General features: G+C 39.6%; 2 protein-coding genes across 4 annotated transcripts; both read left to right on the top strand.

Moving 5' to 3' along the window:
* The first annotated feature begins 7,294 nt into the window (after positions 1-7,294).
* rabggtb (Rab geranylgeranyltransferase subunit beta) lies at positions 7,295-15,115 on the top strand. 2 transcript variants are annotated; one of them, XM_028594213.1, is made up of 9 exons: positions 7,295-7,380; positions 7,759-7,866; positions 8,707-8,904; positions 9,788-9,893; positions 10,163-10,215; positions 10,895-11,005; positions 11,308-11,433; positions 11,715-11,864; positions 13,517-15,115. In XM_028594213.1, the coding sequence occupies exons 1-9, from the start codon at positions 7,378-7,380 to the stop codon at positions 13,655-13,657; spliced, it is 996 nt and encodes a 331-aa protein (XP_028450014.1). In that variant the 5' UTR covers positions 7,295-7,377; the 3' UTR covers positions 13,658-15,115. The 2 variants fall into 2 exon arrangements, with proteins under 2 accessions (XP_028450014.1, XP_028450013.1); XM_028594212.1 differs by lacking the exon at positions 7,295-7,380 and adding an exon at positions 7,387-7,668.
* An 18,515-nt stretch (positions 15,116-33,630) lies between these two features.
* Positions 33,631-108,769, top strand: st6galnac3 (ST6 (alpha-N-acetyl-neuraminyl-2,3-beta-galactosyl-1,3)-N-acetylgalactosaminide alpha-2,6-sialyltransferase 3). 2 transcript variants are annotated; one of them, XM_028594262.1, is made up of 5 exons: positions 33,631-33,861; positions 58,234-58,428; positions 65,597-66,006; positions 102,082-102,189; positions 104,818-108,769. In XM_028594262.1, exons 1-5 carry the CDS (start codon positions 33,844-33,846, stop codon positions 105,005-105,007), a joined length of 921 nt encoding a protein of 306 aa, XP_028450063.1. In that variant the 5' UTR covers positions 33,631-33,843; the 3' UTR covers positions 105,008-108,769. The 2 variants fall into 2 exon arrangements, with proteins under 2 accessions (XP_028450063.1, XP_028450065.1); XM_028594264.1 differs by lacking the exons at positions 33,631-33,861; positions 58,234-58,428 and adding an exon at positions 63,573-63,628.
* The last annotated feature ends 15,435 nt before the right edge of the window (positions 108,770-124,204 follow it).

The following is a 124,204-nucleotide window of genomic DNA, read 5'->3' as shown; positions in this document are numbered from 1 at the left end:
TTAAGTAGACCGGGTAGAAATAAGGGCTTTGAGATGGCCTTCGCGGAGGAGGGGTGAGGAGCTCTCTCTCTCCCAAGCTTCCTCGGTGAAGGGAGGCAAGTGGAGGAGCCGGGATGCAATTTAAAGGGGTGATAGAATGATTATATATGGTATTTTACACTGTTCCTTAAGGTCTCCTAATGGGGTATGTAACGTTGGTTGGGCTGAAAATTGCCCGAATGCTATTTTATTAGGCCCTTAACTACCCTGTGAATACGGCTCTATTTGGAACAAGAGCTTTTCTTCCAAATATGGTATGCTCATGAATATTCAGAATGAGCTACGCGCTGATTGGTTTGAGCAAACTACATAGAAACACATGGGAGACTCGACAGCAGGTCTCATTGCAAAGTTATACATTGTTTGTCGGGCTATTACGTTATTAAATTCACTTCTGAGACTTTTTTAAGCTAGAAATCAACTATAAAGCTCAAATATGGGATGTTTTACGAAAATGTATGGCTTATTGCTAATTTGGTAAGACTGTGTGTCGTAGTTCAGCTGCCGGTGCTGCCTTGCTGCACGGCCTGCCTTCCTTTACACACCCCGGCCTGCTCTGAGCTCGATTGAGCTCCGTTACGGCTTGCAGCCCACAGCACTCCATACCCGCGCAAACAGTTCCAGTTAATCTTGGCTGGCTGTCAGTATAACTAGCTATATTTACAGTTTGAATTTTGTCACGCCACTTATACAACATATCTCTAAAGGTCTTATAAAGCTAACAGCGGTGTCCGATTTCAAGTTAATGATTTTTTGTGAACAGTGGGGGTTTCGTTAGCTATGACTGTCCCTTCAATCCTAGCTATGTGTAGCTAGCTACAAATCACGGATAGTTAGCTTCATTTTTGGTGTATTTTCTGTATATTTACAGTTTGAATTTCATCACGCCACTTATACAACATCTACCTAAAGGTCTTATAAAGCTGACGGTGTTCGATTTCAAGTTATGTATGCTAAGTGTAGCTAGCTACAAATCAGGGATAGTTAGCTTCATTTACTGCATAATGTGTGTATATTTGGTGTGAATGCTGGAGGCATTTACATCTATATTCTACTACACTAATATTTATTTATTTATTCCGCCGGATTTTTGCTCATTAACTCCTTCCACATTTTTTCAACATAGAAACTTCATTCATACATCAAAACATTCGGCTTGATTCAGAATGGCGTGCTACTATTTTTATTATTCATAACATTTATAATTTCCGAGATTTTCAACGTTTAGCGGACATTTTTTCCCCATTAAAGCGGATGGACAAAATGTTCAAAGTTGACACATTTTCAACTGCTAGCTGCTCATTCATACATTCACCGAGATACTCCATTCAAACTTTAAAACGTTCCCCATCTTTCATACATTCAGTGTTGGTATTCAACTTTCAAATCCCATTAGTACATTTTAAAATAATCTGTCTTCTTTGAAGCCTAGAACTAATGTCTTTCTGCCATTTTTACATTGATGTGTATGGGATGGAATGTTCGGACTCAGAGGGCAGGGCCCAACTGACAGTGGAAAGATGTATAAGCTAAATATTTTTTACCTTGCGCTACCATCCACAGTTTTAACTCCTCATGAATTTCAAAACGTAGGAAATCTTGTGCCCTTTCTAACGATGTGCTTAGGGAGGCAATCTGACTTTCACACGAGGCACAGTGAGGCCACAAGTGAAGCCATCTCCACCAACTGCCGCACTGCCTCCTGTACTAAATCCTACCAGAAATGCCAGGAGGAGAAGAAAAACAGGCCCTTTTCAGACAGCTGCTGTTCTCACATTTCTTACACCACACACACCATTCTTGGACAGGATGATCAGCAGGGTGTTATGTCTTTCACAGTATTAAACATTAAGAGATAGGAGTTACGGTTCTTGAGCTAGGACAGGACTATCAAAGGTGCGTCAGAGCTTTGTTTCTGTGAGAAGGCCTCTCTGAGACAAGAGTCGTCATAGCAACCTTTAACTGCAGTTGGTCATGTGAGCTGATCCCTGGCATGTTGACCAATGCTGTGCAGTTAATGTTCCTAGTCTCTAAGGGTTTCCGAGCTCAAAGCAGGGCTATCAAAGGTGTGCCACTACTCCTCTCCTTTCTTCCTCTCCTCCTTTACTCTTCTCCTCCTCTCCTTTTCTTACCATCCTCCTGTGTGTGTTTTTGTAAGTGTTACATTACATTAGCTGATGCTTTTTATGTCAGAGGTCACACGCCTCTGGAGCAACTAGGGGTTAAGTGCCTTTCTCAGGGACACACTGGTTGATGTATCCAGTGGGAATCAAACCCAGGTCTCCCACACCAAAGGCATGTGTCATATCCACTGCACCATCACCACTCCTGTGTGTGTGTGTGTGTGTGTGTGTGTGTGTGTGTGTGTGTGTGTGTGTGTGTGTGTGTGTGTGTGTGTGTGTGTGTGTGTGTGTGTGTGTGTGTGTGTGTGTGTGTGTGTGTGTGTGTGTGTGTGTGTGTGTGTGTGTGTGTGTGTGTGTGTGTGTGTGTGTGTGCGCGCGCATTTGTACGTGTGTCTGTGTCAGTTGATTGAGATTACCCAATATGACATATTTCCTGCTCTTCAGACCTGCTCTTCAGACTTATTCATTCTCCTTTAGCTGCTTTCTTCATTCAAATTCTGCTTCATCTTTCAAAAAAAATATCAGCAGGTGGCATGAATCAGCGTTTGACTGACAGGGTCGGGAACACACAATCGCACATCAGTATAAAAGTGAAGTCAACGCATCTTGACCTCGTGGGTTTTTGTGAGAGGAGTTTGATTTTGAGATGAATTTTGTAATGGAATAGCAGAGATCTGCGTGACCTAGCTAGATTCAGAAGACTACCTGATCTCAGGGTTTGATAGTTTATTTTTTCGTTTGAACCACAAAACAAAATAACGAGAAATCAGCTGTTTTTCGTTTGTCGTTTCAAACCATAAACAAAGACACGGTAAAAAAAGAGCCAAAAACGACTAAACCAAATTCAAATAACGGTCCGATTTTGGTTTTTTGAAATTCCTTTTTTTTATTTCTCCGTTTGAATATCTACATTAAAAGAAAGACAGGCTGGCCACGTGACCCGGAAGTAATAGTAAATAAAGCCTATACAAATAAAATCCAAGCTTTTAGAACGGTCATAATATGCAGCACTAACGTTATACCAGTGTAACGTTAGAAGAAAAAAAATCAATCAATAAATAGGCTTATATAAACCTGCACCGAAAGAAATATGTTAGAAACAGTAGTTTATTACAGTGATTTAATATCGTGCCTATCCATACATATCACCAGTCACGTTTAATGAGCGCATGCATTTGGTTCAATACATTAATAGTTAACCTAAGAACTTATTGTGTTGTGCAGAGTTGTTACTGTTAGCACTATATTATATAGGGGAGAGCCGGGACAGTTTAAATACTTTTTAATTAAACGTAATTTAAAGCGATCATATCGCACTGAAAGCTAATATTTTGTCACTATAGCAACCTACACCTGTCCTCTGTCAAATACAGTTGCATTTTCAGCTTTGAACAAAACCGTTCAGGAATTATTACAGCAGAAGTGGGGCGTGCGTTATGTTTCATTCGTCCCTGGTCGGGACGATTAAACAGCATGGGGGTGGGGGGGGCGAATGAAACATACAATTTAAGCCATATAAACTTCCCACAACTTCAATATTTTACTACATATCATGAATGGTCCTCCCAAAAGGTGTTATTTTAGAAAGATTGTTGCTGGGCTATACGTCCCGTATTTTCCCGTTATCCTACCGTTATCCTTGGATGTGCAGTGACCTAAACCCACGTAAAAACCTAGTGAAACGACAATTTCCACAATATAAACATGATATAAATGGGAAAACGTACTGTTCTAGCTATAAAAATGGCAGAATCATCCACAGTGCATGATATTTCAAAAAACGCGCTTCATAGGTGACGACAATGAGAGATATTCACGAAGACGTATAGCCCAGCAACAATCTTTCTAAAATAACACTTTTTGGGAGTACCATTCATGATATGTAGTAAAATATTGAAGTTGTGGGAAGTTTATATGGCTTAAATTGTATGTTTCATCTGTCCCCCCATGCTGTTTCAATCGTCCCGACCAGGAGGGACGAATGAAACATTACGCACGCCCCACTGCTGTAATAATTCCTGAACGGTTATCACCTGGAACACAGCCAATAATCGAGAGGCACATCCACCAAAGAGAGAAAACATAACTTAAGCCGCATCACACCGTTCTCAGGAAACGTGCGTGCCCCAGCTCTTTGCCTGAAAACACAGGTTTAAGCTTTTAATAGTGTTTTGTACATTAGCCCTTAGTTTAGATCACAGTAGGATGATTATTCAAAAATCTAGGTACATACAAGAATAGCTTTTAATGTGTTACAGTGTGCTATTTTCTATAATAATTTGAACTTGTGTAAATTGTCTTTGAGTACCCTGAAAAGCGCTTTATAAATCAAATGTATTATTATAAGTAATTGTGTATGATTTATCTATCTTACTTTAGGAATTCAATTTAGTAAAGATATTTAAAGTAATTTCATGTGACCTATACTGACCAGTTTTGTTACATGGGTTAATGCAGGATCAATTGATCGGCACATCTTCCTGACATCTGTACTACGTATAACAGATGTCAGGAAGATGTGCGTGAGACTGCATCTGTAAGATGTATAGGAGATGTTGGGACGATGTATATGCATGCGCTGAGTTTGCGGGGGGCAGGGGGAGCACTGCCCCCCCCTGGTAGCTGAAACGGTTAATTGCATTGTTTCAAAAATGAGTGGAATAGTTACTTCTGACATAACCAGATATTTTATAAATACTTTAAAAACACAAAACAACTAAATGGGGATAGGTAATACATCTGATTTCATATACTGCTTTAGTAAAAATAATATTTTTTCAGGGCTCTGCCTCTCACCTGAGACCATTGTCGACGCATATGCAGGACGCAAAAAACAATAATTTGTTGCACTAGTCGGGACATCTTACCGTGCCGACGTTACAATAAAGGTTGCCTAAATGCCATTTGCTGTCAGCTTACTAATTGAATGCGCGTTTTGTGTAGATTTGGACTTTGATACGTTTTATTCCACAATGTTTAAACGGCGATGTTCACCTCGTTCACCTGTTTGGAGCTGACTGGTGAATGTGACGCTTGTATAGGCCTTGCTGGATACACTGTGACTCTGTTTGTTAATCTACTAATTGCTGTGGATGACTTGTTTTCATGTCATTGGATTACGGCAAAATACTGATCTTTTTTCTTAAAGTGTCTTAACGTTTTATGGTGCGATTGCGCTTGGTTTCTGCGTTTGGAGAGGCATCTCAACAGACTGGAGGTTCAACACTGATTGTTCACTGTTAACCTACATGTTAGTTGAATTTAAGTGTCGGGGCATTCTGCCATCGTCTGTCTATTGTGCTCCAACACAGCCGTGCCCATGGGTTTGGTTTGAAAATGTGCTGTGGACAGAGATGCATTCGGAGGTACATTTCCAGAAGTGCTGGGTACAATGACGCATACGTTTTTTTCTCTTTCGCGCAGGTCAGGTTTAATGTACGTAAACAATGACCAATGATCACCAAATTTCTCTCTAATATTGCTCCTCATAACCACGGAAAACTGTCAAAAAATAGAACCCAAAGTCCAATTATTATGGACGTTATCTGACATTTAGCGTTTCTGCTTCACATTTTCAGCAGGGCAGCGGAGCAGCTGTTGGTTGACTCCCAACGGTTCTCATGGGCTTTATAAGTCCTGACATGAAAAAGCTTAACGTGGTTTAATATACCTAAACAACGATCAATCATCACCACATTTCTGGTTAGATTTTTTGACAGTTTTCAGTGGTTATGAGGAGCAATATGAGAGAAATTTGGTAATCATTGTTTAGGTACAAGCTTTTTCCTCGCTTTTTCCTCGCCATAGCCTGTCAAGTTCTTTTGACAGGCATAAGTGTTCATTTCAAGATATGGCCATGATAAATTTGGTGATCGTTGTTGAGGTACATTAAACCACGTTAAGCTTTTTCACGTTAAGCAGAACAGGCAGCGTTGTGAACAGATAAGCGTACAGCCTGCGCAGCAGCAGAGCGGCTGTGTGTGCCTGCCCTGTGGGGACAGAGATTGTTGTGGATTTTTTGCATCTGTCGCTCAAGAATTATATGCTTTATGGACTTCTTTTTTTAACTAAATTGAGCTCGAGGTTTTAAATTGTTACAATGTAAATTCAAATCTGCTTAAAAAATAAACATATGTTTATTTAGCATGTTTGTTTTGTCCATATGTGATCGTGCTGTGTTTCCCAGGTCTCAGTTGCTACAATGAGTTTTTTTTTTGCCCCCCCTGGCTCGAATGTCAAACTCCGCCTATGTGTAGGCTATATGAGCCCGCATCTGTACGATGTATGACATACTAAGAACGATGTATATGAGTGCATCTGTACGACGTATACGTTAGAACGATGTATATGAGTTCATCTGTATGACATAAGAACGATATATGAGTGCATCTGTAAGATGTATGAAATACGTTGGAACGATGTATACACGTCGCGGAGAGAGCGTTGAAACGTACAGCGTGCCAGTGAGCAAACGAGCAATCTACTCTGAATCTACTACGTATCCCCGCGCATTCTGATCCCCGCGCATTCTGATTACATCGCCAATACATTGTGGGATGTATGTGTGCTTACTGGGAAACGAAAAACAGGTGGTTTCTCGTTATTTTGTTTTGTGGTTCAAACGAAAAAACAAACTATCAAAACGTACACGGACCTCTCAGGTCAGTTGTGTAGCCTATGTAAATGTTGGGGCGTGACTGTTCTCTTAAGGTTCCGGATTTTGAGATGCTTGCGTAAGCAACTAGCTTTGTTGAGATTCGCCCGTTTTCAGCGGCAGTTTCAAAATATGAGATTTTCATAGTAAAGGGGTGTCAGTGGGACTTTGAGCTTCTATGTATGTCCTATTTACCCACCGAACTATCGTTATTCAACTATGACAGGGTAAAATCGGTTTTGCATTCTACCACCCCTTTAAGGACCTGGGATGCAGTAATGCAGTCTCAGTAGAGGAAGAAGACATTGATGGAGTCATCTTGTAAGCTTGGGTCAGAAGAAGTAGACAAAAACAATCAAGTGAAGTGGTAAGAAAAGTACTTCATAATTGTGTAAAGTATGTGCACTTAGATTTTGAGTATTCGGCAGAAGGGCATGATGGATGTAGACTGTGATACAGTCTCTGAAGCAGAAGGTGGCGGTATTGCACTTAAAAAACCAACTGCCGTAAAAACTCAAGAAGAAGAAGAAGCAGCAGCCTGATCATGCGAACGTTTTCAGGATGGTAACTGGCGTCAAATTGTAGCTAAATGTTATAGTTAGTCCGCTCAGTTTAAGGAAACATTATAGCCGAAGTGAATAGAAATGTCTTTGTTCTGTCTGAATTTAGTGTCACATTGACTGCTAATCTGTGAAAGCAGCTAACTAAAGTAAAATGGCTAAAATGTAGCTAGCATCCGTGTTAGCATGTAGCTCGTTGATAGCACAACCTGTCAATAGTCACCTATTTACATATTAAGTCATTTAGCTACGTACTATGAGTTCACTCAGTATCAGGTTTGACAGCGAAACGGTAGATGTTATAATTGAATCATATCATATTGAAACTGGGTCACTTAGAATGTGTGGCATGTTTTAAACATGTTGATGTGTTTATTGTCAGGGTACCCAAGTGAAAGATGTCATCATTAAGCCTGACGCTACCAGCACACTGCTGCTGGACAAACATGCAGACTACATCGCTGCCTACGGCTCCAAAAAGGATGACTATGTGAGTAAAAGGCAATCATATGGGCTGCCTAGAGGTTTTTGTTCTACCTTAGACAGCTTTGTCAACTTCACGTTACTTTAGTGTACTTTTACTTTGGCTGTTTTCAATGTTTGGGCTATGCAAGATTTTATGCTATAGCATACAATGACATTTAGATAAAAGTGTGCTTCCAACTTTGGGGCAAAAGTTTATTTCTTGTACCCATCCAACACCTTTTGTAAACTGTAAGCCAGACTTTATCACCAGACATCAGTGTTGGACCTCACAAGTGCTCTTGTGGCTGAATGGGAGCAAATTCCTGCAGCCAGATACCACAATCTTGTGGAAAACCTGACACCAGAAGAGTGGAGAAGTACACCATTGAAAAAAAAAAACACTAACAAAAGAACAATTTATACCAAAAAAAAGTGTCTCTTTTCCAACAACACTACAAGTTTCTATTATTACAAATGAATGAATTAGATTACATACCTCCCCCTTTTGTGAAGAATGTGCTAGCACTTTTATTTTTGAAATAATAATAATAATGAAAATAATATTGAAAATTCCTGTATGCCTTATAATTACTAAACTGGTAAGATTAAGTGGTAGGATGACAGATGCCTACTAATTTTAATTGTATTAGTGGTCTCATTTCAATTTTATAGATGTAAATAATAAAATAATAGGCCCTTTTCTCTGGTCAGCAAACTTTAAAGGTACAATTTCTGTATTGCTATCTGTGTGAACAGATAACAAAAGAAAAATGGTTTAAACTTTAAATATCTCTGGGACATGTGGTATTACAGCTCCTGCTGTATTATTTCCTCTTTTTTTTGTGTCCTTTTTGCGTTGGTCCAGGAGTACACGCTGTCAGAGTACCTGAGGATGAGCGGCATTTACTGGGGGCTGACGGTGATGGACCTGATGGGGCAGCTGCACCGAATGAACCGGCAGGAGATCATAGACTTCATTAAAGCCTGTCAGCACGAGTGTGGAGGCATCAGCGCCAGCATTGGACACGACCCCCACCTACTTTACACCCTCAGCGCCGTCCAGGTGACTGAAAGACAGTCAACTTGACATTTGACAGATTGACCAATTTATTCTTGTTTTCACATCAACTTTTATACTGAGAGAAGTTGGAATTGTTACCAACTAGAAAGACAATACTTTGCTGTGATTTGAGGTTGATGAGATGTCGTCCTCTGTACAATAAATCAAATAGGCCGAGAATTTATAAACCAGAAATATACATATATTTTTAATTGATTTTTATTCCTGGATGACATACAGAGCTATAAAATAAATGTGGTGCTCATTTATTTTTATTTATTCATTTCATTGGAAGTCTCTTTTACTGTAATTTTCTAGCAAGTTCTGTGGTTAATGATGTATATTTCACTGTCTTGAGCAGCCTCAGTGGTTTTTAAGATTTCATTTCTTCTGAAGGATCCTTATGATTAAAATTATATTTGTATTTATCTCCCAGCAAAACTTCTCAATTTGTCTGTTAGCTACAGGTAGCTTGATTGCTCTGCAACTCCTGTGCTTAGTCTTTTCTGGTTTGACTTTATTTTTGGTTTACTGACTTACTTAGTCATAACATAAGCCATCAACGAAAGGATTTCATCAATGTTTCTTTAGCATATATGTTTGCAAAACCAAGCCCGGCTTTCCACCATTTCTGGTTTCCTGTTTGTTGATTTGTTAGTCCTCTCCTCTAGCTTATTGTCCTCCACGTAATATATTACAGTCTCCTACCACATGGGATCAGACAGATTTAGGGTTGTGTACAAGCTGTCTCGGCATGTCAAGCCCAACCAACTCCTGCTACTGTGTAGTGAAAGCTGCAACTGGTACAGCAGTCTGTCTTGCAGTATTTCATACCAGCAGCGCAAGACGGGTTTTTGGTTTAATTACTGTATTATTTTTTCCTCAGATCCTGTGCTTGTATGACAGTGTAGATGCACTTGATGTGGACAAAGTGGTGGAATACATCAAAGGGCTGCAGCAGGAAGATGGCTCATTTGCAGGGGACAAATGGGGTGAGCAAGATTTACTCTGATCTGTGTTGTCCCAGGAAACATTTGCTCCTCAAATAAAAAAATAAAAAAAAGGAGTGAATGAAAAGCACACAATAATTTTAATACAGGGGTTAAAATAATAGGCAATGTCTGCACACAATTTGTACAAATATACAACTTAAATAATTGAAATCCCAGTAAAACCATATAGTCATTCTCATTTATTCAAATTATAGTTTGCTTTAAATGTATATAATATTAAAGTAGTATAATGTTGTGTAACTTTACAGGAGAAATAGACACAAGATTTTCCTTCTGTGCTGTTGCCACACTTGCATTACTGGTATGTATATAATAACAGTTTTTCTCACTTTTTTGTCTTTACACAACACTATAACTAGAGCCTGGCCGATATGGGATTTTTGAGACCGATACCCATTGTAGAGGGTGAAAATTCACAGAATACAGATTTGGCGACAAAATAGTCAGTTTTTGAGCTGGAATGAAAATAGACCTTTTCTATGTGGATTGTGTATGACCATGTACATGTAGTCAGAAGGCTGCTTTCTTAAAGGTGCTCTAGGCGATGTCACGTGTTTTTTAGGTTACTGTCCCCTGAACACACTGTAAAAAAACGTGGTCTTTGTCGTCTGCACCACAAAACATAACAAACAGTCTTCCAGCGTTCCAGCCAATAACCGACAAGAAAGATTTTGGGTTGGTTGTGGGGTTAGTGCGTGGAAGCACAGAAGAGAGGGAGAGGGGACGGGAGGAGGGAGGGGCGAGCTAGCCTTGTTTTGTTTGAAAATACTTTGAACGTCAACAAGAAGTGACATCACCCAACATCGCTTAGAGCACCTTTTTAAACAAATAACTTTATTAAAGAATATTTAACATTAACATATATGCCAATAGCGATAAATACAGATATGTCTGCGATAGGCCAATATCGGCTGATAAAATCGGTCGGGCTCTAAGTGTAACACTTTATAATTGACTCTCTGTCCTCTCCTCCTTGCAAGGGCAAGATGGATACAATAAATGTTGACAAAGCTGTAGAGTTCGTCTTGTCCTGTATGAACTTTGACGGAGGTTTTGGCTGCAGACCTGGTTCAGAGTCTCATGCTGGTCAGGTGAGTCCACTGATGTTCTTGTATAGTGAATGGCAGTCTCTGTGGGATTAAGTTGCTAGTTCCCACATAAAGGTTATCAGACAGTTGAATTATTAACACATCACAAATGTGAGGCTGTAGGCTGTTCTTGTGGGAGGGCGTCTGACGCATAACGGAGATATTGTCAACCCCCGACACTAACATGATGAAATATTCTCACTCTGGAAGGTGGCTGGTATTACATTCACACCCCTCCTGAGCAATTACATGTTAAAATCCTTATCAAATGTAATCTTTATGGTCTTTTCCCTTCTGTCTGTCAGATTTACTGCTGCTCTGGCTTCCTGTCGCTCACCGGTCAGCTGCACCAGGTGAACGCTGACCTGCTGGGCTGGTGGCTCTGCGAGAGACAGCTGCCGTCCGGAGGCCTCAATGGACGACCGGAGAAGGTTGGTCCTCTCCAGATGCTATAGTGGGGAAAACCTTTTTTAAAAAAAAAAATTAAAATAAATAATCAGGACAGCATCATTCATGTTGTAGTAGTTTAACCTGCAACATATCTACTCTAAAAGTAATTGAGACTTCTAAATTAGCCAAAGTAGTTCAGTCATTTGTAAAATAAAATAGTACATCTACATCTGTACTTACCGTTAAAAGGTATTGAAGCTAATACTTCAGTCAGATTTAGTTACAGTATAGACCAAGCTCTGGTTTTGTTTGTCTCATTCAGCTTCCAGATGTGTGCTACTCGTGGTGGGTTTTGGCATCGCTGAAAATCATTGGTCGGATCCACTGGATTGACAAGGCCAAGCTGCGATCGTTTATACTGGCCTGTCAAGACGAGGAGACTGGAGGTTTTGCTGACAGACCGGGAGACATGGTGAGCTGTCAAACACAACCAACTCCTGCATGCTGCAATGGAAAGGGGGAATGTATTAGACCTGTCTGTTCCCAAAATCCTGTCTCCATGTAAGCCTGTCTGCACCTCCCATGATCCCATCATTTGTCTCTCTGTCTCATATATATTTTCAACCCGTAAAAAGATTTAAGATAAAAGTTATCTCGCTGATACACTTCAGAACTTTTTTTTTTTTAAAGATTATTTTTTGGGGCTTTTTTCCTTTTTATTTGATAGTGACAGTGGATAGACAGGAAAGGTGGGAGGCGGATGACAAGCAGCAAAGGGCCGCAGGTCAGACTCAAACCCGGGCCGCTGTAGAGGACTCAGGCTACATGGGGCTTACTGGGTGAGCTAGAGGTCGCCCCCCACTCAGAACTTTTTAAGTACTGTAAGGTTTTAGATTAGATTCTACTTTATTGTCATTGCAGAGAGTACAGGTACTGAGACAACGAAATGCAGTTCAGCATCTAACCAGAAGTGTAAAATGCAGTAAAGTGCAGAGTAATGTACAGATTAATATATAGAATAGAGTATACAATAAAAAGTAAGGGGTATGAAAACAGCATGTACAGCATGAGCAGTATGAACATAGTAGGCAGTGCAGGTATAGTATACAATAAAACATTTCGTTATAGTGTAAGTACAAGTAATGCTAACGGTATACAGAACAAACAGCTGGAGGTATGAGATGGATACGGTATATATGCTATAGATCCAATATGTACAGTATAGACAGTGGTATAAATATGAATTGTCTTTAGGTCAGTTGATACAGTATGCACAGTACTGTCCATACGTCTGGAAATGTACAGAGAAAAAGTAAAATGTTTGTATAATACTGTACATGTACGGTGTATTGAATTGATATGGTTCATTACTTAATCAGCAGAAAACTCAAAGAAAAATATCACAGGATCACATTGCCTGCATATTTTTCCTCCTTACCTACGAATTATGCAAATGCATTGTTTTCAGTTTCACCATTGCTATTTCAATATTGACTTTATAAACTCTAACCAGTGTTAGTGAAATAGCAGCCTTTATCTACAAGTGGATCCTTACCTATACTGGATTCTAAGCTTGTTAAGGAGTGAGAGAGAACACAAGTTTTATAATTTTAAAAATGTAGAAAGAGGCCGCTCATCTCTGCTGCATTCAATCCCACACTTCTCAACACTTGATGTACTTGATTTTGATGTCTACTATATGATGCACATCCTCATATTCTTTCTTTGCCAAAATCTGTGCTAAGATGTTTCTTTTTTTTTTATTCTACTTGTCAATCCCCAAGGTAAATTGGCAGTTGAAATGTAAGTTTTGCAAATCCATTTTATATACACAGCCCACATGCAATTCAAGGGGCAGTGCAGGGCCAACCATGGTACGGCACCCCTGAAACCAGTTTGGGCGTTTCGGGGCCTTCCTGTGAGGCAAACTGGCACCTACCAGTCCACACTCCATACTTGGTCCATAGACTTGAACCGTCCCCGCGGACTGAGCTAATGCCAACCCGTTCTGTTACAATACTTCATTACAACTCCAGATAATAGTGGAGGAGGACGTGCAACTTCTTTTTGTTTTTGTTATCTCTCTGATTGTCATTAAGTCTCCCGCTCCTTCCTTCTCTGCAGGTGGATCCTTTCCACACTCTGTTCGGAGTTGCAGGTCTCTCCCTTCTCGGAGATGAACAGATCAAGCCAGTCAATCCTGTTCTGTGCATGCCTGAGGATGTCCTGCAGAGGATCAACCTGCAGCCTGACCTCCTCAGCTAGCCTTCTGTCACCATCATCCCACCACACTCACACCTGCCCTGCTTAACAACCCAACTACCATGGCTGTGTGTTGGGAGCAAAGAGAGGACCACCACACATCGTAGTGTTAGCTGAAGTCTATAGACACATTTTAGATGCAGGTTTCAGTCTCTGCTCACTAAGGACAAAAAGTTCTGACTCGATTCCTCTGAGTCTATCTTTACACCCTCAACCATTATGTTATCAACGTACTTTTGTTGGTTTTACTGCAAGAGAAGAGTTTGGGAAAGAGATGCTTTGAAGTGTGATCGTCGTTGCTAAAACACAGAAATCACTGAGCAACATTCCTTAGCACGTTGACTTACTCACCATGTCGGTTTGTCTGAGGGAAAACATGGGACAAACTGTTGGGGAAGTCAGTTTCGTACATCTTTCTTGCTCCCATCACCCTGTGAGCAAGCATTTTTCATGTACTTTACCTGAATGATAAAGGAATATTGAGTTTAATTTGACAGATTTGTGCATCCGAAACAGATTGTGTGGAACAGACAAGAATGAGAACGTTTGCTCTGTGATTTAATTTTGTTTTTGGGGCTTAAGACACTTGACTGCTTTGTTGTTGGAGAGTTTATGCACCTACTGTTTTAAATGAAATAACTTCCGTGTTTGAAAAGTGACAGCATGTAAAGGGCAAACTATCCTTGTCCTGTTATAAACTTGAGCAATCATTCTACCACCGGGATAATATGTCTCACAACTGGACATGCAACACATGACTTGTTGCAAACAAAAGATAGTTTCATTAAAATAACTTCAGAGCATGGGGCAGTGTTTTTGTTTGTGACACCAAGAGGTAAAACGCATGGTCGTTGTCTCTTGCCAATCCTCAGTCTCAGCTACACTATTTATTTAAATCCGTGTTACTCAGCACAGCTTTGTTATGCAGCTGTAGGCAGAGGGTTTAGACTTACACCCAAACTGTGTGCAAAATTCAGAAAATGTCAAGTCTTAGGCTTTGATGTGTCTTTTTATGTGTACTAATTTGGTTAAAACTTGTTTTTTTTTCTTTCAGGAAAAACAATCTATATTGCTGCACTCTTATGTTACAGAATGCACATTGTATCTGTTGTTAGATAACTGTTCAGTGTAGACATTGTTACAGAAGGTAAATAAATCACATTTACGTTATGTTGAATGTATTAGCTTAACGTATTAATTGACATTGTTATGCAAATTAATCGTAAGTCATTACTCCATCATTGCACAGTTCTCAAGTAATTGTGCCTCTTAAAGGTGATTAAAATCTGAAAAACGACTCAAAACCTTAACTTGTTAAACTACTAGGTCCCATTGTTGTGTTGTGGGGGTAGCTCTAATCCAAAAAGCTGATTACTGTTGCACAACTTAATGTGTATATTAATGTAACTTATTTGTAATCTTTGATTGGCAATAAATGTATGATTTCCCCCTCAACTGTGATTTTGTTTTGATTTGTGTTTGTTTTTGCACTAAATGAGTATTTTAAGAAGCAGATGCCCAGGCCTCAGTATGTTAGTGATCTGGTATATAATCACTGAGATGATCTTAAGGATTAATCTTGTTTTGTAAAGGACAAAATGGACGAAAAGTGCTCTGCTCAGATAGTTAGTGGATTAAGCTGTTCTTTTAGCTCCTTGTATTTGGTAGTGTGGAAAATCCTTTAAGATATAGGATGGATGTTTTTTTTGACAGGACTGGAGACCCTAAACTGCCTGAAGTAGAAATACAATTGGGTTATTAAGGCTGATTAACTTTGCTTATTTACTAATTTCCTATAAAAACGTATCATGTAACTGTGCTGATCACAGTGAGTATGGAAAAAAGCTGAGCTGGGTTTCTGTTGTTTTATATAGATACAAAATAGAGTTACATTTTATTTAAGAAAAGTAAAGCAAGTAAAGCCCCAAAAATGTGGTTTAATTGGCTCTTAAGGCCCTATGTATGTGGGCATAGCTCCATAGCCCCACAGCCACATGCTCACAATCAAGTGTGTGCTCTGAGTGAATGGTGGCATGGATGTATAAAGACAACGTATTGTGGGAAAACAACATTGCTTAATTAAGGGGACATTCTAAAACCATTAACGTGGAGAAATTTGGTGATTGGTCGTTATTTAGGTACATTAAACCACGTTAAGCTTTTTCCTGCCAGTTGCGCCAATGAAGAAGAAAAGGTTTACTGAACTTCTATTATTGTTGGATTTCGGTTTAGTTTTTTTTTTGACAGGTTCAAGTGTTCAAGACAAGATACGGCCATGAGAAATTTGGTGATGATCACTGATCGTTGTTTAGGTACATTAAACCACGTTAAGCTTTTTCACGTCAAGCGTTTTAGAATGATTAGCTTTTTGCCTGTTGTCACTGGCTCCTAGTTGTCAGAAGTTTGTTAAATAACACAAACTGCGGTCATCATGATGTGGGTTATCTTGCACACATTTTAAAGTCTACCTTTTGATGAAGAATTTGAGATGAAACTACCAGCCGCGGGATATTGTTGTATCTGGTAAAAATAAGCAGATTTACGTGGAGTGGTTCACCGGGACAAATTGCTAACTTTGTTAACTGTTAACTGCTAGCTTGTTGAAGAAGATGCTTCTATTTTTTTCCTTCCCATGTTTGTTTTTCGGATGGGATGGTACCTGGTCAAGACCAAGCTTTCAGAATCACAAGCGTCTTTCTTAGAGGATTACCAAACATGAAAACAGCAGGATAACAAGGTAAAATTGGACTTGCTCGGCAGAGTCAACATAGCTAGCTAGCTAACTAGCTAAGCTATTCAAGCTGTCAGCGCATAACGTTACACAGCGGGGGATTGAGCAATGTAACAGCAACTTGCAAAGAACAGGTAGTGCTCAGTCGGATCAACTGTGTGGGGATGTGTTTTTTTATTATATAAAACAATTTCATTTTCTGGTTTTCCATCAGTCCAATGTAGTTGCTGCCCAACCATGTTTTTCCACATTAAGTGTGTGTGTGAGAAATCAATGTCGTGAAATCATGAGTGAAATGCTTGAATATTGTTAACATTTTCAAATAATTTTTACATGATACTGTTGTATCTTCCCATTTAGGGAGTCTTACTACAAAACCAATGTAGCTGGTTTGAGTAGATGCCACTAGATGGCAGTCTTACCATTCAAAATGTATGTTGATGCAAACTACAGACGTCTTATTTTCTCACCAATGATCCTGGTGAGAAACTGCCTAGACTATGGGTTGCTTGTAATGTGATTGCAAGCAAAAATGTAATTTGCAGGGTTAGGTCTCTGAAAATGCAGTGAGATGTAAATTGTACTGCGAGACACTTGCAACCTCTACTTGGGTCTCTTGAAACGCTTTTACATTTTCTCATGCATTTTACAGCCTACATCTCATCCATATTGAGGCTGAAGTAATAATACTGGCACCTCAGAAATGCCACAGCTGATACTGTATGAGAAATTATGTTTAATGGCAGTGGCAGAATATTGTAATAATGGGGCGTAAAAGATTGATGCACTCCGCCTGAGAAATTAGAGGCAGCAGGGAATGTTTTCTTTCATGTAATAAAGATAAGGACTTCTCCTGTAATGTACAGCTTGATAAGAAAATGACACTTTACCTGGAACAATTACTAACAATGGCTTTCGTATAATAAATAATGAATAACAAAATGTCAGACTAATAATCAAGTGATAACCGTAACTATGTGGAGCATTATTATCTCCATGCACTAATTACTCCTTCATGATAGTGAGAAATACATGGTTCCTGCTCAGGGGTGGTTTTAAAATCTTTTGACTAGGCATGGGTAGTAAGGATGAATCTTTTTGTAGTTGTTTGATTGACTCTTCAACAAGAAATGTTAACAGTGCCCCTAATACAGGGGCCCTGGGCTTGTACCTTTTGCGGTTGTTTTGCATTTTTGTGGTCATTTTCATCTCTTTGTGACCATTTTGCATCTCTTTGTAGTTGTTCTGCCTTTTTGTATTTTGTCATGTTGCGTCTTTGTGGTCATTTTGTGCCTCTTTGTAGTCATTTTTGCATCTTGTTGTAGGTATTTTGTGTGTCTTTGTGGCCGTTTTACATCTTCGTAGTTATGTTGCGTCGTTTTGTGGTTGTTTGGCATCTTTGTGGTCGTTTTGCATCTCTTTATAGCTGTTGTGCTTCTCTTTGTGGTCATTTCACATCTTTGTAGTAGGGCTGGGCAATATATTGATCGTGATACGAGCCTAGATATCGTCTTAGATTTTGGATATTGTAATATCGTAATATGACTGTTCTAGCTGTTCTATTATTTAACTTTACCCACTAAGTCATTATATCAACATTACTGATGATTATTTGTCACAAATCTCATTGTGTATATATTTTGGGAAAGCACCAGTTATCAACCTTACAATATCATCGCAATATCAAGGTATTTGGTTAAAAAATATCGTGATATTTGATTTTCTTCAAATCGCCCAGCCCTACTTTGTAATCATTGTGTATCCCTTTGTTGTTGTTTTGGGTCTTTTTGTAGTTGTTTGATTGACTTTCGAACAAGAAATGTTAACAGTCACCTCATAGAGAGCCTCATGGCCTGTATCCTTTATGCTCGTTTTGCATCGCTTTGTGGTAATTTTGGATCTCCTCTTCTCCCCAATCAATCTTTTTGTAGTTGTTTGATTTAGCCTGCTTTCCAACAAAAAGTGTTAACTTCATACAGAGGCTTTGGTCCAGCAGCCTCTGGTCTTGTACCCGTGAGGGCCGGTCGGTAATCCATCCATGATATTAACAAGGCCAACTACCTAGATTTTTTTTGGGGGGGGGGGATCAGATTCCAGGGAAGGGGCCCATGCCACCCCTTTGGCCCTGCTTCTGTTCCTGCTACATGCATGTTTCATCATGTGATATTCTCAATGCATCGCGGAACTGCAAGAAATAAAAAAATATACTGGCAGCCCTGTGAGTTTTCTATTTATTTGTCTATTTATTCAGGCGATGGGGGAGCAGTAATCTGTGTCCCCCTGGTGTCTGGGCAGAGACAAACGTGCTGGTTGTTAGGCTACTGACAAACCCCACCGGCTCTCATTAGTGAGGAAGAGACAGATTAAGAGAAAGACGGAAGGTGGGGGAGAAAAGTGAAATGAGAGAGAGAGTGTGCGGAGAGTGAGGAAGCTACAGAGAGAGAAACAAAAGCAGTAAGGCGGATGGATGGATCACAGCTTTCACCTCTCAGTCTTGTTTGTTTGCAAGGAATGCCGCAACCCATTTTTCCTCCCTCTCCTGTCCTCCGCCCCGTCGCCCTCTTGTTATCTCTCAGCACAAAATGCTGAGGATTAGTCCAGGCCACAGGGGCTGCAGCCAAATGCTGCTGAACCACAGGCACAGCAGACAATCGCTTAATAAATGTTTAATTAAACCACTGCAGTGTTATGTTTTAATGGAGAGATGACTCACAAGTTTGGTGAAAATTGGAAATGCTTTTAAAACGTCTCCACAAGATATTGGTGTTTTCACCCAGTCTGTGGTTATATTATCAGGGACATAGTGTGACATGTACTTATGACCCCCCCAACAGCTCTGGGGAGGTCTGATTTCTAGCTTAAAACTCTGGCTTGGACTGAATACTTTTGTTTTGTTAAATTCACAATTTATCTTAAAGGAACACGCCGACTTATTGGGACTTTAGCTTATTCACCGTAACCCCCAGAGTTAGGCATGTCGATACATACCCTTCTCATCTCTGTGCGTGTTGAAACTCTGTCTGACACTCCCAGCGCTAGCTAAGCCTAGCACAGATCCTGGAGGTAACCGGTTCCAACTAGCCTACTGCTCCGAATAAGTGACAAAATAACGCCAGCATGTTCCTGTTTACATGTTGTGATTTGTATAGTCACAGCGTGTACAAATAACAAGATCACTATGCTTTTACTATCTAGTAATTATGACTCTATTACTCCAACTCTGAGTGAACTCCAGGCGAACTCTCTGCTCCTCACCACAGGGCTTCAGGTGCTGCGAGCAAATCACTCCGCCCAAGTAGCAGAAGTAGCAGTGCTTCTCCTTTCTGAGAATATAGTTCCCAGTTTGTATACGGTTAGAAGACGGCTATGTCTCATATGACCTTGTTATTTGTACACGCTGTGACTATACAAATCACAACATGTAAATAGGAACATGTTGGCGTTATTTTGTCACTTATTTGGAGCAGCAGGCTAGTTGGAACCGGTTACCTCCAGGATCTGTGCTAGGCTTAGCTAGCTCTGGGGGCGTCGGACAGAGTTACAACACGCACGCAGGTGAGAAGGGTATGTATCGACATGTCTAACTCTGGGGGTTACTGTGAATAAGCTAAAGTCCCAATAAGTTGATGTGTTCCTTTAAGTCACTGTGGAGTTTTCACTTATCAAGTTACTACAGTTTCTGTTGACAGAGCAGTTGTTTCTGGTGTGGTTGCTTTGGTCAAAGTTCTGCTGTCCTCTGACACGCCTCTCACATTCAGGTGTATACAGATATACAGGGCTTTGATTAAAGTAGCAAAAGCTGATGTCTAAAATCTCAAAATTAAACCAACTGCAAGACTACCACTACACCACTACTAACTACAGCAGCAGTCTAGCTGAAGAAAAACGCAACTTCTATAGGCTACTGCTTTAAAAACAAATAGATCACTGAGATCTGCTGAGGCCATATCAGATAGTCATCCTCACCTCATAGCTCATAGACATCTTCACCTTTCCTTCTGTCTGTTGTTGAGGATGAAGATTATTTTACATTATTTTTACATTACTTTTAGACAAAGTCAGGCTAGCTGTTTCCCTCTGGTTCCAGTCTTTACGCTAAGCTAAGCTGAGCTGAGCTGAGCTATTTCAATTGGAGTCGTGTTTGTGTCCACCAGATGAAAGTCCAATATTCACCCTCTTTTAGCTCTCTTCTAGCAGTTAAATGCTCCACTATGTTTACCAGCTAGTTACTAACTGGTGTTACTAAACTGCAGTTTGTTGCTAAGCAGGTTATGTACTGTGGGTGTTTTGGAGATTTTTCCCTGAAAACAGCTGCCTGTGCGAGGTAGGGCACAGAGCATAGTGCAGACACTTCAGAGGCAAAGCACAACAGAGCTGTACGTCGTCATCGCTTCTGGCTACCTCACATACAGCTGTTATTTCATTGGTTGTACTTTTGAAAGGTCAGCGGCAACCAAAGTTGAAATAATTTGAAATACGAGCGCAGTGCTTGGTGACAGTTTCAAGCGGTGCGCCACGCCAAGGGTAGAGCTTCCTCTTATTTGTCTCCACCGCTCTCCCCATAGGAAAACAATAGCAAAGCCTGCACAGAGCGGTTTTCCAGCTAATAATGTGTGGGGAGCTTGGTCGTACGGCTAAACAATGGGCTGAAACTCACAGAGCCCCTTAAAGCCGAGTGGAGATGCAGAGCCACATCAGTACGAGCGAACTCCTTTTCACATGGTTACATTCTTTTCACATTGTCATACATAACATTGTTATTATAAAATGATGGGTTATAGATGCTTTAAAAAACAACAACAACATTGTTTTATTCCTAAAGATTTATGAAGGATTCTAAACATTGTGATCCTGAAGAATCCCCTCTTGACAACCCTATGATCATCTTTAAATGTTTTCCATCATTGATTAGAAATCAAGAGAGAAAGCATTGTTTTACTGCTGCTGTAAATTATGATCAGACTTCACTAAAAACTTAACTTGTTCTGTCACTGTTGGCTGTCAAGAGCTCAAAAAAGAATAATATTGACTCCCGGAATACGTACAGTATTTATAAAATTCACTCTATTTTCACAACGCATTCATTCATTTATCAGCTATTGTTTTTTCAGAAAAACTCCACTGAGCTCCAGCCAGCAACAACCAGCCTGTTTGAATACTGAACAGCTCCTCTTACGCAGTAACTAACTTGCTCAAGGGCAACACAGAATTTTAAATGCTGTATATATATATATATATATATATATATATATATATATATATATATATATATATACACATACACTCACCTTAAAGATTATTAGGAACACCTGTAAGATTTCTCGTTAATGCAATCAACCAATCACATGGCGGCTGCTTCAATGCATTTAGGGGTGTCGTCCAGGTCTAGACAATCTCCTGAACTCCAAACTGAATGTCAGAATGGGAAAGAAAGGTGATCTAAGCAACTCTGAGCGTGGCATGGTTGTTGGTGCCAGACGGGCTGGTTTGAGTATTTCCCAATCTGCTCAGTTACTGGGATTTTCACCCATAACCATTTCTAGGGTTTACAAAGAATGGTCTGAATAAGTAAAAACATCCCGTATGCGGCAGCCTGCCTCGAAAATGCCTCGTTGATGCTAGAGGTCAGAGGAGAATGGGCCGAGTGATTCCAGCTGATAGATCAACTTTGACTCAAATAACCACTCGTTACAACCGAGGTATGCAGCAAAGCATTTGTGAAGCCACAACACGCACAACCTTGAGGCGGATGGGCTACACCAGCAGAAGACCCCACCGGGTACCACTCATCTCCACTAAAAATAAGAAAAAGGGGCTACAATTTGCACGAGCTCACCACAATTGGACAGTTGAAGATTGGAAACATGTTGCCTGGTCTGATGAGTCTCGATGTCTGTTGAGACATTCCGATGGTAGAGTCAGAATTTGGCGTAAACAGAATGAGAACATGGATCCGTCATGCCTTGTTACCACTGGGCAGGCTGGTGGTGGTGGTGGTGTAATGGTGTGGGGAATGTTTTCTTGGCACACTTTAGGCCCCTTAGTACCAATTAGGCATCACTTAAATGCCATAGCCTACCTGACCATTGTTTCTGACCATGTCCATCCCTTTATGACCACCATGTGACTACTTCCAGCAGGATAATGCACCATGTCACAAAGCTCACTGTACTGAAATGGCCCCCATAGTCACCAGATTTCAACCCAATAGAACATCTTTGGGATGTGGTGGAACAGGAACTTCGTGCCCTGGATGTGCGTCCCACAAATCTTCATCATGCTATGCTATCCTCTCAATATGGGCCAACATTTCTAAAGAATGCTTCCAGCACCTTGTTGAATCAATGCCACAAAGAATTAAGGCAGTTCTGAAGGCAAAAGGGGGTCAAACACGGTCTTAGTAGGGTGTTCCTAATAATCCTTTAGGTGAGTGTATACAGTATATACATTTTATTTTTTGACAGATATTAATGGATTTTATGCAGAAATCTGAAAAAAAGTTTATTGTTGACCTCGGCAGCAGCAGCTGACAAAACAGCCTACCTCAAGGTGTGTCTAGTAGCTGATCTTCATTGGCAGATGGAGTTGCTCTGTTGTCATGGCATTGTTGTTGTTGATCATATGAAATCACATCTTCATATGATATCACATCTGCATTTTCAATGGTAACTGGCTCAAGTGTAACGGCTACTAAATGAACTTTTTTGAAGAGAGATTGTTTTGTCAACTCCACATTTGGCCTACGGATGTTAATTTTGAAAGCAGCAAAGATGTCACAAACACACTGTACACATTATGCTGTCTTTTAAGGATGATAATTACACGGCTTGGTTGTTAATACAATGTTTTGTGTCAAATTATTAATTTATTTGGTAAGTAGCCATGTAATAAGTGGGATAATGTAGAGGGAGGGTGTCGTTGTAGCAAATACAACCCCGACAGGGTGATCAGGACCCTGAAGCGAAGCGGAGGAGTCTTGAATCAGCCTGAAAAGCGTCCTTAAATCATCATATAATGATACCTGATGACGTGACGCTCCTTTCTTTTATTCATGATAATCACTAGGAGGCAGTAAAGCACAAATGTTGCACAGACACTGCACAGTACGTGGTGATGGTGACATCTATCAGAGGTTTGTTTTAGTAGACAGATGCTGTCAAGACACAATACAATGATCTCACTAATTGCAAAATAAACAAACAATATGACTATAAAAGAAGCTTGTGTTTTAAGATGAGCCATTACACACTTTAACTAAATGACAGTGTGCAAAAGGACAGGTGGTAATTAGATTTCAATTTATGCTTCTTTTCAGTGGAGGGGAGACAAATCTGTCATATTGAGTCATGCTGATTCATCCTGGTAAGCCTTCTTGGAAGCACAGAAGAACATAGGACAGCAGCTTATCCACTGTTTCTGTAGCTGGAGGCAATCTGATGTGCTAGTACATCCTCTGTACAGAGTGGTAAGTCTGAAATGCTCCACTTGAGTGTGAAAGTGCTGCTCGAGTTACACTTTATTCAAGTCACAGTGAGACTATACCTGTTCTAGAAAGCGACTATTAGATTACAATAAATAGTTCATTAAAGGTGCCCTGCCACACGTATTTCATTACTTTGTGGTAATGGCTGAAGTTCTACCATGGACTCTGTAGCATTTTTTGTGGAAAAAATGCCAAATCAAATCAAGAGGTTAGTTACACGAGTGAAAATGAAAACTTTCTAAGTCAAATCATTTGTGGATTACCTTTTTTCATTTCAATTCTTTTTTCAAGAGGCTGCAGTTAGTTTGCACGCGTCTGCAATAGCAGCAGGACTAAGAGGACTGAATGGGATGGTTTTTAGATAGCACAGAAAGCTGAAAAAAATTATTTTAAAAGAGCGCGTTGGTGAGTTTTATGGACATGGATGAAACCAAGTTACAATGAAGTTCCTGCGCTGCTGTACTGGTAAACTTTCATAGGAGTCATTACAAAGTAATCCTTTTTTTTCCAATTTCTAAGAGCAGGTGCTGTAGTGGATGCCGATTTGTCTTAAAATATGAATGGTAAAAAACTGCTTCAAAGCGCTACTAGAGGATACCCTCGATACATCCATTCATCCATATGTATAATCGTTTATCCTTTACAGCACGTGTCAAACTCAAGGCCCACGGCCCAAATCTGGCCCTTTGCAGATTTAGATCTGGCCCGTATATCAATTTGGGTTCACAAAAGTGTTTTTTAAATTGTAATTACCTGACATTCAAAGCAGAATATGGCAGATTTGTCGACTCTGAAACTGAAAAGCAACAAATTTACAAAAAGGTGACAAAAAAGTCAGAACAAAAATGAGGAAAAAAGCTACCAAAATGTAAAAAAAAAGAGACATGCAGTAACAAAAGCACGTCAATAAACCCTACATGTCAGGCCCTTGGTGTGATTCTCTTTTTACAATGTGGCCCTTAGTGAAAATGAGTTTGACACCCCTGCTTTACAGGGTCGCATGGGGCTGGATTGGGCGAGAGGCGGGGACAGAAAGAGACCCTGGACAGAAAGCCAGTCAATCAAAGGGCTGACACATAGAGACAGCCAGCCAGCCATTCACACTCACATTTACACCTACAGGCATTTAGAGTTGCCAATTAGCCTAACTTGCATGTCTTTGGACTGTGGGAGGAAGCCGTTGGACTTGGAGAAAACCCACGCTGACATGGGCTACCCAGAACCCTCATGCTGTGAGGCAACAGTACCAACCGCTGCACCACCGTGATGCCCCCATTTAATACATCTATTAATGTGTGGTAAGCCAATCTTGTCATGTTCACTATATTTGTATTGCTTAATATTGCGCATTAGCACATTGTATTGTATCAGTAGCTGTTCAAAATCTAAGAAAGTGAAACATGCAATGATGTACAAACAAGGAATCCTTATTTTTTAATTTGACCAGTTCTCATCCTCTTCTCTAACACACTGAAACACAATTGTTAATTGGCATTAAGGTTGAGAATTACACATGTTAAACTAAAAACTAACAACTACAGATTTCCTGTTCCCTCCCTCTCTTTCCATCTCTTTGTCTTCAACTCCAAGACCAGTCTCATCCACACTGACAGTCAGTGAAGAGCGACTTGTCTCCATCAGCTGGGAACCTTCACCAGTGTCTTTGTGTGTGCGTCTGTCAGCACAAGAGGAGGGTTTCAGGCATCATCACTCAGGCATCCTCTTACTGGGCTCACTGGACTAAAGCCTGGGAACCAGACCAGCGATCGCCACTCTCATTAAGCAAATGGACCCTGGTACTCTGAAACTGAAATCAAAGCCCTGCTTCACAGCGTAGTGTCCAGTATTTTTAGACAAAAGCTCAGAAAGAAAAAGTACTGAACTGTACTGAATTGGCTCCACTGTGCACATATTTACATTTATTCTTCACTGATGAGAGAAAATCCTTAAATGAGGTGAACCTCATGGCCCTTTCAAGTTATAACCAATACCTCTACGGTCAACATGTCTGTCTGAATTCCAGCGTTTTTACACTTTTTATGGTATTTATTATACAGTACAGTTGCACTTGTTAACAGAATTATGGTTTGAACTTTTAATCTTTTAAGCACTTTTGTTTTCACACCTTTATGTACATGAAAACATCATATACATTTATGTGTCACACATAAATGTATATGATGTCATGATGTTTCTGGTTTCTGCAGGTAGAATTACACTGTTAAGCGGTTTTAATTGTGTGCTATAAGTCATTTTTTAGCCATGCTAAAGATGTGGCTTTAGGGATGGCAGTGCTGTTTGATACACCGGCCGGTCTTAACGGTTCTTCCCTGACAATAATATCTCAACAACTATTGGCTGCCATGAATTTTGGTACACACATTTGTGTACCCCTCAGGATAAATTGTTCAAACTTTTATGATAGTCTGACTTTTTCCTCTTGCACCATCATTAGGTCAGAATTTCAATATTTTTTTCCCATTATGACCTGAAAAGCAAATTATATTTCCATCACCCTCAGCAAATCCCTACTACGCACTAAATCCAAGCAAGTGTTGTGAATACTTTGTGTTCGTACTGGAAAAGTGACAAAAAAAAAAAAAGTTGGTTTGCATAACAAGAAATCCTTGATTTTTGAGTGTGCTTTTAATGGACACTGCCTTCCCATAAAGCTATGCACAAAGGAATTTGAGGAGCTGCAAACAATTAAAACAAATTGTGCATAATGGTAAAACACCCCAGAAAAAATTTAAATTTTAAATCTTCTAAATCTTTAAATCTTATAAACAATTGTGTACTAACTTCAATAACAGTATGCTAACACAATTAATATATATTTAGTATACAATTACTATCTCGTATGAAACTGGGACACAGCATTGTTTCCAATTGGGAGTTTAAAGTTAACTTCACAATGTGCACATGCTGCTAGATGGAGAGTAAAAAACTGATTTTCAATCTTGAAGCTTGATAGCTGCTTATCACATCCAGAAAGGTGACGAGGTATCATCCACAGTCTCTTAATCACCCAGAGGTAATTTCAGATGCACGGTCTGATGACCTTGGCTTTCTCTTTTTGAGACGGGTGAGCACATGTGAGAATTAAATCCGTGACGTGCCTCTCAGAGTTTGAGGCTTACTTTCTTTCATGCTCTGTTTGAAAAGCTTTAATAGAGGAGAGGCAAAGATGAAGAGGGAGATTTGGTGATAGCCCCGATAGAGCTACTGATTTGTTTAGAGGACCTGCTTCACACCTGGCAAAATTCAAGAGAAAATAACTGAGACGTTTAATCAATGTGCCGACAGCTAATCAAAAGAAGTGAGGTGTACCAGCAGCCTGCGGTTACCTGCAAGAGTGTTTGAGTGTATGTTCCTCCTTCCACCAGCAAGTCTAGGTGGATTCATGCCTGTTTGTGTTCCTGTAATTACAGATGGTGTATATCAAATATATTCTGTGTTAGAAAAAAACTCAGATTAGTTTCTTTCATTTGCAAACAAGACTGACATCTTGAAAAATGTCTATTTACTCAAGGTGTCATGTCATCTGGCAGGAAGGCAGACTGCTGCTGAACTCAATTACAACCTCCCATACAGGCAGGCAAAACACAAAGGCAGCATCTGAATAACGTGATGGTGAAGACTGACAGGATGTTTGCCAGGTTTTTCTGATAATTCCATCAGTTTCTGTAAAAATGTACAGAAAATCAGTATCATAAACTAAAACATTTCTTAATTACAGCATATCAAAGAAGGTTAAATTGAAATATATTATCTGGTTTGTTGGGTGGCCAAGCCTTGTGTTTGTTTCCTTAAAATGAGCTTATACCATTTATTCAAACCTCTTTCTGTGATAAATGCTGTTTTGTCAAGACATTTAGCAAGTTGTATGAACTGAAACATCCTTTCACATATCTACTCTTTGTATTCATACAATTTGAATTGTTGGACCATCAGGTCTACCACTGTAACCGCCCTGAAAAAGTTTCTCTTTTATTTCATATAGTTGACAGTAAAGAGCAACAAGTAGCGAAACAAGAGGACGACCTGAAACAAAAGTCCCGGACTTCAAAAGAGAACTTAGCTAAATGAGCCAACAGTAAGTCCCATCTTCAATAAGTTGACTAATGTGGTTTAAAAACACCATGAAATAAGATTTTATATTGTTTTTTTTTTGGAAAGTTTAAATTTGAATTTGCTCAGTCCTCGCAGCGGCATCAGCTGGGTTAAATTCTGACCTGCTGCCCTTTGCTGCATGTCATTCCCCCTCTCTCTCCCCTTTCATGTCTAAGCTGTCCTATCATAGCCTGACAAGCCAGACCCACATCAAGATGTTGGGTCTGAGAACTCACCATTGGCAGGGCTCAATCCGAGGGGCGGGATAAACGGTTGTCTTTCAAATTCCCTCTGCACGCAATAGGATAGCGCTACAACCAGGCAGAGCAACGCTAGTTGATAGATTCAACTTTTGCCGTATCCGGTCGGCAAAACTCCGAACACATCTTCCTTTTGTAAGAATGACTTCAGTGCCGTAATTTGTTTTCTTTTCTCAAAGGAAAGCTTAACTCCAAGTCTTCCAGCTGATTCGAAAGACCGCTGTTCGCCAGCAGCAGCAGCCATCTTCTTTGTTTTCAAGTAGCAGGGAATTCACGCAGAACCGTTGCAACTCTGCCGTCCTTATGTTAAGCCCGGCCACTGACTCTAGACACGATGTGATTGGCCTGACTAGAGTTTGGTTTTTCCAGCTCGCAAGCCAACGGAGAGTTGCTGGACCCTGGATGCAAATTACATTTGCTGCCGCTAGGGTGCGTCTAGATTTCTAGGCTAGTCCTATCAAATAAATGCCCCCCAAAAAAAATCTTTAGATTGGCCATTTTTTTTCTTTTAAACAACAACAAGAAAACAAAGTGAGAGAAAATTAACAAAAATAAACCTACCCCTGCCAACCACCTTAAAGTGATGGTTCGGAGTAATTTCACCCTAGGGTCCATTGCACCATGACCTCGAGCCAAACACCCCCGCAGAAGCTTTTTTCACCTGGGTCTAACATTGGGAGAGTTAGCGTAGAGTAGCGTTATCAGCTGAATAGCTTATTAGCGCAGGGGCTAATGGACCCACGTTTGTATCTCGTAAATGACCCCACTAATAATGCCCGAAATGATACCAAACTTCTACACTAGTACATATAGGTTATCTACTCATAAAACGATGGATTGGAAAGTTTGTAAGTACACCAGAAGTTTATGAACACTTGCCTGCTCTCTTCTGCTCTCTGTTGCTGCTGCTACTGCTGCTACCTGCAGTTAGACGAGTGCTTAGGGCCGTCTACAAATTACTACACCGAAAAGAGATACAACAACAATATTTATTAATTTAATGATTAAATAAGGTAATGTCTCCAAACTTATCTCAGTTATTATTTGTCTCCTGCTAGTTATACTACAGCACTTACTTTAAAAAAAAAAGTTAAATTAAAAAATATTTTTGTTGTATCTCTTTTCGGTGTTGTAATTTGTAGACGGCCCTAAGCACTCGTCTTACTGCCGGCAGCAGCAACAGAGAACAGAAGCCAACAGGCAAGTGTTCATAAACTTCTGGTGTACTTACAAACTTTCCAATCCATCGTTTTATGAGTACATAACCTATATGTACTAGTGTAGAAGTTTGGTATCATTTCGGGCATTATTAGTGGGGTCATTTACGAGATACAAACGTGGGTCCATTAGCCCCTGCGCTAAGCTATTCAGCTGATAACGCTACTCTACGCTAACTCTCCCAATGTTCGACCCAGGTGAAAAAAGCTTCTGGGGGGGTGTTTGGCTCGAGGTCATGGTGCAAAGGACCCTAGGGTGAAATTACTCCGAACCATCACTTTAAGAACACTCCGGCCCTTGCCATTTTTACAAGGAGCCCTGCTGGTCCCTCAACCTCACTTAGAGAACCACTGCATTTTTTTTTTTTTTTTTTTAGAATATATTGATCTTGTTATCACATGAAAATATCAACATTGATCATGTTCTTACATGACCTGCAAAATAATTTATAATTTACAATGCAGAAATTTGTAAGAACAAAAGGAATCGTACCTAAAAATAACTTGTTCCACCAAGTTTAACATCATGGTCTCATTCATATTGTCAAGTCAATTTTATTTATAAAGCCCAATATCACAAATCACAAATTTCCTTAATGGGCTTTACAATCTTCACAACATACGACACACTATGTCCTTAGACCCTTGATAAAAGAAAAAACCTAGACTGAGTAAACCCAGCACAATCTGCCGGCAGTTTTGATTTCGCCCTCTGTACAAATCGGCGGGGACCAATCACAAACTGGCTTATTCACCTGGTGCGCTATTGGCGGGTTTTACACGATGACGATAGAGAAGTGACCAGGCAGCTTTTTGATTACATTTAAAATGACAGTCACCGAAGCGCAGCAACCTGTTGATGCCACTGCTGTTTTAAAATATTTCAAAGGCAAGTTTTCTCTGAAAACGGAACAGAAACTTGCCCTGGAACAATTCCTACAAAAGAAGGATGTGTTCCTACCGACCGGCTTTGGTAAAAGCCTAAGGCCGGTTACACACTGTGGCGTGTCCATTTTTTTTTCGGCTCTCATGTCAACAGGTTAGAGCTTACACACTGACTGCATGACATGCACGTCTCAGGCACAGCGCGAGCCGCGCCGAAAACGCATGCCTGCTAGAAATAGAACCGACGCCTATTTTTCACGCGACACGCAAGCGTGTTGGAAGTGTTTCCAGGCAAAATAGAATAGGAAAACATGTTTATATGTACAGTGGGGGAAATAAGTATTTGACCCCTTGCTGATTTTGCAGGTTTGCCCACTTACAAAGAATGCAAAAATCTACAATTGTAATCATATGTACATTCTAACAGTGAAAGACAGAATCCCAAAGAAAATTCCAGAAAATCACATCATATGAATTTATTAAAATTGATAACCATCTGATGAGGAAAAACAAGTATTTGACCCCCTGGACAAACAGCAAGTATTCTGGCTCCTACAAGCCAGTTAGTCTTTCTTTAAGACACAGCCCCAATCCGAACCAATTATCTACATCAAATACACCTGCCTCACCTCGTTACCTGTATAAAAGACACCTGTCAACACCCAAACAACCAGCATCCAACATCACCACCATGGGCAAGACCAAAGAGCTTTCTACGGACATCAGGGACAAGATTGTTGATCTGCACAAGGCTGGGATGGGCTACAAGAGAATCGGAAAGCAACTTGGAGAGAAAAGATCAACTGTCGGTGCAGTTATCAGGAAATGGAAGAAGCACCACACCACCGCCAACCTCCCTCGGTCTGGGCCTCCACACAAGATCTTGCCTCGTGGGGTGTCCCTGATCATGCGAACGGTGAGGAATCATCCCAAAACCACAAGGGGGGAACTGATGAATCAACTGAAGGCAGCTGGGACCACAGTTACAAAAGAAACGGTTGGTAACACACTACGCCGTCATGGATTGAAATCCTGCAGCGCACGCAAGGTCCCCCTGCTCAAGAAGAAACATGTACAGGCCCGCATGAAGTTCGCCATTCACCACCTGGACGACTCAGAAGAGGCCTGGAAGAAGGTGATGTGGTCAGATGAGACCAAAATAGAACTTTTGGCCTCAACTCAACTCGTCGTGTTTGGAGGGCAAAGAATACCGAGTACAACCCAAAGAACACCATCCCCACCGTCAAGCATGGTGGTGGCAACATCATGCTTTGGGGTGCTTTTCAGCCAAGGGGACGGGACAACTCCATCGTATTGAGGGGAGGATGGACGGGGCCATGTATCGTGGAATTCTGGACCGACATCTCCTTCCCTCAGTGAGAGAGCTGAAGATGGGTCGAGGATGGGTGTTTCAGCACGACAACGACCCTAAGCACACCGCCAAAGCAACAAAAGAGTGGCTGAAGAAGAAGCACATCAAGGTTCTGGAGTGGCCTAGCCAGTCTCCAGACCTGAATCCGATTGAAAATCTTTGGAGGGAGCTTAAAATTCGAGTTGCCAGGCGACAACCTCGGAACCTGAATGATTTGGAGGCTGTCTGCAGGGAGGAGTGGGCCAACATCCCTGCCGAAATGTGCACAAACCTTGTCACCAACTATAAAAACCAAACCTTGTCACCAACTATAAAAACCGTTTGACATCTGTGCTGGCCAATAATGGCTTTTCTACAAAATATTAACATGCTGTTTGTCCAGGGGGTCAAATACTTGTTTTTCCTCATCAGATGGTTATCAATTTTAATAAATTCTTATGATGTGATTTTCTGGAATTTTCTTTGGGATTCTGTCTTTCACTGTTAGAATGTACATATGATTAAAATTGTAGATTTTTGCATTCTTTGTAAGTGGGCAAACCTGCAAAATCAGCAAGGGGTCAAATACTTATTTCCCCCACTGTAATTTAGACACAAATACATATTAATAAATGACATGTTGATGTTTAAAAGTCTCTAGGTTTTGATATAAATGTAATCCAAATAAAATAATCGATTTTCTAATAATGCACCTGTCTATACAGAAGGAAATATTCTGTAGCCTATTTTGACGTCAATACTGCCGACGTTGTCTTTGCTGTAATCAAATCAGTATATATTTATGTTTAACATGGTATTTCATTTTATCAATGGGAAACATACATGTGTCCAGACAAGGCTAGCAGCAGCAGCACAACGTCAGACACGTTTCTGGTGTGTAAAGACAGAAAAATCCATGCAGCCGCCATGCAGCTGACACGCAACAGAAACGCCACACTCACACCACGCATGTAGTGTGTAACCGGCTTAATTTATCAGCTAGTACGTCACCCGGATCGTTGGTCTGATTGGTTGAAGGGCTATCCAATTGCGTACAGAGTAATTTGAACTATGCCCGTTGATCATGCCTTATGCAATAGAAAATACAGAGCAGACTCCCCAGACTAATGTTCAATTTTAAAAGAATGAGCTTGGTCTGGTGATAGCCAGACTACAAAAAAAACTTTTATTGGGGAAAAATTGGAAGAAACCTCAGGAAGAGCAACTGAGAAGGGATCCCTCTCTCAGAACGCCCAGACATGAAATAGATGTTGTGTGTACAGAATTGACCAAGTAAAGTGACAATATAGATGATCAGGATGACAAAATTTTAGCTAAATTGTAAACGTATAAAGAATGGATCCAGTAGGATGTCAAGCAATTTCCAGGTGTCTTGCAACTTGTCTTGTTGTCTTGTTTTGCTTTATATATCTATTAGAAAAATTAGGAAATGTTTGGTATGAAAGTTGGGCCCCCTGGGTGTGAATGCCTCCCTTTGTAACTGGATCCTGATTTCTAACACAGAGATCCCAGACACTGCATCGGGGATCACCTCCACAGCCACCACTCTTTAGTACTGGCTTTAGTACTCTTTAGATTTTTTGCACCGGGATCAGGGAAACACAATTTTGTTTCCACAATGTACTGTACTGCACTGTATATAGATGGATATCAATAAAGTATCTTGTGTCAAAAAACTTGAATTACAAAAATAACAAACAATATATCAAACATATTTGGAAACTTTTTGTTCCCACTGGTTGAGATGATATCTTGTTTATTTCACACATTGAAGAAGAAAGATAATGTGTTAACCTGCAGCCAGCATGTTGTAAAAGCAGAGGTCAGAAAATCAGCGGCGGCCACGTGACGCAGGCGGAGGCGGGGTTCTGTTTCTTCGCCGGCCAATAGCGTGGCAGCGTTGGTCCAGGTCCAGGCAAGCTTCATGGGGGTGAAAAAACCCGAGAGAGGAGACGAATAACGGTACACTCCAATATTTACGGAGCCGATCCCCGCATTTAACCGCACCACATTGGCGTCTCCTCCTGTGATGCATGCATGAATAAATGTGTTTGGAAACGGACGCGGTGAACGGCGTGTTGGGGCTGACGAAAACAAGCGGTCCACCATTGTCTGCGTAGAAATAAGAATGGCCTGGATGTGTAAGGTAAGAGGGGGTTTCTCTCACATACCAAAAGGCAGGAAAAAACGCTCAAGGAGCGCATGACGTGGTTGGCTTAAGTGTGCTATTTAGCAGATGTGAGGTGAAACGTGAGCGGATGGTGGTGATGCTCCGTGGAGGTAATTAATTAACCCTCCGCTTTCTGTCTGCTCGTCTGTTTTTTGCGGGACTCTGAATTTGTGATTTTTGCCCGTGCACATGAAGGAAAACCAGGCCCTAGTGTTTTTTTTTTTTTTTTTTGCATTCATTCCATGTTTTGGTGTCATTACTCGTGAAATAAAAGCAGGCAGATGCAGGCAGATGCAGGCAGATGCAGGCCATGCAGCCAGCTGAGTTCACAACATGCCTCATGACATGTTCAGGTGTTCACATGTTTACAACATCCACAGCTGCCATAACAGATGAGGAGAAAGTTAACATAAAGTTCCCCAGTGACTCTCACAGTCGTCCTCTTTTTTTTTTTTTTTTTTTTTTCACCCTTTTCATTTCAGTGTAATTCCATAAATATCAGTAATTTACAGATGTCGACATCACTGATACTGTGAGGGCTGAAATTGCAGTTGGTCACATATATGACACCCCCCCCCCCCCCCACACACACACACACACACACACACACACACACTCACACACACTTGTGCTAGTTAGGGTTTATCGATTAATCTGCCAATTTCGTGTCTCAATATCTCTCCATAAAATAGTGAAACATGTCCATCACAGTTCCCTGGAGTTCGAGGTGACATCTTTTGTCTGAACAACAGTCAAAACACCAAATATTTTTAGCTATCCTCATCTTTGAGTAGCTGGAAACATTGAATGACTGACATTTTTTTCTTGATAAGTGACTTAAACAATGAATCAATAGTTGTTTATTAATTTTTCAGATCAACAAATCAATTAACTGATTAATTTCTTGTTTTCTCAATTGTTAATATAAAATATAAAAAAAATATAAAATGCGAGATAGGCCTGTAAATAGTGAAATATGTCTATTACAGTTTCCCAGAGTTTAAGGTGACATCTTTAAAAAGCTTGTTTTATCCAACCAACAGTCCAAAACCCCCAAATATTAAGTATACAATGATTCTCACATTTGAGAAGTTGAAAACTGCAAATGTTTATTTGTGAATGAAAAATGACTCAAAGGTTTAGTCGATTAGTAGAATTGTTGTCCATTTCCCCTAGATTAGTTGACTAATAGTTTCACCTTTATTATCCATTAATATGCTGATTAATTTCTGGATTTTGTAAATAAGCATTTTGTCTATAAAATATTGAAAAAAGGCCAATCACAGAGTCCAAGGTGACGTCACATTGCTTTTTTTGTCCATAACCTAAAAGATATTAAGTTTTCCAATCATAGACACATTTAAGACAACAATATAACAAATATTTGACTTTTTCTGCTTGAGAATTGACTTAAACAACTAATCAATCATCAAAATGGTTGCTGTCGCTCAACTTGCACAACATTTTTGTCTGACCAACACACAAACTGTGAACATTGTAAACACAGCTTCAATAGGTTGCATACCAAATTGGCCTCCTTCCTCATTTTGCAAATGGATTCAGTCTCTTAAGTTTGTGTAGGCAAAATCACATAATACTTTGAAGCGATGGGCTGTGTTCCAGTTATGCATTAACAAATTTTCATGTTTTTATGTGTAAAACAACACGTTAGCTTGTTGGAATCAAAAATTTGGACAAAAAAATCGGTCGCTTAGTAAGATTCATAAACGCAGTGTGATTCTGATGAGTCTTAATAAATGCTAATCTTGAATTATCACTATTACTAGTTAAAGATCATCAGCATCATTTCTCAACCTTCAGAAAAATCCATGTGTTTATTTTACTCAGATTGTGCATCACAGTGGACATTCTTTGTTTGGTTTTATCAGACTTCATGCTTTATCCATATTTTTATTTTAAGTTATTTTGTTATCTTAGAGATTTTACACTAATGTTATATTTTAAAAACATAAAAAAGGAACATGTCATTACATGGTACAAATTGCAGAGTGATAAAAGGAAAAGTGAATGAGCTGTAACTGACACCAGCTCTTTGTTTCTTGTAACATTAGTCCGATGTATAGTGGCTATTAGTTACATAGTCAGATTCAAATACCCCCCATATTCAAATACCTCCCCCCATAAAGTGTTGCTGACAAACCACAGAACCACACAAATCTGTCTTTATATAGTGACACACTTCACTCTAGCTTTCTTCTATATTCAACTAGTCAGCTGTTAACTCATCTTATTTAGTCAACTTGTTGTTTTTATTATTATTTTAGATATTTACAAGTGCATATGCAGCAGTTTCTTAGTGTTTCATGGTGTGTCCCTGCTTTTCTGCTGAAATAGCCCTCCGTGATTCTTAGCAATAAATGGATGTAGAGTATGAAGAGATGGATGAAGTGATGATGGGTGGATGAACTAATGTATCTACTCAGCCTACTACCTCAGCCAAGCGTGAAAACCTTTTTGTGATATTTTTACTCTTTTTTTTCTTTTCTTTTCTTTTTTTTTTAAATGTTTCCACTCAGATTTTATATGCACATAAAAACAGGTAGATGGATTCAGATTCTGATCAACTATGGATGGAAATACAAATAAAATAAATTTTAATAAAATCACCGGGGCCAATATTAAGTAATTGCAGACATATCACTATTGGCATACATTCCGGCCTATAATAAACAGGAAGTTGCCATCTAGAAATCCCAAAGACATGTTTGAGGTACTTTGACGAGCTTCACAGAGCTCTTACAAGTTTATTTTTCAACCGTAAAATGTTGCACAAATTACGAATCTTGGTCACAATTCTTTCATTTAACTTAATTAACGGGTCCTCATAAAGAAAATGCTGCTTATGCCTTTAAAATGATTCAGTGTGTCCACTTTTGCCACAAGTTTACTTAAAACTACTTACTTCACAACTTACGGACACATTTGTCTCTAAGTTTTGAAAACTTCCACCTAAGAGTCATTTTCTCTGAATTTTCTGTGAATTTTCTCAGATTTAATAATTTGAATAATTGTTGAGTGCTGAAGAGCTAAAACTATCCAACCCTTTACAAAAAAAAGCAAAGTTTAGAACTTTGCATTCTCTTCTTCCTGTCCCTCATGTCAGATTTATGTTGTGACACCTTTGAGGGGTCCCAAACCCTAAGTTGGGAACAACTGGGTCATGCTATGTTATGTGTATGTTTAAAAAGCAGAATATGGGCAGAGTTATCATCTATGTTAGGTTCATGAACAAAAAGTGTACAAACAGCAAAAAAATCACCCAAATGTTTGATGTTTTTCTAAATATGCCTTAGTTCATCTGTGGCATCGGGATGGTATTTTCAAACCTCTACTGGTATTTTCTGATCAAATCTCATTCACAGGGACAGCCAAATGAACTGTTTGATTTGCCAGTTTTAGAATTGTTTTTAGGCAGTAGCGGAAGAAGTACTCAAAATTACCAATGCCACATTGTATAACTACTCCATTACAAATAAATTCATTCAAAATCTTACTTAAGTAAGTACAGTATTATAATCAAATGTACTTACAGTATACATTAGTTTGGGGAGTCTGCTTTGTATTTTATACTGCATAAGGCGTGATCAACGGGCATAGTTAGGGCAAATGACTCTGTACGCAATTGGATAGTCCTTCAACCAATCAGACCAACGATCCGGGTGCCGTACTTTGCAGAGTGGAAAAAAAAAGCTGTTCGGTAGTAAGGCAAACCCATCCTTCTTTTGTAGGAATTGTTCCAGGGCAAGTTTCTGTTCCGTTTTCAGAGCAAACTTGCCTTTGAAATCTTTTAAAACAGCAGCGACAGCGACATCAACGGGTTGCTGCGCTTCGGTGGCCGCCATGTTGACTGTCAACAAAAAGCTACTTGCCTTTGCTTCTCTATCGTCATCGTGTTAAACCCGCCAATAGCGCGCCAGGTGGATAAGCCAGTTTGTGATTGGTTCCCGCAAATTTATAACGGAAGCAGGATAAATAAACGTACAGGTTTCCAGCCTGAGCTGCAGGGCAAAATCAAATTGCCGGCAGATCGGGCTGGGTTTACCCAGTCTAGAAGTTAACGTTGCTTTCACCGCTGTGTTCAGATGCCTGATAGGATGTATTTCTTAAGCCACCAGGTGCTGAGAACTGTTTGACTCACAGTCTGCTACTTAGTTCATGTTTATAATTGGTGAGCGAGGCCTGCAGAGAGAACTCTGCCGTGCAGGGTTCCCTCTTTGTTAGCTCGTGTTTTAATTGGAGTGAGTTCATCCGTGAAGAACTATGCTTGAGCTGGGAAAGGTTGCGGCTGTTGTCCTCCATCAAAACAGTTGGGGATGAGCTCTCCATTACGTCTCATGGAAAGATGGTGATGCTGCTGTTACTCCTAACTACATTTGGCAGAACAAGGCCAGTTAAGCAATTTTTTGTGATGGGTTCATGTGGGTACACAGAAGCAAAAGATTTCAAATATTTCAAATAATTAATGCAAGCACACACAAACTCATTTGTGTGCGGAGAGGTGTTTAACAGCTACTGGGAATGCAGTGAGTGTCCCAGTTCTTTTAAGAGTTTCAGGGATGAATGACACTACTCTATGTTCCCCTTGTCTCATGTGATTGTGTTACAGCAGAAGACAGGCTGATAAAAAGTGCCCCGCCACAGTTTTAGAGAAAGCGCAGGGCACTGGCAGGATGTTGAATGAGGATCCGGTTTATATTCAAAGTGTTATCAAATCCGTGCTCAGATTTCACTTTGTGCCATTCTCTCCTTTTATCTGTTTTTCTTGTTGAGTGGGAAGTTTACGTGAGATTTTCCATTGTTTTAAAGTTTGCTATCTGGCTGCACAGTGTCCTTAAGGAAAACCTGATTTTCATTTGTAATCCCACAGTTCGTACAGCTCAATTACTAATAGTTTAATAGATTTCTTTATACGATACTGATGCTACTTTTTAAATTTGTAAGTTAGAAACTGGGTCTCCATTTCATAGTCTGTCCACCAGAGAGCGCTGACAGGTTTATTTTTAATCAAATGCACAGTATGTGTCTTATTGACAATTTTTAAATAAAAAATCAAAGGGGTCTTTATTAAAATTGTTCAGGTTATGTGTTTATATTTTACAAAAATTACTAATTACGATACTGATGAATCGTTATTGGATTTTTTTAAACTCCCAAATACTGGCAATAGTTTCAAAAATCCAGTATCATATCTGTGTCGTGATTTGAATGGGTTTTTGTCTGGTCATTTGCCATCATCACAACTGAATGAATGGGATCCCTCCTCTGTTGCTCCTTCTGAGGTTTATTAAATCTTTTCCCTGTAAAAGGGACAGAGGGTGTTGTATGCAGGCGCCCCAAAAATTCTGTTTGACTAGCTATACTTTTCTCCTGACTGAATGACCTAAACAAAAGTCTTTGTCTTGCGGCTTCGCTGTTGCCGTCCATTCTCTAAAACCTCTTTTGAGCCGATAGGGTACCATTTAAGCGTGTGGCTTCTTTATCATGGTAATGTAACCTACATCTGTTGTGCAAACACACACATACACGCACATACACACACACACACACACACACACACACACACACACACACACTGCTGCAGAAGAAGAACCCAGTGCAAGGATTAGTTTATTCACAGTGGTAACCAAGGGTGATAACCTCGCTCCAAATCTGGCATTAATCCAGCGGTAGTCGAAGTAACTGGGCCAGCAGAACTATCGCTTAAACCAGAAATCATATCAACATCTGGGAAGACTTAAGGCTTTACTTGATCTCACTATGTGTCATTGGTCATGTTGGTCAGGTAGTCTCTAATCCTGGGTGGCTTAATCATATGCCACTCCGCCAGTTCGAGGTGCTTGAACTCTGCTGCCAGTACTGGTCATTTTCTTAGCTGTTGCTAACTGGTGTTTTTAATACCAGGGATTTAAAGGTGCAGTAGGTAAGACTTATAAAACTAACTTTCTGTCATATTTGCTGAAACTGACCCTATGTTCGAGTAGAACTACATGAAGCAGGTAATAAAAAACAATCTGGTTCCTCTGGCACCACCTACAGCCTGTAGTGTGATTTGCAAAAATCCACAGCTCCCTGTTCAGATGCACCAATCAGGGCCAGGGGGGTGTCTAACTGCGTGTCAATCACTGCTCATGCACACGCATTCATTCTCCCTTGTGTGGGGAGGGGCTTAGGAGACCGTTTTGGCCTTTAGCAGAAAGAGGGGAGGGACTGAGTTGTTGATGTTCACATTTTTTGGCTAATCCCTGGATCTTCACAATCCTATCTACGGCACCTTTAATGTGGAGGTTGAAGTTTTATACTTTAATTACACTTAAACAAGAGGCCAATAGTCATGAAGTAAATAAAAAAGTGCTGTTGTTAATATACCTTTGTTTCTCCAGATATCAGGAGAAAGTGCAAACAATCAATGAAGTAGAACATTTAGCTGTGTTTTAGTTTAAAAAGGCCAGATAGCTTGGCCCTCGTTACTCTCGCATTGCCAGCCCTATCTCCACAGCGCTGTGGAGTAAGGTCTGGCTACGCCACACATACATTCCAAGATGGGAGAAAAAAATGCTCTGGGTTTCTTTAAACCAATAACAATAACCTTGGTCGGTGCTAAGCTCCAGACGCAGAGACGGTGGCTCTGCAAAATTGTCTCGGGAAGGAACTTGTTTTGCACCCCGCAAAAAAAAACAAGCCACACACAATATTAACTGAAGTTAACTGTTCACACAATACAGTAACGTGAGCTCTTTAAATATCTGGATACATGGTAAATGTAATTTGCTCTTACTAGTGTATCGGCCTGTGTATTTTGTCCATAGCAAATCAACCTTGAGTAAAGGTAAAAACAGACCAAATGCCTCCACATGACCAATGTTTAGGTGAAAAGCATGCACACTGTAGGTGAATTTTGGCACCAAATGTTGCATTTTTTTGTTGATACTACAGTAGATTAATGCATGGACTAGGGCTGCAACTACTGATTAATATGGCGATTATACTCTTGATTAATCATTTAGTGTATGAAATGTAAAAAAAAACTTAAATTTGCTTGTTTTATCCAACCAACAGTCCAAAACCTAAAGATCTTAAATTAATGTCACATATGCAGCAAGTCATCCTATTAGAGAAGCTTAAACCAGAGAATATTTGTCATTTTTGCTTGAAAATGACTGAACAAATGAATCGTCAATGAGTTTTGGACTGTTGATTGGCCAAAAAAGCAATTTGAAGACATCATCTAGGCTTTAGTAAATTGTAATGGGTATTTTATAAAGCTTTCTAATGTAGACCAAATAATTAATTGAGAAAATGATAATGAAAATAATCGTTATTTGCAGCCCTAATCAAAATAACGGTTGATTAATTTTCTGTTGATTTACTTATGACACTGTTGGTACACAGTTTCCTCTACTTGTTTTCTATTCTGTGTTTTTCTTTCCTGCCGTAATTTCACCGCGCTTCATCACACATTTCTGGACAGTTTTATCTACTTTTAGGAGCATTTATGTCCTCTGTGTTCATTTCCTAACATGAAGTAGTTACAGAATCATACAGCTCCCCGCCAGTTGGACTCATTTGAGCGTGTTGCACTATTGCTGGATTACATTTGGCAAGTTGTCCCCCCGTCCTTGCTGTTGGCAAGGCCTAAATGCCCATCGGCACAGGGGCGAGCCAAAGCCCCAGAAGAGACCAGTCAGTAGAGGCCCTGTTTGATAAGGAGTTATACTCTCCGTAGACTTGGATGTGGCTTAGAAGTGCCATCCAAATGACACAAAAAGATGTCATACAGAATCAAAAGGGGCAGCAGGAGCCGTCAGAGTAGGAACAATTGTGGTTTAAGTATTGCTGAAGTGTCCTAAAGCAAAAGCGGTATAAATTTAGTATCATAGTTTTATGAAATCCTGTTGTTCACAAACTAAGTCTTACCCCACAAGGTGGCAAGATCACGCGTTACCCTGAATAATGGCTGATTTTGTGCAGCTCGCCTTGAGCTTTCTGTACTCCGCTCTTCAACCGAGCCTCTGAGCGAGCAGAACATCCCTGTAATTGCATTAGTGTTGTCCAACTGTGCCACGCCCGCTCTCTCCAGACTGGCTTTTTTAGCTTGATTATTGCCTTGACATGTTAGGATTTGTTTTTTTTCATCCAATCGCAGAATTTGCAGACATCAGATATCTTTGATGGACATCCTGGCTTTGATTCTCTTTCCTCTGTCTCTTTCTCTTTTATAGAAGTGTCAGTGTTGTGCTCAGTGAGAGCCACGTCTGGTCATAGAATAGGTTTCTTCCTGAAGGCTCTTGACCAAGCCAGCTAATAAAAGGCTTCAATGCCACTGTTATTATCCCCAGTGGAAACCCGACAGCGCTCTGGGCACCAGCATCGGGAGGCTGATTGCCTCCGTGAACTGAAGAGGTTGACAGACACTAATACAGCCTGGCGGTTAAGTGAGGGCATTAAATAAAGTGCAGTCAATTTTGTTAATGAAATATAATCCCCTGTCTGCTTTTATGCTCGTCTGTGCCCTGGAACTTTCTGCTGTCGTGGTTGTTAGGAGAAAAGGAAATGGGCAGCGGTTCAAAATGCCACAGTGTACTCTGGGTAATGTTGCATCTGCTCGCTGGGCTATTTTTTTGTGAGGAATCTGCACTGCTGTGTGTGTCGAGTCACATTGTTGTGTTTGAGGTTTCACGGCTGGTTTTGTGGTTGTTTTGTCTGACCAGATTTGATCTGACACTGCTACAGCCTCCCCATCCTTAACACACACACACACACACACACACACACACACACACACACACACACACACACACACACACACACACACACACACACACACACACACACACACACACACACACACACACACACACACACACACACACACACATTGAATGCCACTCTCTCCCACCCCTGGGTTTTGCCAACACAGTGCAACAGCACCACAAAGGCTTTGACAGAATAGACTATGCAAACTTTATTGTTGTTTTCCAGAATGAACACCTGCGTGTGCCACATAGCGGAGCTGTTTGGTGGCTGTCAATTCACCTGGTTGTTTTGTTTATTGTGCGCAACAGTTGCTTCACTTAAAATTCACAATGCTGTTGTCCGAGCTCTCAGAATAAATTGTTTGAATGCTTCCGTGGTTAGAAATCTGCTTTGAACAAAGAGGATTCAGTTGAGATTTTCTTTCTCTCAATAAAAACTCCATGAATTTTTAGAGTGAGACTTTAAAATAAATCTTAAATGCAACACATCCTTTATCCGATCCAACATATACTATTTGTTCAGCGGCTCAGGAAAATAAGAGCAAATTCCTCCATTTCTGTCTTATGCTTGGCACTGATCACCATGTAACCAAATCCTGAAAGACATTTAGAAAAGGCTGATGTACTGAGAATCATCATGAATCATTAGTCCAGGATAGGGTGTATCTAACAATTATTTTCCAATTGCAGTCTGCTGATTATTATTTTAAAGGGATACTTTGCCAATTTTAAACTAGCTCTGTGTCATGGCTGTGTGGACAGTGTGTGCAGATGAACGTTGTCTGGCTTGGAGCAGTGGAGGTCTGCCTGCGATCTGCTGCTATGCTTCACGGGGAGCTCCATGCATTGGCTCCACACATGGAAGCCAAACATCGTTCATCTGCACACACTGCCCACACTGCCATGACACAGAGGTGGATTAACTCTGCAAAATATCTCATTAAGTAGCCCATTTATATAGTTTATGAAACATACAAAAATGGTTAAAAAATACCTTAGTCTTAAACCCAAAGATATTAAATTTACTATCATATATGACACAAAAAGCAGAAAATTCTCTCATTTGAGAAGCTGGAACCAGAAAATGTTGATTAATTAAGGATCAAAATAGGTGCCTCAACATGAGGAGTATTACTGAAAACGATTAAATATCCGCTCTTTTGCTCTGGAATCTGGAGGGTGAAAAAAAGTCTTTGCCTGGAGACCGTGGACCATGGAGTTATGTATGCGGCTATGTCGACCGATACTTGCAGATAGTTGGTATTGGTGTATATATAAGCTAGTAAGTAATACAAGTAATAATTGCAGTAGAGAAATGGCATACTCGGGTTGCGGTAATTTACAATGTATCCATACATAGTTTTATCCACCAGAGATCATTGACAAGCTGGTTTTTACACTGTAAAACGTCCCTCTCAGCATCAGGGGACAAAAAAGGGACAGAAATTGAGGATATCACAGCCTTTGCTGCTTTGATTTGGACCTTTCTGGTTTTTAAATCTGTAAATCTGCAAATAATCTGTTAATTACCATTTCAATTGATCAATTAATTGCTTGGCCTATGAAATGTCAGAAAACACAGAAAAAATACCAATCACATTTTTTGAAAACCCAAAGTGATGTCTTCAAATGTTTTTTTTCTTCAACCAACCAACAGTCCAAAACCCCAAAATATTGAATTAGCTATCACATAAGAGAGAATTATTGATGACAGTTTGGAATGTTTATTTTTCTTCTTCTACTTCTTCTTCTTCCACTTCTTCCTCTTCTGCTGCATTAAAATTACTGAGAGGTGTTTTGTTGTAAAAAACATCTCTGAACTAACAAGTAGTTGAAGTAGTTGCAATTAACCTTCACCAGTTTACACAATGCATTTGTAATCTCAAGGTATCTCAGCCATCATCCCTCTGAGGGCTGAGCACCAAACAGGACAAATTCCTTTTTATTTCTGAGCCACTTGAAAATTCAGTGAGCATTGCTGCTCTCTGTCTCCGGCAGCCTTGAGGACAAGTTTCTTAGCCAGACACATTTCTTTAACAAATAACACCTTTAGGAAAGTCTCGAGAGGCCGGACGTCTGTTTAGTCAAGTGGAGAGAAAAAAATTGGTGACGCTGTTTGTTCCCCTTGTCCTGCAGAGGATGTACTGCATCTGTCTGTCTGTCTAATCCTTTCCGATTGTCAGATGTCTGTGTAGTTTTTGTTGGTGATATATAAATACATACTCAAATTTCTCTGTGTGAGCAGTCATGCTGTGTGTAATCACTACGAATGGGATGAGGCTTTATTATGGAATTATGGAGGGATACCATTGAGTTTCAGGGGAAATATCAGTTGCTAAATGTCAGTAATCCTGTGCTGGCATTTGGCAAATTGAAATGGATTTTCTCTGGTCGATTTTTTTCTCAACCGGCACATCCCCCCACCTCACCCTGCCTTTGCCCTTCAAACACAAAGAAACGGGGAATAATTGCTATTCTGCTGTAAAGTACTCAAATCAAAATTGTGAGTTCGGCATCTTCTCTCTATTGCATTTTATTTGTGCACAAAAGATTCTCTTGCCAATTGAGTGTCTGCAGTCAGGTTGTGGTAGATGGCAAGCAGCAGATTTATTACTATACGTTATCTTCGTCCTTGGCTGGCAGTGCGGTCTCCTCTGCCCGACGGCCATCTGTGACCAAAAGAGCCAGCTACTTAAAGAGAGAGAAACTCAGATATTACAGCAGGATCAAGCTAAATGGCTCTAGTCATAAATGAGTGGCAGAAGTCATTTTCTGTGATTGGCTGAATGCTGCAAGACATTCTGGCTCAATGTTCTCTCTAAATATAACCCTCGACAATAGAAGTAATAGATATTATAGAAGAGGGAACATGCTTTTTTTTTTTTAAACCACATTTTTTGCCCATAAAGCAGGTGGTCTGAGACATGCAGCTACTGTGTCTTTATAGCCAGGCTGTCCCTGTCTTCACGCGGTGTTTGTTTATTACCAGCCACGACGGTGTGTTTTCACCTTGTGAGTCTGTGTGTGTGTCATCATGGCAAAATGTGGTCCTGGCGACATACTGTAGCAGGAGCTACCACAGAGACGGATTTGAGTACTTTGCCAGGTGTTTATATTTTTGTCTATCTGCAGCCAGATTTTGAAACTAAACTGAACAGATATGTAGTTGAGTCAAAAATGAAGGCAGAGTTTGAAGATGGGTGTGCCGGAAGTAGGGGGGTAGAAAGTACCCCTGGCCCGATTGGCTCAAGATGGCGTCCAGTTTTTTTATCGTTTGATTTACAGTTTAATACTTTAACCAAGTTAACAACCATACATTAAGCAGCTCAACAACAATTAAAAAAAAAGAAAATTATTGGAAAAAAGTGACGTAAAAAATTTGAAAACAGTTAAAATCACACATTACAATAGTAATAAACAGTAAAAAGACCACAGGTTCGGTGCAAAGTCAAACTAAACAAAGACACTTATTTAAATGTAAATTAGCTTTTACATTGTTACAAACGCTTTGTTCAAAGTGTACAATCTCTTCTGCTCAGATGAAACCTGTTGACTTTCTACAGTCTAAAATATTGTCACCAATGCAGCAGCTGATATTGTGACATTTATAATTTGACCATTTCTAGTCGAGTCATATTGCCCCCAAATCAGAGGGCTATATACGATATACGGCACCGTCTATGCTCAGACTAGGAAAGTGTAATATTGCCTTAAAATAATATCACGATTAAGGTGACACCTTCAAATATTTTGTCCGACCAACAGTCCAAAACCCAGCAAATCCTCACATTTGAGAAATGAGCTGGAACCAACAAATGTTTGTTATTTGTGGTTAAAAAAATATTTGCACTGATGACTGCTGCTGTGTTTTGTGGATTACATGTACGTTATCAACCTGAGACTTATTACCAAATGAAATAAAGAACCCCATCCAGGGAGAAACAGTATGATGTAAATTTCTCCACACAGCAGAAAGTCTTTTTTTACAGCAGAATAAGTCTCAATATGCTTTGTTTCTGACAGGTAGACTCATTCTGCTCCCACAGATATTCAGCTTCTCGGCTTCTCAAAGAACAGATTTTTTTTCCTTCACTTTCACAAATTCTTCACTTTCTCAAGTGAGTGAGCAGCAGCCTACGCAGCAGAGCATAGAGCTTCTCCAAACTGTTTCTGTGAACATATGGTGGTGTTTTTCCCCCCCCTCATCCCAAAAGTTTTCTGGATCCAGAAGGGGAAGTGAATATTGTAGAGTGTTTAATCCTTTATACTTGTGGAGATTATGTTCCATTTGATATCAGATATGCATTAGTCAAATGGGATTTGACTGCTTTCCAGTCACGCATACGAGTACACGTGTGAAGATACGCACACACACACACACACACACACACACACACACACACACACACACACACACACACACACACACACACACACACACACACACATCTACTGATTAAGACAGGGATTTGCAGTATTGATGTTTGTAACTGTGAAAAAACAGTTTCCTCCTTATTGTTGCCCTCTGCAGAGTCTCATCAACATAAAAGCAAACAGGTTCTTTTTTGGGCCGGATTAAGATTCTCTATGATCCTCTGGACTATAATGATGCAGTATCATGCCAACAGAACAGATTAGTGTTAATTTGACCTGGATTGAAGGATTTTCTTTTCATATGTCACCGCTGATAAGGGTGATGCAACAGAAGTAGCATGCACCAAGGGCAGCAGGATGTTTTGTTATTGTACTGGAAGAACGAAACATCTGCACAGCACTAAGCAATGATTTAAATAAGGAACTGCAACAGAGAAGAATGTCCTACTCCCAGGGGTGGAGAGTTACAAAGTTACTTTTACATAGTACTCTACTAAAACTTACATTCTTGAAGGTCTCCGTTTCTTTTTTCTTTTTTGTTCGTCTTTGGCAATAAGTGGTAATTGCAGGTGTTTTTAGACCTCACTTCCCAGAGATCCGAACAGTATCGCCTGTGTGATGTCTGTCAGTCGGCAGTTAAAGAGCGAGTCTGTTGCGTTAGCTCCGCCTACCCTCTCTGGCGGACCAACCACTGCTGGGTGATGGAAAAAGCGTCACTAACTGTGCGCCACTAGTGATTTTTCCTGGGAATGTCACCACAGACACCTACACTGAGAAACATGTGGAGTGAAATTTACTTAGAAAAGGCTAGACAACAATTTCCACACAGAATTTCTTAGTAAATTTGACACAGTAAATTATCAAGTAAACATTACTTACAATTTAAGAACAGTTTCTATCAAAGGCACCCTAGTAAACTTAACTAGCAAGTAGTAACATGTACTAAGCAATCATGAATACAATTTAGTGAAAAACTATTAAAACTTACTAAGGAATAGTGTGTAAAATTTAGTAAAAAACTATTAAAACTTACTAAGGAATAGTGTGTAAAATTTAGTGAAAAACAAGTAGAATTTAGAAGAGTAATTAAATAGTAATTAAAATGTTGTCACATATACAGAAAATCTCAAGTAAATTTTGCTTAAATGCTTTTGATAGAAACTATTCTTAAATTGTAAATAAAATGTACTGACATTTTCTCTGTGGAAATTGTTGCCTAGGTTTTTCTAAGTAAATGTTACTCCACATTTGACCCCCTTTGCATCTAATAGCAAAACTAATGTAAAAATGATTAGCTTTTCAGTTTTTTATACTGCAAGGGCTTTTATCAGCGGGCAATCACCATTACCTCATTCAGCGATAGATAGTGACTTAACAGACATTTTATTTAAATGAAAATCTTTGAGATTATTACTTTATCTACTTATACTTTAGTTTTAAAGTACGTTACTTAAGTATTTCCATTTTCTGCTACTATACTTCTACTCCCAACCCAAAGATATTCAATTTGTAATGTTAGAAAATCAACAAATTCTCATACTTGAGAAGCTAAAACCATAGGATTGGAAATGTTCCTTCTGATTCAACCAATTGTTGATTAATTTTCTGCCAAGCGACCAACCAATCAATCAACTAATTTATCCCACAATATAAAACGTTACATCTTCTTGAGTGTTATGTGCAGTTCACTAACGACTGGTATTTAAGTTGAAGGAAACAGAAGTGTCACACATTGTCCACCACTTGTGGTCACCAAATATTTGTTACTAAATAGGCTACTAAATAAACTAGGGATGGGCATGATTACTCGACGATCGATAATTGATTATTAAGAATTTCGTCGGTCACGTTAATTTGTTATCGATTACACTAATGCTGGTTGCGTTGCGTAGTGTGAGTCTTGAAGCAATTAAATGCATTTCACAGTGTGGCAGCAATTAAACATTTTACCACCCGGGGGCAATATTTGACTCCATACTCAGTTACCTGGCTGCGAGTGTGGCGTGGGTCTCTGTTTAAGAACGCCGGCTCGCAGCTGCAGGTTCTGCTGCTTCAGAGCGCCGCACCGCAGCGCATATCTATAATCTATCTATAACCTCCAGTTTAACTGCCACAAGTTGTTCTTTACGGTAATTTTAAGTTTCTTGTAATTGACCTCATCGAGGAAAAACACGTTGTATTTTTGTATTTTCATTGCATTTTTAATTTATAAAAAGTTAAATAAATAATTAATTTTAATATAAAAATATTAATGAGTAATCGATAGTCGATCGTTAATTCTCCCGACGATCGATTGACTAAGAAAATTTAATGGAATGCCCATCCCTAAAATAAACATCAGTGTGCAGGAATTGTGGTTTGTTCTTATTTAACTTAAAGATTTTCTTCTGTCATCAAGAAATGATGATGTGCAACAATTGGATCTTCCAACATGCAAATTGAACAACGTACAACAAAAAGTGATTTTTGTTGATGGATTATGAGAAATATGTTGGCTAACCAGACTACTGACAAACACTCTGCTGGATTGTTTGTATTTGTAGAGTAAACTCATTTCAGTCTTTGCATGTGACTGCTCTGGTGTTGTTGGAAACACCTAATAAATAAACCTCCTGCTGCTGGTATCTTGCTGATTAATGCACTGTAGCAAAATAAAAGGAAGTGAATGTTTCTCCAGAGCAGAGCATTTGTTAGATGAGCTCCACGGATCCTTTTTTAAGATGTAGGGCTACAGCCGGAGCTCCTCGGATCCCATCTGGGAGCCACATGCCAGCTGTGTGAGGGGACTGCCCCCTCTGCTGGGCTCTGCAGGGACCGGCAGCAGGCTGCAAACCTCCCAGATGAGCAATGAACTTAGCTGCAGCTTGTTCATTTATGTTGAAAATTTCTTTATTAGGAGTAAACCCTTGAGATTCACCATCTCGTTTTTAGAGGGGGTCATTTATACGACTGTCCTTCTTTTCCTTTGCATTAGTTCAACTCTACTTCAGTTCAGTAATGCAGTGACATCATGAAAAAAGAAACTGAGAGTGGTGGAATTTAACATTTACTACCATTAAGTACCTTAAGGTTACAGTTTTGAATTTTAAGTATTTTCATTTAATGGCACTTTATACTTTTACTCCACTACATTTCAGAGGGAAATATTGTACTTTTTACTCCACTACATTTCTGCGCTGTGTTATTTTGCAATATGTAATAATGTTTCCAGATACATTTGAAACAAGTTGGTTTTAATTAAACACAGGTTGAAAAATAAGGTTTCTAGGACAATAATTGAGATAAATGCAGATTTAACAGCCCAACACAGTGGATAAAATCAGCTAAATCTCAACCAACCACATGATAATAATCCTACAATTTGCAGTATATAACTCTACTCTCTACTTGTAACTGAAATAAAAAAAAATGTGCCACTGTAATGAGTAAAAACCCCAAAGTCTTGTGTAAATAGCTCATGAATTAATTAATTCATATATCTGGGTATATAGCTCATGCATTAAATTAATAATATATAGTCATAAACTTAATATATATGCAATAACATCTACAAATTGTAGAGCTCCTGTGGGTGAAATTTAGAGGGAAACTTGTGCATGACCGTGTTACCAGCAGCAAAGAGTCAACCTTCTCCTACGGGAAAATAATAATTTGTTATCTCCTACTTGGATGACTTTTGAAGCGAGACCTTTGCTGGGAATATGACAAGAATTAAATAATGTGTCTGGACCTCCAACTCTCAATCTCAAAGAGTGGCTCTTTATTTACACTCCTGTCTTATTCCCCGGAACAGCACTAAGGCTTTAAAAAGAGGGGAGGAGGAAGAGTGAGAGAAAGACTCCGTAAATATTTTCTCAAACGCCTTAATTGAAATTGGATTTTAACTGCTCGCTGGACCGTGGTGGCAAGAATCAGGTGCCAGTGAGCTAGCGTTTTTGCATTGCAAATGTAATTTTCTGTTTTTTTCCCATTGCCCAGGAGGCACTTGAAAATAGCTTCCAGATATGTTTTTTTATGAGCCATTTTATTCAGGTTGAGCCTCTCATTATTCCAATACCCATCGCGATTAGCTTTTTGGATTGAACTACAGTGTGCTCCTGTTGTTTACTGAGCAGGACGTTAGTCTTTGTGGGAAATTGTATTCTCTTCATGCCCAGATAGAGCCTGATGAGGTGAAATTTGGATTGCACAATATGCATAGGGAAATAAACAGCTAATGTGCTTCGAGTTTTCATTCATCACACAAGTGGATGGGGCACTCGTTGTTTATTATTCTGTAATTTTCAAATGTATTGCCTATTCGGTTTACATAGGGGAATGCTGCAGTGATTGATACAGAAAGTAATGTTTAGATATTTATTTTTGCCTGTAGATACCAAACACTGAGCAGTCACATCCTCATACTAAACATGGTCTTTACACCACAGAGACGCTACATGCAGACTTTAAATACATTTTCGGGTGCACCGCTCAAGTTTGCAGGGGTGCAGCAGAGGCCGCCCCGATACACACAACCAGGTCTCCATGGCAACCATTTTTACTTCTACAATAAATCTCCGGAAAATAAACTAATTTAAAACAAGATAAAAAGCAGCATAAAACGAGATAACAGTATAAAAATAAACTAATTGATAATAAATCATAAATATATATTGAAATGAATACAGAGTGACAGTGATGGCAAGTGAAATCATTTACTCCGCTACATAAGCTCATGTTTTATTTGCTCTGGCCGCTGTGTCTGTTCCCCTTCCATTCAGACAGATTCCCAGCCAGCCTGGCACTGGTCGGGCTATTCACAACCGTTTATCTCATATCGGACGGGTTTCAGACAATGACAACTTGTGGAGCCTTCACGCTTTACACAAACTACTGGATGATGTAATTTTTTGTTCGTGCACCCTCGCGCCAAAGATTCTGCGGCAGGCTTAAACCTAGCTTAGTAAAGAGGAGCGCTGTTGAGGCATTTTCAAAAACAACCAAGATGGCTGCAGCTGATGTAGAACTTCTATTGAAGTACTATTTTCAAATTCTGATGGAAAAAGGGCAACACTCGTTCACAGACACATTGATGCTAAACCGTCCCAGCTCATCACTGTAGACTGTGATCAGTTGTCTATCCAATCGTGTCCAAAGGCATTTTGGTCTGTGGCCAATGAAAACAATGTGAAAGGGGTCGCTCATAGTAATAAACTTACAGAGAATTATCACATGAATCTGCAGCTCCCCTCGGCTTTACAGAGCTTTATAGTTAGTTTCAGCTCATTGGTTAGCTATTCCGGTCCACAACTTTACTGTTTTAGTGTCGTTTCCAGCCGCTGTTTTCAGAAAAAAAGCTCTGTTAAACCCACAGTACACTAAATGCTAAGCACCAAACAGCAGACGGACAAAGTTATCAACAGGTGAACATAGTGCAGCATTTAGCAGCTAAAAGAAAAATATATATATATATATATATATATATATATATATATATATATATATATATAGCATTTAGCAGCTAAAAAGAAATATATATATATATATATATATATATATATATATATATATATATATATATGAATTTTAGGAGTTGGTAGAGACCAAAAAGTAGAGCTAAAAAAAGAGTGAATATCGAACTTACATTCATCAGGTGGTCACAAATACGACCCCAAATGAATGTTGCTCCATAACTGCTGGATGTGTAAATAAGCAACTGTTTGCTAATAGGTTCACCACATCAACTTAAAAGGTGATATGTCAATATTGAAATTTGTTTCCGCTGCCTTTGTGGCCAAAAACAAATCTGTTCTTTAAGGTTTAAATGCAGTACATAAGTAAATGTATTAAGTTACATTCCACCGCTTGCTATTTCTCAATTTCTGCACAACTGATGCATCAATTACAAGGTGGCCATCAATACCTTCATGCCAGTTTTTCCTCCTATATGTAATCTGGTCACACAGGCTCACTGCAGGAGAGACTGGTGAAAGATTATGGCTCTCTCGTGTCCCGGGTCCCAATGATCCCACGCAGTCTGTCTGTGAACTGAGATCAATACCACCTAGGATAGGTTTTAGCACTTTTAAAAATAGCCCCCTCAAAGCTTTCAGTGGGGGTGTGTTGAATGAAACATCAGCGTGCTACAAGAATAAGTGGCACTGCAGTTAATGGCTATCATTGCCTGATTTGATGGTTGCAAACAAGGTTGTTGCAGCCACATATGGAGTCATATTCCTCAAGCAAAATGTTTTAATATTAGTCTATATCCTTCGCATTCCACTTCTGGGATTGCTCCAGTGTTGCAGGAAATTCCACCAGATGTCTGTCTTTTCCATTTCCTTCCGCTTTCTTTGTGTTGGAATTTTAAATTTGGTGGATTTATGGGCACTATTGTTGACTGCTCCTCAGATCTCTGTATGGTAAATTGAGACAGCTAGCTAGACTATCTGTCCAATCTGAGTTTTCTCTCTGCGGCTCTGTGCGGAGTTTAGCACCGCCCATGACGATTCTGATTGGTTTAAAGAAATGCCATTAAATCAGAGCACGTTTTCTTCCCATCCCCGAATGCTATGTGGAGTAGCCAGACTCTCCTTCAGTGCGCTTTGGAGGAGGGTCTGGTAAGGCGAGACTATTTTAACATTGACCGAAAGCTCAAAGGTTGAAACTTTATAGCCACTCTGCTGCCTCACTCCACGTATTAATGGTCCCCATTTCGGCCTGTGCTCCCCAACTCCCTTACTGTACTCCTTCCTCAACGTCAAGCCTTTCAACTTCTCTGTCAAACGGCTCAACAGGCCCACTCGTGATCGCCCTGATGAATAAGCAAACGAGGAAAGGAGTCGTGAGTCGTGCACTCAAGCTAGTAAAGGTTCATCGCCCCGCTACGCCCCCGCCGAGTCGTCCAATCGCCTCCAGAGTTTGACACATCATTTCCTCTGTGATTTGTGGTCAGATTGAGGTTGAAGGCGACAAAGGAAATTTTCTGCCCTCTTGAAAACAGATGGATGTTGCAGCGCTGCAGACTGAGCTGAGAGTTTTTTTCTTTTTTTTTCCCTCCCTTGCTTAATAAGGGATTGGTTTCATGCTCCATAATGGACTCCTGATGACTAGCTATTACAGCACATTTTCAGAAAATGGGATGACAGGGAACAGACTGACTGTCCTTTTAGGAAAGTGATGTCAAATATTTTGTAAAATACTTGAGCATTTCATATTTGTCCTCCTGCGCTGTGTTATTCAAGATCAAAGGTGAAACTCCTCTGTTTTTGATCAAAGATGGGCGGTAATGCCATGGAATGATAGCGTGATGTAACATACATGCAATCGATAAAATGGGATAGTCCTTGATTGTCAGGGCTGCAAATGGTCCCCCCAACCCCACCCCACATGTTTGATCTCGTTTCTGAGAAACGAAGCCTCCTGCGCCTCCCATGGGATGTTTGATGTTGCAGATCAGAGCGTGTGGTGGTGCAGGCGCTTTGGCTGTGGGGGCTTCACCATTACAGCGTGCCATATCCAATCTTCTCACTATCAGATAACTTCAAAGAATCTGCGAAACACCACCTTCCTAAAAATCTGGAGTTTCCCACCGGTGTTGTCTGTTAGATTAGCAGCACGTTATTGAAGTTTCCTGGGGGGGAAAATAAATAAAAAACGTCTCAGATTGTGCCGAAATCTATCATCACCTCAGGCTGCGAGATGTCGTAGCACACCACAGATTTTTTTCATCTCTGTTGGATTCTTTCTCTCTTCTGTGCATTTGCCAATAGCTTTTCCTCTGTGAGACCTTTCCTCGTCCTCCATCTCTTATACATTATTCATCACTCTCAGCTCTTTCTGCCAAGCCATAATACCTCTTACTACCAGACCATCCTGTTGCTGTTTTGCCATGTATGAAAAAGGACGCCTCACCTGTTACTTTCTTGTTAGAGATGCTAAAGTAGAGTACAATATTTGTGCGCAGTGGACGAGGTCCCTAATTTTCTTACTTTGATCAACTTTCAAAATCTTGCTAGCTAGGATATTTTTGGTTAGCCTGGGAACCAGACAAATCTGCAAGTGTAGCGGTTGTGTACTCTCGTGTGTTGTGTATATCGATGAAACATGTACTCTTTTTCTCTTTGGCTCCAACCAGCCGTTTATTACCTGATGAGTAACACAGAATAACAGTTAGAGTAGTTCTCCACAGTTCCAGACTAACGTGCATTTGCAATTTGGTCTGTTGATGTCAGGCTATATTTTTACATTAACAATGTGAATGCCGTGGATGACTTCCTATGGAAGTCACTTTGGTCTTGTTAGAGTTGCTGACGTAGAGTACAATATTTGTGCACAGTGGACGATGTCCCTAATTTTCCGACTTTGCTCAAACATATTTCTCATAATCCATCAACAAAAATCACTTTTTGTTGTACGTTGTTCAATTTGCATGTTGGAAGATCCAATTGTTGCACATCATCATTTCTTGATGACAGAAGAAAATCTTTAAGTTAAATAAGAACAAACCACAATTCCTGCACACTGATGTTTATTTTAGGGATGGGCATTCCATTAAATTTTCTTAGTTGAGATGTCGGGAGAATTAACGATCGACTATCGATTACTCATTAATATTTTTATATTAAAATTAATTATTTATTTAACTTTTTATAAATTAAAAATGCAATGAAAATACAAAAATACGTGTTTTTCCTCGATGAGATCAATTACAAGAAGAACAAGGGCCCTATTTTAACGATCAGAAATGCAGGTATTAAACGCAAAACGCAAGTAGCTTTGTGGGCGGATCTCTGGCGCTGTTGCTATTTTACCAGCGGCATAAATTACTCTTGCACCCGACGCAAATCTTAAATGGGTTGGTCTGAAGTAGCTAGGTGGGGTTTGGGCGTAACGTGAAAATAACCAATCAGAGCGTCATCTCACATTCCCTTTAAGAGCAGGCGCGCTTGTTCCATGGCGGATTGCTATTATGATGGCGGATTTGCCTGGCGCACGCCAGCGGGAGCTATCTGAGATGCGGCAAAGTAATAAATGCCCGTCTTGACCGGGTGGCGATGTTGCTGCGGCCTCTCGGGTGCATCTCCTCAAGTCTGGAGAGGATTGCTGCAGCCATGGAGCGTGGGCCTCCAAACGCACCACCTGCTCCTGTTGTGCCCCTTCCTCCTCCCCCCACTCCATCTCCGTCCACCCACTCCACCTGGAGCGCATCGCACATTACTCCCGGACCAGATTCCACCGGAGTGTCCAATCCCGCCGTAGTTCAACATCACGTCTCCTTAAGTCCTCTATTATTTCTTCATTTATGTCATCAACACATCCATGATTCATGGAAATGTTGTGTAAAACACAACAAGCCACAAAGAATGCTGCGACTTCTTGAGGACTGTACTGTAAAGTTCCTCCTGATCTATCCAAACACCTGAAGCGCATTTTCAGTAATATTTTTCTTTGTAATTATGTATGGTTTGCAAAAATGGAAACCTCTGCGTCCATTTAGATGAGAGAAGTGTATGCACGTTGTGCACCCGCTACATTATGGCCAAGCATGCGCCCCTAAAATAGCATCTGAATAACGTGCTACTGACTTTAGACTAGGTTTTTCCTGGTCAGTGGCGGAATTGTTTTCTGAAACTGCAAAATAGCACCAGGTAACGTTTGCGCCGGAAAACACCTCCTCTTTTCGCTGAACCGCCCCCAGGAGCGCATAATACAATTCCCTAATTTACCGACGTGCGTCTGTGGAGGGAAAAGTCCGCTGTGCGTCGGGTGCAAAATAGGAATGATACATGCGTCGGTGTACAAAGGCAATTGCGCTGAGTGCAAGATAGGGCCCTAAGAGTCTATTGCCATGCTAGTTGCTCTGTGAGGCTGTACTTTGAGCTAAATACTCAGCATGGTAACAAGCTCACAGTGTCAATGCTAACATGCCGATGTTCAGCAGATATAATCTAACCATGTTCACCATCTGTTAGCATGCTAACAATTAAGTACAGCTGAGGCTGATGGGAATGTCATTAGCTTTGCAGGTATTTGGTCATAAACCAAATCTTTGAATCAATTAAAAAGTTTGATCTAATAATGCCGCTAAATTAAGAAAAATGGTCAAAGACATAAGAATACATCAGCTGGGAACCATGCATTTCTGTATCATTTGAGCCAATCTATCAAGTACTTGTTGCGCTATTTCACTGAATAAGTAAAAATCTTGACAGGTCAGAAGATCCCCAAAGTCAGTTGAATTTATCTTCTTGGGACCTTGAATATTTGTGACGAACTTCATTCTAATCAATCCTTTAGTTGTCAATATGTTTCACTCTGAATCACAAACGTCAACCTGCTTGTGGCAGTAGGAACACCAAAGTCACTGGGATTTATCCTCTGGGGAACATTAATGTCAAAATTTCAGGGCAATCCATCCGATAGTTGCTGAGATATTTCAGTTTGGACTAAAGATCACAAAAAGTAACGACAACTTTGCAACCGTGTACAAGCTCGGCTTTTGATGGGTCAATCTTATAAGAGTGAAAAGTGGGAATTACGTGTGTTAATGAGTAAATATTAAGTCTTAATCTCTGCAAATTGACTATGTAAGAAGATTAATTAGTACTTTAGAGAGACATTTGAATACTCAATCCATCTGAAGTAAGGGGAAAAGGTTACTGTGAGTCATCTATGTTGAATCGAAAACATAATGATTGAATGTAATTCTTTCTTCCTTTTTACTGTATATTTTTTCTGGTCAGACAACGTCAAAGTGATTCCAGTATGATGCACTTTTTCGCAACTTAATTTTGTAGCACATGTTAGTCAAAGTGCTTTTGTTGCCATGGTGAGACATTTGGCCACTTTATGTGCATTTGCACGGCTAAAACTAAACAATTAAATGTTGCTATTTGGCTGCTGGTTTGCTGTGTTTTGGAATGATAAACACCTTAGCCAAACAGAGAACTGAAATAGTTCAGGCAAACAAATAGAAATAACTAATTTCACGCAATTCACTGTAGGTTACCGATGTGACATTTGGGCTGAATCACCTAAATATAAAAAAAAAAATAAAGCTTACTCTCTACCGTGAATATTCTTTAGCTTTAAGGTTCTCATAATGCAGCATTACGTGTAAGGGATCTGCACCAGCAATCATACAGTAAATGATCTTGAAACATTAAATTGCTGCATTTTTCCGACTTGTTATAAGTGCTCTCTCTCTCTCTCTCCACAGAGGAAGTCGTTGATCGCCACCAGTCTGATCGTGGCAGTGTCGCTCTTTGTGGTCGTGGTATACTACGCGGAGAAGCCCTACTTCCTCCTGCAGCCAGTGTTCGGTCAGACGATCAGTAGTCACCAGATGTTCTCCAAGCAGCCCTATAAGGCCTTCAAGCCTCACCCAGGCTATGTTAGCATTTCCAAACAGGAGGTGAGGGACACAAATAGATAAAGAACATAACACTGACCATTAGGCACAATGAGAAACAGCTAGGCCTACTTCATTTATTAAAACTTCTCCTCTTTTTAAAAATCTGTACAGAGATGTTCTACTAGACTTGATATGAGCTGCTATTCAGTCTCACCACTCTAACCACTGGTTAGCATTTTGGTACCTTTCTTGCTGCTTATGCTAATAGTGTCGGTTACAGCACTTAAAGGTCTAATATGTAGGAATTTCTCCCATCTAGCGTTGAGATCATATATCGCGATCAACTCTCTCGCGCCACGCAGTTCAAAGTACGTATTACAACTACGGTAGCCTTCACTCTTTTTTTTCTGATGACGCCGGTCTCTTGCTCTTTTCAAAATCCTTTTTCTTTTTTTGGGCAAAGAAAATTTTTGATTTTGAATACGTGTGGACCTCCATGTCTCCTTCTTCAAACTTGTTGGAGGCTGGGAAGCTACGATACCCATTAGCAGCATTAGCAGCACCTGTAAGTTTATCATGTGACAGCGAAAACGCAAAAGGCGGAGCAGTATGTCCTGTATGTCCCTTACCGGCTAACGTATTTCAAGATGGTGCATGAATATGGAGCGTCTACCACAGTTCATGCGAATGCAAATGTAAAATTTCAAGCCAAAAGGAATACTTGGAATTGATGGTGGTGGTAAAAATTCATAAAAAAGGACAAGTTTGTGAACGGGCAACACAGATTTTGAGGATGAACAACTAAACACGTTGCTCACTGGACCTTTAACAGCAGAACATAGTGAAACATTTAGCATGAATGAATGCACGTTTAAGTTATTTAAGTGAATTCATATTGCAAAATATACATCGACCCAGGTTACTTCAGATTGTAGTTTATGGCAAATTATGGATGTTATATTTTCATTTAGCTACACTAATTGATTGATTGATTGATTGATTGGTTGTCGTCAAATGATAAAAACACAATACACACAGCTAAAAGCTTTAGAGTACATACATTAGAGAAGCCAATTAAAGATGACAAATAAGTTATGAAAAAGGACAAAGTGGTAATATATCAGTAATCAAGGCAAACAATGAGAAACTTCCATTTGTAAGATATAATGTGACTAAAAGCTGACTGAAAGACGTTTACTTACATCACAAGTTGGATTCTTAAGTTTTCAGCTTTAATATAGTTTGAAAATTATTTAATTTACCAGTCAGCAAAACATGATAACAAAACATATTTTATGATGCATTCATATTCTAAAACCCTCAGTTAACATTAACCTGCCATCACACAGCTTCACCTCCATAATGAAGGTGTTTTCAAATGCACTCATGCAGACAGCGCAGCACTTTCTTGAGGATTTTCTTAATTCATTATATCAGATTCTCTGTGATGGATCTGAAAATGCCTGTTTGATGTCTCTTGTGTGCATTATTTCTTTGTAATTCCAAACACTCTTGTCCGTGATTCTATTCTTCTGCCTTCAAACAGCTCTGTGTTGTATATTCCCCGCACCATTTATGGAAATTGAAATATCAAAGCCTTTTAATTCCCACCACATCAAAATGTAAAAACCAAGCTGTGTGTTTGTTGTTTGGTGAGGCAGCCGGCGAAAAACGGAAATTGTGCTAATACGCTGGATATCGGGTAGTCATGCAGGAAAATCGTATATTTTTCCTTGCAGAGATGCATGCAGTGTTTGCTTCTGACAGGGAATGAGGTTTGTGCTTTCCATTTGGGTTGCAATACATCACGATTGGGAGTTGCAATGGATGCGTTGGTCCTTAATGAGTAGTGGATGCCTTACATTCAGCAGGCTGATATTGGTACTGTAGATTAATTCAGAGCGTCACCCTCTGCCTCCGGAGAGCTTCATCCACACAACATTGGCCCAGAGGCAATCACATCTTACACCAATCACTACATCTGCACCTCCTTCTGCCTCCAGACAACCCTTCTTAAATCACTGCCCTCTCCCCATGGAGATTTATGCAAATCATAGGCAAGACTGGCAGCTTCTGCAGAATTAGGCCTCTATTCGGCTCAAAATCCCTCACCAGGGAGTTCTTTATAGCGTATCAGAAGGGGCAGTGATTGGCCTGAACATGAGTGTCAAGTGTTCTGCACTCTCCGACATTTCTGACAAAGAAGGGACAGAATAGTGGAGGTCTGGTCAAGGTGATAGTCTTGTGCCGGGTGTCGTGAGCGATTACGTCCGGAGTGAAATCCTGCTGTGTAAGCTGTCAGCCTCTGTTAAGCACACAGCAACACCTTAAGAAGCAGTAATATTTCTCCCGGACACTAAGGCAGTCTTACATGATCCACAGTGAGGTGTCATTTGAGGTGTTATAAACCTCTTGCAAGCATGTATAATGCATAACCTGGTAGCATGGGAATGGTCTGGCTTATTTTCCTCATTTGATTGAGTCTGCCTCCATGTGTGATAAATTGTTCCCGCTCTGCTTTTCAGGAGAAATAGAAAACATTTGTCTTGTGGCACTTTACATGCATGCCCCTGAGTTTATCACAGATGGAGACAGAAACTCAATAGTTTCATTTAGACCTGAATTTTTTAAATTCAGACCCCTTTAAATGTACACAACGGGCACTGTGGAAGGAAAGTGCTTCTAATTTTGGATTTCTTTGTGGATCGTTTTAATGAAAATTCTTCTGGTTCTGGACCAGCTGAGGCTGAGCTAAATGCTAACGTCAGTATGCGAACATTCTCACAATGACAATACTAACATGCTGATGTTTAGCAGGTAATGTTTAACCATGTTCACCATCTTAGTGTAGCATGTTATCATCTTATCATATTATCATAATTTGCTAATTAGCACTAAACACAAAGTACAGCTGAGGTTGATGGAAATGTCAAAAGTTTTCCAGATATTTGGTCATAAACCAAAGTGTTGAACAAATTAGAATGTTGAACTGAGGACATAGCTAGATGATACAGTATTGGTGGACAGGCCGACCTAAAAACTAAGCAGAATCAGCAGCTTTTTTAGTTAAAGAAATTCTTTACTTTTTCTTTCATTTGTTTTCTGAGATGGTGTTTCAGACATAAACTGGATTTTACCTTATTAGCAGTAGTGGAAGAAGTGCTTGGATCTTTTACTTAAAGCTACATTGTGTACAAATTTCTCCCATCTAGCGGTGAAATTGTATTGTAATGACAACCAACTGAATATTACTTTCTAGCCCTTCCCATTCCGAGCGCGTTTTAACTGCTACTGTGGCCGAACCCGAAATGAGCTCTTAGTATCTCCATCGTTTACACGCAGCTGTTCTAGCCACTCCAATATTAACTTTGGTCTTAATGCTTTGCCTGTCGCGTTTAATTCTCTTTTTCCCTCCCGGCTGGCATTTGTCATGGTGCCACTGAGTCTAAAAGCACGAAAGACGGAGGTATGTCCCTCTCTGGCTAAGGTATTTTAAAGATGGAGGCGCTACATGGCCGCCGTCATTCGACATACTCATATGTATTCTGAATGATTCTGAATGGCAGATTCTACGCTTACAATAATACTTTGATTAGTTGGTGGAAGTAATTACACATGAATGAGCACATATTTGTGAAAGATCAAAGTTTTTTTTTGCTAAGAATCATCTCAAAAAATTACACAATGTAGGTTTAACGAAAGTTGCAATACTTTTTACTTTTTACGGTTAACGTGAAATGGTTGCAGTTTGGTTAGGTTTAGGCACAAAACCCACACGCCGACCTGTCAATTTAGGACAGAGGCTTAGTAATGTGTATCCATAGAACTGTCTACATTAAAATAGCTGTGTAACTTGTTTTGGTACTGCTGTTGGGGGTCCATGTTTTCATCTCAAACTTTGACCCTCTCACTGTGTGTTTTCACTTTATCAAAGTTAATTGGAACATTTGGGCAGCTAAAAATGTCTTGTTCAGTGTTATGCCAACCAGATGAATGGCGGCAGTACCCGGAGGGCTGCGTTTACCTGCCGGTAAATCTCCACTGGATGACTCGCTTCAGTTAAAAAACTGCAACTTTCCCCATTTTAGCGCCATTGTAACCATAAACAACACTGGTTTGACCGCATCATCCCATCTTCAGTTAAAAAATCGCACATCTGGTTCCCCATTTTGCCAAGCGAGGCTTCAAAACGCGTCATTCTGCAAAACAAACCATTAGATGGTTCGTCCACTATTTTTATAGTCTATGTGATTGTATAAATGACAAATAATATATATATGTATGTATGTATGTACTGTATGTATGTATGTACCCCGAGAGGATCATTTGGCAGACAGCTTTAGCCAGTCAATGAATTTTTAAGTGCCATGGAGGCATCTTACACTGGGGCTTGACACATTAATGTAATAATGTTTGCATATTAATTAATCATGTTTAGAGCAATTTAATGAACGTCAAGGGTAAGTTCACACCCCAGTGCTATAATTTAATGATGACCAAGTTCCCAGCATTAAGCCTGCTTTTTTTCTTTAAATAACCCACTTTATTTTTGACACACTCATGCCTTAAAATCTGAGGCTTTCAGTAGATTTTGTACTTATAAGAGCGTGCCAAAATTATTGGGATTATAAAAGCGCACTCCATTTGTGGTTCCTGCATGGCACATGAAACGGTATCGTCATGAACTAGAAACTGAAAATGACACAGCTAAGAGGATGACAAGGCCATAACATTTTATTGAGTTACAGGACGTAATGTTCAGAGATTTGTTGGGAGCTATATTTCAGTTCTATATACTAAATAAAAATGTTCTAATAGGGTTTTAGTCATTAGATGATCTTTTTATGTTGTTATGATGTTAATGCATGTAAATGTGATTAATGTTGTTTCTCTTGATAAATTATCTGCATCAAGTACAACCTGAGCCTTCACTGGGCAGCTCTACCGCAGCAGTTGTATGTTAAATGCCTTGCTCAGAGACTCCTCAGCGGTAGGTTTCCAGTTGTAAACCCATGTGTCTCGCATGCAGTTAGCCAGCCACTGTTCCCCACAGAGTTCATCCAATCTGTGTGTGCTGAGAGGCGTGATGGAGTTATGAGCTGAGCTAAGGGCAGTGGGTGATGATGGACGAGCTGCTGACAGCTCAAGGCTGCAGTGATGTGTGTCTCAACCACCAAGTAAATGGAGAGCTACCAGCCCAGGTCCAGAGATCATTTCTTAAACCATGACTGATACATACACAGAGGAAAAGCAATGGCAGGTAGCTATGTTGAAGTAATTCACGCAAGAATTTATGAAAGAAACGCTGTTTTTGTGTTGTTTCCTTTCTGAGCAGTTGATCTTCTGTACACACAACAATGAGTTGTATGAGTGCTGATAAGCCAAGTAGTCGTAATGTAATTTACTGGGTTGTCTTCTGGGATTCTGTAAAACTATCTTGTTTGTTGATTAAACGCAGAACATGGAAGAGAGAGTTTCACAATTGTCGGCCAGAACGCAACACAAATGCAATTTACATTCAAACCAGTGACATTACAGCTATTCTCCATTAAGCAAATGATCAAACAGGGCTTAGTCATGACACAATGCTTTTCCTTTTTTAACTTTCTCTTGCATTCGTTCACTTATGTAAGTTTAATCTCATCAAATCAAACCAAGCATATTTGCTTCAATTAGGTAAATCTCCCATTTTGGATTCAGAGAGCTTTCTTCCTCTCTTGGCAAAGCGTAGCTAAGAGCTATTATTGAAGATTCATTACAAATCCCCTCGCTCCAGTAAAGTATAATAAGATATATAAAAATTACACAGTAAGATAAATGGCGCAACTCCCTTGCTTTTCCTTTCTGCATTGCTGCAGTAAGACTCTTTGTAACCTCTGAGGTCCCATATTCAATTAACTTAATCAATGTTAGTTCCGGGCACAGTGACATTAGTCTTAGGACATAAAAGAAAATTATATAGGGCTGTAAAACCCTGATATTTTTTTTTATAAATAATTACCAAATGTATTTTATTTTATGTTCTGATCACACAAGGCCCTTGGCAAAACATCACTTTATTACAATATTATTATTGCATACATATAAAGTATATCACAACCTGTAATATCATGAGATGAAAATTAAACTACATGAGATGCAGTATATTTTAGAAGAAAACTAGACTCAGGGGTTATCAGTCAGTATTAAAAAAAATAACCTAATTAAGTTTAATTAAAAGACAAGAGCTAGGCATACTTAAAACATGTCTCCAGCTCATTTCACCAGGGATTCTATCTTTTAATAAATTGCACAATAGGAGGCCATTTTCGAAGAGTATATATCACTTTTTTTCAAATACTTTAAATAAAAGATAAAGATTCTTTCTGTCCCTGAACACATAATGATCATACAATTCTGCTGGACTTGAAAGAGTGATCATTGATATAGCAATGGCTACTGGTAAGGTACCAGTAGCTAAGATTTCTTGTTTTAAATTCTAGTAATTTCAAGACCACACCTGTCCCCTTGCCAACTTTTTTTGTTGCATTTTTAGCCTCTTAATGAGAGAGGATGTTATCTGTATATAAGCAGGATAAAAAGCTTTTTTCTTAAGCTATGCAGAAAACGATAAAGCACTGCAGTATTTTTCACTGTAATATACTGTATTTACTTTCTCTTTGGTCTCTGTTCTTATTATCTAGTTTTCTTGTGCCTCTATTGTGTGAGCTGAACCACTGATTGTTGCCTCGGTTGTTGATAGAATTTATTGATTGCTTATTGTCTCTTTAACCGTAGCTGTAGCCTCTATTTAAAACAAATGAAATGGCAACAGACAGGTCGGTCTAAGCCTGTGCATTATTATAGTCAGCTTCTGACCTGAAAAACTTGGATCTTGAATTGCGTATTGCTCAGGAATATTTGTGACTTGACTTTGTAAATTTAAGACTTAATATGAGACTTACGCTAACAAACTTCAGACTCAATTAGGACAGGTCTCAAATTACTTGTGACTTGACTTTGACTTGTCTTTATTAACCTTGGACTTGAAACTTAATCTCACAGACTTGAAACTTAAGTCAGACTCATCTTAATTCAGTTGAGACTTGATTAGAATTTCTTTTTTGATTGATTTTGACTTGTCCTGATTGACTTTAACTTGAGACTTACCCTGACACTCTTGAGACGTAACTTAGACTTGCCTCTATTGACTCGAGACTTGACTTGGACTTGTCTTCCTCTCCTGCAGCATCTGAAGCTGCACTGTGAGCTCTGCAGCATCGTGTCCAGCTCTGGCCAGATGTTGGGTCAGGCTGCCGGCCCGCAAATCGACCGCTCTCACTGCATCTGGCGGATGAACAACGCACCCACAAAGGGCTTCGAACGTGACGTGGGCCAGCGGACCACGCTGAGAGTTGTCTCGCACACCAGCGTCCCCCTACTGCTGCAGAATGCCAAGTACTTCTTCGGCCAGGGTAATGACACCGTGTACGTTGTGTGGGGGCCTCTACGAAACATGAGGAAGGATGGGAACGGCATTGTGTACAACATGCTGCAAAAGGTGGCTGAGAACTACCCTCATGCACGCATCTATGTCACCACAGAGGACAGGATGAAATACTGCGACATGGTTTTCAAGAATGAGACGGGTAAAGACAGGTGAGTCAGATCTTATTTATTTATTTGCTCCTGTTTGTGGCATCACAACATTATGCAGCAGACCTCCAATTTTCTCTTTGACAATTTTACTGCTCAATACTTTGACATTCACTGTTCTGTTCACTGCTATTACATTGACTGTATTGATACTGATGGTGTGCTCAACGCTCTGTGCTTTCCTTGTCTTAAATCCTCCCTTTCAAGAGGCTTTATCAAAGTCAGTTACTTAGCTTTCCCTCTGAAGAGGTTCAACACGGCACTGGAGGCCATTTTCTAGCGAAAAGCTTTTGAGGAGCCTCAGAAGCATGTACATTCTGGGTTAAACAGCCAAATACCGGTCTAGGGAAAATCCAGTTAATGAGGTAGCATGATTCTGGCAGTTTTTCTAAACACCCTGGTTGCAGCCGTACTTCTCTGACAGCGCCTTGGCGCATTTTTAATGCAAAAATGGTAAAAAATATTCAAGCTACAGATCAGTAACCTGAAAAGTTGGAAAGAGTGTTTGTTGGGAGATTTGGTAACAACTTAGGCTAAAATTACACACTGTTATATAAAGACAGACCTATGGAGCTAAATCAGGGCCAAATGTTTTGTTAATTTGAAAAAAATATATATAGTTGAAAAACTAAAGCTTGAAATTGAAAATTTAAGTTTTGGTCTAAACTTGAAAAAAAATAAAACCATGTATTCAAATTAAAACTAAGTGTACCAATTTTTCTTTCAGTTTGAATAAAATTTAGATTAAATTCTGGAATTATTTTGAATAAATTATAAATTTAAATTTTTCACTTTTATATTTGTTTTCAGTTCCATATTTCATGTTTTCAGATTCAAAACTTTTTTTTTTTACGGCTTCAAATCTTTTTTTTTCAGTTTCAGATCCGTTTTTCAATTTCAGATCTTTTTTTTTCAGTTTCAGACTTTTGGCCCCGATTTTGCTTGGGGGCGTGGCTTCAACTCAGAGGGGCGTGGACAGCCTAACAAAGAAGGCAGAAGACTCCTCTGTCATGTTGCCTTCAGGAAATGGTGTTACTGCGAGAACTATGACTGAATGCTTTCTATCCACTATGTACATGTGATTTTTACTTAACAAACTGATGCCATGACAAAGGTCCATTTAAAAAAATGTTTTGGACAACACGTGGTACCAATTACACTATAAGAGCAGAGATTGTGCAGTTCTGCAGGAACAATGACTTCTCCCACTTCCACGTACGACTTTGAATGTAGCACCACAGTATTCACTCGCCAAGGCAACCTGCTGGCGCCAGCGCACAGGTAAGACATATGAAAGATATTAGCCTTTTTGAATAGATACTTTGGGACATTATCCCCGAAGTGGCTTTTTTTTTTGTCATTAACACATAAAGGGAAAATAGGTGGACATTGTTCCTGCTGAACTGCACAATCTGGCACAGTTTATTGCTCTTATAGTGTAATTGGTACCACGTGTTGTCCAAAACATTTTTTTAAATGGAACTTTGTCACTGTCATCAGTTTGTTAAAGGTATAGTGGAGTCTTTTTCCGGGTGGATCATCAAGACTATTTGTCCTCCTAGTTGTCAATCATTCTGGTGATATGTTTACGTAAGGCCGTCGTACTTGCACGTCCCTAGCTTTCAGGTGTATATGTGTGGTGAGCTTGAGCTACGGTTTCAGCCATTCATTGAAGCATTGAAGCTTTTGGGAGAATATTTCACATGCTGGCGTGCGCTAAAAGCACAGGTTGGGCTTCCCACTGATGCCTCAGTCGTGAAATTTCTACTCCACAGGTAAAGTTTGGCATGCTATTTAGAGAAATCCATTTAAAATCACTGCTAGTAAAAGTTGATGTAAGCTATGATTAGCGATGCTAGCCCTGGCACAAGTCACGCACCGCGCACACACGGTAAACATCTCAATTTGTAAAAAAGTGCAAATCTTTTGGAAAGTAGGCTTGTATGAGCCATGCCGACAGCAACTTGTAAACAGTGCACTCTCGTGCACACGTTTAATAGGCGTTCCCTCTCGGGAGCAGGCAGAGTGTTGCCCTGTTGCGTGTGCATTTTTTCAAAAAGTACAGAGGGCGGTTCTTTTCTAAAATTCGGGAAAATCCTCCTCTATACCTTTTAAGTAAAAATCACATGTATATAGTGGATAGAAAGCATTCAGTCATAGTTCTCGCAGTAACACCATTTCCTGAAGGCAACATAACAGAGGAGTCTTCTGCCTTCTTCACTCATAATTCCACGCCCCTCTGAGTTGAAGCCACGCCCCCAAGCAAAATCGGGGCCAAAAGTCTGAAACTGAAAAAAAAGATTTGAAGCCGTAAAAAAAATAAGTTTTAAATTTGAAAACATGAAATGTGGAACTGAAAACAAATACAAAAGTGAAAAATTTAAATTTATAATTTATTCAAAATAATTCCAGAATAATCTAAATTTTATTCAAACTGAAAGAAAAATTGGTACACTTAGTTTTAGTTTGAATACATGGTTTTATTTTTTTCAAGTTTTAGACCAAAACTTAAATTTTCAATTTCAAGCTTTAGTTTTTCAACTATATATATATTTTTCAAATTAACAAAACATTTGGCCCTGATTTAGCTCCATGCAGACCCACCTAGTACTTCCTTTCTCTATCAAGTCCCTAAAGAGAATTGCAGGTTAATGACTACGAGAACCAGGCTCCAGGCTCGCTATTGTTTAGGACAAACCTCATTTCTCAGACTAGCCTCTGCTGATTTCCACAGAGCTCTACACTTGTGCCTCTCCCTCATGTCATCCAGACCTCTCTTAACTTTTTAAGAGGATTAACATGTTCGGTAATAGGCATAGCATCCAGTCCATTCCAGCTCTATTGTCTCGACTTCTATTCAGGATGGCAGGGTTAACATAGAATTTCATGTACAGTGTACATGTTCAGCCTGGCTCAGCTGTTTTGAAGGCCCACAAAGCGCAGATAGAGACGTAGGATTAGGGAGGTATGCTCGGGGAGAGGAATCTCATTACAGGACATAATGCTCCTGGGTGTGATGCAGCGCTTCAATCATTACTGATTGGTAACAGAGACAGAAACTTGAGGTGTGAACAATGAACCACATCTAATGAATATGTGACGAGCTCTGAGACGTTTCTATATATTTCTGCTTCCCTGTATCTCCGTCTTGTTTGTGTTTGTCTAAAACTTGGCTACACATATTCCAGTATTGAGAGGTAATTAGTGTCCACGGTAATGGCGTTTAAATCAGACTAGACAGCAGTAACTCAGTATATTTTAAGTAATAAGAGAGAGAGAAGGGAGTGACTGCTTTCATTCTGTTGAGCTTATACAATATGGTATTACTCCAGAAGTAAAGTACAGCTCTTTATGTTGCTTACATGCAAACTAGTTTTCTTAAAGGCCACAGCAATATTAACCTGACTCCGCCAGATGGATTGCTTCGCATTTGCTCGGCATATCCATCTGGGAACTTTCCGTTGGAGAACTTTTGGGAAGGGGCGGAATACTGGTTATTTGATTGGATGAACCATCTGTCTATCACCTATGTTGGTGATAGACGGGCCAAATCAACCAATCAGATCCACGAAGCGTATGAAAATACAACCACAAGCCCGGCCCTGCTGCTGCAGGCAAAGCATAGCTCGTAAGCTCAGCATGCAAGCAACATGTCAGTAAAGGATATTTGCCATTTGTGTAACGAGAATTTAGGAATAAAAGTCACCATTTCAGGTTCCCGGACCATATTCCAAAAGAAGGATCCAAGAGAAAAGAAGCATTAGCGAGCGGCTAACAGAATTAGGGCTACCGCTGGCTGATAATACTGGTTAGCTGATTGGATAAACCATCGGTCTATCACCACCTAACCCACCTCAAAACCAACGCTGATTGGCCCGGTCGTTTGGCTAACGGCTCCAAATTTTCTCTGCCTCAAGATGCCAGACTGATCTGCAAGTGGAAAACTGGAGCTCACGAGATCAGGACGGTCTCACAAGGCTACAGCAATATAACACTCTGAAAAATCCAAAACAATATACTGTCGATATATTTTCTCTGATATTAGATTCTCTGATTTATAAATGTCTTAAAGTTCACAACAAAATAACACTCTTAAAACACTCTTACTGGAGCTCGTCTGCCTTTATCCTGTCACTTGTCTGTGTGTGTTCACTGGTTTACTGTCACTGCTTGCAGCACGGTGTGGGGGATAATCATCAGCTTGGCGGAGATGGCACAGGGATCGAACACAACTGTAATGATCCAGATTGCCGCAAGCAGCAAAGGAGAGGCTTTGACTTGCTGATCTGGCATAACGCAGTGCTGGCTGACTGACTCGCCAGTCAACCAAATAACCGTCTCTCAGCCTGTAATTTAAAACCATATGTAAAGAATCTGTCAGGAAGTTCAGTCATTTTTGGACAGAGGCGAGGAAGTTAAACTAATGGCGCTTTTCCATTACATGGTACCTACTCGCCTCGCCTCGACTCGACTCTACTCGCCTTTTTGGTTTTCCATTACGAAAAAAAAGTACCTGGTACCTGCTAACAGATACTTTTTTTAGTACCTCCTCAGTCGAGGTTCCAAGCGAGCTGAGGCGAGCCGAGAAGGTGACGTGAAACCCCGCAGGCTACAGATTGGTCGGAAAGAATCGTCACTGATCACTGCATTGCTAGCGACAGACAGCATTTTTAAATAGTTTAGCCAGCTGTGTTTTTTTGCTGCCGGAGGCTCCATGCAGAGCTTTCTCCGTAGCATACAAGTGGCCTGATGTTTATACTTGTGCGCTGGTGTGTGGGTCGAGTCTCCGTGTGTGTGTGTGTGTAGCTGGTGAGCGAGGGAGAAGTGAGAGAGTGCCAGCGATTAGCTCCGCAGCGAGTAGTGACTCTAGCGTCATATAGTGAGAGAAACAAAGTGTCTCCCCTGTTCTTTCTGACCACGGTGGGAAATCTGGAGCTGGAAAAGTTAACTATCTTGTTGATTGCATGTTGTTTACGGAGAAGGAGAACCAGGAAATGAGTTGGGGGAAATGCAACGCTACCAAGCCACGCCCACGGCAGTCGCTATGACGACCAGCCACACTGAGATGATACTAAAATCTGCAATGGAAAAGGGACGCACGGTGCGTCGAGTCGAGGCAAGTAGAGTCGAGGCGAGTTGAGTAGGTACCATGTAAAGGAAAATCGCCATTAAGGAGACTCAGAGGTGGAGGGGTTACGATGATCTAAACAGGGCTGAAGTAGCCTGAGTTAACTCCATGACCAGGACTCGCTGATTTCAAATCAGGAGTAGATCAAAAAGGCAAAACGAGACCATCAAGTGCCAAAAAGGAACTAATAAACAGCCACTAGCTGTGTCCCAAATACATATTAATTGTAAGCATATTTTGAGTATATAGTTTGTTCACACTTGAAAAGTGATACAATTAAATATACTCAAAGTGATTGTTGTGGCAAATTTGATACTATACACTAAAAGGCATTTTTCACAGCAGACATTTTGACTTGTCATAGTAGGAAAAGCACAGATGGCAACATTAACCATGTATTTGTCTTTTTAAAGTGTCCCAGTAAGAAATGACGAAGTGTGAAGTGTGATAATGAACCAGCATGCACAATACCAGGACCCTGAACCTAAATGAAATTCAGCCATTATTCAGTCCCTCCAGAAAAACGCAATCGCATGATTCAATGCATAATCAGCCAAAGTCCGCATATTTATACGGGGGCCGCATTTTTTCAAATACACCCCACTTTCCGCGCAAAATATGCAGGGTTGCATGATTTCATAATCCCCGCATTTTCGTTGCAAAAAAGTCACATATATCTTAGCAGAAAGTTGAAAAATGTTGCGTTTACTTCACACAAGAGCAGCCATTTTCCCCTGTTGCCATGGGAATGTTATGAAGTGACGTAATTACGCGACGTGAACATCATTGAAAAGTAGGGTGTTGGGGGAATCACTTTCTTTTCTCTTTTTCATCAAACCGCAGTTTTTGCAAGTTCCCGCAATTTTTGTAAGTTCCCGCAATTTTCTTCGCATAAAATTGCATAAATATCCCGCATATTCCATGGCATTTTTTAAGAAAACGTGCCGATCATCAAGGATTTTTGCCAGCAACAATCACAAAAAAACTGTGCTTTTCCTTCTGTGACAAGTCAAAACGTCTGCTGTGAAAAAGGCCTGTTATATAGTATGTATGATACACTCATTTTTGTTGTATAAACTGTACTGTTTGCAGCTAGAATGCAAACAAATGAGTTTTTCTTTATCATTTTTTAACTGGAAGTGATAGAATACATCTGTATCTTTGGATTAACGTTGCAAAAAAATGTGTTTTATGTGTTCACAGTGTAAATGACATTCGTTTGCACATTTGTTGTATATTTTCCAAATAACAAAACGGTGTGATTGAGTTGGCCCTCTAAATAACCATAATGTGTAATGAGTTTCTTTTAGAACGTACAGAGATGTAGATACAGGAGTCATGTTCTAAACTCTGTACCATCCAGTTATTGAATACACAACAGATACAACACCATTACATACACAGGATTCTGCGGTTGAAAATAGTCTCTGCTTGCTGGCAGGGAAACCGTGTTTATGTATTTTCAAACAAAGAGACAGCTGAGTCATCAAGATACACCTCTCTCTCTAAGGCACATCACCACATTGACATCCAGGGACATTTCTTGCTCCTCATCCTACTCTCTTGCTCCATTTAAAAAGCAAAAAAAACATCTGACAGAAATAAGCAGGAAAAAGTTGAATCAACATCAATCAGGAGCCAAGACAATGAAAAGTCTGACCACATCCCTGGATGTAAACGTATTTGACAGCAGCTTAAACACATGATTCATGTGATTGCGCACTGCGGCTGGAAGTTACACGGGCTGAAGCTATCCGTTATCAGCGCTACCTCCTGAGCTGCAGTCGCTGACTGTCGAACCGTATCGGTGCGGCCCTGTTAGTGGCGGTAGATAACAGACCTTACGACGACACAGGACTTAAATCACAGTGTCACTTTACAGCACTGCCACCTGGACCTGCGTGACCTGGGTCTCTGCCTCCCAGCCAGCTGGTCCTTCATATCATGTGTATGTACTTAGGGCTGTGATGATGTAGATGTGTGTTTTTTCACAGTCTGTTTCTGATAGTGTGGGCAGTTTAATTTGTCCCTGTGTGTACCTATTCATTCCTGTGGTCTTTTCCCATTCCACAGAATCAGGATTATTCAGTATTACATTCCTCTAACTACGTTAACCTTTAGAAAGGTCTTTACAACCCAAGGTAACTTTTGTACTTATCATTGGAAACAAACATGTTTTTTCTTTATAAATATTTTTTTTGTGTGCATTTATAAGACAAGTCAATCACACTGAATTTGGGGTGGCAGTAGCTCAGTCTGTGGTGTGGTCCTCATTTATGTTGTAGAACACAAGACAATACAGAGATCTGCTTATTAAACACTACTAACTGTCTAAAGACTCCATAGGTGACCTTCTATGTATTATAACACAATATAAAATAAGCTAAGAATAGCGATTCATACATGTCCTTTGGGCTGAAGTTCAGTATGTGGTTAGAGTTATATTTCAAGAGCATAGCCTAACCTAAAGGCATTCCCCTTTTTCTTAGATATTTTCTCCAGTTTAGTTCATCCTTACAAGAAAGGGAGCCGAGAGAATACAGGTGCTATTTTTAGATATAGCTCATTTACTTTTATCTACTCCAGTATAGATTTCTACCAATCAGTTGTCAACACATGCAACATGAAATTAGTCTAACTTGTTTTTAATGTGCAAACTTTATGGCGTCACATCTGTCTTGCAGTTAACTCCTGTTCTGTAACAAAGACATCTGAGATAAGAAGACATGGACGTCATGCAGCTGTTCCACACCTTTAATCTTATACACAAACCGAACACCAAGATCCGCAGTTAGTCACAACATCCCTGTCTTTGTGACGGTCATGTGCATCATCATGCAAAGCAGAGCGCAAGATATGAACGAAATTAGTATCTATTCATCAAAACATTACTAGAAAGTGTGACTCGTCAAAAAACTCCACAGGCAACCTTTAATTTCAGAAGAACACAGGAGCCATTTAGTTATAACTCATTTACTTCTATGTACTCCAGTTTATATTACCCTCAGTCATTCTGATGCACATCCAGCATGAAATGAGTTTATTTGTTGTAACGTACAATACTTTATGGTGTAACATTTGGCTTGAAATGAACTGTTTTTATTTTGTGATGAAGTTTGGTTTCTTGCTGTGGTTGTCAGATGAGAGCAGGCAGACAATGATGTAAAGCAATTGTTACATACAAACTCTTAACTCAAGTACAATGAAATGAGGATAAAATTGAGGGAATGTGACCAATCTTCTAATTTGAGCAATAATAGTCTAATAAAGGAAATTATTTTTAATACTGGACCAGAATCAGTGACAACAAACCGATCCTTAAAGGGCTCGCTGATGCCTTGGGTTAAAATAACAGTCTAAAGCAAGAACCAAACATGAATGTTTCATCTTTAATTCATCATGAGGGGTGAGTCAGTCTAATCGTGGATTAAATTAATAATAACAGATGCTCCACTCTCATAGGCCTCCAAATATGTGGTGAATTTAATTTTAATCTGTTTTTTATTAGCGTGAATGTCACTGCTGTGTAATCATGCTTCATAATCTGTCGTCCACTTCATATGAGTGTGAGTACCCCTGGCAGTAAGCACATATTCATCCTAAAATAGTTTAAAATTAAACGCCATCAGTTCAACAACCTCTCTGTGTTATAATGATGGTCTGAGAGATTTGGTTAAATATTTGTGAATGTGAACCGCTCTTTACCAAAGTCATGTGTTGCAGCTCTGAAAAAAGCCTGCAGGAACTCCGTAGAAATTGAATTGGGAAAGACATATGAGGGGAAAGAACCCATAGGGTTGAGGGAGTATTTTCTGGTTTAAAACTGACAACATCCCTATGGAATTAAAGCTCACTTGTATTTAAACACTTAAACAAAACAAACATACATGTATTCCAAAAGTTATATCTATTTATTGACTGTGGCACTGTGGTTTTGGCTCTAAAGTTCCTGTATATTAAGGACAACTAGTGCAGTGCCCTTTCAAAAGTGCCTGTTAAATAGATGATTGCTCTTTACTCCACTACATTTATCTGACAGCTGGAGTTAGTAGTTACTTTACATATTCAGATTTTACAAACAAAAATATGATACTGTGCTACAGATTAAACTATCCAACTATAACAATGCTGTTTACGTGTTAAAGCATCAGTAATAATATTCCAGTAACATGCTATATTCATAATAATATAACAGGTCTGAAATGGACCGTTCTGCTTAACAATTATGATTACTTTAATACTTTAATTACATTTTGCTGTAAATACTTTTGTACTTTTACTTAAAGTATAACTTTTTATGTGAATCTTAATCGCTATAAATATGCGAGTACTGTCGATAGAAAAAAAACCCAACAAGAATCGGTGCTAGCAAACTGGAGTTGCTGCAGCTACGTCTAGAGCTCCCAGTTAGCTAAAACGGCAGTTGTGGGGGCATCTTCTAAAGAGTGCCTTTGTGCCTCTTAACAGACACAAAATGCAATTAAAATGTCTGCGCAACATGAACAAGGCCCTTACGTGACAAGAAGATGTGTTTTCAACTCAGACATTGTTTAAATTCACCTAGCCTGTCTCGATCCAGTGCAGTGGCGGTCTGTGTGGTAGTTCCCTTAGCCGGGCTAGTAGGCCCGACTGGCATCCTTGCTTCTGCTTTCTCTCCCATCCCGGCCTTCGTCGCCTGCCGCTGCTGACAACAATCCACCGAGCGCCCGGTGGTCTTGCTATGTCCTCCAGAGGACAGGTCATGCCTTTGCGACGAAAACTTGAAGTTTATTCTAGAGATCGACCGATTAATCGGTCTGCCGTTTTTTGGCATTTTTTTTACATAATCGGCATTGGCCAATATCCCAGTATATCAAGCCGGTTAATAGGCAGGCGCATCTGCGGGCAGCCTAGGTTAAAAACATGAATAGGCAACATTTTTTACAGCGCACTCAGACCACCTGCCTCCAGCCCCTCCCCTCGTGAATTCTTGCGCTGTGTGTCTCGCACAGTCACTTCAGGCTCCGACGCTACCGTTAGTAGTAGCTAGCATATTGCTGGTGTTCTTGCCTTGGGATTAACTGTACTAATAAAACCGTACAAAACACCGCGGCCACACCGCTGTGGAAGCTCCCCGAATGTCATTTATCAAAGCCTGGTTGTTACCCCTGTGCGTGGCAGTCTCATCCACTCCTATAACGGAGCTAACTGGAGCTAACCGCTAACGGAGCTAACCGCTAACGGAGCTAACTGCTAACGGAGCTAATCGTTGCTAACAGAGCCTTCAGTTCTCCGTGCCTGTATCCATTAATTGCATCTATGGACTCGAGCATGAATAAAACCCTTAATTTTATTAAATTGGCTGGACGAGTTTTAAATTACAACTCAGAGTTTTGATCCTAATGAGTGCAACAGAACATGTAACAGTAGGATCCCCAAAACACAGATACAACACTTCAACAAATGAACAATGATCTAACAAACCAGGTGAACAAGAATTGACTTTAGATAACCCTAGTCTGATTTGATTCAACAGGAGTTAGGAGGAAATAGTGTTGAGATTAATAATAACATGCCACTTTCTGTGAAGATGTGCAGATTTGTATTCTCAGAAGTTTAATAAATGCTGCTAAGTGCACTAAACTTTATTTTTTCATTTACAAGTTTATTTGACAAAGTTTATTTTCTTCTTACCTGTTTTCGTTTATTTAATATATTTTTCATATATTATTTATACAATATACAGTATGTTTTTAAATTATACATTTTTAATTGAAGTATACAAGTGTAGATTGGTGAAGTGTTCAATAAATGTTTTTGTTGAGAAATTCTGTGTATATTAGTGTTACATTTTATCTTTCAAATAGAGGTTTAAAAACAAGCACATATCGGCCAAATATCGGGCAAAAAAAATTGGCAGCATTTATCGGCCATCGGCTGACCTTGATTTCTAAAGATCGGCATCGGCATCGGCCAGAGAAAACCCATATTGGTCGACCTCTAGTTTATTCCCCCCTAGAACATGCCCCTACAACTGCCGTTTTAGCCATCTCGGAGCTCTAGACGTAGCTGCAGCAACTCCTGGTTGATTCTGGTCGTTTTTTTGTTTTTTTCTATATATCTATATATTATTCCACCACTGCACCACTGCATGTGCTAAGTAGAGGTGGAAATCTCAAATCTTTGCTGATTCAAATCTCTTCGTTCAGTTCAGTTCAAAGGTTCGCAGTCGTGGACTCAACTAACGCCGTTCTGAGGATGATAAAAAATGAGTTTGCGACAAATGGAGATGTCCCCGGGCTGCCTCCAGGATGAAAGGGATTTTTAATACGTCTGTATAACTATAGCTTCTGAACTGAACCGAGGGCTGACTACAACACCGGTCCATCTATCTCCTCAGTCCCAAAACGCTTGCTAGCAGAATTTTGCAAATGTGTTGCGCTGGTTAAACGGTCCAGTGTGTAATGTTTTTAGTTGTTCATTATCAAATCTGTGTTGCCCGTTCACAAACTTGTTCTTTTTCATGAATATTTACCTCCACCATCAATTCCAAGTATTTCTTTTGGCTTGAAATTTTACATCTGCGTTTGCATTAACTGGGGTAGACGCTCCATATTCATGCGCCATCTTGAAATACGTTAAAAATTTCAGGAACAGGAGTCTTGGTGTGAGAAAGTTGATTGCGATATATGATCTTCCTCGCCTTGCAAAACACTGTTAGTTTTAGGAAACAACAACAAACTTCGCGCTAGCAAGCTACATGCTGAAATTGGCAAGTTTTTAAGAAAATTTGGATCATGGCAGACCTGCTTGGTTCTCTCTGGGAATGATTGTAGAGATTTACAAAGAATATGTTTACAGCCTTTACTCTCTAACTGGGACGTTTAGGGACCTATTGGTGGGGATACACACAGCGATACACTGGTAAGAGCAAATTACATTTAACTATGTATCTAGCTAATTTAAATAGTTTACATTACTTTATTGTGTGAACAGTTAACTTAAGTTAATATTGTATGTGGCGCTTTCTTTTGCGGGGTGCAATTGTTCCACCTAAACAAGTTCCTTCCCGAGAACATTTTTCAGATCCACCGTTGCTGTGTCCGGAGCTTAGCCCCGCCCAAGACTATTGTGATTGGTTTAAAGAAATGCAAACAACCCAGGGCGTTTTTTCTTCTCCTATCCATGAATGTATGTGTGAAGGGGCCAGACCTTACTCTGCAATGCTGTGGAGATAGGTCTTGCTATGCAAGACTAATTTTTTTTTATTCTCTCTTTACAGTTACAGAATAAATAAATATAATTTATTTCCTCAACATTTTATTGGTTTTTTTATTGCTCCACTAACAACTATAGATCATAATAAGAAAGTAAAAAAACATCATTATGAACCTGACCCTAAGATATTCTAACACAAAGTGCAGAGATGTGACAGAAAGCACTGAACTTTGTTGATGCAATCTGCATGCTGATGCGATCAAGAGCAACCTCTGGCTTCAATGTCAAACGACTCTCCGCCAGTGCAGACTTTTGTTTACAGGGTGCGTGGTACGTGACTGTATCTATAATTGCTTTGTGTATTGGATGTCAAGAGAAGAAGAAACCTGTAGGAGATTGAAACGCAATGTTTGGAGCATTACTACAGAACTGTAATTTCATGCTTATCACGAAGTGCCGTTTAAAGAGAAAAGAGAGCGAGGGGATTCTTTGTGTTTTCTCCACATGCAGCCGTGATTCCTGTTGTATGTGGCTCTAAAAATCTGCACTGAGCGTGTTGCTCTCCATCCAAAACAAGAATTTGTCACTGAGCAAGCGTGTAATGACATTACATATCTGCGTTGAAAGCTTGTAATTGCTGTGAAATTATCTTATTAAATGAAGCCACTGGAAACCCTGAAACACAAATATCCCAGCGTTCTGGGAGGCTGTTCATCAGGTCAAAACCGGTCAATTCAGAAGAACAAGGAAGTCGTCATCCCAAAGAAAGAGGGGATCAGCGACTTGTTAGTTTCTGTGTTCTTGGGACCCCGTCTGAGAGAGAAATGAGGCTGTCTGGGGAAATTAAGAAAACCGTCAGCTAAAGGCGAAGTGCAGTCTTCCTTAAAGCTCCTTTGTGTAAGAATTTCTCCCATCTAGCAGTGAAATTGTATATGACAACCAACTGAATATTACTTTCTAGCCCTAGCCTACGGTGGCCAAACCCGAAATTAGCTCTCTCCATTGTTTACACGCAGCTGTTCTAGCCAGTCCAATATTAACTTTGGTCGCGTTGTTGTTTTAATTTTCTTTTTCGCTTCCCTGGCAAGTAATCGTCCGTCATTCGAGCGACTCGCTCGTGTGTATTCTGAATTATTCTGAATGTCAGATTCTACGCTCATGAGAATACTTTGATGAATGAACATGAATGAACATGAATGAGTACATATTTGTGAAAGAACAAAGTTCTTTTTTTTGCTAAGAATCAACTCAAAAAATGACACAATGTAGGTTTAAAGTACATTTGCATTTGTGTCCTGATGATGAAATGACACTCGGAGGATGTTAGAAAAACTATTAGCGGGGGAGGGAAATTGTGTTGGTCACTGAATTTCCATTTGGATCGTCAAAAAAGGCAAAAATCATTTGATCCTTAGGAGTGTTTATTCACAGTCTTTGTGTATCTTTGTGTATTACACTTCTATGTGATTGTTGGATTGTTGAAACACAACACAAGACCATCTGCATTAATATGCTGCTACACCAGCCTCCACACGCCTGGAAGGATTAACCACTAGAGATTGTTTTCCCCCCCATTCAGTCACGTGAGCGTTAGTGAGGCCAGACACTAATGTTGGTTGATATGTGGTGTTTTCCTAGCATGCAACCCAACACCCGCTCAAAAATGATTGGTCAATACTACTCAAACCAGAGTGCTTCGGATACCAAAATCCTGTCCTGTTGCCTCCAGATTCTGCATTCATATCATAGAGAGTCTATGATTCATATGCAGATATTTGTTTGTTTGTTGTGGTGGTATAGGTGGGTGAAATCTGACAGTGGGTTTCTACAGCTGGAATACGGTCAGCCCGTAGCATTAAGTATAGTCTATATTCACATTGTTTGTGTTGGAATTTAAAACTCTGGTGGATTTATGAGGACTGCTCCTCAGATCTCTGCAGAGTAAATCCAGACAGCTAGCTAGACTGTCCAATCTGACTTTTCTGTTGCACGACTAAAACTACTTTTGAACGTACACGTTCCACCAAAACAAGTTCCTTCCCGAGGCTATTTTGCAGCGGCACTGCGGCTTTTCCCGGTGTTAAGCACCGCCCAAGATGATTGTGATTGGTTTAAAGAAATGCCAATGTGGACTAGCCAGACCCTCCTCTGCAGCACTGTGGAGGAGGGTCTGGCAAAGCGAGACTACATTAAGTACAAACCAACTTAGGCCTGAAAAACCAGTCAACTTATTCCACACCAAACTGTGAAAAAACATTTATTTTTGGCGCACTCTTTGTGCATGAGGGCATTGTCATGTTGAATTTATGTGGACAGTTGTGTCACGTTGTTTACCTTTTTTTTTTTAGCCCTTCTTCCCACATTTCAATATCTGATTGTTTTGTTTCTGTGTTCTGAAATGAATGATCAAAAAAGGTCTGTGGTAGTAAAACAGCTATTGATGTTTGCGCTCATATCGCATGACCTTTTGTCACATAAGATGACACCTTTGGTCACACTCTCGTTTAGCAAGCGGTCTCTGCTCTCTGGTATATTTGAATAAAGTCTCTTTTTTGCAATTGAAGCTAACAAAATCACATCAGCCTCACGTGATCCGGTTATTCTACCAGCTGGGCAGTAACGCAGGTAGACATGATGGTTAGCCTGCGGCCACAAAAGCAGTAAATACATTATCTGTTCTGCTTTGCTGCACCTGATTGAATAACCTCCACTGGGTGAAATCTCCCAGACACACACCTGCATCACTAGTCATGTAGCAGCCCAGCTCCATCTAATAAGCCTTATTAGATAAAATGCCTCTGTGGCCTCAGAAAAATAACACTCTAAAGAGATACAATAGCCTCATAACACAGGGCTCAATGGTGTGTCTGTCACCAAGATATTTTCTTGCATATTTATGCTTTTTATAAGATTTAAATTTGTCCTTTAAAGGTCTTATATTGACTTTAAAAGGCATAAGTGGTTAAGATGAAACTTTATTGGCCCCTATTAGGAAATTATATACATCTAGCTGCAGCAGAAAAAGTTATACTAACACCTTAAACATGCAATAGAATATAAATTAGAGCAACAAGAACAGTTGAAAGAAGAATAGCAATATACAATACATTAAAGGTCCCATGGCATGAAATCTTCACTTTATTTATTTTTTTTTTTTAACATTAATATGTGTTCCCCCAGCCTGCCTATGGTCCCCCAGTGGCTAGAAATGGCGATATGTGTAAACAGAGCCCTGGGTATCCTGCTCTGCCTTTGAGAAAATGAAAGCTCAGATGGGCCGATCTGGAATAAGGTTACCTCCCCTTTCTCTGCCCAGAGAATTTGGCCCATCCATGAGGTCAAGGCCACACCCCACCCTCCACCCCCACCCCCCCCCCCTTCCTCCTCCTCAATAGCTACAGACACAGAAATGGCACATACTAAGGAAAGCTCATTGTGGGACTGGCTCTAGTGGCTGTAATTCTGCACCAAGGCTGAATGTCGGGAAAGAGACTTCAGATACAGTATTAGGGGACCACTAAGGCCTATATAAAAGCATCCAAAGAGCACCATGTCATGGGACCTTTAAAATAAGATAATAAAATAAAGCTACATCTGTATTAAGTAAAATGGTTTAAAAAGGTGTATATGATAGAATTACATACCAACTTTCAGTTTAATATGGTGATGATTGGGGCGCCTGGGTAGCTCACCTGGTAGAGTGTGTACCCATATACAGAGGCTTAGTCCTCAACGCAACGGTTACGGGTTTGATTCCGACCTACTGCCCTTTGCTGCACGTCATTCCCCCTCTCTCTCCCCTTTTATGTCTAAAGCTGTCCAGTCAGCCTGTTCTTTTATCGACTAAAATCATGAAAATAATAGTTAGTTGCAGCCCTGATATCAGCACAGTGTTGTAAAAGTATATAGGATAACATACATGCAAAGTTGATAACATAAATCATCGGTCCCTAAAGAATTAAAAACTAACAACTAAGACAACTGGTATGTGCAGTGAAATGTAGTGTAGATGTGAATGTTACAAAGATACTAATGGTCTGCAAATATCTTTTGGTTTCATAATAATTCAAATTATTGCCTTCCACCTCCCTCTCTTCTTCTTCTTCTTCTTCATCATCTCCCAGGCCGTTGTTTGACATTTTAACTGCAACAAGTACAGAATTTTTAGTCTCCCAACAGAGAGGATAACTTGCTCTCTCTGCATGTCTCATGGATCCTCTAACACCTTTTGACTTGAACAGGGTTTTCTCTTATGTTTATGCTGGCTGAAGACTTGTTTCTTTATGCTTGCGGTACTGTGGAATCATAAACATAAAAACTGCAAAATAGGCCAAAACATAAAATACAAGATGTGCAGCATAATTTGAGACAACACTCACTATGTGATGTCAAGTCATGCACTTACTGGTTCGAGCAGGACAAAGATTGATCTTCTATCAGTGTCCTAAGAAAGAATGAGTGTAGCAATAATGCTCCGTGCAGCATCCGCTCTAATGCATTCTGTCAGTGAAGTTCTGTTATATGTTCAGCTCTAAATTGGATGTAAAGTAGTTACTTCAGATTGTAGTTGTACAACTCTGTATGAATAGGGAAGCAATCACCTCTTGGCAGTAATATTAAAATCTGCTTGTAAAATTGTCAAGCCCTCATCTCCCCAAACAGAGTGTCGCCTGATCTTGAGAGTTTCTCAGCCAGCGACAAATAATAATTCAGCCGTTTGCTTTTCCTGACAAACACCAGCTTTTGGGATTCTTTTCAATCAGCTAATGCAGTGCGTTACTGCTTCACACTTGTTTTCTATTCATAAACACATTGACACACAAATCATAGTAATCCCAGTGAGAGACTTCCAGTGGCATTTTCTTCCTTCTGTGGAGCCGTGTGCAACTAGATGGTTTGCTTTCTGGTCAGCTTTCAATGCAGCTCCCACATATTTAGAGGCTTTCAAGTCTCGGTAATGTTGATGCATGCCTTACTTAAATGTGTACCATATCATACTCTGCATTTAGTCGTGCAACTTGGTGTTCATTTATCAGCATTGATAAATACAAAAGATATGCTCTCCGTAATGTACAGGTACAAAATGTCAATGCTACAGTTTTGCTTTTAATCCAAGATTCATTTTGTTACAGAATAAGGGACTTATTTTTTTCCAAAAGGGAACTAACCTCACATATACTAAACTTAGTATATTTATCCTCAGATAAAAATGGAGTAATATGACAATGTAAAAACACATACATGCTTTCCTTTCCCAGTGTGTTGCTGCATATTTTGGTTTAGTACTGTCACCTGTGGACCATCAGTGGAATGGTGTGTAATGTGTATAAATTACGCATGTGCAGGAGACAAACAAAATGACAGCCCACTCATAGAAACTAGATGTCTAAAACTCCACAGGTTACCGTTAATTGCATCCATGTTGCAGCAACTGCTGCTCAGCTGCTGACCGTGTTGGTTAGTAGCAGCTAGTCTCGCATTGGCAGACCCTCTACCACAGCGCTGCGAAAGAGGTGGAGGTGCCCTGGTTAGCAAATTAGCCTCAGGAAGGAACTTGTACGTGTATGTTCAAAGGTTGTTTTAGTTGTAACAACAGAAAAACTCAGATTGGACAGTCTAGCTAGCTGTCTGGATTTACCCTACAGAGATCTGAGGAGCAGTTAACCATAGTCAATCAGAAAATTACAGCACAAAGAAAGCAGAAGGTAACGCACATCTGGCCGAAAAGAGTATCATCCGTCAGAATTTCCTGATCCCAGAAGTGGAACGTGGTGGATATAGACTAGTGAGTGGCCAAATCAGCAGCTTAACTACTTTCTGTTGCTTTTAAAGCACCGGCATCCACCTCTTCCTTTCAACTCATGCAGTATTTTTGCCTCTCGTCTCTATCCTTCACTCCTTAATAAAAATGTACTTTTCCGCCACTATAGATACACAAACAGACAGACGGCAGAAAGCAGACAGAGCAAGCATAGCTATGTATCTATGCTGTATACTCAGTATAGAAACTAAATCCATAAGAGTGGCATTGTGTAAATGTGTCAAATTAGTGAACATATTACACGTTAAAAGAAGAAAAATCACTTCATTATTCCGTCTGTCACACCTTTCAGATTTCTGATTTGTATGCAGCATCATTTACCATCTTCTTAATGTGGTGTGATGAACATGAAAATGTAAAATTACAGCAGCGTGTCGCTGTAAGCCTCCTGTAAAAAACAGGAGCGGTGCTGCATTGTCGGAGCGAGAGGCTTTTGCATATTAGGGTCGTAACACATTTCTTTGCGAGCAGCCATAAATCTTTTTTACTGTAAGAGAGGGGACCCGGTGTGGCTTAAGAGCAGCTTGAACAGTCAGGGAGAGCTTAATAGTGTCGTGGTCATTGGACTTTTGCTTGGGATTACTCCCTATTGTGAAGCTATCAAGGTGGGAGTGAGAAGCCTGCTCTAAATTATTCAACATTACAAGTGAGATTAATTGATTATTGAGCTTTAGATCAATGATAATCAGTAGTTCTGTGTGTAATTCTGGATATAGGTCTTTGTCTTGATCTCTGTCCCTGGAGAAATCTCTTAAATCGGTCCTCATCTGTTTTGCTAATCCTTGGTTTTTACTCCCCTAGTCTTGGACAGGCATCCCATTAACATGTTGAATGGGCTGCAGAGCTTTTAGAGACTGCCACTTACCTCAGACTGTTTTACTCCCTCTAAAAGATTTTTTGGCCGTAAAAGTGGCTCTCTTTTACCAATCCTATTTAAACTCCTGCTCATTTCTTTATAGACATTGTTGCTATTGCTGGGGAGGAAAACATGGCGCTCACATTTACCAGGGGTTGATGCTTTGATTCTCTTTGAGGGCAAAGACTTTAAGGTGTTATGTTGTAAAGCCTGTTCCTTATGTTGCTGACTAAAATTTGTTAAGATAAACCTCTCAACCTGCACGAGGCTTTCCTTTCCAAATCACTTCATACTCACTTTGAATAAAACATAAATCAAGACTTCTGTTTTAGCAAAACAAATGCCGTTTACTTCTGTGAAGTGTGTTAAGTTCTTGGCTCGGGTCGTGGATAATGATGGGATTCGTTTACTGGAGGCTGTTTGTCAGCGCTTTGATACATGAGGCTAATAGGCTTATAAACCATGAAGTCTAGGTTTCTTTTTATCAAGATATTCTGTGAATTGCAGAAAACTGTTGCGTGAATGACTCAATTTTACCGTGCTGAAGTAAAAAAACAAACATTTCCAGCATATACAGTACATTAGTTTATCTTCAAATTTGAATTTGAACTGCAACTAACAATTATTTCTGATTAATTTGTCAATTGTTTCTTTATTTAGAAACTAGTAAAAAATGCCTATCACCATTTTTTAAAGCCCACGCTAACTAGCATTTAGCTCATAGCACTGAAGTGTCACAGCCTCAGAGAGCCGCTAGCATGGCTGTAGACAGTTAGTCTTAAAATCTGACTTGGACACATATTGCTCATTGCAATTTAACCCAGATAAGCTATCATGCATTTGTGAGCTTTACAGTAAAAAAAAAAAAGCCAATAATTAACCAGTATGAGGTACTTCATATTCAGTTTTGGTGCAGCTTTTTAAAATTCCTATTGCCATTCACAGTGTTTTAATCTCCCCCTCGCCCCCCAAAAAAAAATAAAATGGGGTTGCTGTTGACAGGTGGAGGACAATGGGAAGGTTGCTGGTTGACAGGTGGCCTGTTTCCATGACACCTTCAGCACATACCCATTACCAGTCCACGAGTCATCTACGTGGGAGATTGCATACATGACTTTTGGTACATACAGAGGCTGTTTGATGTCTGTGAGTCTGACACTTTCTCTCTTTATGATTTTTAATTTCTTTTTTTTATTAGAGGCTGTTTATTTTAGTTATCAGACAGTATAGTGAAGACTCCTTTCATTCCACTGCTGCAGACAGACCTGGAATGGATTTAGATTTTTAGCCTTGCTTGCGGCAATGTCGGTCTATCGGTGGAAATTTTGGTACAGACACTCATGTTCCCTGGATAATGAGTCCTAATTACTTTGGTGATACTCTGAATTTTCCTGTAGTGCAACCACGAGGTTGATATTCGTGATTTTAAGTGAAATGTCTCGACAACTATTGGATGGATAGCTGTCATTCATGTTGCTCAGAGGATTTATTGTAATGACCTTGGTGGTCGCTTAACTTTTAATCTATCGGCAGTATGAAAATTTCAATTTGACGAATACTTTTGTTTATGCTAAACTGATTACATTCTCATCAGCCTCAGCTGTACTTTGTGTTAAGTGCTAATAAACCAATGTCATCATGCTAACAGGCTTAACTTAGATGGTGAACATGGTAAACATGAGACCTGCTAAACATCGGCATGTTAATATAGTCATTGTGAGCATGTTAGCATGGAGCTCAAAGCACTTCTTTGCCAAAGTACAGCCTCACAGAGCCGTTAGCATGGCTGTAGACCTTTATCTTACATTTTTACTTCATTTACTTATTGAAGTTTTGCAGTGTGTGGGTGGTCCTCATGCCTGAAAAAACAGGAAACCATTTTATTTTTTTAGACTCATTAATTTGGGTTTTACTGGAGAGATTAAGTGTCCCATGTGGTCTGAATGAGGATGCTTTCTCACCCAGACAATAAGAGAATTTAGGGCAGACACTGAATACTGAAAATACACAGTACTGGCACAAAACATGAGCTTTTGCTAACTAAAAATACTGAAAGCAGTTGAACCCAAGTAGGAATTTGCTGTTCTACTCATTGTACGTCGCTGAGGATTAACGCGTCAGCTAAATGCCCTAAAATGTAACAGAAAATATGCTTAGTGTGTGTGGCACCCTTTGATTCACTGCTGAGCTCTAGTTTACTAATCTGGCTTTGTCTTTTAAAATGAGAAATGAGGTTATATAATCAGTTTGAAATATCTACCCAGTTGTTTCAGACAAAACGGGAGAGAAATTTGCTTTGAAATTTTAGCCAGAGTGTGACTGAAACAGTAAAATGATATAGGTGGCAGTAACTGTGGAAACTGCTTTTGACTTTGACTCACTTTTAAGGCATTCATCAGTTGAACCTAATTAAAAGAATAAATAAAACAATATTACAACATCATACACATTTTTCTCCAATGGAAAAATATAATCGTCCACTCCTTTGGGCTATTACAGTAGGAACATCATTTTCAGAAAATTTCATAACTATTCATCAAAGGTAATCGCACCTGGCAGCGGTCTATTTTAGGGATAAGCGCAGAGTTAATTATGATTTATTATCAAAGCTATATGCAGCACTGTAATGGATTTAATCTTACACTGAATGACTGTGATTTATGAATTGTAACAATGAAATTTAAGAGGCAAGGTAAGACATAATCATGCATTTATTTTGACCCATAGAGGTAGAAACGTTAATTGTAAAACAGACTGCTCAGACACGTTCTCCCTAGACCTTAAGAAGTCTTTGCCTCTGACTCACTGGGATGCTGCGAAATTAATGAGAGAAAACTGCTGGGGTGGTGGTGGGCATAAAAGCATCAGATGCTTTCTTCTGCACTGAGAGAATTATTAAAGTGCTGGTTGCCAGGCGGAGATGAGGAGCTCAGTAGAGAACCCTCGCCGTGAGCTCTGTGCATATCAGGAGAGGGACAGGATTGCTGCGAGGATGCAGGATGGAGACGGGGGGAGGAGGGGTGCTTTCGCCATTTAGCACCATCTGGTCAGTCATTTGGGTGTTTGTGTCTTTTTTATTTTTTTTAATACACGACAGGGGACAAATGTTGCGAATGTGGAGCATGTTAGGATGATGGATGTCCTCCACTGCAGTGTCAGTGAACACAGCAGCCTGGATCATGCTAGCAGCACAGAGACTCTGTAGGGGAGTTCATGTCAAGAAATGAGACGCAGCAGCACAATTATGTACAATCCATGCTTTCTCTCTCTGCATAGTCTCGTATTGCCAGACCTTCCTCCACAGCGCTGCAGAGGAGGGTCACACAACATTCTGGGATGGGAGAAAAACATACTCTGGTTTATTTCTTTAAACCAATCACAATCGTCTTGGGTGGTGCTAAGCGCCGGACGGAGCCACGGTGTACGTTCAAAAGTTAGCTGTCTGGATTTACCCTGCAGAGATCTGAGGAGCAGTTAACCATAGTCCTCATAAATCACCAGAGTTTAAAATTACGGCAGCACCGGAGCAATCCCGTAAGTGGAACGTCGTGGATTTAGACTACTCTCTGCATGACAGGACTATGATCATGATATCAGATTAGATTTTCATATCATTTTTGAAGTGCCCTCATTTCAGTCAATATTGAAACTTCATCAAATCCAGAAGTAAGCAGAAATAGCTGATGGAGAAGGTGCACAGTTAAGCAGCTCTTATATGGACAAAAAAGAACAAAATCAAAAGTAGGCTCAAGTTGTAGGCTTTGGTTAGTTTGACAACCAGTCTATCTTTTACCAGGGTTAGTATCAACCAGCTTTACAAATGTGAAGATTTGCTGCTTTTCCTTTTAATTATTTTGATCATTATTTTCTTATTATTTCATCTTTTTTTATTTTATTTTATTTTTTACTGTGAGGTTTGGACTGTTGGTTGGACAAAACCAACATTATGAATGTGTCACTTTGGGCTCTGGGCAATTGTGACAGCATTTCTCACTATTTTATGAATTTTTACAAACCAAACAATCAATCAATCAGTTGATTAATGGATAATGAATACTTCCTCCACCACTGCAGGCTGGTCATTTAATCAGAAACATCAGACAAACTTTAAGAAGAAAGAAAACTTACCAGAATCTGGACTTTGGCCAGACTTATTACCTTACTCATTATGAATCTGCCACTTTTCACTTTTGCAGCATTTCCTTTGGGTTAATGAGGCATAATTTACTGCTGCACCCCATTTTTAGCTAATGTAGCAGTTGTATTTTACACTGAAATATCAGTCACATGCCACCTCCCTTCAAGTTTTATGATTAAAGCTGATTATGATGACATTTGCCAACTCAAACAGGCAGACACTCCACAGGCTAGGTGAGATTGCATATTAGAAAAGGTTGAGTAGTGATGACAGAGCAGATGATTAAATGTATCATCAGCAGCAGCAGCATGCTTTGAAGCGACTTGAGACACTTCAGGAAAGGTTAAGATTAAGAATACATTTCTACCCAACTGGTATTTTCATAGTATCATGGTTTTGTCAGCACCATGTCTTCTCCCTCCTGGTTTCCATCACCAATAAAATTGAGCACAATTTGACTTCCAAAGCTCACTGTACCGAGGTTTAGCTATTTAGGGAGTACTTAACTTTGTGCAAAATGTCAAAGCAGTGTAACAACTTTTGGTTGTTTGCAGGGATATCAGCGTCCACACAGGGAGTTCAGAGCCTTTATGTCCCTTTTTACCAGCCCTCTGTCCTCCGTCCTCTCACCACACTCATATTGACATCTGCTTTAGGAGGGCATCAAGGCCTTTAACTCAGGGGAGTCAGGGAGAGTGGATCAGAACAGAGAGAGGGGTGAACAGAGTGGGAGGGAAAGAAGATGAGAGTTGAAAGGGTCAGAGAGAGAAATTGTGGATAGGAAATGGTGAAAATGGGTCGTTGGAGTGAGAAAATGTGAAAACAGCTAAGAATATTGAAACAGAAAAAAAGAGATCCCCAACGGACTAAAATCCAATATCATCAGGCCCTAAAGGACTACAGTACAAAGGGAAATTCCAAAAGAAAAGAGATTGTTGCATATCTAAAGACAAAACAGAAAAAGCTATTGATTTGTATTTATTTTTTGAATAGAGATAATATAAGATACATTTAGGGAAAGAGAGCGATTTCACAATTTTAATAAAATATTGAAATGATTGCCCATAAACTTAACCAATGATAAAAAGACTATCAAAACCTTCTGGACAAAGGAAAAAACTTTAACAGAAATAAACAATTTGTTTAAACAAAACTGCTGGACACTGTAGTTTCAAGAAAATGTTACTCAAACAGAAGTAAATAGTGCTTTTTTTGGGGACTATTTTTAGCTGCAGATTAGCACACAATTGGTGGTCTAGTGAGTATGTATAGCAGTAGGACGGTGTATGTGGGATCGACTCAAAATGAACAGTGTTCATTATAATGAAAGGAGAAATGGAGCTCTATGACACAGAGGAATAATATATATCTGGCTATACTGTATATATTTAACTATATAGACAATACTGATACTAAAAGGATCAAATCAAACTGGTCTTGGTCTTTTCATGATTCTTGTGGAGTAAAAAACAAATACAAAATATTGCCAGCCTTATCTTTTTTATAGGCATTGAGCAGTACAGTCACAAATGGACACTGACATTTTTTATAGTGTTCCAGGGGAAACATGATCCAAGGTCCCAGAAAAATAGAAGTAGATATGGTGTATCTGTACCGTGAGACACACTAGACTTGTTTCATTTTGAAGTTGACAGAGTTGTAATGCAGAAATGGATACAGTTTGTAAAAAAGAAAAGGCAGGAGAACTTTGAACATAATATCATGTAAGTTTGTTCAAAATAAAAAGCTGCTGTTGCTATCATTTGGCTAAAATTACAAATTTATTTAACACACCTGTTATTGTAACAGTTAAAGCTTTGTCCTCTTGGTTCATTAGTGTAGCTTTTTCCCTTGTTCGGTCTGATTTCATTACTTTAAGGACTCACACTTGGGTTGAAAGTCAGTAGGATTCACAAAATGTCATGCCATTCTATTAAATAGTTGGAAATATTTAAATTGCCTAAGAGCCACACTGCCATGGCTAATAACATATACTTATACAGTATTAACAATGTACTGCCATTAAAGTAGGTTAAAGGGAGATGAGTTCATCGTTTCAAGTCAAGAGTGTCATTGGAGAGAAAGAAAAAGACGAAATCATCTTAAAAGCGAGCTAGTTTCTGACCCGACAACCAAGCAAAAGATGGAGCTTCTCTGCATCAACAAGCATCTTTTTTTTTCGAGGGTTACCCTTGCGTACTGGTACAAAAGTAAACAAAACTAGACTTGAAGAAAGCAAATTATCTTTTTCATAATGCAGGTTGTGGACGTCACCCCCGATGCTTCATATTGCCTCCAGGCAGAATTAAGAAACGCCTCAGAAAGCCTACACGGCTGCGCATCGCTCATTCCCATCATTAAAATAAATTGCTGTGTCCTGTGGTCTGTGTAAAAAGAAAAATATTACAAAAAAAGCCCTGTTTTTACCCCACGGCTCTGCTATGGATTTTGTCACTGTGTTGTCCCAGAGGCTCCTCAGCTGCTTCAGAGACATAGGAAGACACAGTATGTTGTTTCTCTACACAGAACTCGCCCATGGGCAAACGCAACGACTTGTCTCGCGGCCTGTTTGTATGAAGTAAATAATAACGAAAAGTAATTTGCATCAGCCTACATCTTGCCAGAAAAAACAATTCATATATCTGGATGAAGAACAGGAGGCCAGTCTGCTGTTCATGGCTCTGGAGAAAGGATACATTTCAAAACATCTTATGAAAAAGCCCTTCTTTAGAATGCAATGGTTTGATGGTACTTAGGAAGCAAGTACCATCTCCTGCCATTGCCCTTGACATACTGTAGGCATTGGCTTTATAACTGGAGTTGTTCCCCGTGCAGGACTATGGCTACCCACTGCTCCTAATTAGTTAGGATGGGTTAAATGCAGAGTATACATTCTTTGCATGTGTAAATGTACTTGGCAAATAAAGGAAATATTATTATTAGGGGTGTTGAAATTAATCATTGCATCGATGCATCGTGATGCGGACCTAGGTGATTCTTGCACCGCAGTGACAGACCATAATCGATTATTGCCTACTTTTGATTTTCCAGTCACTCCTTTTTTTAGTTTTTGCCTTTTGTCTGTTGTCTGTTCATACAGATACAATAAAAAGTGAAGTTCATTCTTGAATTTGTTGATGAAAACCATGTGTAGCAGTATATAATAATATTGTTGAGGTGACGCATCGTGGTGCATTGGGATATTGAATCGATTCGAATCATTAACAGGATAATCGAATCGTGAGACCAGTGAAAATTCACACCCCTAATTATTATAGTATACAGTATTAAGCTCGGTTTGACTGGCAATTTCTTTGAAGCAGAATAGGAGCGAGAAAAAGAGATTAAGGGACATAGATGGTTCATATGATGCCTACCCTCCTCCTCTAGGAGAAGAAGAAGACCGTTTGATGAAATGCTCTCTACAGATTGTGTCTGAAGTGATTTGATAAGTCAGTGTGTGGGAGCACACACTGACCTGGCTGAAAAGAACAGACTGCGCTGATCCTGCTTCTGGGTATACTTTTATTAATGTAACTTTATTTATATAGCACTTTTAAACACTGTGTTGCAAAGTGCTTTGCACCATTTAAAGAGTAAAAATCATTGTACTGCTCCAAAGAACAACAGGTTAAGTCTAAATTTAGTTGAATTTGAATTTGTTTTTATAGTGTATAGTTTGTGACTTATGTGAAGAAGATTTATTTATTTATATTAGGACAATGCACATTAATCAACATTTCTGTAAATGCGCCAGTGTTAGCCAGTCGGCTAATTTTCGCATGTCTTTATGGTGGGAAGAAACTAAACTGGAGCACCCGGAAGAAACCCACGCAAGCACAGGGAGAACATGCAAACTCCACACAGAGAGGCCTGGGATGACTTGGGTTCAAACCCAGAACCTTATTGCTGTGAGGCAGAAGTGCTAACCACTGAGCCACCGTGCTGCCACGTAGAAAGGGGTGTCCCTTCTACCTCTATCTTATGGCTGACATTTTGGCCATGTTGCTATTGTAAAAGAGATAATGTATTTCAAGAGACTTCCTGGCTAAATAAAGTTTAAATAAATGAATAAATAAAATACATCGATCTAGCTAATTTTGTTACTGTTGGACACTGCCATGCTAGCTGTTTCCCCCTGTTTCCAGTCTTTTGTGCTAAGCCAAGCAGGCTGTAGCTTCATAATTTAGAGTACAGACATGAGAGCAGTATCGATCTTTTCATCTAACTCGGCAAGCCAAAGCAAATGAGTGTATTTTACAAGATGTGAAACTACTCCTTTCAATCCATGATTTATGGCCTGCTAAAAGTGTCTATTTTTGTTTTTAATTGTTGAGATCAACATTCATATTATGCGACCAGGTACTCCTACAAACGCAGGTGTCTAATTATGTGAATATTTGCATTTATCTTATATTGTATAATATCATCTTTTGTCTGACGTGCAGTCAATAATAACTTTTTACAGTCAGTGATTTCCTTCCAAAATGCAAATCAACTTCTCACAGTAGAGTTGAGTTATATCCCCCTAAGTGTTTTTGACAGGTGTCATATCACATTTGTGCAGCTGTAGAGGCATATATAAAGCACGGTTCGACTAAACTGGTCGTCACTTTGGATTTTCTCGCACATGTGGACAGCTTGCCTGCTGTGAATGTCAAGTGCGAGTTATTGAACAGAGTCGGAGGTAGAGGAGCCTCTCGCTGATCCTCGCAGCTCCTTAGCCTCTGGCGCCCGGCAGGTAAAGCACAATAAGCTCCAGCTCAGTCAGACTTCAGGGATTATTTACTTAGACCCTGCTCAGAGTGTCGAACTTTATTTCTCAAACACCCTTCATTTCCCAGTGCAGGTATCACTGCAGAGTCCCAGCATGTCAGTCCCAATCACTCCTGCCTCACTTGACTCAGGTTTGCGTTGGAGATAGACAGAAAAAGAAGGATTTAACAGAGCTTTTTACGTGTGTTTTCTCATTTTTGTTCAGCTCGGCTCATGCCCAAACATAATTTATTATGTTTCATTTTTCAAGAAAGCTGTGGCAGTGGGGCTAAAGGAGACTCTGTAAAAAGCCAGGCAGTGTCGAGCCAGACCTCATGACACCTTTTGTTTGCTGTCTTTGAGTAAAAGGCTGTGTTTCTCTGCTTTAACAAAACAAGCAAATTACATTTTCTCTGTCCTCTGGCTCTGGATGTTATTTGTCGCCTGCCAAAGCAGGTTCACACCAGGCTTTATCTCTGTTTTAAATTGGCCACACAATAACAACGTCCTCTCTGCAAAGTTGTGCCATTATGATTGGCAAAGGTAAACACATTGTCTGTTGAACCCGTTCACTCTGCATCTCCACTTCTACACACCTGCTTTGAAATGTTAGTTATCAGGTCAGCAGATCCCACCCTTTTATTTATTTCAGCAAGCTTTTTTTCGCTCCAGGACATTCAGCACTCAACTGGGGATGTGGTGTATGTGTGTGAATGAATGTATGTGTGTGTGCCTGTATTCTGTGTGTCTGCTGCTTGAGTGGCAAATCGCTAATGAATAATGCAGGGTAAAGGTGATGTGTTGACAGCTCTGACGGCTGAGAGCTGCCGAGCTGTGTATCACTGATAATGTGCTATTTCCCTTCTGTGCTCCTCCACTCCTTTATTACAACAAAATGCATATTTTTTGTAATTTCAACTCACCACAGCCTTGGCGTCAGTGTGTGCCAGAGAGTTTGTTGGGCCTTCCAAACTAATAGCTAAACTACATTGTGCACTTGGGGCCTTAAAGCCACATTTTACAGTAAGTATGATTCAAACAATAGTTTAGTTTGGTGATTGGTTTCTAAATAAATTCCAGCTAGTTTCTGCCATTTAAGCTCACTGAATTTGGCTGTGTGTGTGTGTGTGTGTACGTGTGCGTGTGCGTGTGTCTCTCGCAAAGAATAGTGGTGTATTTAGAGTCTGCCCTCATATCCTAACTCTATCTCCTACTCCTCTTTAGCCATATTTGCTAATTGCTAATTATCACTAAACTAAAGTACATCCAAGGTCTCATGAGAATGTTATAAGTTTTGCAGGCATGGCTTTAAATTGACACCTGCTAACCCGCCAAATGTGGGTAAAAATTAACTAAAATAACTAATTAACTAAAATTAACATTGTAAAGTTACTAGCCAATTTGGCTGGTGATGAATAAAGCAAATCACACAGCGTCTGTTTGAATCAGCAGGCTGCAGAAACAATGCGACAAGTCATTTTTGTCTGTTTTCTGCCAAGAAATGTGGGCAGTTTTGTGTGTGTTTGGCTTGGAAACGTTGTCTTTATCTGGCAACACTGCCTGTAGTACTAATTCCACATTTCCCATGAACACTATGTTTTGACGTGTCACACAACCATTGGCTATGTGCCTAGCGTGTGTGGTATCGATAACGAGCTACGTTGACACGGAGAAGATGAACGGAACGGTGCAAAACAAACCAGAGGAGTTGAAATGGAAAATGTGTTAGTAAGGAAAAAAACGTATGACATATGAAAAAAAAAAAAAAAAAAAAAAAAGCATGTGGCTAGTGGAAAATCTGATTGGCTAGTAACTTTGAAAATCTACTAGCCATGTTGGCTGGTGATCAAAAAAGTTAAAGTCCTGATTGCAGGTATTTGGTGATGATTGCGATAGATAAAAAGTTAAGGAGTCAAGTTATTGCAATTCATCTTGACAAATGTGTGTATCAAAGTCCATGGTAATCTTACCAATAGTTGTTGAGATATTTCATTCAAAATCACAAATGTGCACCTCGTGGCTAGAGGAAAAGTCAGGGGATCATTAGCCTGGCTTAACGGATGCACATTGCTGAGATAAAGCCTGACAAAGCGTCTCCCATCTTGCCATTTCTACTATCGGGGCTTAGCACCGCCCAGGACTGTTGTGTTTGGTTAAAAAAAATAGGTACAAGCCAGATTCAGCCTCTGGGCACTGTGAACATCTCTACAAAATGTTCCGATATCTGGTATTTGTTGAGATATTTCAGTGGGTGACCAACCGTGACCATCTCTAGAGCCATGGCACTAGCATGGCTAAAAATCTAAATTAATAAAATATATTTGATAGTTTTTTGTTATTTGGTCATAATTATCTGCATTACGTGGGGTGGGGGAGTGTCAGGGGCCACTTGGATTTATGTTTTCTAAAATCCTGTCTAAGGTCCTGTAGCCAAATGATTCAACCAGAATTTAGCTCATGAATCCTTTTCAGTTTCTGTGATAATCACACTTAGTTTGGTCTTACGAACAAATCCTCAGCTGTACAGGGATGAATAACACATTTTACTTGTTAATCAGCAGCAACAGAAGTTAATTTATAATAAGCAGAAGAAAAACAGCTGAACTGACAATGATAAGAGCACCACCTACAGAAACTCCTCAACTTCATCAACTTGATCGCCAGGGACACATACGTCAAGAGTATTATTCACATTGTTTGACTGATCTCTAAATAGTGCAGGGCAGTAACACCACAGCAATTATTACTAAGCACCAAAGATAAGAGACTTACTTAATAAGGAAAGCGACAGAACGCAGCACTGGTAAGCCCAGTGTTCATGTGGCTGGAGAGACTGCCCATTATCAGAAAGTTCATAGGTTCGATCCCCAGAACAGATTTGTCTCTCAGCAGCGTAGTGTCACGTCAAACTGTCCTTGAACAAGACGCTGCAGCCTCCACCTGCTCAGTGGTGCAATCTACACTGTGTAAATGTTTCTCCCATGTTAAAATTTGACCTCCTTGCATTTAATGATGCATGTGTTAGCATAATATGGACTCTGGAAAATATTTAAGGAGGTCTCTGCAAGCCAAAGAATGAATGATGAATGCAGCATCTACTTTATGGCCTTCTTATAATAAAACAAACATTTTTGGGCATTAAAACAGTCAAAAAATGTTTCCACTTGGCGTAATTTGATAACACTAACTGAAAACAAACTATGAGTTGAAATGTAGTTAAGAACTCGAAAGAATTCTCTGACAGGGCCTCTTATCCATTTGTAAAGGCCTCACAGAGTGCTATAATATTTTTATTGGGTTTTAAAGATTTCTATTGTGTCATTGTATATGTTTATATATCTGTCAGTTTTTTAACAATTTTAAGACCATGTTTGAATCATCCCATGTTATTAAAATTAAATTTTTGAAATATTGAAAGGTAAACATGTAATATCTTTAATAGATTTTGGACACAACTCTGTAATGCAAATTAGTTTTTCTTATCCCATTCCATCTCATCAGCCACCTCCACCATCTCCTTTCCTTTTAATTATTTAATTAATTATTTGTATATCATTTGAAAAACTGGCAACAATGACAAGAGACAAGGAAATTACATGTCTTCTCCATCAAGTGTTAAGTGACAGACGTAATGAGAAATGTAGATGTGATGTTTCTCAGTGATATGAAGTCATATTTACATAGTTACATTGAAACAGGCTGGATTATGATGTGAATTGGTTATTATTCAAAGACATGCATCAGTCGAATGCCGGCTGCTTTCACAGCACAACAATATACAGTGCCTTGCAAAAGTATTCACCCCCCTTGGCTTTTTACCTATTTTGTTACATTACAGCCTTTAGTTCAATGTTTTTTTAATCATAATTTCATGTGATGGATCAGAACACAATAGTCTAAATTGGTGAAGTGAAATGAGAAAAATATATGCATAAAACTATTTTTTAGAAATAAAAAACTGAAAATTGGCATGTGCGTATGTATTCACCCCCTTTGTTATGAAGCCCATAAAATGTTACATGTGTTACATGATCTGTCATTACATATACACACCTTTTTTGAAAGGCCCCAGAGGCTGCAACACCTAAGCAAGAGGCACCACTAACCAAATACTGCCATGAAGACCAAGGAACTCTCCAAACAAGTAAGGGACAATGTTGTTGAGAAGTACAAGTCAGGGTTAGGTTATAAAAAAATATCCAAATCTTTGATGATCCCCAGGAGCACCATCAAATCTATCATAACCAAATGGAAAGAACATGGCACAACAGCAAACCTGCCAAGAGACAGCCACCCACCAAAACTCACGGACCGGGCAAGGAGGGTATTAATCAGAGATGCAGCACAGAGACCTAAAGTAACACCGGAGGAGCTGCAGAGTTCCACAGCAGAGACTGGAGTATCTGTACATAGGACGACAATAAGCCGTACACTCCATGGAGTTGGGCTTTATGGCAGATTGGCCAGAAGAAAGCCATTACTTTCAGCAAAAAACAAAATCGCACGTTTTGAGTTTGCGAAAAGGCATGTGGGACACTCCCAAAATGTATGGAGGAAGGTGCTCTGGTCTGATGAGACTAAAATTGAACTTTTCGGCCATCAAAGAAAACGCTATGTCTGGCACGAACCCAACACATCACATCACCCAAAGAACACCATCCCCACAGTGAAACATGGTGGTCGCAGCATCATGCTGTGGGGATGTTTTTCAGCAGCCGGTACTGGGAAACTGGTCAGAGTTGAGGGAAAGATGGATGGTGCCAAATACAGGGATATTCTTGAGCAAAACCTGTACCACTCTGTGCGTGATTTGAGGCTAGGACGGAGGTTCACCTTCCAGCAGGACAATCACCCCAAACTCACTGCTAAAACAGCACTTGAGTGGTTAAAGGGGAAACAGGTAAATGTGTTGGAATGGCCTAGTCAAAGCCCAGACCTCAATCCAATAGAAAATCTGTGGTCAGACTTAAAGATTGCTGTTCACAAGCGCAAACCATCCAACTTAAAGGAGCTGGAGCAGTTTTGCAAGGAGGAATGGGCAAAAATCCCAGTGGTAAGATGTGGCAAGCTCATAGAGACTTATCCAAAGTGACTTGGAGCTGTGATTGCCGCAAAAGGTGGCTCTACAAAGTATTGACTTTAGGGGGTGAATAGTTATGCACATTGACTTTTTCTGTTATTTTGTCCTATTTGTTTGCTTCACAATAAATAAAAACATCTTCAAAGTGGGCATGTTCTGTAAATTAAATGATTCAAATCCTCAAACAATCTGTTGATTCCAGGTTGTGAGGCAACAAAACACGAAAAATGCCAGGGGGGGTGAATACTTTTGCAAGGCACTGTAAGAGAAATGAGAGTTTTAGTTAATTATTTCTGATTTACAGCAATATTTTCCACACAACTGTGGAAATTACTTTTTTTTTCAAGCTGTTGAAATGCGTCTGTGCAGGTTCCTATCAATGTTATTGTCCCAGTCTTTCGCTCTGTGATTTAATTTGCCAGCAGGAGACTTCTGGATCGCGACAAGCTTTGGTTAATTTAAATTTACTCTTCTACAATAACCTGTTTAGCTGTGATAAAGGTTCATGACTATAAGTAGTCCAGCTACAGCTTAAAACATCCCTGTGATTTCCTTTTTAGAGGTAGATTATTTAAGACAGTGGTTCCCAAAATCCAAGGGATCAAGAAATGGTTAACAGAAAAGGACAGCAGAGAAACCATTTTTCTGCTGCACCAAATTACTCCTATTTTTTTTTTTAACACTTTCCTCTAATCTTTGCTTTTTAGCCATGCTAGCGGCATGGCTTTGTGGATGGCGGTGGGTTGGTCTGTCTTCTGGTTGGCCAGGTCCTCCACTTTGGTCCAGACCTAGTTTTTTACAGTCTAGGGTCCAGCCTGAAATATCAACTAGCATAACTGTGTGATGGATTTCCATAAAATTTTATAAATTTATGGTTCCCAAAGGATAAATCCTAATGACTTGATAATCTCCTGACTGACTTTACCTGTAGCGCCACCATGAGGTTTACATTTTAGTTTTCAGTGAAAACAACTATTGAATGGATTTTGTACAAACTTTCCCCTCAGTATGAATTACAATAACCTTTATTTCATTTATTAAGATGATTTTAGTTTAATTGGGTTTAATTTGGTTTATTACTAAATACCTGCACATCTAATGACATTCCCATGCCAGCCTAATGTTAGCATGCTAACACACTAAATGAAGACAGTGACCATGGTGAACATTATATCTGCTAAACATCAACATGTTAGCATTGTCATTAAGAGCATGTTAACTTGCTGACATTAGCATTTAGCTAAAATCAGCTGTACAACCTCACAGAGCTCCTAGCATGGCTGAAGACTATTAGTCTGGTTTTCCTGTGAATTACTGAATGATTTTATAGCTGAGAATTATTCATTTGTTATTTGGTTGAATTGGTCACTGCTGGTAGACAATGCATCGGGATGATGAGGGGGAACAAATAGACATTCCTTCTTTTTTTTTTTCTTTTTTATGGATCACATGCCAAAAATGTTGAGAAACAGTTGGTTTGTGTTGAGCACTGTCCATGGTGCTGATCCTGGAGCAGCCAGGGATGCTGGAGCTGTCCAAGGCACTTTAACAATAAGGCAGCATTCCTGCTGGTGCTCTAACTCTGACAGGATGCGTCATGGCATACAGGATTTGCTGTTCTCAACATCCATGTTATTTTAGGAAGAATGTCAATTTCTTCTGGTTTTTTAGTCTTTAATTTGCCGTTCCTGTGGACCACTTTGTTATTTTTTTTCATCTCGGTCCTCTCTTGTGGAGCACCATAGAGACATGGAATATAAAGGTTGTAAACCATTCTAGTAACTGATATCTATTGGGACAATACAAATAGGAATTATTTAAAGAGTTTACACATTAGTAAATTAATCCATTAGTAAATGCTAAGAGAAAGAAAAAATAATAAGCACCGGGTAAATGGAGAAACAAATACAAAAAGCAATTACTCTTTTCAATTTCCTGATGAAAATATGTAATTTGAATTTAGTTTGTGAATAAAGATATATATTTTTTTCTAACTGTTATTTATTGTGTTTGGGTATTAATTTGTAATTTCATGTATGTATTGATTGATTTATGATGTTTTCTTTATAAATCCTTTTTATTTGACTTATTTATTGGTGGATTTATATATTAATTTGTAAACCATTTTGATAATTCTCCTTTTGATTGTCCATTTAAAATTTCAAAGAATAACTTCATCAATATATTGATTTGCAATTTGTTTTTATTATTTCCTGTATTTATTCTCCAGTCAGATATCAATGAGTAGATGCTTTATAACCATTTATATGACTCTGTGGTCCTCTATAATCTCTGTGCTGATACTGTGTCACACTGTGTTGATGCTGCCATTTTCCCCCCTCATCATTATCAGTATCATGCTGTGCACTCAGTTTAATTTATACAAGGTCTACAGCTACTTGTAGTATTCTGCATTGCTGAAAGGTAGGGCCCCCTCTGGGAGCGCAGAGCCCCCTGCCATGCGGGTGTACACTCTATGACCCACTTACTTGTCTGGTTTCGAGTGAAGATTCACCTCACAGTGTGTTAGTGTGTTGTGTGTTAGATGATAATCTAACAAACAAAAAATAGATGCTTCCTTTATTTTATTTTTTTACTTTGATAGGTCATAACACCACAAGTACGATGCTGATGTTGTTATTGATAGGCCCACGGGGGTTCCTGCGTCATTCACAGAGCACGACGTGTGTGCTGCTGTTGTGATGATGAGCTGTTCAACAACCCAGTAACGTATACTGAAGTGTGAATTTTACAACCTCTTTAACATTTATGTACAAAATAGTAAATGGGTCTTTAACATTAGAGAAATGTCTTAATAACTAATAGGAAGACAGACATATGGTTATACACCTGGGGGCTGTGCTGCAGATGCATTTACATGTTTGATCCCTAGCTGAGGCTCTGATTCAGAGTAACCTACAATACAAACAGATAATAGAATAATTTTAATTCTGCTGCATTACAAGCATACAAGAGCAAAGTACAGTACAAAGGTCAGAGAAATGGCGTCTTGGAATCTCTATAGGTGTTTTTGTTTTGATGCAAAATGTCTTTTTATGCAAATTAATATTACAGTAAAAGAGCTGTCTTTGTGTGTTCGCAGGATCCAGTCCGGCTCCTACCTCAGCACCGGCTGGTTCACTCTCATCCTCGCCATGGACATGTGCAAAGAGATCCATATCTACGGGATGATAAATGACACCTATTGCAAGTAAGACACCAACTATAACCTTCCATACTTGGATGAAAAATGCTCATGTTCCGACAAAAACTTTGAAAACTATATTCACATTCGCAGCAGCGCCAGCCAATCGCAGCCTTCCATAATTGCGGACTGCCCAGTTGGAATACATTTTCAATTCCACAGTTTGGATTTAATGGCTGAATTTCTATGCTGAAATCCATATTGGATTCTCTGTGACGTGAATACCATTATGTTTTCCTGCCTAGAATACCCAGCAGGCTGCAGAGTCTCCGATGCTGCGGGTGGCTGGGCTGAAGCACCCAATTCCTTCGCTGCTTAAAGTTTTATTTGTATATTGGCCTGTCTTCTTCTCTCTGACTCTTGGGTGAGTGATTACTGTCTGGCTGCGAGGCCACAGGAGGGATGACAAACAAGATGCCGTTGCTCTGGGCATTGGCTGCTTGGTCTCAAGTCATCTCAGTCTTGATTGACTCGCCTTCTTTCTCCCTACATCTCCACTGCGCTCCCGCAGCTCAACCTGAGCACTCTCTCTATCCCCCCGAATCAAACACTTTTACCTAATACGCAGTGAAAATCCTGCCTTTTATCCTCTCCATGTTCCCCGTGCACAGCGGGAGTTGAAATATAAACAGCCCCAGACACATGGCAGAGAGGAGTGATAATTCAACCAGCACTGAGGATTTTATGATTCAGTGAGGCAGTTAGGTGGCAGTGTTCTCTACCTGCCTGTCTCTCACTTGTTTCCTTCCTTCCTGCATGAGACAGGAAGATATTTTGTTTCACTGAGATCCTGAATGGACAATTTATTGTCACACAAAGTGCTATTGGGCGCCAGCTGCTCCAGCACAACAAGAAGAAGACATGTTTTGTGTGACGATGTTCACAGCTCTAGTCAGAATTGACCTCTGCAGATATGTGCGCTGGATTTCCAATAGGTGCTGCAGGGAGGGTGAAATTTAATTTATTTGTTAACGTTGGTGTGCCCCACTGTGTGACACAGAGAGAAGAGAGGCAGTGATTGGGCTATGTATTACTGTAAGCTGGCAGACAGCCATAGTTGCGTTCTCGCTGTGAACCTCCTGACTGGCTGATGTGATGGCTGTTTCTCTTCAGTCTGTGTTCATTCTCCCAATGATATTGTACATGTCATCTTCTCATAAAGCCGTCACTCGCTACTGGAAACCATCTGAAGAGTGCACAATGAATCTATTCTACTGTTTTTAATGGTTTGAAGAAACTGTAAACAGGGTGACCCGTCATGAAATTCAGGTCAGAATGGCTTAACTGCCCTACTACTGTACATTACTCTCTGCCAAGGAGGTTATGTTGCCGGTTTGGTTTGTTTGTCTTTTTGTCAACAGGATTATGGAAAAACTACGATTTTCATTAAACTTGGTGGAAGGGTGTAGCATGGGCCAAGGAAGAACCCATTACATTTTGGAGCAGATTGGCCTTGGCAGACGTCTGCACTCTTCGAGTGCCTTTCTAGATTTACTTTGGCTAAGAAAAGGAAAAAAATTTTGTTATGATATTTTAGAAAATAATAATAGTATTTATTGAATAAATTTGGCCACCAACAGCAGCTCCTGTTTTTTTTTAAATGACGGAAACCTGCCGAAGTTGAATATTGCCCGGGGCAGCCTTCGTTCAAACTGCTGATGCTGTCCTGAAGGATCTTCAGTTTAATAATTTAGTGTGCCTATTATTTCAGATAATAGTTTTTAAAGCTGGAATTTGCTGACTGGAATTTTTCCCAAACTGTGCTGAAAATGTACCAGCCCAAAATTTGGTCTCACAAGTAAAACCATATTAAAACAGTATATTATTATATTTAATATATATTATTTATGTACCTACACAAAAAAAATGTGAATTCCAATAATAGAAGCAAACTGATATTGCACAATCAGAGCAAAATGTTTTCGTGTATTGTAGACCTGGTTTGGAATGACAAACACCTATGTTACTTTACAACGCAACATATATTATGCATACCGTGTTATTTAACTTTTAACAAGGGCGGGGTGATATGATCAACAACATATCGCAAATGGCAACATCCTTCATACGTGTAAAACTAAAACTTTAGTAAAGCAATTTTGTTTGCAGTTTGCTTGGAATAATTAATTTGAAACAACAGAAATTTGTAACAATAACATGATGATATAATTGCAGCCCAACTCTACTTTTAACTTTCATTGTGACGCACTGCTCTGATTAAATCTGCGCTGATCTGATTAAATGTAATCAATCAGCCAATTATGTGCTGAGCTGAATCAGATAAATCCTGTCGCATCTCATCTCATTATCACTCATGTACTTAGTGGATGACATTTTAAACAATCACTGCACTCATTAAATACATGCCTTTCCTGTATGATGTCGCGCCACTGCTTGTTTATCCTGAAGCTTAATAATCAGAATATTATATATATATATATGTCAAATGTATACATTTCTTCTAAAGTTAGCAGAGGCACTCTTTATTTCAGGCGCTGTGTAAGAACATACACAGTTTATAATAATTACAAAATATGACCTGAAAGAAATTAAATTATGTTTTGGTCTCTCTCTCTCTCTATCTCTCTTTCTCTTTCTCTCTCTCATTCTTTCCTTCCTTCCTTTTCTCTTTAGGACGGAGGGTTACAGAAAGGTTCCCTATCACTACTACGAGGCGGGCACCCGGGACGAGTGTGCAGAGTATCTGCTCCATGAGAGCGCCCCCTACGGTGGGCACCGCTTCATCACCGAAAAGTCTGTGTTCACCAAGTGGGCCAAAACTCATGCCATCAAGTTCTTCAACCCACTTTGGCAGCTGTCGTGACCCTGGCTGAACCGACATGGAAATACTACACCATCATCGTCATTATCATCATTGTCGTCATCTGGGGACCAGCTGGGCCTCTACGCTGACCGAAAGTGTGTTCCCTGATGTGCACAAACATCATTCTTGGCACAAATTTCACTTCATATCCATTTTAAAAACGTTGGTTGATGGCTGTTTGTCAAGTTCTGGATGGCTAATATCCAGGAAGTGCTGGTTGTTGTTTTTTTGAAGGCCACTCAATCAGACAGACTGCCGGTCAATCCTGGACAGCAAAAACATATCTCTTGCTTCTTAAGTCTTTTTCCTCTGAATTTGAAAGCTGAAGAAAGTGCCCAGCACGCCGCTCTTTATTGACTAATCGATCCATTCGCTGCTCTGTGAGTTTAGCAAAGGATGGCTCGTAGACTAATTTAAAAAAAAAAAAAAAAAAGATTAGAAAACAACAGGAAGAAGTGAAACCATCTGTTCACTTTCTGTGACCTCAGCAGCTCACATGTCTGCAGGCCTGCTGAATTAAAGTGTTTTTCAGGACTGTAGAGCTCAGCTGCTGTCAAGACGGGTCACATTGCCATGGATGCTTGACGAGCTCGCCTACTCTGTTTCCTCTGCGCGTCTGTCTTCTTCTGCCAGGCTGTAATTAATCTATAACAAGTATCATTCAGGCCTTTGTCTCTGACTGAGGGATCATTGAAGGCAATTTTCAATTTACTCTGCAGCGTCTAAAAAAGCTTCAACAAACAGGGTCATTTGAAAAAAGGAGACAGCAAAAAAAACCAAGGTGAACGAGAGTTGTACATGTAAATCAGTTTTTTTTATATCATTATGCTTGGTTGTTAAGCTGTGTGTAAACTCAGACAGCTTAAAGATGTCAGCTTTTTATTTTAATTTTATAATGCTGTGAAATCTTTTGGCTTGATGTCGGTATAGGTTGCTAATTTATTCTGCAGAGACAAGTTGCTAACACTCTTTAACAGTGTGCTATTGACAATGTGGGCATCACAAGCACATAGAGCAATGTGCAATAAGAAACTCCATACTTACGGAAGGAGTTAAATCATCTGTGGCCCCGCAGAGGGAGAGATTTATGTGTGCAGTGAAACCATTTGAAGTTAATTGTATTCTATTATCATTTTGTGCCTGCAATATACTCTGCAGTTCATTGTATAGAGACAGAGGAAGAGGCTCCCTCTCTCTCGCTTGCTCATATTCTCATCCAGCTTTGTGCCTCTTTGTGTACAGTATCACTGTGTGAACACATATTCCCATTTCTCTTTGAACGCAGTGTGCATGTCTCCTGGTTCAGGTCATTACATTTGAATGCATCTGATTCAGGACAGTGAAGAATAATCAGTGGCGTGCTGAGGTGTGTAGGTTGGCCGGTAGCTATGGAGAGCTGATACACTGACTGTGACCGTGACTCCACCCCCCCCCTCCCTCCTTGAGGCTGTGATTAGTGTCCCGGTCAGAGCCGCTGCCCAGAGGGGAGGACTGGAAGGATTCAAAGTCTTCTAATTTAGGCGACTTGATGCACAGGGTCCCTGACGACTGTAATATACTGCAGCAGAGCTTCACAATCTCACTCCTACTGCACTGTTTACTAGCACACATAGGCACTCCATTTTGGACTCTTTCTCAGTAAGCATTGGTTTGGTGATTTACAGGTCAAAAGACATGTAGGTTTAAACTTGCGGGTTTTTGGATATGTTGGCCGAGATGTAGCTACCGTTGAGGTAATGCTGTTGAAAAAATTATTGTATGTAACTGAGACATCTATAAAAACTACCTCGCTTTCCACTGCTCAAACGTTTTCAGGACCCCAGGAACATTTTTAAGAAATGTTTCCTGCAGGAAACAGGGTCTAAATTCAGTTCCTTGCCCCCCGAAAAGTTCCCACTGTGTGTAGCACATACCCCCAGGAACTAATTGACTGGCGTGCTCCTGTATAACTTGTGTACAACATTCATTCACACAGCAAGCAAGCAAACAATAGCCACTGGTATTCATATTATGACTAGCAGTGGAAATTTCTTCTAATGTTTGTTGATGTTGCATGTAACTGCAAAAACAATGACTCTTTGTTGTTTTGTGTGAAAAATTGCATCTCAAACAAAGCTGCATTTGTTGATCCATTATAAGTCCAATTTCAATCTTCACTGTTCTTCACTTGCAGCGGAAACACAAACAAAAATGTTTTTGATTTTGTTCATGAGTTTAGTGCCTAAAACTATGTGGTTGAAAAGGGGCTAATTAACTTTTCAAGCTAATTTAGTTTTTCTTTAAATTTTTTTTCATCAAACTACTATTTCCAAGAATGAACTTTCATGCACACTGATGGGAACTTCAACTTATACATCTGAGCTAATGTAGATTGTGTGACACAGTTGAAAGCTCCAGAAAAAGCTAATATTTTAAATTTATTCCACTTTTAACCCAGATGTCTAGACATATTTTGTCCTGCAAACAACCCAAACCCTGCTTTCTGGGTTCTTGTGTGTCAGCTGCATGTTTGGAAAACAAAACATGTTTGGCTTGAGGAACAGGAAAAGAAAATCTGATCCCTTTCTGTTTTCCATACAGAGTAAGGCACCCCAAAACTTACAAAGAATGACCTACAACTCTAAACTCATTGTAAGTCCGCCTAGCTGACAAGAGCATCAGCAAAATGTAAAAACTCCCTATTTTAAATTCCACCTGGTGTAGCTCCGCGTGTAGGAGATGACCGTAACACAGGCGGGGTCAGGGGTCAGATTTCCTGTGGGACGACACTCGTGCTCGAGAGGTATGCAGTATCCCGGCACTGTGAGCATCTGCAGATCAAAGTATATCAACCACACAATGTTAGTAAAGCAGAAACACTTACGGTATTATTACTCCTGTTAAGGAAGAGGGAAGATAAGATCTGGGCCTCTCAGTATCTTGATACTGAATTCATACAGTATGCCATGCATGTTACATGATTAATGTACATATTTTATACATTTCCACTCAGCCTGTGATTGTGCAGTCATCTGGCAGCTTTCCACCAATCAGTTTTACCTCTGCTGTACAGTATAGTCACCATTAATTGTAAAGCGCTTCACACCTAGATTTTAAGTTGTTTAGTCGTCTCATCTTTTTGAGGTGTGTTAGGGTGCATTATGTAATTTGTTTTAAATTGTTTACTCAACAACTGGAAGAGTTTCTTTCTGTTCATCTTCCATCCTTCTTTTAATTAGTTTTTTTTTAAAATAATGGTTGCTTTTATTTTTTGTTGATGCAGTGGTATGTGTGCTGCATTGTTTTTCTGCTGCAGATTGCGTGTTGCCAACATTTTCTGCTGCTTCAGGCTGTGCTCTCGGTTATTTTTCTCATCAACAAACGCTTCATTGTTCTCAGCCAGAACACACTGGAAGAATATCCATAGATATTATGGAAAATACGCCCTTATATAGGCTCCCATGAATCATCTGTCGCTCGCAGGAAGAGGACTGGAGACACATTAGCTGTGAATTAGGAACACTATGGATGAAAGTGTGAGCATAGTGGGAGTCAAAATATTCTTTTAATTTTCAGGGATACATTTTTTTCAAGATTTGTTTTAACTTTAAAAGGAACAGTTTGAGTTTTTGGAAGAAAAAACACACTTAATCGCTGTCCGGTAGTTGGATCACAAGTTTGATTATACCACTCCTATGTGCAGCCAGCAGCTGGCTAGCTTAGCTTAGCACAAAGACTGGATTCAGGGGGAAACAGCTAGCCTGGCAAATGTCCAAAGGTAACAAAACCCACCTACATGCACCTCTAAAGCTCATTAATTAACAAATATCTCATTTTAATTAATAAATATAAAAAACCAAGTGTAAAAACAAGCTGCTCTGAGCTGTTGCCAGGCAACCAGCTGAAACTCCAGAAAGAGCGAGCCTCTGCTTCACTAATATCTGTAACTCAATTCAATCTCTCATTTAGCACTTCTTACATTGGTCTTTCTGGGGGAAAAAATGAAGCGTGTTCCTGGAGTTTACTTTGCATATTCTTAAACAAATCTGCACCCATTACAGCAGGTACTACAGTATTAGAAATTAAGGCCTTTGTGATTTTAACGATTACTTTGTGAGAACAGAGAAAACTACAACTCCCATGAAATTCGTGGGAGTTGTAGTTTTCATCATGGGTACTTACTACATTACTGGTAAAACTTGGTTCTGTCTATATCCATAAAACTCACCAATGCTCTCTTCTAAAGTCATTTTCGCAACTCTTTAGTTGCAATATTTGCTATCTAAAAAAACTGTTCTGTCTGCTAACAAAACAGAAAACTACCGTCATTATCCAAACATATGAAGCAAGGCACACCACCTCTGTTCCAAGGCTGCATTTTTTGTTATTATAATTGTTACACATGTCAATGATCTTTTGAATGAGCTTTTCTTACTTTTGGAACAGAACCTGGAAGTTCTGGTTTCACTTCGGCTCTCTATAACTCCCCATGAAATCAGTGAATTGATGTTTTACTTTTCAAACAAATCAATCAAACAAGATCTAACTTGTAAAGTTAGTGAGCTTTAGTTTGACAGTCTTTGTGCGAAGCTGAGATAACTAGCTACAACTTCATTTCTATTCTCATCTAACTGTAATGCCAAAAAACAAATTAATTTACCAAAATATTGACCTATTCCTTTTGTTAGCCCTGAATTCTTGTTAATGTCAGATTCTGGCTCTTTTTTCACATTCACACATTGAACTGATTGGCCTCATTTCAAGTTTGTTTGGAAATGGTTTCATCCATCCTCTCAAATGTGAAGCAGACTCTTTTCTTTGTACGTCGCTGTATATATGCAAATGAGAAACAACATTGCTTGTACTCAGCTGCTCGGCAGTGGAATGAGCTCTGCTTGTTCGCTTGTTGTATAATGCAAAGTTTAAAAGCAAATTAAAGCAGAGCTGGCTTTAAAAAAAAACCTGATTGAAACATCTTGGTCTGGAGGTCTGCGGAATAAAGATGTGAATTTCATTATTCCTCAACGTTTAAAATGCTGTCATTATTTTTGGCTGTTTTTCCTCCTTTGATCTGTCGAAATAGTTACTGTCTGTTTTGGAGTTGAGAGTTGAGATTTTAAAGATTGTCTGACCTCGCTAGTTTGTAGCTTTTTTCCTCCTGACTTGGTGCCGTTTTCTGGAATGCCTCAAGTGCTTTCTTACAATGAAACTTTTATTTCCCGTGCATGTCTAACAATAATTTGTTTGTGTTGTGAAGCACTTTCCTTTTTTTCATTTTCAGGTCAAGTGTCCTTGTGAAATGTGTAACTTTGGGTGTGTTTTGAGTTACATAGAATGTAATATAACACTGAGGTTGTTATGATGAAGTTGTTTGTGCTAACACAACTAACACACTCCTTTTTTATTGGTGGTAAAATAACATTCAAATGCTGCATGTATTGCAGGTTATTGAAATGTACTTTTTGTCAAACGATAAGTGGTGATTTTATGTATTATTTTTGTCATTTGCTGTCTACATATTAACTAAAATTAGATATATTGTGAATGTTCCTTTTTTTTTTACCAGCGTGTCCTCTGTATCTTTTATTCTCTGTGGGGATTAAAGCAAATCCAAAAAAAAATATGATTATAGCCCTTTCTAAACAAAACAAGCAGCACCAGAATGTGAGAAACTTGTTAAGACGTGTTCATGTTATATGAATGGAGCTCAAGCTGAGCTGCCATCTCAAATCTGGCGTCTCATGAGATTTTTAAAACATCAGTGAAGGAGCAGAGATGTTGCCGAGTTCAGACAGGTCTTGGGAGTTTCAGTGAGCATGAGAGTTTTTTATGTAACATCTGCATAAATAAAGAACACGAGTTTTAAATAATAATGCTCACATATATGTTTTTTTTTTATGTTACTGTGATGAATAAAGTATCAAGACAGAAGCAGGCTGAGATATCCTGACTTTTTTTTATATTTTTCATTTTATCTAATAAGCTCAAAAGTTCACACACACACATTTGAGTGGGAAAAATATCCATTTTCATACAAGGAATTTGCCTTGGTGTTTTGGTGTATAACAATACCGTAAACATAGCAAGAGATAATAAAAAATAAACATTCAAGAAACGTAAATGAAATAAAAGAAATTGACAATAAAAGATGGACAATATAACGTTTTAAAATGAAGGGCTGTACAGTTTTGTGTGGGAATGTGCAAAATATTGTCCAAGGAATCTGCAAGAGTTTACAGCACAAAGTATAGTAATTAACTAAATAGCTGCGACTGCGGCTGGGTGGAGCCGCACAGCGAGCTCACAGTGGGAGCAATGGGAGTAATGGACATGATGTAATTTGCAAAAGCGTACACCAACACAGAAACTAATGAGCCGTTGGGTAAATGGAAAATAAAACTACTTTTTCAGACTACCTGACCTTGAAGTGAGAGAAACAATTCTCCATTTTCACTTCAGTTACCTTGACTTTGTTTGACTTCAATTAAATTCCTGCCTGACCTCTTTTTCGTCATTTCTTTTCTGCCTTTAATTGTTTTGCTGGCAGCTGGCATGCATTAGTGTTCTGTCATGGGCACAGCTTAACTGAGCAAAGTCAATGAAACAACTGGAATGTTTTCATTTCGGTGTTTGTATATTTGTTCTTGCAGTGCTTTTGACCTCTGAAACATATTTGCAGGAGGATGTGCTCTCCAGGGCCAGATGGTGCCACAATATGTAGCATTATTGTAGCTCAGGGGACAATCACAGTGGTGATAAAATGAAAGGGATGGATGAATGGAAGGAAGAAAAGATTGAGGTGAATGATGAATTCTTTGGTTTAGATAAACTCTCCTGCTATGCTAATCGCTAGCTAATTAGCACACAGACATGAGAGAGGTATCAATCTTATCATCTTATTTGCAGCAAGAAAATCTTTCCCAAAATGTCGAGCAGTTCATGGATGTTAGATGCCTAACTAACATAAAAAAAATTTAAATAATATATATATATATATATATATATATATATATATATATATATATATATATATATATATATATATATATATATATATATATATATATATATATATATATATATATATATATATATATATATATATATATATATATATATAGATAGATAGATAGATAGATAGATAGATAGATAGATAGATAGATAGATAGACACACAAATATTCTAAAAACTTTAAAAAAAAATATGTCATTGTTTGAATGAGCTGAACAGGTTGTTTTTGCCAAACAATTCCAGCAGCAGAGCAAAAAAAGTCCATGTTTTTTTTAAGTTTTTGTAAGTTTGCATAATTTATTGTTGTTTCACAAGAAGTATTGCTGATTCTCTTCCGGTTCATGTTTCAGGCTTGTTGTCGGCTGCAGTTGTACTGTGCTGCTCGCTATCATTCAGTTTTATCATTTTTTAACCTACAGGTAGCCCAATTATATCTTTACAAATCACCATTTGCATCACATGACTTTTTATACCCTTAAACTTGTTTTTTAATAAATGATTTAACCATGTTACCTGTCTTTTTGACATTTAATTCGGTCCAAGTTATCTGATATCTTAAACCAAAACACCTTTCATGTCTCCCACAGGTTTTACTGCTCTGTTGAAAGCCAATTAGTCAGGTGTGTGTGTGTGTGTGTGTGTGTGTGTGTGATACAGGCCTATCATCACCTTCCCCGGCCAGAGCAATAATTTGTTTTTTGGACCCTGTCCGCTTGGCGCTGCACTTGTGTCACCAGATCCTGTTAATTGGTGTATTTCACTGGTGTCAAAGTGGCCGACAAGTCCAGAAATTGCTCTCAGTTAGTAGCGGAAATAAATGAGGATTTGTGTGGGAGTGAACAGCCAGCCCTATTTTTGTTCCCCATCTGCTAACTCTTTAAATTATCGATAACACTGTAAAATGCATGAAAGATGGAGGAGTGCATTGTGTTTTAATTTATTTCATGCAGGCTTCTTAAAGGCTCTTAAACAATATATCCCTGTAGTCATGCCTCATTAATGACTTGCATGGAGCAGACATCACTTTGATAGCCACGATTTTACACCCACCTCCTTAAAAAAAATATGAGTGCTACACTAATTGCCTCATGTTTGTATTGATTACATCCCCCACCCCCTACAGTATTTGCTCATCCTCCCATCTTCAGTTTCTCGGAGCATATCGAGCCTGTCAGGAATCAGGAGCGTTCGAAGAATAAAGTGTACGGGCTGGTACTAAATGTCAACCATTTTCAGATTATCTGAGGCAACAGAAAACATTCAACTGTGACTAATGAGGAGCTGTAGCTCTGACAAAATCTCTGTTCAGTCGTTGATAGCTTCAGTCTGTATTCTTGATATTGTTCTACAACAAAGGAAGCACTTTTTATTTTATTTTTTGGGGCATTTTTAGGCCTTTAATTGACAGGACAGCTGAAGAAATGAAAGTGGAGAGAGGAGGAACAACATGCAGCAAAGAGCTGCAGGTCGGAGTCAAACCCTGGCCCACTGCGTCGGGGAGTAAACCCTCTACATGTGGGTGCGTGCTCTACCAACTGAGCTATCCAGGCACCCACAAAGCAAGCACTTTAATAGAAGAAATAAGTGTTTTGCATCGATGAGCTAGGATTGTGTATATATATATATATATATATATATATATATATATATATATATATATATATATATATATTAAGACAAGCTAAATAATATCCCAGTTAATGTCCCTGTTTACAACCATCTCTTCCCATCCTTTCATCAACCTTGATGTAATCAAAGTTCATAACATCCTACATATCCTGTGGGTCTGAAGGTAATTGAATTGCTCTAAAAGGTCTTATTTCTCCCTTCGTTCAACACAATCAATCACCCCCCTATGGTGCATTTTTATATTCCTCCATATACATCAGTCACAGGTTGTCTTTATTAATTTTTCGGTGCATTTTCAGTTTTATGCCAATGACGTCCTGGTTTGTGTGACAGCCGACAGAAGTGATTGAGTGTTCTGTCAAAAGCACTGCTGGGAGACGTCAGCTGCTTTCAAAGTGCATGAGGATCAAGGGGGAGTGCATTCAGTCACTGGGAAAGTTTCCTGGAAATAAATGCTGCTTGACATCCATATAGTTGTGCACACAGTCTCCCCTGGGAACCACCCAGTACACACACACACACACACACACACACACACACAAATCTTCCAGTGTTACATGGTGTCAAGTTTTTGGATGTAGGGTGCATCTCAGTTGGCAGGTGTCCAAAGGGGCGTTGTTTCTTCAGTAAAATAGTGTATTGGCTATTTCAGTAAATTGAACATCAGCTTTTTGCAAGGTCCACTTTTAGTGCCTAACTGTTAACAGTTTTCCTAACAATTCATTGTTTTGTTCACTTTTTTTCTGTTTGTTTTTCTTTAATTAATGACTCACAAAATACAGAAACAAACAGAAAAACAAAAGATACACAATTCTGACCATTAATCAACAAGCCTTTAGCACACTGGTGCTAATCACACTTTTTGTTTTGTATATTTGTATGTACAGGTGAATCAAGACTTCCTGCTGGGGTTTGGTGCTGAAACATCCTCAAAACAGAAACCTATGATGGGTATGCTTTAATGCCTCACTCCTATTAAATGGTCTCATTACTGTCTCATTGTGGTAGTTTGTGCTTTCAGTCATGCAGCAGGAACGATGACCACTCAAGGGGAAGAGAGGGCCAGCAGCCTTACCTCCTCGTTGTAGGCAGAACAAAGAACAGGACTGCTTGCCACATCGTAGTGGGCAAACAGCTCATCCCCTGCCAGGGAACCAGCTTCCTGGCTGCATTTCATGACCTGTTTAAATTCCACTTCGTGTTCAGCCTGTGAAGACCCACAGAGTTTGTGAACTGCAAAAAGTAATGTTCAGGATGTGAATTTCAGGATGCTTTGATGTTTAATTAGTCAGGCCTTGAATATGAGCAGCTATCACTGGTATCTCAATAAAAATAAAAATAATAATAATAATAATAATAATAATACTAAAGTAATTTCTATCAGAGCTCAAGGTTGAAGCTTATCTGGGCCTTTGTCAGTGTTCAATTTGTGACAGATGTGACTTGCAGGATGTTTAGGTGTTTCATCTGTCAGGTTGCAGTTACTTTTATCTTATGTAAGAACGTATCATCATCCCTGTTTAAGGTGCATGTATATTTGTGCATAAGATGGCTGTCGGCATCAGTTTTCAACTGTTCCTGGTTTCAGAAAACATCTGAATAATTCTAATCAGAATGACTTTTTGTGGTCAAACAGCAGTGGTAACAGGCCAGAACATCTAAAGTCAAAATCCCAAATCAGTCAAACAGTTCACACTTTGGCAGCATAGATGTTGTGCCAGATTCTAGGTGCAGTGCATCATTGAAGTGCATACATTAAACAAGAATACACACATCCACAAACTACTACATATACATCTGTATGTGACCTTATGTCCTCCAATGCGACACATTGGACATAAGGTGGCCACTTGGTGCACCTGCTGGTGAGGAATTGATTGGATGGAAGCTGGATGAAGATGGCATATATAAATATATATATAAATGTCATTTTAGTTCCCTGTGCTAAATGTAGAAACTGGAAACTGACTTCTAAAACTAAATCTAAATACTCCCCCCACACTGCCTGAACTAGTGATCAGTTGCTCTGGTCTTGGGCACCTCAGCAGTCATTTTTGAGGCAGTGAAGAGTGAAGACCAGTTCTCAAACGGTAGAATATGTTCACTGGCAGCGTTCCAACTTCACAGACCAGTTTTGCTAACCATTATGCCACAGCCAGTCACGGTCAATCTTAAACTGCCTCCAATCATCTAAGTGATAAGTATGATTTTAAAGGCAGCGAGAAGAGATGTTCACAGTGCATTTGCAGCCATGCCATGCAGCTGAAGACATGAAAGATTTCACTGACGGTGCGCGCCAACTTTGGGAAATTGTGAAATCCATTGACAGTTTGATGAATACCTACTCTGCTGGAAATGTGCCAACAACTACAGCAGCTTTTTTAGCCCTGAAGCAAAGTAAAATTGCTGTACAGCCCCACACAGCCTTTGTTCTCTCCTAACCAAACATTTCATGAGCACAGTTATCATTACTGCCTCAGAAACCTGGTGTGCATGTTGAGCAGTTTGCTTGTCTGTCCAGTCCTCTGAACCATCACTGTTTTCTCAGGGGATTCTTGCACTACAGAGACAGTGAAGCTTTTTAGAAGCCTCCTGAAAATTAGATCTGTCCAAACCAATCACATACCGCGAAAGAATACTGCCACAAAAAGACTTGTGAAGAACGAAGAAAGGATCCATGGTTCTTCAACTCTATCTGTCTCACTGCTCTGAAAATTCATGAACTGTAATCCTGCACAACACAACAAACAAGACTGATGATTGACAGTGACTTGTTTTTCTAGCATAAGTTACAAGTTAAAAGGTGATGTTTTAAGGGTCCTTTCCCACTTAAATAACAAAAAGTATTTACTACTAGTAAATACTTACTTACCTCTAATGTGTAAACGTGAAGATAGTTTTGGTTTGTAGCGACAGTGCTACATTTACAAATACAGTTTGTAAATGTAGGCTGAGTCCCATGTAGGCTGAGTCCTTGGCAGAGGCCCGCGTTGACCAATGACCCTTTGTTGCGTGTCATCCCCTCTCTCTCCCCCCTTTCCTATTTGTCTTCTACACTATCTAATAAATATTGTGATATAAAATCAATCAATCAAAAGTGTTTTATAACATAACCTGTCTACTGATTTAGCTCCTGTCATAATTACTGTACAACAGCCGCCGTCACTTGAGCGTAAACATTTGTTGTTTTGGGGCGCTTCCTGAAAAGACTGATTCTATTGTTTGTTTTTTTGTGAGGACTGTTTCTTATTATGATTGGATTTTCTATGAATTTTGGCATCCTTTTATAACTTCTTTGAAAAAAGGAAACATAATAGGATGTATTCATATTTTTACTGTGAAAACCTCTAATATTATTATGTTCATTGGTTTGTCTTATTTAATTTGCATAAGCTACTTTTATATACCCAGATGTATTCTGTTATCTGTTCTTCAAGGATTTACTGTTAAGAACTGTTAAATGAACTTCTATTCACCTCCATTGTATCCGTGTGGAGACAGACATGAGGCAGTTGCCTCAAATCCTGGACAAATGAACCCAAACATATTTGCATGATTAGATATCCCTAGAGGTACGTTGTCAGATTTTGATCAGAAAAATGTGGACATATGGCCCAAATCACAAATAGTTTCACTAACTAAGAATTTACTGCCAAGGAATAGAAAACAGTCTCATGGGCAACAGAGATGGAGAACTTTATCCAGGTGAAGCTTGTGTTCTTACTTACTGCTGAACCTTCTGAAAGAAGATTTTACATTTCAGAAATGTTAAATGACACATTTCAGGACAAACTATTCCTAAGAGAGTAACTGCCGTTTAAAAAACAAAACAGCACCACCTTGGCTTCTGCACTCTCAGAGAGCTTTACAAATGATTTCAGACTCCCTGTTTGGAAGTCCTTCACTCCTGACCTCCAATAGCTCCCTTGCCACAGAGGAAGCCTTTCCCAGCATCTGGCCCACTTGCTCCCCCCCGTGAGAGCGAGCATGTCGGGGCAGAGGAGTGTGCCTCCCCCCAGGCCCTGATGATGAGACAGTGCATTTACATTAGCCCAGTGAAGCAGGAGCATTGGTGTGCTGCCAACACTGAAGCACAGAGCATGCAGCCAGAGCATCTGGTGGGTTTGTGCGCACGTCAGGAGCGGCCTGGTCTGCCTTTAGACAGAGTCACCGACGACGCACAAGCATGCAGACAAACTGGCACACAGTCAGATCATAAAGTCAGATAAACAGTCATATTCAGGAAGTTAATTAGCCATTACTCATTCAGCCAAACCATTTGTCAGCCAAAGAGGTAGGCAGACTCTTGGCCTCTACCTCAGTCAGTTACAACCAGGGAATGGAATTAGAGAGGAGAGTGGCTTCATTTATGGGAGTCTGGCCTCCAATCTCTGGTTCTTGGACGGCAAGAAGACCAGGTTGTTTTGTTCACGGGGAAATTAGAGTGGGGGAGAGTCACTCTGTGTTGGAATTACCTTGGACACAAACTGTAATCTGCCTCGACACCACCGACCATCAAGGGGGGAAATTTCGTTGGATTTCAGCGTGACTTTCAATAAAAATTCAAATGGAAGGGGCTGAGAATGGGACATTATAGACACTCGAGAGGCACTTAGGTACACAAAATGTGAATTTCCATTAATGGGAATGGAGGATGGACACATTAATGGCAGCGAGCACAGCAACATTTAGGGAATTGAAAACCACCTTTATTTGCTGTAACAGAAAAAATAATGGGAAAATGCAGTTCAGTCGCTGAATTGGGTTTAAATTGGTGTGACTACCTTAGCTACCTAGCTGTACACTAAAATGTCCCTTTGGAGAAGATAAAGAAGAAGTTGAGAAATGTGTAGAAATATCTAACCCTTTTCTTGTGCCCATGTTGGAAAGCACTCATATACACCATCAAGGTTTGGTTGGTTGCATAAGTGGTGGGGGGACACTGATGAATCTCCAGCGAGCTGCTTTCCCATTTGGTGAAGTCAGACAATGAGTGCTTGTCTCACCTCCACCACAACAAAGCGCCGGGTCTCCCTCTGTACTCATGGCCCAGTCACCCCTGAAACTAGATTCCCTCTTCCATCATGCCTGGGGGAGCAATTTAATTAAAAGCCGGCTCAGAGCAAAGGACACCCATCACCCTATTCTTGATGTGTCCACAGTCAACAAACATGGAAAGCAAATAAATCCTCTTGTGGACAATGTCCCGGCCCTGCTACACTAACTGTAAATACACACCAAGTGAACAGATTGTGGTATAATGACTGTAATTTACTGGGTAAAGGGGCAGGATTAAATATTGCTTGGGCTTCAAGTTATTTTCATGAGAATGGTCCTGATGATTGATGTTATTTAATTGAATCCGGTCCTGGAAATCCTATCTGTCTTCTAATTTAGTCCAACCTGAATGGGCTTCATTTTTTTGTCCCACCTGGTAATATAATCCATTCATTTTCCCTGTAATGACCTGTCAGCTGTTATTATCATGTTAACAATGTGTTGATCACACAAAGAGCCAACCCCACATTCCTGCAGAGTGGTCAAAGTTGAATTGTATGTTTCAGTTTCAACTACCACAATAGACACTGTGTCCAACCTAGTTAACATTACATAACATTACATCCAAAGCGACTTACAGTACAATAAGTGAATTCAACTACATGTGGGTACAACATCAAAAAGTCAATCAAATATGCTGATCTACGTTAAGTGCTACATTTTGAGACAATGAGATATAGAGAAACAGTTTTTGATTTTATTTTATTTAATGGACCGATGAGTTTTCAGTCTATGACGGAAGATGTGTTGAGTTTCTGCTGTCCTGATGTCAGTAGGGAGCTCATTTTACTATTGTGGAGCCAGGACAGCAAACAGTCGTGACTTTGCAGAGCAGTTACTAGGACCCCCTTCGTGGTGAGCGAGTAGCAAGCTGATTGGCAGTAGAAGAGCATAGTGGATGGGGCTGAGCCTTTCACAGCATGATAGGCAAGTACCAGTGTCCGGGAGCCAGTGCAGGGTGCAGAGAAGCGGGGTAATGTGAGAAGTTAAAGTTAAAGGACCATACCAGAGTTTTTGCATGTTTTAGTTCCTTAAAGAGGAGCTGTGCCAATTTCACATACAGGTCTTGGAGAGCACTACTGCATATGACAAAAGTTGTATAAGTGACGTAACTTGAGGCGTCTGTTGGGGGCGGGGTGCAAAGTTAGAAAGAACTGAGTGTACCAGACCTCTGTAGCCCACTCATCATCTCTGCTCGAGGCTGCTTATATATTTTTTATATACTGGTAATCGTAGATTTACTGTCTTGGTGTTTGGGGTTGTTGGTTTGTCAAAACAAACAATTAGAATTTTAATTGAAATTGTTTTATTTCATTTTAAAAACAAGAAATTGCTCAGTAATTAAAATTTTGAGCATGGAAGTTTATTTTTTTTTATTTATTTTTGTAAAAATAATTTCAACTCAAAGGTCTACTTACTAGCTGGGAAGCAGTGAAAGTCATTGACCAGGACAAAGGAGAAAGATCATTGAGGACATTCACATCCAACGTCAGAGACCATCATTTATGACAGACAAGGGTAATTATCTCCTCCCCATGAATGTTATCATATGATCAAAGTTCCAAACTTAGTTCACCAAACACCGTCATATGTGGTTGAAAGCCTAGAGAAAAGCCAGTGAGTAGACTTTTGAGTTGAGATTATTTAATTTCTCCTTTTTTAAAGTAATGGAAGCAATACTAAGGGAAGGAATAGTCAGAAAACAAGCACTAAATGATGCTTAATTTATACGTGTCACATAAAGTTGAGGTTAATGTAGGCGTTTGGAAAACACAGCTACTAAGGTGCCAATTATTACCCCCTACATTATGTGGATGTCATTTTCATTTCCACTATTTGAAGCCCTAAAATGCTTTACTATATTGGTGACTATTGTTGAGGCATGCAAATCTATTTTTTCTACCTTTCTGGCTGCCATTGTTTCCATTAATTTGTCAAAATGTGAAAATTAATTAGCCGACCCAAAACCTTTTAAATTAGCTTGAGTTGTATAATCCATCACAGTGAATATGCTGCCTCCATTAATTTGGTGAGAGCTACATCTTTCCCTTTGTGGTAAAGCAGGTGTAAGTGCAGACTGACGTAAAAAGTCAAACACAACAATGGCAAATTATCAACTCATAAAGTTGTTGTGTTGGCTAAGTTGTTAGTAGTTGTTTTCAAAGTGTCTGCTAACTGATTTGCCATAAATAAAAAACTAAACAGATGGAAATAAATGGACCAATTAGAAAGCAGTGGCTGCCAGGAAGGAAGACACATCTCTTTTTTAAATCCAAAAGACACCAAAATTATTTGCAAATTGGTTAAGTCACTACCCAATGTGAGTCGAGGGCAGATGTGAGTTGCACATGCTCAGATTTAAACGGTTTACAGCATAACGTGTCATACTGAAATTTGTGAAATCCATAAAATAATAAACTTTTCTCATTACAAACAATAACAGAAGATGGAAATCATTTCAAAAACGTTTTAGCTATCTATGATTGTTTGTTTGCTAACTTTAGCTCAAAACGCCATTCAAGTGACAGCCTTTGTTGTGTTTGATTGCTAACTTGTAGCCAGCAGTGAACAAACTATGTAGGTCCATTTTTATTGTATTGACATTACAGAAGTCTCTTGTTGGCATCTTATAGGCTACTTGTCGCAAAGTGAAGCATGCGCAACTCACATCTGCACTCGACTGACATCGGGTAGTGACAGGTTATCAGTAATACAAAAATGGGTGTGATTTTGGTGACTCTTGTGATCCTTTAAATCTCACTGTGTGTTCAGTCCTCTGGGATGTGTGGGAAAAAAAAGGAATTCCCACTTACATTTTGTGTAATACAATAACGACTACTCCTCTTGTGTATATTGTGTGTTGCTCATTCCCCCCAAACGGGACAGCCAGTGAGCCTCCATTAAAACAGGCCTCCTCATTTGTTACTGGACCCAGGGGTAATGAACGGGGTGAATTGGATGTACTCTCTAATTATGGAAAGGACAAAAAGCCAGTCAGATTCCCTTGTCAAGGTCCCTCTCCTGCAGCACCATGGGGAGCAGCTTTCACTCATAAATCAGATCTGCAGAGGATTAGAGAACATAAAAGGGAGAAATATAGCACCATGTAGACCCTAGACAATCAACCATGTAACGGCCTGCGACAGGCAATAGGTAGGTGGCGGAGCCCTCCATTTTGTTATAGGTATCGTAAACACCTGCTGATCAGTCTCCATCACTGTCCACATGCTCAGCATCAGCAGCAGCCATCTTTCACAGTAACCTGCCCCATCATTATCATCATCACCTGATCATCAGCTGGCCCTGATGATCAGGCGCTGCTCTGTGAGCGCCGTAACCTCAGTGTTACAAGGCCCATTAACATTGATCAACATGCTGCTGCTACTGCTGGTATGTTGGGTTGCTTGCATGGTGATTGCATTTTAAATTTGTATGACTCCTCACGGCCTGATGTTTTTGGAGCGTTGAGCCGCAAACGCAGCAGTGATCTGCACTGGCCCCTCATGAATACTCATAGTAAAACTTGTTTTAAAAATGACTTGAGTTAAAGTTCACTAAAACCATAGTTATTTGGGGATTTTGTGCACATTCTTTTCTTTTTCTTCATTCTTTTCCCATCGGGAAAACATTGTGTGCTTGAAAAGCAGCGGTAAAAGAGCGATTACTCCAGCAAAATTACAAGCACAGACTTTTAACAGCCCATAGAAAACAAAAAGCATGGTTACTTCTGACTTCTCTATTTCTGTCTTTATAACAGTTGCCTCAAAATCACACTGGAGGCTTGATCCTTTTATCTTACAACAGAGTCATGCATTAATGTTTAAACACCAGCATATCATTCAAGCTGTAGTGGTCATAGTACTGTATTTTCTTTCATTTAAATCCTTTTTGAAGTGTTACATGTAAATACCATACTTAATACTCATTAGAATATAGAAGCATTCACTAAATCTGTGTTTGCGAGGTTGTGTTAGGCACAGCCACTTCATGTTCATATTATATTTAAAATTAGAATTCATTTTAGTTTCCAATTTTATCCTACTCCTGTTGAGGGACTTTAAATAAAAATGAGCCGTTTACTAACTCTAGGGGAATTAAGGTGCAGGTGTTGCTATGTAGAAGCCCTGTTTTCTACTAAATGCTTGTTCAACTTTTGGTACACTCATCCTGTTTCCCAAGAATTCTGAATGTAAAAAACATGGCTGTGTTCTCTTTTAAACTGTATGTTTGGTCATTGTGTAGCTCGGGCATATTACAGTTTTATGTTAAAAATATTATCTGGGTTTTACTCTACTTTACTCTGCAGCCACAATTTAAATGTATAAACACATAAATATGTGAAGTACACATACATTAAGTATGCAAGTTACCTCTAAAAATGCCTGTTATTGCCTATTTACAAATTTCCTTAATATTCCCAGAGCCACATGCCCTTTCACTGTCCTTAGGTAAGTGCACACTTCAAAGACGGCTTTTCTTTGAAACCTTTTTTTTTTCTGATGTGCAGCTGTTGTTATTGTTGTTGTTGAGCCTTCCAACCTTACGCTGTGTTATCGCACATTATTCCCCCGTGACTCTGATGGCGACACTGATGTGGATTATCGCCTCTGGGAAGTCTCTCGTGCATCTCCCATGATAACCTGTTTTTTTTGTTTTTTTTCATAAGCAGATTATACACAATCACTGGCAAATGGGGGTGAAACACATAGCCCCTCCACTCCAGATGTAACGCATTGTTATATGTGGTTTAACTGTCCATTGTGTGTTGGGTTGATGTGCTGAGGAAATACATGGAGGCACAAAAACATGACGCAAAATAAGTGAACCAAAATATAACAAGAAACTCAACAAAACCCAGGATCATGTGTATGTTTGGGTAGATACCGAATGTGTGAATGTCTACACATGCATGCATGCACATTTATGCACGTATATCAGAGTTATGTATATTTTATTTAAAAAAAACTTTTTGCAGAACTATATGGCGCTGTCTCAACACAAACAGTTGTGATTTCCCCTCAAAAAGTCCTCAAAAAGGTCTCTGTGCATGTTCCTGCTATTTTGGTTTTGGTTGTATCTCGCTGCTGCTCTGTGAAGCCCTTTGAACTTTGTTTTGAAAAATATGCTGTAGCTTATATAAAGTGTTTTAATATTTATGCAAAACTGCTGTTGCTACTGCTTGAAACATTAATTGCATCACTTTCAGAATGCCACACAGAGTTTAGAGCTGCAAATTTAAAAGTTTTAAAGAGGTGGCTATTTGTTGTTCCAGTGTGACTAGCATAAAACACATAGCTATTTATTGTGCTACTGTATATGTGAACATATAGAGGACTTTGATACATAGTTAGAGTAGGCTACAGCACACACAGACACACAGGATATGCATACACCACCAACAATGAAAAAGGCGCAGCAGATTCAGCCCCAGAGTATGCTGCAATACTGTTGATCCAACCATATAAAACAATGATGTTCATGTTTTATGGATTCAACACTGAAAATTATTTTGAAGCTGAA

Source organism: Perca flavescens, chromosome 12 (genome assembly GCF_004354835.1).
Source record: "Perca flavescens isolate YP-PL-M2 chromosome 12, PFLA_1.0, whole genome shotgun sequence".
Classification (NCBI taxonomy): Eukaryota; Metazoa; Chordata; class Actinopteri; order Perciformes; family Percidae; genus Perca; species Perca flavescens.
Note: the sequence above shows the minus strand (reverse complement) of the source record. Positions and strands in the feature narration are given on the sequence as shown.

Excerpts from the sequence above, each read along its gene's own strand:
- rabggtb (XM_028594212.1), top strand. The coding sequence starts at position 7,633 with ATGAGTTCACTCAGTATCAGGTTTGACAGCGAAACG. Across the intron at positions 11,006-11,307 it reads CAGAGTCTCATGCTGGTCAG|ATTTACTGCTGCTCTGGCTT; the intron begins GTGAGTCCACTG and ends TCTGTCTGTCAG. Across the intron at positions 11,865-13,516 it reads CTGACAGACCGGGAGACATG|GTGGATCCTTTCCACACTCT; the intron begins GTGAGCTGTCAA and ends CCTTCTCTGCAG.
- st6galnac3 (XM_028594262.1), top strand. Across the intron at positions 58,429-65,596 it reads TTAGCATTTCCAAACAGGAG|CATCTGAAGCTGCACTGTGA; the intron begins GTGAGGGACACA and ends CCTCTCCTGCAG. Across the intron at positions 102,190-104,817 it reads ATAAATGACACCTATTGCAA|GACGGAGGGTTACAGAAAGG; the intron begins GTAAGACACCAA and ends TTTTCTCTTTAG.